The sequence below is a fragment of the Anomaloglossus baeobatrachus genome, unplaced genomic scaffold (genome assembly GCF_048569485.1).
Source record: "Anomaloglossus baeobatrachus isolate aAnoBae1 unplaced genomic scaffold, aAnoBae1.hap1 Scaffold_639, whole genome shotgun sequence".
Taxonomy (NCBI): Eukaryota; Metazoa; Chordata; class Amphibia; order Anura; family Aromobatidae; genus Anomaloglossus; species Anomaloglossus baeobatrachus.
The window spans coordinates 1,189-136,144 of record NW_027445007.1 but is presented as its reverse complement, the minus strand read 5'-3'; the positions used below and the strand labels follow the sequence as shown (position 1 = coordinate 136,144).

At 49.4% G+C, this 134,956-nt stretch overlaps 44 pseudogenes; 1 reads left to right on the top strand and 43 right to left on the bottom strand.

Moving 5' to 3' along the window:
- Positions 1 to 4,209: 4,209 nt before the first annotated feature.
- Positions 4,210 to 4,328, bottom strand: LOC142286049 (5S ribosomal RNA; annotated as a pseudogene).
- Positions 4,329 to 5,487: 1,159 nt separating this feature from the next.
- Positions 5,488 to 5,606, bottom strand: LOC142286048 (5S ribosomal RNA; annotated as a pseudogene).
- A 2,694-nt stretch (positions 5,607 to 8,300) lies between these two features.
- On the bottom strand, positions 8,301 to 8,419 carry LOC142286012 (5S ribosomal RNA; annotated as a pseudogene).
- Positions 8,420 to 9,069: 650 nt separating this feature from the next.
- On the bottom strand, positions 9,070 to 9,188 carry LOC142286034 (5S ribosomal RNA; annotated as a pseudogene).
- Positions 9,189 to 10,617: 1,429 nt separating this feature from the next.
- On the bottom strand, positions 10,618 to 10,736 carry LOC142286033 (5S ribosomal RNA; annotated as a pseudogene).
- Positions 10,737 to 11,384: 648 nt separating this feature from the next.
- Positions 11,385 to 11,503, bottom strand: LOC142286032 (5S ribosomal RNA; annotated as a pseudogene).
- A 649-nt stretch (positions 11,504 to 12,152) lies between these two features.
- Positions 12,153 to 12,271, bottom strand: LOC142286036 (5S ribosomal RNA; annotated as a pseudogene).
- Positions 12,272 to 17,277: 5,006 nt separating this feature from the next.
- LOC142286011 (5S ribosomal RNA) lies at positions 17,278 to 17,396 on the bottom strand (annotated as a pseudogene).
- Positions 17,397 to 23,674: 6,278 nt separating this feature from the next.
- Positions 23,675 to 23,793, bottom strand: LOC142286016 (5S ribosomal RNA; annotated as a pseudogene).
- A 393-nt stretch (positions 23,794 to 24,186) lies between these two features.
- LOC142286027 (5S ribosomal RNA) lies at positions 24,187 to 24,305 on the bottom strand (annotated as a pseudogene).
- Positions 24,306 to 24,442: 137 nt separating this feature from the next.
- Positions 24,443 to 24,561, bottom strand: LOC142286015 (5S ribosomal RNA; annotated as a pseudogene).
- A 1,414-nt stretch (positions 24,562 to 25,975) lies between these two features.
- LOC142286010 (5S ribosomal RNA) lies at positions 25,976 to 26,094 on the bottom strand (annotated as a pseudogene).
- Positions 26,095 to 32,917: 6,823 nt separating this feature from the next.
- LOC142286025 (5S ribosomal RNA) lies at positions 32,918 to 33,036 on the bottom strand (annotated as a pseudogene).
- Positions 33,037 to 38,070: 5,034 nt separating this feature from the next.
- LOC142286017 (5S ribosomal RNA) lies at positions 38,071 to 38,189 on the bottom strand (annotated as a pseudogene).
- Positions 38,190 to 38,326: 137 nt separating this feature from the next.
- On the bottom strand, positions 38,327 to 38,445 carry LOC142286040 (5S ribosomal RNA; annotated as a pseudogene).
- Positions 38,446 to 40,375: 1,930 nt separating this feature from the next.
- Positions 40,376 to 40,494, bottom strand: LOC142286058 (5S ribosomal RNA; annotated as a pseudogene).
- Positions 40,495 to 42,933: 2,439 nt separating this feature from the next.
- Positions 42,934 to 43,052, bottom strand: LOC142286019 (5S ribosomal RNA; annotated as a pseudogene).
- Positions 43,053 to 48,064: 5,012 nt separating this feature from the next.
- Positions 48,065 to 48,183, bottom strand: LOC142286050 (5S ribosomal RNA; annotated as a pseudogene).
- A 393-nt stretch (positions 48,184 to 48,576) lies between these two features.
- Positions 48,577 to 48,695, bottom strand: LOC142286023 (5S ribosomal RNA; annotated as a pseudogene).
- Positions 48,696 to 52,157: 3,462 nt separating this feature from the next.
- On the bottom strand, positions 52,158 to 52,276 carry LOC142286057 (5S ribosomal RNA; annotated as a pseudogene).
- Positions 52,277 to 53,438: 1,162 nt separating this feature from the next.
- Positions 53,439 to 53,557, bottom strand: LOC142286047 (5S ribosomal RNA; annotated as a pseudogene).
- Positions 53,558 to 54,973: 1,416 nt separating this feature from the next.
- Positions 54,974 to 55,092, bottom strand: LOC142286046 (5S ribosomal RNA; annotated as a pseudogene).
- Positions 55,093 to 55,741: 649 nt separating this feature from the next.
- On the bottom strand, positions 55,742 to 55,860 carry LOC142286044 (5S ribosomal RNA; annotated as a pseudogene).
- Positions 55,861 to 57,020: 1,160 nt separating this feature from the next.
- Positions 57,021 to 57,139, bottom strand: LOC142286043 (5S ribosomal RNA; annotated as a pseudogene).
- A 393-nt stretch (positions 57,140 to 57,532) lies between these two features.
- Positions 57,533 to 57,651, bottom strand: LOC142286053 (5S ribosomal RNA; annotated as a pseudogene).
- A 395-nt stretch (positions 57,652 to 58,046) lies between these two features.
- LOC142286041 (5S ribosomal RNA) lies at positions 58,047 to 58,165 on the bottom strand (annotated as a pseudogene).
- Positions 58,166 to 62,647: 4,482 nt separating this feature from the next.
- LOC142286056 (5S ribosomal RNA) lies at positions 62,648 to 62,766 on the bottom strand (annotated as a pseudogene).
- Positions 62,767 to 64,183: 1,417 nt separating this feature from the next.
- Positions 64,184 to 64,302, bottom strand: LOC142286042 (5S ribosomal RNA; annotated as a pseudogene).
- Positions 64,303 to 67,264: 2,962 nt separating this feature from the next.
- Positions 67,265 to 67,383, bottom strand: LOC142286031 (5S ribosomal RNA; annotated as a pseudogene).
- Positions 67,384 to 72,132: 4,749 nt separating this feature from the next.
- Positions 72,133 to 72,251, bottom strand: LOC142286021 (5S ribosomal RNA; annotated as a pseudogene).
- Positions 72,252 to 73,156: 905 nt separating this feature from the next.
- On the bottom strand, positions 73,157 to 73,275 carry LOC142286055 (5S ribosomal RNA; annotated as a pseudogene).
- A 2,180-nt stretch (positions 73,276 to 75,455) lies between these two features.
- LOC142286024 (5S ribosomal RNA) lies at positions 75,456 to 75,574 on the bottom strand (annotated as a pseudogene).
- Positions 75,575 to 76,478: 904 nt separating this feature from the next.
- LOC142286026 (5S ribosomal RNA) lies at positions 76,479 to 76,597 on the bottom strand (annotated as a pseudogene).
- Positions 76,598 to 79,039: 2,442 nt separating this feature from the next.
- LOC142286039 (5S ribosomal RNA) lies at positions 79,040 to 79,158 on the bottom strand (annotated as a pseudogene).
- Positions 79,159 to 84,939: 5,781 nt separating this feature from the next.
- LOC142286051 (5S ribosomal RNA) lies at positions 84,940 to 85,058 on the bottom strand (annotated as a pseudogene).
- Positions 85,059 to 85,708: 650 nt separating this feature from the next.
- LOC142286038 (5S ribosomal RNA) lies at positions 85,709 to 85,827 on the bottom strand (annotated as a pseudogene).
- Positions 85,828 to 86,223: 396 nt separating this feature from the next.
- LOC142286037 (5S ribosomal RNA) lies at positions 86,224 to 86,342 on the bottom strand (annotated as a pseudogene).
- Positions 86,343 to 86,736: 394 nt separating this feature from the next.
- Positions 86,737 to 86,855, bottom strand: LOC142286007 (5S ribosomal RNA; annotated as a pseudogene).
- A 4,761-nt stretch (positions 86,856 to 91,616) lies between these two features.
- On the bottom strand, positions 91,617 to 91,735 carry LOC142286035 (5S ribosomal RNA; annotated as a pseudogene).
- A 1,674-nt stretch (positions 91,736 to 93,409) lies between these two features.
- On the bottom strand, positions 93,410 to 93,528 carry LOC142286018 (5S ribosomal RNA; annotated as a pseudogene).
- A 3,204-nt stretch (positions 93,529 to 96,732) lies between these two features.
- Positions 96,733 to 96,851, bottom strand: LOC142286009 (5S ribosomal RNA; annotated as a pseudogene).
- Positions 96,852 to 105,173: 8,322 nt separating this feature from the next.
- On the bottom strand, positions 105,174 to 105,292 carry LOC142286052 (5S ribosomal RNA; annotated as a pseudogene).
- Positions 105,293 to 108,240: 2,948 nt separating this feature from the next.
- On the bottom strand, positions 108,241 to 108,359 carry LOC142286008 (5S ribosomal RNA; annotated as a pseudogene).
- Positions 108,360 to 121,373: 13,014 nt separating this feature from the next.
- Positions 121,374 to 121,492, top strand: LOC142286020 (5S ribosomal RNA; annotated as a pseudogene).
- Positions 121,493 to 134,956: the final 13,464 nt, after the last annotated feature.

The following is a 134,956-nucleotide window of genomic DNA, read 5'->3' as shown; positions in this document are numbered from 1 at the left end:
AGCAAGGCTGAAGTAAAAGCTTTTTGTTTTTTTTTCCTTTTTTTCATTGTGGGTAGGGCCACTCTAACACCCCCCCTCTCTCCAAAAAAAGAAATTGTCAAAAATGTCAACGGAACCAGGGATTCCCAGCCAGTCTCCCATGCCGGTACTTGCCCGGCCTCAAACTGCGTAGCGGCTGCGATCTGACGAGGGCAGGCACATTCAGTTTAGAGTGGCCGTTGACGGGTAGCTATTGCACCTGTTGGCCTTTTCGAGAGCAAGGCTGAAGTAAAAGCTTTTTGTTTTTTTTTGCTTTTTTTTATTGTGGGTAGGGCCACTCTAACTCCCCCCCCTCTCTCCAAAAAAAGAAATTGTCAAAAATGTCAACGGAACCAGGGATTCCCAGCCAGTCTCCCATGCCGGTACTTGCCCGGCCTCAAACTGCGTAGCGGCTGCGATCTGACGAGGGCAGGCACATTCAGTTTAGAGTGGCCGTTGACGGGTAGCTATTGCACCTGTTGGCCTTTTCGAGAGCAAGGCTGAAGTAAAAGCTTTTTGTTTTTTTTTGCTTTTTTTTATTGTGGGTAGGGCCACTCTAACTCCCCCCCCCTCTCTCCAAAAAAAGAAATTGTCAAAAATGTCAACGGAACCAGGGATTCCCAGCCAGTCTCCCATGCCGGTACTTGCCCGGCCTCAAACTGCGTAGCGGCTGCGATCTGACGAGGGCAGGCACATTCAGTTTAGAGTGGCCGTTGACAGGTAGCTATTGCACCTGTTGGCCTTTTCGAGAGCAAGGCTGAAGTAAAAGCTTTTTGTTTTTTTTTGCTTTTTTTTATTGTGGGTAGGGCCACTCTAACTCCCCCCCCTCTCTCCAAAAAAAGAAATTGTCAAAAATGTCAACGGAACCAGGGATTCCCAGCCAGTCTCCCATGCCGGTACTTGCCCGGCCTCAAACTGCGTAGCGGCTGCGATCTGACGAGGGCAGGCACATTCAGTTTAGAGTGGCCGTTGACGGGTAGCTATTGCACCTGTTGGCCTTTTCGAGAGCAAGGCTGAAGTAAAAGCTTTTTGGTTTTTTTTGCTTTTTTTTATTGTGGGTAGGGCCACTCTAACTCCCCCCCCTCTCTCCAAAAAAAGAAATTGTCAAAAATGTCAACGGAACCAGGGATTCCCAGCCAGTCTCCCATGCCGGTACTTGCCCGGCCTCAAACTGCGTAGCGGCTGCGATCTGACGAGGGCAGGCACATTCAGTTTAGAGTGGCCGTTGACGGGTAGCTATTGCACCTGTTGGCCTTTTCGAGAGCAAGGCTGAAGTAAAAGCTTTTTGTTTTTTTTTGCTTTTTTTTATTGTGGGTAGGGCCACTCTAACTCCCCCCCCTCTCTCCAAAAAAAGAAATTGTCAAAAATGTCAACGGAACCAGGGATTCCCAGCCAGTCTCCCATGCCGGTACTTGCCCGGCCTCAAACTGCGTAGCGGCTGCGATCTGACGAGGGCAGGCACATTCAGTTTAGAGTGGCCGTTGACGGGTAGCTATTGCACCTGTTGGCCTTTTCGAGAGCAAGGCTGAAGTAAAAGCTTTTTGTTTTTTTTTGCTTTTTTTTATTGTGGGTAGGGCCACTCTAACTCCCCCCCCTCTCTCCAAAAAAAGAAATTGTCAAAAATGTCAACGGAACCAGGGATTCCCAGCCAGTCTCCCATGCCGGTACTTGCCCGGCCTCAAACTGCGTAGCGGCTGCGATCTGACGAGGGCAGGCACATTCAGTTTAGAGTGGCCGTTGACGGGTAGCTATTGCACCTGTTGGCCTTTTCGAGAGCAAGGCTGAAGTAAAAGCTTTTTGTTTTTTTTTCCTTTTTGTTATTGTGGGTAGGGCCACTCTAACTCCCCCCCCTCTCTCCAAAAAAAGAAATTGTCAAAAATGTCAACGGAACCAGGGATTCCCAGCCAGTCTCCCATGCCGGTACTTGCCCGGCCTCAAACTGCGTAGCGGCTGCGATCTGACGAGGGCAGGCACATTCAGTTTAGAGTGGCCGTTGACGGGTAGGTATTGCACCTGTTGGCCTTTTCGAGAGCAAGGCTGAAGTAAAAGCTTTTTGTTTTTTTTTGCTTTTTTTTATTGTGGGTAGGGCCACTCTAACTCCCCCCCCTCTCTCCAAAAAAAGAAATTGTCAAAAATGTCAACGGAACCAGGGATTCCCAGCCAGTCTCCCATGCCGGTACTTGCCCGGCCTCAAACTGCGTAGCGGCTGCGATCTGACGAGGGCAGGCACATTCAGTTTAGAGTGGCCGTTGACGGGTAGCTATTGCACCTGTTGGCCTTTTCGAGAGCAAGGCTGAAGTAAAAGCTTTTTGGTTTTTTTTGCTTTTTTTTATTGTGGGTAGGGCCACTCTAACTCCCCCCCCCTCTCTCCAAAAAAAGAAATTGTCAAAAATGTCAACGGAACCAGGGATTCCCAGCCAGTCTCCCATGCCGGTACTTGCCCTTCCTCAAACTGCGTAGCGGCTGCGATCTGACGAGGGTAGGCACATTCAGTTTAGAGTGGCCGTTGACGGGTAGCTATTGCACCTGTTGGCCTTTTCGAGAGCAAGGCTGAAGTAAAAGCTTTTTGTTTTTTTTTGCTTTTTTTTATTGTGGGTAGGGCCACTCTAACTCCCCCCCCCTCTCTCCAAAAAAAGAAATTGTCAAAAATGTCAACGGAACCAGGGATTCCCAGCCAGTCTCCCATGCCGGTACTTGCCCGGCCTCAAACTGCGTAGCGGCTGCGATCTGACGAGGGCAGGCACATTCAGTTTAGAGTGGCCGTTGACGGGTAGCTATTGCACCTGTTGGCCTTTTCGAGAGCAAGGCTGAAGTAAAAGCTTTTTGTTTTTTTTTGCTTTTTTTTATTGTGGGTAGGGCCACTCTAACTCCCCCCCCTCTCTATAAAAAAAGAAATTGTCAAAAATGTCAACGGAACCAGGGATTCCCAGCCAGTCTCCCATGCCGGTACTTGCCCGGCCTCAAACTGCGTAGCGGCTGCGATCTGACGAAGGCAGGCACATTCAGTTTAGAGTGGCCGTTGACGGGTAGCTATTGCACCTGTTGGCCTTTTCGAGAGAAAGGCTGAAGTAAAAGCTTTTTGTTTTTTTTTGCTTTTTTTTATTGTGGGTAGGGCCACTCTAACTCCCCCCCCCCTCTCTCCAAAAAAAGAAATTGTCAAAAATGTCAACGGAACCAGGGATTCCCAGCCAGTCTCCCATGCCGGTACTTGCCCGGCCTCAAACTGCGTAGCGGCTGCGATCTGACGAGGGCAGGCACATTCAGTTTAGAGTGGCCGTTGACGGGTAGCTATTGCACCTGTTGGCCTTTTCGAGAGCAAGGCTGAAGTAAAAGCTTTTTGTTTTTTTTTGCTTTTTTTTATTGTGGGTAGGGCCACTCTAACTCCCCCCCCCCCTCTCTCCAAAAAAAGAAATTGTCAAAAATGTCAACGGAACCAGGGATTCCCAGCCAGTCTCCCATGCCGGTACTTGCCCGGCCTCAAACTGCGTAGCGGCTGCGATCTGACGAGGGCAGGCACATTCAGTTTAGAGTGGCCGTTGACGGGTAGCTATTGCACCTGTTGGCCTTTTCGGGAGCAAGGCTGAAGTAATAGCTTTTTGTTTTTTTTTGCTTTTTTTTATTGTGGGTAGGGCCACTCTAACTCCCCCCCCTCTCTCCAAAAAAAGAAATTGTCAAAAATGTCAACGGAACCAGGGATTCCCAGCCAGTCTCCCATGCCGGTACTTGCCCGGCCTCAAACTGCGTAGCGGCTGCGATCTGACGAGGGCAGGCACATTCAGTTTAGAGTGGCCGTTGACGGGTAGCTATTGCACCTGTTGGCCTTTTCGAGAGCAAGGCTGAAGTAAAAGCTTTTTGTTTTTTTTTGCTTTTTTTTATTGTGGGTAGGGCCACTCTAACTCCCCCCCCTCTCTCCAAAAAAAGAAATTGTCAAAAATGTCAACGGAACCAGGGATTCCCAGCCAGTCTCCCATGCCGGTACTTGCCCGGCCTCAAACTGCGTAGCGGCTGCGATCTGACGAGGGAAGGCACATTCAGTTTAGAGTGGCCGTTGACGGGTAGCTATTGCACCTGTTGGGCTTTTTCGAGAGCAAGGCTGAAGTAAAAGCTTTTTGTTTTTTTTTCCTTTTTGTTATTGTGGGTAGGGCCACTCTAACTCCCCCCCCTCTCTCCAAAAAAAGAAATTGTCAAAAATGTCAACGGAACCAGGGATTCCCAGCCAGTCTCCCATGCCGGTACTTGCCCGGCCTCAAACTGCGTAGTGGCTGCGATCTGACGAGGGCAGGCACATTCAGTTTAGAGTGGCCGTTGACGGGTAGCTATTGCACCTGTTAGCCTTTTCGAGAGCAAGGCTGAAGTAAAAGCTTTTTGGTTTTTTTTGCTTTTTTTTATTGTGGGTAGGGCCACTCTAACTCCCCCCCTCTCTCCAAAAAAAGAAATTGTCAAAAATGTCAACGGAACCAGGGATTCCCAGCCAGTCTCCCATGCCGGTACTTGCCCGGCCTCAAACTGCGTAGCGGCTGCGATCTGACGAGGGCAGGCACATTCAGTTTAGAGTGGCCGTTGACAGGTAGCTATTGCACCTGTTGGCCTTTTCGAGAGCAAGGCTGAAGTAAAAGCTTTTTGGTTTTTTTTGCTTTTTTTTATTGTGGGTAGGGCCACTCTAACTCCCCCCCTCTCTCCAAAAAAAGAAATTGTCAAAAATGTCAACGGAACCAGGGATTCCCAGCCAGTCTCCCATGCCGGTACTTGCCCGGCCTCAAACTGCGTAGCGGCTGCGATCTGACGAGGGCAGGCACATTCAGTTTAGAGTGGCCGTTGACGGGTAGCTATTGCACCTGTTGGCCTTTTCGAGAGCAAGGCTGAAGTAAAAGCTTTTTGTTTTTTTTTGCTTTTTTTTATTGTGGGTAGGGCCACTCTAACTCCCCCCCCTCTCTCCAAAAAAAGAAATTGTCAAAAATGTCAACGGAACCAGGGATTCCCAGCCAGTCTCCCATGCCGGTACTTGCCCGGCCTCAAACTGCGTAGCGGCTGCGATCTGACGAGGGCAGGCACATTCAGTTTAGAGTGGCCGTTGACGGGTAGCTATTGCACCTGTTGGCCTTTTCGAGAGCAAGGCTGAAGTAAAAGCTTTTTGGTTTTTTTTGCTTTTTTTTATTGTGGGTAGGGCCACTCTAACTCCCCCCCCTCTCTATAAAAAAAGAAATTGTCAAAAATGTCAACGGAACCAGGGATTCCCAGCCAGTCTCCCATGCCGGTACTTGCCCGGCCTCAAACTGCGTAGCGGCTGCGATCGGACGAGGGCAGGCACATTCAGTTTAGAGTGGCCGTTGATGGGTAGCTATTGCACCTGTTGGCCTTTTCGAGAGCAAGGCTGAAGTAAAAGCTTTTTGTTTTTTTTTCCTTTTTGTTATTGTGGGTAGGGCCACTCTAACTCCCCCCCCTCTCTCCAAAAAAAGAAATTGTCAAAAATGTCAACGGAACCAGGGATTCCCAGCCAGTCTCCCATGCCGGTACTTGCCCGGCCTCAAACTGCGTAGTGGCTGCGATCTGACGAGGGCAGGCACATTCAGTTTAGAGTGGCCGTTGACGGGTAGCTATTGCACCTGTTAGCCTTTTCGAGAGCAAGGCTGAAGTAAAAGCTTTTTGGTTTTTTTTGCTTTTTTTTATTGTGGGTAGGGCCACTCTAACTCCCCCCCTCTCTCCAAAAAAAGAAATTGTCAAAAATGTCAACGGAACCAGGGATTCCCAGCCAGTCTCCCATGCCGGTACTTGCCCGGCCTCAAACTGCGTAGCGGCTGCGATCTGACGAGGGCAGGCACATTCAGTTTAGAGTGGCTGTTGACAGGTAGCTATTGCACCTGTTGGCCTTTTCGAGAGCAAGGCTGAAGTAAAAGCTTTTTGGTTTTTTTTGCTTTTTTTTATTGTGGGTAGGGCCACTCTAACTCCCCCCCTCTCTCCAAAAAAAGAAATTGTCAAAAATGTCAACGGAACCAGGGATTCCCAGCCAGTCTCCCATGCCGGTACTTGCCCGGCCTCAAACTGCGTAGCGGCTGCGATCTGACGAGGGCAGGCACATTCAGTTTAGAGTGGCCATTGACGGGTAGCTATTGCACCTGTTGGCCTTTTCGAGAGCAAGGCTGAAGTAAAAGCTTTTTGTTTTTTTTTGCTTTTTTTTATTGTGGGTAGGGCCACTCTAACTCCCCCCCCTCTCTCCAAAAAAAGAAATTGTCAAAAATGTCAACGGAACCAGGGATTCCCAGCCAGTCTCCCATGCCGGTACTTGCCCGGCCTCAAACTGCGTAGCGGCTGCGATCTGACGAGGGCAGGCACATTCAGTTTAGAGTGGCCGTTGACGGGTAGCTATTGCACCTGTTGGCCTTTTCGAGAGCAAGGCTGAAGTAAAAGCTTTTTGGTTTTTTTTGCTTTTTTTTATTGTGGGTAGGGCCACTCTAACTCCCCCCCTCTCTATAAAAAAAGAAATTGTCAAAAATGTCAACGGAACCAGGGATTCCCAGCCAGTCTCCCATGCCGGTACTTGCCCGGCCTCAAACTGCGTAGCGGCTGCGATCTGACGAGGGCAGGCACATTCAGTTTAGAGTGGCCGTTGATGGGTAGCTATTGCACCTGTTGGCCTTTTCGAGAGCAAGGCTGAAGTAAAAGCTTTTTGTTTTTTTTTGCTTTTTTTTATTGTGGGTAGGGCCACTCTAACTCCCCCCCCTCTCTCCAAAAAAAGAAATTGTCAAAAATGTCAACGGAACCAGGGATTCCCAGCCAGTCTCCCATGCCGGTACTTGCCCGGCCTCAAACTGCGTAGCGGCTGCGATCTGACGAGGGCAGGCACATTCAGTTTAGAGTGGCCGTTGACGGGTAGCTATTGCACCTGTTGGCCTTTTCGAGAGCAAGGCTGAAGTAAAAGCTTTTTGTTTTTTTTTGCTTTTTTTTATTGTGGGTAGGGCCACTCTAACTCCCCCCCCTCTCTCCAAAAAAAGAAATTGTCAAAAATGTCAACGGAACCAGGGATTCCCAGCCAGTCTCCCATGCCGGTACTTGCCCGGCCTCAAACTGCCTGGCGGCTGCGATCTGACGAGGGCAGGTACATTCAGTTTAGAGTGGCCGTTGACGGGTAGCTATTGCACCTGTTGGCCTTTTCGAGAGCAAAGCTGAAGTAAAAGCTTTTTGTTTTTTTTTGCTTTTTTTTATTGTGGGTAGGGCCACTCTAACTCCCCCCCCTCTCTCCAAAAAAAGAAATTGTCAAAAATGTCAACGGAACCAGGGATTCCCAGCCAGTCTCCCATGCCGGTACTTGCCCGGCCTCAAACTGCGTAGCGGCTGCGATCTGACGAGGGCAGGCACATTCAGTTTAGAGTGGCCGTTGACGGGTAGCTATTGCACCTGTTGGGCTTTTTCGAGAGCAAGGCTGAAGTAAAAGCTTTTTGTTTTTTTTCCTTTTTGTTATTGTGGGTAGGGCCACTCTAACTCCCCCCCCCTCTCTCCAAAAAAAGAAATTGTCAAAAATGTCAACGGAACCAGGGATTCCCAGCCAGTCTCCCATGCCGGTACTTGCCCGGCCTCAAACTGCGTAGCGGCTGCGATCTGACGAGGGCAGGCACATTCAGTTTAGAGTGGCCGTTGATGGGTAGCTATTGCACCTGTTGGCCTTTTCGAGAGCAAGGCTGAAGTAAAAGCTTTTTGTTTTTTTTTGCTTTTTTTTATTGTGGGTAGGGCCACTCTAACTCCCCCCCCTCTCTCCAAAAAAAGAAATTGTCAAAAATGTCAACGGAACCAGGGATTCCCAGCCAGTCTCCCATGCCGGTACTTGCCCGGCCTCAAACTGCGTAGCGGCTGCGATCTGACGAGGGCAGGCACATTCAGTTTAGAGTGGCCGTTGACAGGTAGCTATTGCACCTGTTGGCCTTTTCGAGAGCAAGGCTGAAGTAAAAGCTTTTTGGTTTTTTTTGCTTTTTTTTATTGTGGGTAGGGCCACTCTAACTCCCCCCCTCTCTCCAAAAAAAGAAATTGTCAAAAATGTCAACGGAACCAGGGATTCCCAGCCAGTCTCCCATGCCGGTACTTGCCCGGCCTCAAACTGCGTAGCGGCTGCGATCTGACGAGGGCAGGCACATTCAGTTTAGAGTGGCCGTTGACGGGTAGCTATTGCACCTGTTGGCCTTTTCGAGAGCAAGGCTGAAGTAAAAGCTTTTTGTTTTTTTTTGCTTTTTTTTATTGTGGGTAGGGCCACTCTAACTCCCCCCCCTCTCTCCAAAAAAAGAAATTGTCAAAAATGTCAACGGAACCAGGGATTCCCAGCCAGTCTCCCATGCCGGTACTTGCCCGGCCTCAAACTGCGTAGCGGCTGCGATCTGACGAGGGCAGGTACATTCAGTTTAGAGTGGCCGTTGACGGGTAGCTATTGCACCTGTTGGCATTTTCGAGAGCAAGGCTGAAGTAAAAGCTTTTTGTTTTTTTTTGCTTTTTTTTATTGTGGGTAGGGCCACTCTATCTCCCCCCCCTCTCTCCAAAAAAAGAAATTGTCAAAAATGTCAACGGAACCAGGGATTCCCAGCCAGTCTCCCATGCCGGTACTTGCCCGGCCTCAAACTGCGTAGCGGCTGCGATCTGACGAGGGCAGGCACATTCAGTTTAGAGTGGCCGTTGACGGGTAGCTATTGCACCTGTTGGGCTTTTTCGAGAGCAAGGCTGAAGTAAAAGCTTTTTGTTTTTTTTTCCTTTTTGTTATTGTGGGTAGGGCCACTCTAACTCCCCCCCCTCTCTCCAAAAAAAGAAATTGTCAAAAATGTCAACGGAACCAGGGATTCCCAGCCAGTCTCCCATGCTGGTACTTGCCCGGCCTCATACTGCGTAGCGGCTGCGATCTGACGAGGGCAGGCACATTCAGTTTAGAGTGGCTGTTGACGGGTAGCTATTGCACCTGTTGGCCTTTTCGAGAGCAAGGCTGAAGTAAAAGCTTTTTGGTTTTTTTTGCTTTTTTTTATTGTGGGTAGGGCCACTCTAACTCCCCCCCCTCTCTATAAAAAAAGAAATTGTCAAAAATGTCAACGGAACCAGGAATTCCCAGCCAGTCTCCCATGCCGGTACTTGCCCGGCCTCAAACTGCGTAGCGGCTGCGATCTGACGAGGGCAGGCACATTCAGTTTAGAGTGGCCGTTGACGGGTAGCTATTGCACCTGTTGGCCTTTTCGGGAGCAAGGCTGAAGTAATAGCTTTTTGTTTTTTTTTGCTTTTTTTTATTGTGGGTAGGGCCACTCTAACTCCCCCCCCTCTCTCCAAAAAAAGAAATTGTCAAAAATGTCAACGGAACCAGGGATTCCCAGCCAGTCTCCCATGCCGGTACTTGCCCGGCCTCAAACTGTGTAGCGGCTGCGATCTGACGAGGGCAGGCACATTCAGTTTAGAGTGGCTGTTGACGGGTAGCTATTGCACCTGTTGGCCTTTTCGAGAGCAAGGCTGAAGTAAAAGCTTTTTGTTTTTTTTTGCTTTTTTTTATTGTGGGTAGGGCCACTCTAACTCCCCCCCCTCTCTCCAAAAAAAGAAATTGTCAAAAATGTCAACGGAACCAGGGATTCCCAGCCAGTCTCCCATGCCGGTACTTGCCCGGCCTCAAACTGCGTAGCGGCTGCGATCTGACGAGGGCAGGCACATTCAGTTTAGAGTGGCCGTTGACGGGTAGCTATTGCACCTGTTGGCCTTTTCGAGAGCAAGGCTGAAGTAAAAGCTTTTTGGTTTTTTTTGCTTTTTTTTATTGTGGGTAGGGCCACTCTAACTCCCCCCCCTCTCTCCAAAAAAAGAAATTGTCAAAAATGTCAACGGAACCAGGGATTCCCAGCCAGTCTCCCATGCCGGTACCCCATGCCGGTACTTGCCCGGCCTCAAACTGCGTAGCGGCTGCGATCTGACAAGGGCAGGCACATTCAGTTTAGAGTGGCCGTTGACGGGTAGCTATTGCACCTGTTGGCCTTTTCGAGAGCAAGGCTGAAGTAAAAGCTTTTTGTTTTTTTTTGCTTTTTTTTATTGTGGGTAGGGCCACTCTAACTCCCCCCCCTCTCTCCAAAAAAAGAAATTGTCAAAAATGTCAACGGAACCAGGGATTCCCAGCCAGTCTCCCATGCCGGTACTTGCCCGGCCTCAAACTGCGTAGCGGCTGCGATCTGACGAGGGCAGGCACATTCAGTTTAGAGTGGCTGTTGACGGGTAGCTATTGCACCTGTTGGCCTTTTCGAGAGCAAGGCTGAAGTAAAAGCTTTTTGGTTTTTTTTGCTTTTTTTTATTGTGGGTAGGGCCACTCTAACTCCCCCCCCTCCCTCCAAAAAAAGAAATTGTCAAAAATGTCAACAGAACCAGGGATTCCCAGCCAGTCTCCCATGCCGGTACTTGCCCGGCCTCAAACTGCGTAGCGGCTGCGATCTGACGAGGGCAGGCACATTCAGTTTAGAGTGGCCATTGACAGGTAGCTATTGCACCTGTTGGCCTTTTCGAGAGCAAGGCTGAAGTAAAAGCTTTTTGTTTTTTTTTGCTTTTTTTTATTGTGGGTAGGGCCACTCTAACTCCCCCCCTCTCTCCAAAAAAAGAAATTGTCAAAAATGTCAACGGAACCAGGAATTCCCAGCCAGTCTCCCATGCCGGTACTTGCCCGGCCTCAAACTGCGTAGCGGCTGCGATCTGACGAGGGCAGGCACATTCAGTTTAGAGTGGCCGTTGACGGGTAGCTATTGCACCTGTTGGCCTTTTCGAGAGCAAGGCTGAAGTAAAAGCTTTTTGTTTTTTTTTGCTTTTTTTTATTGTGGGTAGGGCCACTCTAACTCCCCCCCCTCTCTCCAAAAAAAGAAATTGTCAAAAATGTCAACGGAACCAGGGATTCCCAGCCAGTCTCCCATGCCGGTACTTGCCCGGCCTCAAACTGCGTAGCGGCTGCGATCTGACGAGGGCAGGCACATTCAGTTTAGAGTGGCCGTTGACGGGTAGCTATTGCACCTGTTGGCCTTTTCGAGAGCAAGGCTGAAGTAAAAGCTTTTTGTTTTTTTTTGCTTTTTTTTATTGTGGGTAGGGCCACTCTAACTCCCCCCCCTCCCTCCAAAAAAAGAAATTGTCAAAAATGTCAACAGAACCAGGGATTCCCAGCCAGTCTCCCATGCCGGTACTTGCCCGGCCTCAAACTGCGTAGCGGCTGCGATCTGACGAGGGCAGGCACATTCAGTTTAGAGTGGCCATTGACAGGTAGCTATTGCACCTGTTGGCCTTTTCGAGAGCAAGGCTGAAGTAAAAGCTTTTTGTTTTTTTTTGCTTTTTTTTATTGTGGGTAGGGCCACTCTAACTCCCCCCCTCTCTCCAAAAAAAGAAATTGTCAAAAATGTCAACGGAACCAGGAATTCCCAGCCAGTCTCCCATGCCGGTACTTGCCCGGCCTCAAACTGCGTAGCGGCTGCGATCTGACGAGGGCAGGCACATTCAGTTTAGAGTGGCCGTTGACGGGTAGCTATTGCACCTGTTGGCCTTTTCGAGAGCAAGGCTGAAGTAAAAGCTTTTTGTTTTTTTTTGCTTTTTTTTATTGTGGGTAGGGCCACTCTAACTCCCCCCCCTCTCTCCAAAAAAAGAAATTGTCAAAAATGTCAACGGAACCAGGGATTCCCAGCCAGTCTCCCATGCCGGTACTTGCCCGGCCTCAAACTGCGTAGCGGCTGCGATCTGACGAGGGCAGGCACATTCAGTTTAGAGTGGCCGTTGACGGGTAGCTATTGCACCTGTTGGCCTTTTCGAGAGCAAGGCTGAAGTAAAAGCTTTTTGGTTTTTTTTGCTTTTTTTTATTGTGGGTAGGGCCACTCTAACTCCCCCCCCTCTCTATAAAAAAAGAAATTGTCAAAAATGTCAACGGAACCAGGGATTCCCAGCCAGTCTCCCATGCCGGTACTTGCCCGGCCTCAAACTGCGTAGCGGCTGCGATCTGACGAGGGCAGGCACATTCAGTTTAGAGTGGCCGTTGACGGGTAGCTATTGCACCTGTTGGCCTTTTCGAGAGCAAGGCTGAAGTAAAAGCTTTTTGTTTTTTTTTGCTTTTTTTATTGTGGGTAGGGCCACTCTAACTCCCCCCCCCTCTCTCCAAAAAAAGAAATTGTCAAAAATGTCAACGGAACCAGGGATTCCCAGCCAGTCTCCCATGCCGGTACTTGCCTGGCCTCAAACTGCGTAGCGGCTGCGATCTGACGAGGGCAGGCACATTCAGTTTAGAGTGGCCGTTGACGGGTAGCTATTGCACCTGTTGGCCTTTTCGAGAGCAAGGCTGAAGTAAAAGCTTTTTGTTTTTTTTTGCTTTTTTTTATTGTGGGTAGGGCCACTCTAACTCCCCCCCCTCTCTCCAAAAAAAGAAATTGTCAAAAATGTCAACGGAACCAGGGATTCCCAGCCAGTCTCCCATGCCGGTACTTGCCCGGCCTCAAACTGCGTAGCGGCTGTGATCTGACGAGGGCAGGCACATTCAGTTTAGAGTGGCCGTTGACGGGTAGCTATTGCACCTGTTGGCCTTTTCGAGAGCAAGGCTGAAGTAAAAGCTTTTTGGTTTTTTTTGCTTTTTTTTATTGTGGGTAGGGCCACTCTAACTCCCCCCCCTCTCTCCAAAAAAAGAAATTGTCAAAAATGTCAACGGAACCAGGGATTCCCAGCCAGTCTCCCATGCCGGTACTTGCCCGGCCTCAAACTGGGTAGCGGCTGCGATCTGACGAGGGCAGGTACATTCAGTTTAGAGTGGCCGTTGACGGGTAGCTATTGCACCTGTTGGCCTTTTCGAGAGCAAGGCTGAAGTAAAAGCTTTTTTTTTTTTTTTTGCTTTTTTTTATTGTGGGTAGGGCCACTCTAACTCCCCCCCCTCTCTCCAAAAAAAGAAATTGTCAAAAATGTCAACGGAACCAGGGATTCCCAGCCAGTCTCCCATGCCGGTACTTGCCCGGCCTCAAACTGCGTAGCGGCTGCGATCTGACGAGGGCAGGCACATTCAGTTTAGAGTGGCCGTTGACGGGTAGCTATTGCACCTGTTGGGCTTTTTCGAGAGCAAGGCTGAAGTAAAAGCTTTTTGTTTTTTTTTCCTTTTTGTTATTGTGGGTAGGGCCACTCTAACTCCCCCCCCTCTCTCCAAAAAAAGAAATTGTCAAAAATGTCAACGGAACCAGGGATTCCCAGCCAGTCTCCCATGCCGGTACTTGCCCGGCCTCAAACTGCGTAGCGGCTGCGATCTGACGAGGGCAGGCACATTCAGTTTAGAGTGGCCGTTGACGGGTAGCTATTGCACCTGTTGGCCTTTTCGAGAGCAAGGCTGAAGTAAAAGCTTTTTGGTTTTTTTTGCTTTTTTTTATTGTGGGTAGGGCCACTCTAACTCCCCCCCCCTCTCTATAAAAAAAGAAATTGTCAAAAATGTCAACGGAACCAGGGATTCCCAGCCAGTCTCCCATGCCGGTACTTGCCCGGCCTCAAACTGCGTAGCGGCTGCGATCTGACGAGGGCAGGCACATTCAGTTTAGAGTGGCCGTTGACGGGTAGCTATTGCACCTGTTGGCCTTTTCGAGAGCAAGGCTGAAGTAAAAGCTTTTTGTTTTTTTTTGCTTTTTTTTATTGTGGGTAGGGCCACTCTAACTCCCCCCCCCTCTCTCCAAAAAAAGAAATTGTCAAAAATGTCAACGGAACCAGGGATTCCCAGCCAGTCTCCCATGCCGGTACTTGCCCGGCCTCAAACTGCGTAGCGGCTGCGATCTGACGAGGGCAGGCACATTCAGTTTAGAGTGGCCGTTGACGGGTAGCTATTGCACCTGTTGGCCTTTTCGAGAGCAAGGCTGAAGTAAAAGCTTTTTGTTTTTTTTTGCTTTTTTTTATTGTGGGTAGGGCCACTCTAACTCCCCCCCCTCTCTCCAAAAAAAGAAATTGTCAAAAATGTCAACGGAACCAGGGATTCCCAGCCAGTCTCCCATGCCGGTACTTGCCCGGCCTCAAACTGCGTAGCGGCTGCGATCTGACGAGGGCAGCCACATTCAGTTTAGAGTGGCCGTTGACGGGTAGCTATTGCACCTGTTGGCCTTTTCGAGAGCAAGGCTGAAGTAAAAGCTTTTTGGTTTTTTTTGCTTTTTTTTATTGTGGGTAGGGCCACTCTAACTCCCCCCCCTCTCTCCAAAAAAAGAAATTGTCAAAAATGTCAACGGAACCAGGGATTCCCAGCCAGTCTCCCATGCCGGTACTTGCCCGGCCTCAAACTGCGTAGCGGCTGCGATCTGACGAGGGCAGGCACATTCAGTTTAGAGTGGCCGTTGATGGGTATCTATTGCACCTGTTGGCCTTTTCGAGAGCAAGGCTGAAGTAAAAGCTTTTTGTTTTTTTTTGCTTTTTTTTATTGTGGGTAGGGCCACTCTAACTCCCCCCCCTCTCTCCAAAAAAAGAAATTGTCAAAAATGTCAACGGAACCAGGGATTCCCAGCCAGTCTCCCATGCCGGTACTTGCCCGGCCTCAAACTGCGTAGCGGCTGTGATCTGACGAGGGCAGGCACATTCAGTTTAGAGTGGCCGTTGACGGGTAGCTATTGCACCTGTTGGCCTTTTCGAGAGCAAGGCTGAAGTAAAAGCTTTTTGGTTTTTTTTGCTTTTTTTTATTGTGGGTAGGGCCACTCTAACTCCCCCCCCTCCCTCCAAAAAAAGAAATTGTCAAAAATGTCAACGGAACCAGGGATTCCCAGCCAGTCTCCCATGCCGGTACTTGCCCGGCCTCAAACTGCGTAGCGGCTGCGATCTGACGAGGGCAGGCACATTCAGTTTAGAGTGGCCATTGACAGGTAGCTATTGCACCTGTTGGCCTTTTCGAGAGCAAGGCTGAAGTAAAAGCTTTTTGTTTTTTTTTGCTTTTTTTTATTGTGGGTAGGGCCACTCTAACTCCCCCCCCTCTCTCCAAAAAAAGAAATTGTCAAAAATGTCAACGGAACCAGGGATTCCCAGCCAGTCTCCCATGCCGGTACTTGCCCGGCCTCAAACTGCGTAGCGGCTGCGATCTGACGAGGGCAGGCCCATTCAGTTTAGAGTGGCCGTTGACGGGTAGCTATTGCACCTGTTGGCCTTTTCGAGAGCAAGGCTGAAGTAAAAGCTTTTTGGTTTTTTTTGCTTTTTTTTATTGTGGGTAGGGCCACTCTAACTCCCCCCCCTCTCTCCAAAAAAAGAAATTGTCAAAAATGTCAACGGAACCAGGGATTCCCAGCCAGTCTCCCATGCCGGTACTTGCCCGGCCTCAAACTGCGTAGCGGCTGCGATCTGACGAGGGCAGGCACATTCAGTTTAGAGTGGCCGTTGACGGGTAGCTATTGCACCTGTTGGCCTTTTCGAGAGCAAGGCTGAAGTAAAAGCTTTTTGTTTTTTTTTGCTTTTTTTTATTGTGGGTAGGGCCACTCTAACTCCCCCCCCTCTCTCCAAAAAAAAAACTTGTCAAAAATTTCAACGGAACCAGGGATTCCCAGCCAGTCTCCCATGCCGGTACTTGCCCGGCCTCAAACTGCGTAGCGGCTGCGATCTGACGAGGGCAGGCACATTCAGTTTAGAGTGGCCGTTGACGGGTAGCTATTGCACCTGTTGGCCTTTTCGAGAGCAAGGCTGAAGTAAAAGCTTTTTGTTTTTTTTTGCTTTTTTTTATTGTGGGTAGGGCCACTCTAACTCCCCCCCCTCCCTCCAAAAAAAGAAATTGTCAAAAATGTCAACGGAACCAGGGATTCCCAGCCAGTCTCCCATGCCGGTACTTGCCCGGCCTCAAACTGCGTAGCGGCTGCGATCTGACGAGGGCAGGCACATTGAGTTTAGAGTGGCCGTTGACGGGTAGCTATTGCACCTGTTGGCCTTTTCGAGAGCAAGGCTGAAGTAAAAGCTTTTTGTTTTTTTTTGCTTTTTTTTATTGTGGGTAGGGCCACTCTAACTCCCCCCCCTCTCTCCAAAAAAAGAAATTGTCAAAAATGTCAACGGAACCAGGGATTCCCAGCCAGTCTCCCATGCCGGTACTTGCCCGGCCTCAAACTGCGTAGCGGCTGCGATCTGACGAGGGCAGGCACATTCAGTTTAGAGTGGCCGTTGACGGGTAGCTATTGCACCTGTTGGCCTTTTCGAGAGCAAGGCTGAAGTAAAAGCTTTTTGTTTTTTTTTGCTTTTTTTTATTGTGGGTAGGGCCACTCTAACTCCCCCCCCTCTCTCCAAAAAAAGAAATTGTCAAAAATGTCAACGGAACCAGGGATTCCCAGCCAGTCTCCCATGCCGGTACTTGCCCGGCCTCAAACTGCGTAGCGGCTGCGATCTGACGAGGGCAGGCACATTCAGTTTAGAGTGGCCGTTGACGGGTAGCTATTGCACCTGTTGGCCTTTTCGAGAGCAAGGCTGAAGTAAAAGCTTTTTGTTTTTTTTTGCTTTTTTTTATTGTGGGTAGGGCCACTCTAACTCCCCCCCCTCTCTCCAAAAAAAGAAATTGTCAAAAATGTCAACGGAACCAGGGATTCCCAGCCAGTCTCCCATGCCGGTACTTGCCCGGCCTCAAACTGCGTAGCGGCTGCGATCTGACGAGGGCAGGCACATTCAGTTTAGAGTGGCCGTTGACGGGTAGCTATTGCACCTGTTGGCCTTTTCGAGAGCAAGGCTGAAGTAAAAGCTTTTTGTTTTTTTTTGCTTTTTTTTATTGTGGGTAGGGCCACTCTAACTCCCCCCCCTCTCTCCAAAAAAATAAATTGTCAAAAATGTCAACGGAACCAGGGATTCCCAGCCAGTCTCCCATGCCGGTACTTGCCCGGCCTCAAACTGCGTAGCGGCTGCGATCTGACGAGGGCAGGCACATTCAGTTTAGAGTGGCCGTTGACGGGTAGCTATTTCACCTGTTGGCCTTTTTGAGAGCAAGGCTGAAGTAAAAGCTTTTTGGGTTTTTTTGCTTTTTTTTATTGTGGGTAGGGCCACTCTAACTCCCCCCCCCTCTCTCCAAAAAAAGAAATTGTCAAAAATGTCAACGGAACCAGGGATTCCCAGCCAGTCTCCCATGCCGGTACTTGCCCGGCCTCAAACTGCGTAGCGGCTGCGATCTGACGAGGGCAGGCACATTCAGTTTAGAGTGGCCGTTGACGGGTAGCTATTGCACCTGTTGGCCTTTTCGAGAGCAAGGCTGAAGTAAAAGCTTTTTGTTTTTTTTTGCTTTTTTTTATTGTGGGTAGGGCCACTCTAACTCCCCCCCCTCTCTCCAAAAAAAGAAATTGTCAAAAATGTCAACGGAACCAGGGATTCCCAGCCAGTCTCCCATGCCGGTACTTGCCCGGCCTCAAACTGCGTAGCGGCTGCGATCTGACGAGGGCAGGTACATTCAGTTTAGAGTGGCCGTTGACGGGTAGCTATTGCACCTGTTGGCCTTTTCGAGAGCAAGGCTGAAGTAAAAGCTTTTTGTTTTTTTTTGCTTTTTTTTATTGTGGGTAGGGCCACTCTAACTCCCCCCCCTCTCTCCAAAAAAATAAATTGTCAAAAATGTCAACGGAACCAGGGATTCCCAGCCAGTCTCCCATGCCGGTACTTGCCCGGCCTCAAACTGCGTAGCGGCTGCGATCTGACGAGGGCAGGCACATTCAGTTTAGAGTGGCCGTTGACGGGTAGCTATTGCACCTGTTGGCCTTTTCGAGAGCAAGGCTGAAGTAAAAGCTTTTTGTTTTTTTTTGCTTTTTTTTATTGTGGGTAGGGCCACTCTAACTCCCCCCCTCTCTCCAAAAAAAGAAATTGTCAAAAATGTCAACGGAACCAGGGATTCCCAGCCAGTCTCCCATGCCGGTACTTGCCCGGCCTCAAACTGCGTAGCGGCTGCGATCTGACGAGGGCAGGCACATTCAGTTTAGAGTGGCCGTTGACGGGTAGCTATTGCACCTGTTGGCCTTTTCGAGAGCAAGGCTGAAGTAAAAGCTTTTTGTTTTTTTTTTGCTTTTTTTTATTGTGGGTAGGGCCACTCTAACTCCCCCCCCTCTCTCCAAAAAAAGAAATTGTCAAAAATGTCAACGGAACCAGGGATTCCCAGCCAGTCTCCCATGCCGGTACTTGCCCGGCCTCAATCTGCGTAGCGGCTGCGATCTGACGAGGGCAGGCACATTCAGTTTAGAGTGGCAGTTGACGGGTACTTATTGCACCTGTTGGCCTTTTCGAGAGCAAGGCTGAAGTAAAAGCTTTTTGTTTTTTTTTTGCTTTTTTTTATTGTGGGTAGGGCCACTCTAACTCCCCCCCCTCTCTCCAAAAAAAGAAATTGTCAAAAATGTCAACGGAACCAGGGATTCCCAGCCAGTCTCCCATGCCGGTACTTGCCCGGCCTCAAACTGCGTAGCGGCTGCGATCTGACGAGGGCAGGCACATTCAGTTTAGAGTGGCCATTGACGGGTAGCTATTGCACCTGTTGGCCTTTTCGAGAGCAAGGCTGAAGTAAAAGCTTTTTGTTTTTTTTTGCTTTTTTTTATTGTGGGTAGGGCCACTCTAACTCCCCCCCCCCTCTCTCCAAAAAAAGAAATTGTCAAAAATGTCAACGGAACCAGGGATTCCCAGCCAGTCTCCCATGCCGGTACTTGCCCGGCCTCAAACTGCGTAGCGGCTGCGATCTGACGAGGGCAGGCACATTCAGTTTAGAGTGGCCGTTGACGGGTAGCTATTGCACCTGTTGGCCTTTTCGAGAGCAAGGCTGAAGTAAAAGCTTTTTGTTTTTTTTTTGCTTTTTTTTATTGTGGGTAGGGCCACTCTAACTCCCCCACCTCTCTCCAAAAAAAGAAATTGTCAAAAATGTCAATGGAACCAGGGATTCCCAGCCAGTCTCCCATGCCGGTACTTGCCCGGCCTCAAACTGCGTAGCGGCTGCGATCTGACGAGGGCAGGCACATTCAGTTTAGAGTGGCCGTTGACGGGTAGCTATTGCACCTGTTGGCCTTTTCGAGAGCAAGGCTGAAGTAAAAGCTTTTTGTTTTTTTTTGCTTTTTTTTATTGTGGGTAGGGCCACTCTAACTCCCCCCCCTCTCTCCAAAAAAAGAAATTGTCAAAAATGTCAACGGAACCAGGGATTCCCAGCCAGTCTCCCATGCCGGTACTTGCCCGGCCTCAAACTGCGTAGCGGCTGCGATCTGACGAGGGCAGGCACATTCAGTTTAGAGTGGCTGTTGACGGGTAGCTATTGCACCTGTTGGCCTTTTCGAGAGCAAGGCTGAAGTAAAAGCTTTTTGTTTTTTTTTGCTTTTTTTTATTGTGGGTAGGGCCACTCTAACTCCCCCCCTCTCTCCAAAAAAAGAAATTGTCAAAAATGTCAACGGAACCAGGGATTCCCAGCCAGTCTCCCATGCCGGTACTTGCCCGGCCTCAAACTGCGTAGCGGCTGCGATCTGACGAGGGCAGGCACATTCAGTTTAGAGTAGCCGTTTACGGGTAGCTATTGCACCTGTTGGCCTTTTCGAGAGCAAGGCTGAAGTAAAAGCTTTTTGGTTTTTTTTTGCTTTTTTTTATTGTGGGTAGGGCCACTCTAACTCCCCCCCCTCTCTCCAAAAAAAGAAATTGTCAAAAATGTCAACGGAACCAGGGATTCCCAGCCAGTCTCCCATGCCGGTACTTGCCCGGCCACAAACTGCGTAGCGGCTGCGATCTGACGAGGGCAGGCACATTCAGTTTAGAGTGGCCGTTGATGGGTAGCTATTGCACCTGTTGGCCTTTTCGAGAGCAAGGCTGAAGTAAAAGCTTTTTGTTTTTTTTTGCTTTTTTTTATTGTGGGTAGGGCCACTCTAACTCCCCCCCCCTCTCTCCAAAAAAAGAAATTGTCAAAAATGTCAACGGAACCAGGGATTCCCAGCCAGTCTCCCATGCCGGTACTTGCCCGGCCTCAAACTGCGTAGCGGCTGCGATCTGACGAGGGCAGGCACATTCAGTTTAGAGTGGCCGTTGACGGGTAGCTATTGCACCTGTTGGCCTTTTCGAGAGCAAGGCTGAAGTAAAAGCTTTTTGTTTTTTTTTGCTTTTTTTTATTGTGGGTAGGGCCACTCTAACTCCCCCCCCTCTCTCCAAAAAAAGAAATTGTCAAAAATGTCAACGGAACCAGGGATTCCCAGCCAGTCTCCCATGCCGGTACTTGCCCGGCCTCAAACTGCGTAGCGGCTGCGATCTGACGAGGGCAGGCACATTCAGTTTAGAGTGGCCGTTGACGGGTAGCTATTGCACCTGTTGGCCTTTTCGAGAGCAAGGCTGAAGTAAAAGCTTTTTGTTTTTTTTTGCTTTTTTTTATTGTGGGTAGGGCCACTCTAACTCCCCCCCCTCTCTCCAAAAAAAGAAATTGTCAAAAATGTCAACGGAACCAGGGATTCCCAGCCAGTCTCCCATGCCGGTACTTGCCCGGCCTCAAACTGCGTAGCGGCTGCGATCTGACGAGGGCAGGCACATTCAGTTTAGAGTGGCCGTTGACGGGTGGCTATTGCACCTGTTGGCCTTTTCGAGAGCAAGGCTGAAGTAAAAGTTTTTTGTTTTTTTTTGCTTTTTTTTATTGTGGGTAGGGCCACTTTAACTCCCCCCCCTCTCTCCAAAAAAAGAAATTGTCAAAAATGTCAACGGAACCAGGGATTCCCAGCCAGTCTCCCATGCCGGTACTTGCCCGGCCTCAAACTGCGTAGCGGCTGCGATCTGACGAGGGCAGGCACATTCAGTTTAGAGTGGCCATTGACGGGTAGCTATTGCACCTGTTGGCCTTTTCGAGAGCAAGGCTGAAGTAAAAGCTTTTTGGTTTTTTTTGCTTTTTTTTATTCTGGGTAGGGCCACTCTAACTCCCCCCCCTCTCTCCAAAAAAAGAAATTGTCAAAAATGTCAATGGAACCAGGGATTCCCAGCCAGTCTCCCATGCCGGTACTTGCCCGGCCTCAAACTGCGTAGCGGCTGCGATCTGACGAGGGCAAGCACATTCAGTTTAGAGTGGCCATTGACGGGTAGCTATTGCACCTGTTGGCCTTTTCGAGAGCAAGGCTGAAGTAAAAGCTTTTTGTTTTTTTTTGCTTTTTTTATTGTGGGTAGGGCCACTCTAACTCCCCCCCTCTCTCCAAAAAAAGAAATTGTCAAAAATGTCAACGGAACCAGGGATTCCCAGCCAGTCTCCCATGCCGGTACTTGCCCGGCCTCAAACTGCGTAGCGGCTGCGATCTGACGAGGGCAGGCACATTCAGTTTAGAGTGGCCGTTGACGGGTAGCTATTGCACCTGTTGGCCTTTTCGAGAGCAAGGCTGAAGTAAAAGCTTTTTGTTTTTTTTTGCTTTTTTTTATTGTGGGTAGGGCCACTCTAACTCCCCCCCCTCTCTCCAAAAAAAGAAATTGTCAAAAATGTCAACGGAACCAGGGATTCCCAGCCAGTCTCCCATGCCGGTACTTGCCCGGCCTCAAACTGCGTAGCGGCTGCGATCTGACGAGGGCAGGCACATTCAGTTTAGAGTGGCCGTTGACGGGTAGCTATTGCACCTGTTGGCCTTTTCGAGAGCAAGGCTGAAGTAAAAGCTTTTTGTTTTTTTTTGCTTTTTTTTATTGTGGGTAGGGCCACTCTAACTCCCCCCCCTCTCTCAAAAAAAAGAAATTGTCAAAAATGTCAACGGAACCAGGGATTCAAAGCCAGTCTCCCATGCCGGTACTTGCCCGGCCTCAAACTGCGTAGCGGCTGCGATCTGACGAGGGCAGGCACATTCAGTTTAGAGTGGCCGTTGACGGGTAGCTATTGCACCTGTTGGCCTTTTCGAGAGCAAGGCTGAAGTAAAAGCTTTTTGTTTTTTTTTGCTTTTTTTATTGTGGGTAGGGCCACTCTAACTCCCCCCCTCTCTCCAAAAAAAGAAATTGTCAAAAATGTCAACGGAACCAGGGATTCCCAGCCAGTCTCCCATGCGGGTACTTGCCCGGCCTCAAACTGCGTAGCGGCTGCGATCTGACGAGGGCAGGCACATTCAGTTTAGAGTGGCCGTTGACGGGTAGCTATTGCACCTGTTGGCCTTTTCGAGAGCAAGGCTGAAGTAAAAGCTTTTTGTTTTTTTTTGCTTTTTTTTATTGTGGGTAGGGCCACTCTAACTCCCCCCCCTCTCTCCAAAAAAAGAAATTGTCAAAATGTCAACGGAACCAGGGATTCCCAGCCAGTCTCCCATGCCGGTACTTGCCCGGCCTCAAACTGCGTAGCGGCTGCGATCTGACGAGGGAAGGCACATTCAGTTTAGAGTGGCCGTTGACGGGTAGCTATTGCACCTGTTGGCCTTTTCGAGAGCAAGGCTGAAGAAAAAGCTTTTTGTTTTTTTTTGCTTTTTTTTATTGTGGGTAGGGCCACTCTAACTCCCCCCCCTCTCTCCAAAAAAAGAAATTGTCAAAAATGTCAACGGAACCAGGGATTCCCAGCCAGTCTCCCATGCCGGTACTTGCCCGGCCTCAAACTACGTAGCGGCTGCGATCTGACGAGGGCAGGCACATTCAGTTTAGAGTGGCCGTTGACGGGTAGCTATTGCACCTGTTGGCCTTTTTGAGAGCAAGGCTGAAGTAAAAGCTTTTTGTTTTTTTTTGCTTTTTTTTATTGTGGGTAGGGCCACTCTAACTCCCCCCCTCTCTCCAAAAAAAAAAATTGTCAAAAATGTCAACGGAACCAGGGATTCCCAGCCAGTCTCCCATGCCGGTACTTGCCCGGCCTCAAACTGCGTAGCGGCTGCGATCTGACGAGGGCAGGCACATTCAGTTTAGAGTGGCCGTTGACGGGTAGCTATTGCACCTGTTGACCTTTTCGAGAGCAAGGCTGAAGTAAAAGCTTTTTGTTTTTTTTTGCTTTTTTTTATTGTGGGTAGGGCCACTCTAACTCCCCCCCTCTCTCCAAAAAAAGAAATTGTCAAAAATGTCAACGGAACCAGGGATTCCCAGCCAGTCTCCCATGCCGGTACTTGCCCGGCCTCAAACTGCGTAGCGGCTGCGATCTGACGAGGGCAGGCACATTCAGTTTAGAGTGGCCGTTGACGGGTAGCTATTGCACCTGTTGGCCTTTTCGAGAGCAAGGCTGAAGTAAAAGCTTTTTGTTTTTTTTTGCTTTTTTTTATTGTGGGTAGGGCCGCTCTAACTCCCCCCCCTCTCTCCAAAAAAAGAAATTGTCAAAAATGTCAACGGAACCAGGGATTCCCAGCCAGTCTCCCATGCCGGTACTTGCCCGGCCTCAAACTGCGTAGCGGCTGCGATCTGACGAGGGCAGGCACATTCAGTTTAGAGTGGCCGTTGACGGGTAGCTATTGCACCTGTTGGCCTTTTCGAGAGCAAGGCTGAAGTAAAAGCTTTTTGTTTTTTTTTGCTTTTTTTTATTGTGGGTAGGGCCACTCTAACTCCCCCCCCTCTCTCCAAAAAAAGAAATTGTCAAAAATGTCAACGGAACCAGGGATTCCCAGCCAGTCTCCCATGCCGGTACTTGCCCGGCCTCAAACTGCGTAGCGGCTGCGATCTGACGAGGGCAGGCACATTCAGTTTAGAGTGGCCGTTGACGGGTAGCTATTGCACCTGTTGGCCTTTTCGAGAGCAAGGCTGAAGTAAAAGCTTTTTGTTTTTTTTGCTTTTTTTTATTGTGGGTAGGGCCACTCTAACTCCCCCCCCTCTCTCCAAAAAAAGAAATTGTCAAAAATGTCAACGGAACCAGGGATTCCCAGCCAGTCTCCCATGCCGGTACTTCCCCGGCCTCAAACTGCGTAGCGGCTGCGATCTGACGAGGGCAGGCACATTCAGTTTAGAGTGGCCGTTGACGGGTAGCTATTGCACCTGTTGGCCTTTTCGAGAGCAAGGCTGAAGTAAAAGCTTTTTGTTTTTTTTTGCTTTTTTTTATTGTGGGTAGGGCCACTCTAACTCCCCCCCCTCTCTCCAAAAAAAGAAATTGTCAAAAATGTCAACGGAACCAGGGATTCCCAGCCAGTCTCCCATGCCGGTACTTGCCCGGCCTCAAACTGCGTAGCGGCTGCGATCTGACGAGGGCAGGCACATTCAGTTTAGAGTGGCCGTTGACGGGTGGCTATTGCACCTGTTGGCCTTTTCGAGAGCAAGGCTGAAGTAAAAGCTTTTTGGTTTTTTTTTGCTTTTTTTATTGTGGGTAGGGCCACTCTAACTCCCCCCCCTCTCTCCAAAAAAAGAAATTGTCAAAAATGTCAACGGAACCAGGGATTCCCAGCCAGTCTCCCATGCCAGTACTTGCCCGGCCTCAAACTGCGTAGCGGCTGCGATCTGACGAGGGCAGGCACATTCAGTTTAGAGTGGCCGTTGACGGGTAGCTATTGCACCTGTTGGCCTTTTCGAGAGCAAGGCTGAAGTAAAAGCTTTTTGTTTTTTTTTGCTTTTTTTTATTCTGGGTAGGGCCACTCTAACTCCCCCCCCTCTCTCCAAAAAAAGAAATTGTCAAAAATGTCAACGGAACCAGGGATTCCCAGCCAGTCTCCCATGCCGGTACTTGCCCGGCCTCAAACTGCGTAGCGGCTGCGATCTGACGAGGGCAGGTACATCCAGTTTAGAGTGGCCGTTGACGGGTAGCTATTGCACCTGTTGGCCTTTTCGAGAGCAAGGCTGAAGTAAAAGCTTTTTGTTTTTTTTTGCTTTTTTTTATTGTGGGTAGGGCCACTCTAACTCCCCCCCCTCTCTCCAAAAAAAGAAATTGTCAAAAATGTCAACGGAACCAGGGATTCCCAGCCAGTCTCCCATGCCGGTACTTGCCCGGCCTCAAACTGCGTAGCGGCTGCGATCTGACGAGGGCAGGCACATTCAGTTTAGAGTGGCCGTTGACGGGTAGCTATTGCACCTGTTGGCCTTTTCGAGAGCAAGGCTGAAGTAAAAGCTTTTTGTTTTTTTTTGCTTTTTTTTATTGTGGGTAGGGCCACTCTAACTCCCCCCCCTCTCTCAAAAAAAAGAAATTGTCAAAAATGTCAACGGAACCAGGGATTCAAAGCCAGTCTCCCATGCCAGTACTTGCCCGGCCTCAAACTGCGTAGCGGCTGCGATCTGACGAGGGCAGGCACATTCAGTTTAGAGTGGCCGTTGACGGGTAGCTATTGCACCTGTTGGCCTTTTCGAGAGCAAGGCTGAAGTAAAAGCTTTTTGTTTTTTTTTGCTTTTTTTTATTGTGGGTAGGGCCACTCTAACTCCCCCCCTCTCTCCAAAAAAAGAAATTGTCAAAAATGTCAATGGAACCAGGGATTCCCAGCCAGTCTCCCATGCGGGTACTTGCCCGGCCTCAAACTGCGTAGCGGCTGCGATCTGACGAGGGCAGGTACATTCAGTTTAGAGTGGCCGCTGACGGGTAGCTATTGCACCTGTTGGCCTTTTCGAGAGCAAGGCTGAAGTAAAAGCTTTTTGTTTTTTTTTGCTTTTTTTTATTGTGGGTAGGGCCACTCTAACTCCCCCCCTCTCTCCAAAAAAAGAAATTGTCAAAAATGTCAACGGAACCAGGGATTCCCAGCCAGTCTCCCATGCCGGTACTTGCCCGGCCTCAAACTGCGTAGCGGCTGCGATCTGACGAGGGCAGGCACATTCAGTTTAGAGTGGCCGTTGACGGGTAGCTATTGCACCTGTTGGCCTTTTCGAGAGCAAGGCTGAAGTAAAAGCTTTTTGTTTTTTTTTGCTTTTTTTTATTGTGGGTAGGGCCACTCTAACTCCCCCCCCTCTCTCCAAAAAAAGAAATTGTCAAAAATGTCAACGGAACCAGGGATTCCCAGCCAGTCTCCCATGCCGGTACTTGCCCGGCCTCAAACTACGTAGCGGCTGCGATCTGACGAGGGAAGGCACATTCAGTTTAGAGTGGCCGTTGACGGGTAGCTATTGCACCTGTTGGCCTTTTTGAGAGCAAGGCTGAAGTAAAAGCTTTTTGGTTTTTTTTGCTTTTTTTTATTGTGGGTAGGGCCACTCTAACTCCCCCCCTCTCTCCAAAAAAAAAAATTGTCAAAAATGTCAACGGAACCAGGGATTCCCAGCCAGTCTCCCATGCCGGTACTTGCCCGGCCTCAAACTGCGTAGCGGCTGCGATCTGACGAGGGCAGGTACATTCAGTTTAGAGTGGCCGTTGACGGGTAGCTATTGCACCTGTTGACCTTTTCGAGAGCAAGGCTGAAGTAAAAGCTTTTTGTTTTTTTTTGCTTTTTTTTATTGTGGGTAGGGCCACTCTAACTCCCCCCCCTCTCTCCAAAAAAAGAAATTGTCAAAAATGTCAACGGAACCAGGGATTCCCAGCCAGTCTCCCATGCCGGTACTTGCCCGGCCTCAAACTGCGTAGCGGCTGCGATCTGACGAGGGCAGGCACATTCAGTTTAGAGTGGCCGTTGACGGGTAGCTATTGCACCTGTTGACCTTTTCGAGAGCAAGGCTGAAGTAAAAGCTCTTTGTTTTTTTTTGCTTTTTTTTATTGTGGGTAGGGCCACTCTAACTCCCCCCCCTCTCTCCAAAAAAAGAAATTGTCGAAAATGTCAACGGAACCAGGGATTCCCAGCCAGTCTCCCATGCCGGTACTTGCCCGGCCTCAAACTGCGTAGCGGCTGCGATCTGACGAGGGAAGGCACATTCAGTTTAGAGTGGCCGTTGACGGGTGGCTATTGCACCTGTTGGCCTTTTCGAGAGCAAGGCTGAAGTAAAAGCTTTTTGGTTTTTTTTGCTTTTTTTTATTGTGGGTAGGGCCACTCTAACTCCCCCCCCCTCTCTCCAAAAAAAGAAATTGTCAAAAATGTCAACGGAACCAGGGATTCCCAGCCAGTCTCCCATGCCGGTACTTGCCCGGCCTCAAACTGCGTAGCGGCTGCGATCTGACGAGGGCAGGCACATTCAGTTTAGAGTGGCCGTTGACGGGTAGCTATTGCACCTGTTGGCCTTTTTGAGAGCAAGGCTGAAGTAAAAGCTTTTTGGTTTTTTTTGCTTTTTTTTATTCTGGGTAGGGCCACTCTAACTCCCCCCCCTCTCTCCAAAAAAAGAAATTGTCAAAAATGTCAATGGAACCAGGGATTCCCAGCCAGTCTCCCATGCCGGTACTTGCCCGGCCTCAAACTGCGTAGCGGCTGCGATCTGACGAGGGCAAGCACATTCAGTTTAGAGTGGCCGTTGACGGGTAGCTATTGCACCTGCTGGCCTTTTCGAGAGCAAGGCTGAAGTAAAAGCTTTTTGTTTTTTTTTGCTTTTTTTTATTGTGGGTAGGGCCACTCTAACTCCCCCCCCTCTCTCAAAAAAAAGAAATTGTCAAAAATGTCAACGGAACCAGGGATTCAAAGCCAGTCTCCCATGCCGATACTTGCCCGGCCTCAAACTGCGTAGCGGCTGCGATCTGACGAGGGAAGGCACATTCAGTTTAGAGTGGCCGTTGACGGGTAGCTATTGCACCTGTTGGCCTTTTCGAGAGCAAGGCTGAAGTAAAAGCTTTTTGTTTTTTTTTGCTTTTTTTTATTGTGGGTAGGGCCACTCTAACTCCCCCCCTCTCTCCAAAAAAAGAAATTGTCAAAAATGTCAACGGAACCAGGGATTCCCAGCCAGTCTCCCATGCGGGTACTTGCCCGGCCTCAAACTGCGTAGCGGCTGCGATCTGACGAGGGCAGGCACATTCAGTTTAGAGTGGCCGTTGACGGGTAGCTATTGCACCTGTTGGCCTTTTCGAGAGCAAGGCTGAAGTAAAAGCTTTTTGTTTTTTTTTGCTTTTTTTTATTGTGGGTAGGGCCATTCTAACTCCCCCCCCTCTCTCCAAAAAAAGAAATTGTCAAAAATGTCAACGGAACCAGGGATTCCCAGCCAGTCTCCCATGCCGGTACTTGCCCGGCCTCAAACTGCGTAGCGGCTGCGATCTGACGAGGGCAGGCACATTCAGTTTAGAGTGGCCGTTGACGGGTAGCTATTGCACCTGTTGGCCTTTTCGAGAGCAAGGCTGAAGTAAAAGCTTTTTGGTTTTTTTTGCTTTTTTTTATTGTGGGTAGGGCCACTCTAACTCCCCCCCCTCTCTCCAAAAAAAGAAATTGTCAAAAATGTCAACGGAACCAGGGATTCCCAGCCAGTCTCCCATGCCGGTACTTGCCCGGCCTCAAACTACGTAGCGGCTGCGATCTGACGAGGGCAGGCACATTCAGTTTAGAGTGGCCGTTGACGGGTAGCTATTGCACCTGTTGGCCTTTTCGAGAGCAAGGCTGAAGTAAAAGCTTTTTGTTTTTTTTTGCTTTTTTTTATTGTGGGTAGGGCCACTCTAACTCCCCCCCCCTCTCTCCAAAAAAAGAAATTGTCAAAAATGTCAACGGAACCAGGGATTCCCAGCCAGTCTCCCATGCCGGTACTTGCCCGGCCTCAAACTGCGTAGCGGCTGCGATCTGACGAGGGCAGGCACATTCAGTTTAGAGTGGCCGTTGACGGGGAGCTATTGCACCTGTTGGCCTTTTCGAGAGCAAGGCTGAAGTAAAAGCTTTTTGTTTTTTTTTGCTTTTTTTATTGTGGGTAGGGCCACTCTAACTCCCCCCCCTCTCTCCAAAAAAAGAAATTGTCAAAAATGTCAACGGAACCAGGGATTCCCAGCCAGTCTCCCATGCCGGTACTTGCCCGGCCTCAAACTACGTAGCGGCTGCGATCTGACGAGGGCAGGCACATTCAGTTTAGAGTGGCCATTGACGGGTAGCTATTGCACCTGTTGGCCTTTTCGAGAGCAAGGCTGAAGTAAAAGCTTTTTGTTTTTTTTTGCTTTTTTTTATTGTGGGTAGGGCCACTCTAACTCCCCCCCTCTCTCCAAAAAAAAAAATTGTCAAAAATGTCAACGGAACCAGGGATTCCCAGCCAGTCTCCCATGCCGGTACTTGCCCGGCCTCAAACTGCGTAGCGGCTGCGATCTGACGAGGGCAGGCACATTCAGTTTAGAGTGGCCGTTGACGGGTAGCTATTGCACCTGTTGGCCTTTTCGAGAGCAAGGCTGAAGTAAAAGCTTTTTGTTTTTTTTTGCTTTTTTTATTGTGGGTAGGGCCACTCTAACTCCCCCCCCTCTCTCCAAAAAAAGAAATTGTCAAAAATGTCAACGGAACAAGGGATTCCCAGCCAGTCTCCCATGCCGGTACTTGCCCGGCCTCAAACTGCGTAGCGGCTGCGATCTGACGAGGGCAGGCACATTCACTTTAGAGTGGCCGTTGACGGGTAGCTATTGCACCTGTTGGCCTTTTCGAGAGCAAGGCTGAAGTAAAAGCTTTTTGTTTTTTTTTGCTTTTTTTATTGTGGGTAGGGCCACTCTAACTCCCCCCCCTCTCTCCAAAAAAAGAAATTGTCAAAAATGTCAACGGAACCAGGGATTCCCAGCCAGTCTCCCATGCCGGTACTTGCCCGGCCTCAAACTGCGTAGCGGCTGCGATCTGACGAGGGCAGCACATTCAGTTTAGAGTGGCCGTTGACGGGTAGCTATTGCACCTGTTGGCCTTTTCGAGAGCAAGGCTGAAGTAAAAGCTTTTTGTTTTTTTTTGCTTTTTTTTATTGTGGGTAGGGCCACTCTAACTCCCCCCCCCTCTCTCCAAAAAAAGAAATTGTCAAAAATGTCCACGGAACCAGGGATTCCCAACCAGTCTCCCATGCCGGTACTTGCCCGGCCTCAAACTGCGTAGCGGCTGCGATCTGACGAGGGCAGGCACATTCAGTTTAGAGTGGCCGTTGACGGGTAGCTATTGCACCTGTTGGCCTTTTCGAGAGCAAGGCTGAAGTAAAAGCTTTTTGTTTTTTTTTGCTTTTTTTTATTGTGGGTAGGGCCACTCTAACTCCCCCCCCCTCTCTCCAAAAAAAGAAATTTTCAAAAATGTCAACGGAACCAGGGATTCCCAGCCAGTCTCCCATGCCGGTACTTGCCCGGCCTCAAACTGCGTAGCGGCTGCGATCTGACGAGGGCAGGCACATTCAGTTTAGAGTGGCCGTTGACGGGTAGCTATTGCACCTGTTGGCCTTTTCAAGAGCAAGGCTGAAGTAAAAGCTTTTTGGTTTTTTTTGCTTTTTTTTATTGTGGGTAGGGCCACTCTAACCCCCCCCTCTCTCCAAAAAAAGAAATTGTCAAAAATGTCAACGGAACCAGGGATTCCCAGCCAGTCTCCCATGCCGGTACTTGCCCGGCCTCAAACCGCGTAGCGGCTGCGATCTGACGAGGGCAGGCACATTCAGTTTAGAGTGGCCGTTGACGGGTAGCTATTGCACCTGTTGGCCTTTTCGAGAGCAAGGCTGAAGTAAAAGCTTTTTGTTTTTTTTTGCTTTTTTTTATTGTGGGTAGGGCCACTCTAACTCCCCCCCCTCTCTCCAAAAAAAGAAATTGTCAAAAATGTCAACGGAACCAGGGATTCCCAGCCAGTCTCCCATGCCGGTACTTGCCCGGCCTCAAACTGCGTAGCGGCTGCGATCTGACGAGGGCAGGCACATTCAGTTTAGAGTGGCCGTTGACGGGTAGCTATTGCACCTGTTGGCCTTTTCGAGAGCAAGGCTGAAGTAAAAGCTTTTTGTTTTTTTTTGCTTTTTTTATTGTGGGTAGGGCCACTCTAACTCCCCCCCCTCTCTCCAAAAAAAGAAATTGTCAAAAATGTCAACGGAACCAGGGATTCCCAGCCAGTCTCCCATGCCGGTACTTGCCCGGCCTCAAACTGCGTAGCGGCTGCGATCTGACGAGGGCAGGCACATTCAGTTTAGAGTGGCCGTTGATGTGTAGCTATTGCACCTGTTGGCCTTTTCGAGAGCAAGGCTGAAGTAAAAGCTTTTTGGTTTTTTTGCTTTTTTTATTGTGGGTAGGGCCACTCTAACTCCCCCCCCTCTCTCCAAAAAATGAAATTGTCAAAAATGTCAACGGAACCAGGGATTCCCAGCCAGTCTCCCATGCCGGTACTTGCCCGGCCTCAAACTGCGTAGCGGCTGCGATCTGACGAGGGCAGGCACATTCAGTTTAGAGTGGCCATTGACGGGTAGCTATTGCACCTGTTGGCCTTTTCGAGAGCAAGGCTGAAGTAAAAGCTTTTTTTTTTTTTTTTTGCTTTTTTTTATTGTGGGTAGGGCCACTCTAACTCCCCCCCCTCTCTCCAAAAAAAGAAATTGTCAAAAATGTCAACGGAACCAGGGATTTTCAGCCAGTCTCCCATGCCGGTACTTGCCCGGCCTCAAACTGCGTAGCGGCTGCGATCTGACGAGGGCAGGCACATTCAGTTTAGAGTGGCCGTTGACGGGTAGCTATTGCACCTGTTGGCCTTTTCGAGAGCAAGGCTGAAGTAAAAGCTTTTTGGTTTTTTTTGCTTTTTTTTATTGTGGGTAGGGCCACTCTTACTCCCCCCCCTCTCTCCAAAAAAAGAAATTGTCAAAAATGTCAACGGAACCAGGGATTCCCAGCCAGTCTCCCATGCCGGTACTTGCCCGGCCTCAAACTGCGTAGCGGCTGCGATCTGACGAGGGCAGGCACATTCAGTTTAGAGTGGCCGTTGACGGGTAGCTATTGCACCTGTTGGCCTTTTCAAGAGCAAGGCTGAAGTAAAAGCTTTTTGTTTTTTTTTGCTTTTTTTTATTGTGGGTAGGGCCACTCTAACTCCCCCCCTCTCTCCAAAAAAAGAAATTGTCAAAAATGTCAACGGAACCAGGGATTCCCAGCCAGTCTCCCATGCCGGTACTTGCCCGGCCTCAAAGCCAGTCTCCCATGCCGGTACTTGCCCGGCCTCAAACTGCGTAGCGGCTGCGATCTGACGAGGGCAGGCACATTCAGTTTAGAGTGGCCGTTGACGGGTAGCTATTGCACCTGTTGGCCTTTTCGAGAGCAAGGCTGAAGTAAAAGCTTTTTGGTTTTTTTTTGCTTTTTTTTATTGTGGGTAGGGCCACTCTAACTCCCCCCCCTCTCTCCAAAAAAAGAAATTGTCAAAAATGTCAACGGAACCAGGGATTCCCAGCCAGTCTCCCATGCCGGTACTTGCCCGGCCTCAAACTGCGTAGCGGCTGCGATCTGACGAGGGCAGGCACATTCAGTTTAGAGTGGCTGTTGACAGGTAGCTATTGCACCTGTTGGCCTTTTCGAGAGCAAGGCTGAAGTAAAAGCTTTTTGGTTTTTTTTGCTTTTTTTATTGTGGGTAGGGCCACTCTAACTCCCCCCCCTCTCTCCAAAAAAAGAAATCGTCAAAAATGTCAACGGAACCAGGGATTCCCAGCCAGTCTCCCATGCCGGTACTTGCCCGGCCTCAAACTGCGTAGCGGCTGCGATATGACGAGGGCAGGCACATTCAGTTTAGAGTGGCCGTTGACAGGTAGCTATTGCACCTGTTGGCCTTTTCGAGATCAAGGCTGAAGTAAAAGCTTTTTGTTTTTTTTTGCTTTTTTTTATTGTGGGTAGGGCCACTCTAACTCCCCCCCCTCTCTCCAAAAAAAGAAATTGTCAAAAATGTCAACGGAACCAGGGATTCCCAGCCAGTCTCCCATGCCGGTACTTGCCCGGCCTCAAACTGCGTAGCGGCTGCGATCTGACGAGGGCAGGCACATTCAGTTTAGAGTGGCCGTTGACGGGTAGCTATTGCACCTGTTGGCCTTTTCGAGAGCAAGGCTGAAGTAAAAGCTTTTTGTTTTTTTTTGCTTTTTTTTATTGTGGGTAGGGCCACTCTAACTCCCCCCCCCTCTCTCCAAAAAAAGAAATTGTCAAAAATGTCAACAGAACCAGGGATTCCCAGCCAGTCTCCCATGCCGGTACTTGCCCGGCCTCAAACTGCGTAGCGGCTGCGATCTGACGAGGGAAGGCACATTCAGTTTAGAGTGGCCGTTGACGGGTAGCTATTGCACCTGTTGGCCTTTTCGAGAGCAAGGCTGAAGTAAAAGCTTTTTGGTTTTTTTTGCTTTTTTTTATTGTGGGTAGGGCCACTCTAACTCCCCCCCTCTCTCCAAAAAAAAAAATTGTCAAAAATGTCAACGGAACCAGGGATTCCCAGCCAGTCTCCCATGCCGGTACTTGCCCGGCCTGAAACTGCGTAGCGGCTGCGATCTGACGAGGGCAGGCACATTCAGTTTAGAGTGGCCGTTGACGGGTAGCTATTGCACCTGTTGGCCTTTTCGAGAGCAAGGCTGAAGTAAAAGCTTTTTGGTTTTTTTTGCTTTTTTTTATTGTGGGTAGGGCCACTCTAACCCCCCCCCTCTCTCCAAAAAAAGAAATTGTCAAAAATGTCAACGGAACCAGGGATTCCCAGCCAGTCTCCCATGCCGGTACTTGCCCGGCCTCAAACTGCGTAGCGGCTGCGATCTGACGAGGGCAGGCACATTCAGTTTAGAGTGGCCGTTGACGGGTAGCTATTGCACCTGTTGGCTTTTTCGAGAGCAAGGCTGAAGTAAAAGCTTTTTGTTTTTTTTTGCTTTTTTTATTGTGGGTAGGGCCACTCTAACTCCCCCCCTCTCTCCAAAAAAAGAAATTGTCAAAAATGTCAACGGAACCAGGGATTCCCAGCCAGTCTCCCATGCCGGTACTTGCCCGGCCTCATACTGCGTAGCGGCTGCGATCTGACGAGGGCAGGAACATTCAGTTTAGAGTGGCCGTTGACGGGTAGCTATTGCACCTGTTGGCCTTTTCGAGAGCAAGGCTGAAGTAAAAGCTTTTTGGTTTTTTTTTGCTTTTTTTTATTGTGGGTAGGGCCACTCTAACTCCCCCCCCCCTCTCCAAAAAAAGAAATTGTCAAAAATGTCAACGGAACCAGGGATTCCCAGCCAGTCTCCCATGCCGGTACTTGCCCGGCCTCAATCTGCGTAGCGGCTGCGATCTGACGAGGGCAGGCACATTCAGTTTAGAGTGGCAGTTGACAGGTACTTATTGCACCTGTTGGCCTTTTCGAGAGCAAGGCTGAAGTAAAAGCTTTTTGGTTTTTTTTTGCTTTTTTTTATTGTGGGTAGGGCCACTCTAACTCCCCCCCCCTCTCCAAAAAAAGAAATTGTCAAAAATGTCAACGGAACCAGGGATTCCCAGCCAGTCTCCCATGCCGGTACTTGCCCGGCCTCAATCTGCGTAGCGGCTGCGATCTGATGAGGGCAGGCACATTCAGTTTAGAGTGGCAGTTGACAGGTACTTATTGCACCTGTTGGCCTTTTCGAGAGCAAGGCTGAAGTAAAAGCTTTTTGGTTTTTTTTTGCTTTTTTTTATTGTGGGTAGGGCCACTCTAACTCCCCCCCCTCTCTCCAAAAAAAGAAATTGTCAAAAATGTCAACGGAACCAGGGATTCCCAGCCAGTCTCCCATGCCGGTATTTGCCCGGCCTCAAACTGCGTAGCGGCTGCGATCTGACGAGGGCAGGCACATTCAGTTTAGAGTGGCCGTTGACGGGTAGCTATTGCACCTGTTGGCCTTTTCGAGAGCAAGGCTGAAGTAAAAGCTTTTTGTTTTTTTTTGCTTTTTTTTATTGTGGGTAGGGCCACTCTAACTCCCCCCCCTCTCTCCAAAAAAAGAAATTTTCAAAAATGTCAACGGAACCAGGGATTCCCAGCCAGTCTCCCATGCCGGTACTTGCCCGGCCTCAAACTGCGTAGCGGCTGCGATCTGACGAGGGCAGGCACATTCAGTTTAGAGTGGCCGTTGACGGGTAGCTATTGCACCTGTTGGCCTTTTCAAGAGCAAGGCTGAAGTAAAAGCTTTTTGGTTTTTTTTGCTTTTTTTTATTGTGGGTAGGGCCACTCTAACCCCCCCCCTCTCTCCAAAAAAAGAAATTGTCAAAAATGTCAACGGAACCAGGGATTCCCAGCCAGTCTCCCATGCCGGTACTTGCCCGGCCTCAAACCGCGTAGCGGCTGCGATCTGACGAGGGCAGGCACATTCAGTTTAGAGTGGCCGTTGACGGGTAGCTATTGCACCTGTTGGCCTTTTCGAGAGCAAGGCTGAAGTAAAAGCTTTTTGTTTTTTTTGCTTTTTTTTATTGTGGGTAGGGCCACTCTAACTCCCCCCCCTCTCTCCAAAAAAAGAAATTGTCAAAAATGTCAACGGAACCAGGGATTCCCAGCCAGTCTCCCATGCCGGTACTTGCCCGGCCTCAAACTGCGTAGCGGCTGCGATCTGACGAGGGCAGGCACATTCAGTTTAGAGTGGCCGTTGACGGGTAGCTATTGCACCTGTTGGCCTTTTCGAGAGCAAGGCTGAAGTAAAAGCTTTTTGTTTTTTTTTGCTTTTTTTATTGTGGGTAGGGCCACTCTAACTCCCCCCCCTCTCTCCAAAAAAAGAAATTGTCAAAAATGTCAACGGAACCAGGGATTCCCAGCCAGTCTCCCATGCCGGTACTTGCCCGGCCTCAAACTGCGTAGCGGCTGCGATCTGACGAGGGCAGGCACATTCAGTTTAGAGTGGCCGTTGACGTGTAGCTATTGCACCTGTTGGCCTTTTCGAGAGCAAGGCTGAAGTAAAAGCTTTTTGGTTTTTTTGCTTTTTTTATTGTGGGTAGGGCCACTCTAACTCCCCCCCCTCTCTCCAAAAAATGAAATTGTCAAAAATGTCAACGGAACCAGGGATTCCCAGCCAGTCTCCCATGCCGGTACTTGCCCGGCCTCAAACTGCGTAGCGGCTGCGATCTGACGAGGGCAGGCACATTCAGTTTAGAGTGGCCATTGACGGGTAGCTATTGCACCTGTTGGCCTTTTCGAGAGCAAGGCTGAAGTAAAAGCTTTTTTTTTTTTTTTTGCTTTTTTTTATTGTGGGTAGGGCCACTCTAACTCCCCCCCCTCTCTCCAAAAAAAGAAATTGTCAAAAATGTCAACGGAACCAGGGATTTTCAGCCAGTCTCCCATGCCGGTACTTGCCCGGCCTCAAACTGCGTAGCGGCTGCGATCTGACGAGGGCAGGCACATTCAGTTTAGAGTGGCCGTTGACGGGTAGCTATTGCACCTGTTGGCCTTTTCGAGAGCAAGGCTGAAGTAAAAGCTTTTTGGTTTTTTTTGCTTTTTTTTATTGTGGGTAGGGCCACTCTTACTCCCCCCCCTCTCTCCAAAAAAAGAAATTGTCAAAAATGTCAACGGAACCAGGGATTCCCAGCCAGTCTCCCATGCCGGTACTTGCCCGGCCTCAAACTGCGTAGCGGCTGCGATCTGACGAGGGCAGGCACATTCAGTTTAGAGTGGCCGTTGACGGGTAGCTATTGCACCTGTTGGCCTTTTCAAGAGCAAGGCTGAAGTAAAAGCTTTTTGTTTTTTTTTGCTTTTTTTTATTGTGGGTAGGGCCACTCTAACTCCCCCCCCTCTCTCCAAAAAAAGAAATTGTCAAAAATGTCAACGGAACCAGGGATTCCCAGCCAGTCTCCCATGCCGGTACTTGCCCGGCCTCAAAGCCAGTCTCCCATGCCGGTACTTGCCCGGCCTCAAACTGCGTAGCGGCTGCGATCTGACGAGGGCAGGCACATTCAGTTTAGAGTGGCCGTTGACGGGTAGCTATTGCACCTGTTGGCCTTTTCGAGAGCAAGGCTGAAGTAAAAGCTTTTTGGTTTTTTTTTGCTTTTTTTTATTGTGGGTAGGGCCACTCTAACTCCCCCCCCTCTCTCCAAAAAAAGAAATTGTCAAAAATGTCAACGGAACCAGGGATTCCCAGCCAGTCTCCCATGCCGGTACTTGCCCGGCCTCAAACTGCGTAGCGGCTGCGATCTGACGAGGGCAGGCACATTCAGTTTAAAGAGGCCGTTGACGGGTAGCTATTGCACCTGTTGGCCTTTTCGAGAGCAAGGCTGAAGTAAAAGCTTTTTGTTTTTTTTTGCTTTTTTTTATTGTGGGTAGGGCCACTCTAACTCCCCCCCCTCTCTCCAAAAAAAGAAATTGTCAAAAATGTCAACGGAACCAGGGATTCCCAGCCAGTCTCCCATGCCGGTACTTGCCCGGCCTCAAACTGCGTAGCGGCTGCGATCTGACGAGGGCAGGCACATTCAGTTTAAAGAGGCCGTTGACGGGTAGCTATTGCACCTGTTGGCCTTTTCGAGAGCAAGGCTGAAGTAAAAGCTTTTTGTTTTTTTTTGCTTTTTTTTATTGTGGGTAGGGCCACTCTAACTCCCCCCCCTCTCTCCAAAAAAAGAAATTGTCAAAAATGTCAACGGAACCAGGGATTCCCAGCCAGTCTCCCATGCCGGTACTTGCCCGGCCTCAAACTGCGTAGCGGCTGCGATCTGACGAGGGCAGGCACATTCAGTTTAGAGTGGCCGTTGACGGGTAGCTATTGCACCTGTTGGCCTTTTCGAGAGCAAGGCTGAAGTAAAAGCTTTTTGTTTTTTTTTGCTTTTTTTTATTGTGGGTAGGGCCACTCTAACTCCCCCCCTCTCTCCAAAAAAAGAAATTGTCAAAAATGTCAACGGAACCAGGGATTCCCAGCCAGTCTCCCATGCCGGTACTTGCCCGGCCTCAAACTGCGTAGCGGCTGCGATCTGACGAGGGCAGGCACATTCAGTTTAGAGTGGCCGTTGACGGGTAGCTATTGCACCTGTTGGCCTTTTCGAGAGCAAGGCTGAAGTAAAAGCTTTTTGTTTTTTTTTGCTTTTTTTTATTCTGGGTAGGGCCACTCTAACTCCCCCCCCCTCTCTCCAAAAAAAGAAATTGTCAAAAATGTCAATGGAACCAGGGATTCCCAGCCAGTCTCCCATGCCGGTACTTGCCCGGCCTCAAACTGCGTAGCGGCTGCGATCTGACGAGGGCAAGCACATTCAGTTTAGAGTGGCCGTTGACGGGTAGCTATTGCACCTGTTGGCCTTTTCGAGAGCAAGGCTGAAGTAAAAGCTTTTTGTTTTTTTTTGCTTTTTTTTATTGTGGGTAGGGCCACTCTAACTCCCCCCCCCCTCTCTCCAAAAAAAGAAATTGTCAAAAATGTCAACGGAACCAGGGATTCCCAGCCAGTCTCCCATGCCGGTACTTGCCCGGCCTCAAACTGCGTAGCGGCTGCGATCTGACGAGGGCAGGCACATTCAGTTTAGAGCGGCCGTTGACGGGTAGCTATTGCACCTGTTGGCCTTTTCGAGAGCAAGGCTGAAGTAAAAGCTTTTTGTTTTTTTTTGCTTTTTTTATTGTGGGTAGGGCCACTCTAACTCCCCCCCCTCTCTCCAAAAAAAGAAATTGTCAAAAATGTCAACGGAACCAGGGATTCCCAGCCAGTCTCCCATGCCGGTACTTGCCCGGCCTTAAACTGCGTAGCGGCTGCGATCTGACGAGGGCAGGCACATTCAGTTTAGAGTGGCCGTTGACGGGTAGCTATTGCACCTGTTGGCCTTTTCGAGAGCAAGGCTGAAGTAAAAGCTTTTTGTTTTTTTTTGCTTTTTTTTATTGTGGGTAGGGCCACTCTAACTCCCCCCCCTCTCTCCAAAAAAAGAAATTGTCAAAAATGTCAACGGAACCAGGGATTCCCAGCCAGTCTCCCATGCTGGTACTTGCCCGGCCTCAAACTGCGTAGCGGCTGCGATCTGACGAGGGCAGGCACATTCAGTTTAGAGTGGCCGTTGACGGGTAGCTATTGCACCTGTTGGCCTTTTCGAGAGCAAGGCTGAAGTAAAAGCTTTTTGTTTTTTTTTGCTTTTTTTTATTGTGGGTAGGGCCACTCTAACTCCCCCCCCTCTCCCCAAAAAAAGAAATTGTCAAAAATGTCAACGGAACCAGGGATTCCCAGCCAGTCTCCCATGCGGGTACTTGCCCGGCCTCAAACTGCGTAGCGGCTGCGATCTGACGAGGGCAGGCACATTCAGTTTAGAGTGGCCGTTGACGGGTAGCTATTGCACCTGTTGGCCTTTTCGAGAGCAAGGCTGAAGTAAAAGCTTTTTGTTTTTTTTTGCTTTTTTTTATTGTGGGTAGGGCCACTCTAACTCCCCCCCCTCTCTCCAAAAAAAAGAAATTGTCAAAAATGGCAACGGAACCAGGGATTCCCAGCCAGTCTCCCATGCCGGTACTTGCCCGGCCTCAAACTGCGTAGCGGCTGCGATCTGACGAGGGCAGGCACATTCAGTTTAGAGTGGCCGTTGACGGGTAGCTATTGCACCTGTTGGCCTTTTCGAGAGCAAGGCTGAAGTAAAAGCTTTTTGTTTTTTTTTGCTTTTTTTTATTGTGGGTAGGGCCACTCTAACTCCCCCCTTTCTCTCCAAAAAAAGAAATTGTCAAAAATGTCAACGGAACCAGGAATTCCCAGACAGTCTCCCATGCCGGTACTTGCCCGGCCTCAAACTACGTAGCGGCAGCGATCTGACGAGGGCAGGCACATTCAGTTTAGAGTGGCCGTTGATGGGTAGCTATTGCACCTGTTGGCCTTTTCGAGAGCAAGGCTGAAGTAAAAGCTTTTTGTTTTTTTTTGCTTTTTTTTATTGTGGGTAGGGCCACTCTAACTCCCCCCCTCTCTCCAAAAAAAAAAATTGTCAAAAATGTCAACGGAACCAGGGATTCCCAGCCAGTCTCCCATGCCGGTACTTGCCCGGCCTCAAACTGCGTAGCGGCTGCGATCTGACGAGGGCAGGCACATTCAGTTTAGAGTGGCCGTTGACGGGTAGCTATTGCACCTGTTGGCCTTTTCGAGAGCAAGGCTGAAGTAAAAGCTTTTTGTTTTTTTTTGCTTTTTTTTATTGTGGGTAGGGCTACTCTAACTCCCCCCCCTCTCTCCAAAAAAAGAAATTGTCAAAAATGTCAACGGAACCAGGGATTCCCAGCCAGTCTCCCATGCCGGTACTTGCCCGGCCTCAAACTGCGTAGCGGCTGCGATCTGACGAGGGCAGGCACATTCAGTTTAGAGTGGCCGTTGACGGGAAGCTATTGCACCTGTTGGCCTTTTCGAGAGCAAGGCTGAAGTAAAAGCTTTTTGTTTTTTTTTGCTTTTTTTTATTGTGGGTAGGGCCACTCTAACTCCCCCCCCCCCTCTCTCCAAAAAAAGAAATTGTCAAAAATGTCAACGGAACCAGGGATTCCCAGCCAGTCTCCCATGCCGGTACTTGCCCGGCCTCAAACTGCGTAGCGGCTGCGATCTGACGAGGGCAGGCACATTCAGTTTAGAGCGGCCGTTGACGGGTAGCTATTGCACCTGTTGGCCTTTTCGAGAGCAAGGCTGAAGTAAAAGCTTTTTGTTTTTTTTTGCTTTTTTTATTGTGGGTAGGGCCACTCTAACTCCCCCCTTTCTCTCCAAAAAAAGAAATTGTCAAAAATGTCAACGGAACCAGGAATTCCCAGACAGTCTCCCATGCCGGTACTTGCCCGGCCTCAAACTACGTAGCGGCAGCGATCTGACGAGGGCAGGCACATTCAGTTTAGAGTGGCCGTTGATGGGTAGCTATTGCACCTGTTGGCCTTTTCGAGAGCAAGGCTGAAGTAAAAGCTTTTTGTTTTTTTTTGCTTTTTTTTATTGTGGGTAGGGCCACTCTAACTCCCCCCCTCTCTCCAAAAAAAAAAATTGTCAAAAATGTCAACGGAACCAGGGATTCCCAGCCAGTCTCCCATGCCGGTACTTGCCCGGCCTCAAACTGCATAGCGGCTGCGATCTGACGAGGGCAGGCACATTCAGTTTAGAGTGGCCGTTGACGGGTAGCTATTGCACCTGTTGGCCTTTTCGAGAGCAAGGCTGAAGTAAAAGCTTTTTGTTTTTTTTTGCTTTTTTTTATTGTGGGTAGGGCTACTCTAACTCCCCCCCCTCTCTCCAAAAAAAGAAATTGTCAAAAATGTCAACGGAACCAGGGATTCCCAGCCAGTCTCCCATGCCGGTACTTGCCCGGCCTCAAACTGCGTAGCGGCTGCGATCTGACGAGGGCAGGCACATTCAGTTTAGAGTGGCCGTTGACGGGAAGCTATTGCACCTGTTGGCCTTTTCGAGAGCAAGGCTGAAGTAAAAGCTTTTTGTTTTTTTTTGCTTTTTTTTATTGTGGGTAGGGCCACTCTAACTCCCCCCCCTCTCTCCAAAAAAAGAAATTGTCAAAAATGTCAACGGAACCAGGGATTCCCAGCCAGTCTCCCATGCCGGTACTTGCCCGGCCTCAAACTGCGTAGCGGCTGCGATTTGACGAGGGCAGGCACATTCAGTTTAGAGTGGCCGTTGACGGGTAGCTAATGCACCTGTTGGCCTTTTCGAGAGCAAGGCTGAAGTAAAAGCTTTTTGTTTTTTTTTGCTTTTTTTTATTGTGGGTAGGGCCACTCTAACTCCCCCCCCTCTCTCCAAAAAAAGAAATTGTCAAAAATGTCAACGGAACCAGGGATTCCCAGCCAGTCTCCCATGCGGGTACTTGCCCGGCCTCAAACTGCGTAGCGGCTGCGATCTGACGAGGGCAGGAACATTCAGTTTAGAGTGGCCGTTGACGGGTAGCTATTGCACCTGTTGGCCTTTTCGAGAGCAAGGCTGAAGTAAAAGCTTTTTGGTTTTTTTTGCTTTTTTTATTGTGGGTAGGGCCACTCTAACTCCCCCCCCTCTCTCCAAAAAAAGAAATTGTCAAAAATGTCAACGGAACCAGGGATTCCCAGCCAGTCTCCCATGCCGGTACTTGCCCGGCCTCAAACTGCGTAGCGGCTGCGATCTGACGAGGGCAGGCACATTCAGTTTAGAGTGGCCGTTGACGGGTAGCTATTGCACCTGTTGGCCTTTTCGAGAGCAAGGCTGAAGTAAAAGCTTTTTGGTTTTTTTTGCTTTTTTTTATTGTGGGTAGGGCCACTCTAACTCCCCCCCCTCTCTCCAAAAAAAGAAATTGTCAAAAATGTCAACGGAACCAGGGATTCCCAGCCAGTCTCCCATGCCGGTACTTGCCCGGCCTCAAACTACGTAGCGGCAGCGATCTGACGAGGGCAGGCACATTCAGTTTAGAGTGGCCGTTGACGGGTAGCTATTGCACCTGTTGGCCTTTTCGAGAGCAAGGCTGAAGTAAAAGCTTTTTGTTTTTTTTTGCTTTTTTTTATTGTGGGTAGGGCCACTCTAACTCCCCCCCTCTCTCCAAAAAAAAAAATTGTCAAAAATGTCAACGGAACCAGGGATTCCCAGCCAGTCTCCCATGCCGGTACTTGCCCGGCCTCAAACTGCGTAGCGGCTGCGATCTGACGAGGGCAGGCACATTCAGTTTAGAGTGGCCGTTGACGGCTAGCTATTGCACCTGTTGGCCTTTTCAAGAGCAAGGCTGAAGTAAAAGCTTTTTGTTTTTTTTTGCTTTTTTTTATTGTGGGTAGGGCCACTCTAACTCCCCCCCCTCTCTCCAAAAAAAGAAATTGTCAAAAATGTCAACGAAACCAGGGATTCCCAGCCAGTCTCCCATGCCGGTACTTGCCCGGCCTCAAACTGCGTAGCGGCTGCGATCTGACGAGGGCAGGCACATTCAGTTTAGAGTGGCCGTTGACGGGTAGCTATTGCACCTGTTGGCCTTTTCGAGAGCAAGGCTGAAGTAAAAGCTTTTTGGTTTTTTTTGCTTTTTTTTATTGTGGGTAGGGCCACTCTAACTCCCCCCCCTCTCTCCAAAAAAAGAAATTGTCAAAAATGTCAACGAAACCAGGGATTCCCAGCCAGTCTCCCATGCCGGTACTTGCCCGGCCTCAAACTGCGTAGCTGCTGCGATCTGGCGAGGGCAGGCACATTCAGTTTAGAGTGGCCGTTGACGGGTAGCTATTGCACCTGTTGGCCTTTTCGAGAGCAAGGCTGAAGTAAAAGCTTTTTGTTTTTTTTTGCTTTTTTTTATTGTGGGTAGGGCCACTCTAACTCCCCCCCCTCTCTCCAAAAAAAGAAATTGTCAAAAATGTCAACGGAACCAGGGATTCCCAGCCAGTCTCCCATGCCGGTACTTGCCCGGCCTCAAACTGCGTAGCGGCTGCGATCTGACGAGGGCAGGCACATTCAGTTTAGAGCGGCCGTTGACGGGTAGCTATTGCACCTGTTGGCCTTTTCGAGAGCAAGGCTGAAGTAAAAGCTTTTTGGTTTTTTTTGCTTTTTTTTATTGTGGGTCAGGCCACTCTAACTCCCCCCCCTCTCTCCAAAAAAAGAAATTGTCAAAAATGTCAACGGAACCAGGGATTCCCAGCCAGTCTCCCATGCCGGTACTTGCCCGGCCTCAAACTGCGTAGCTGCTGCGATCTGACGAGGGCAGGCACATTCAGTTTAGAGTGGCCGTTGACGGGTAGCTATTGCACCTGTTGGCCTTTTCGAGAGCAAGGCTGAAGTAAAAGCTTTTTGGTTTTTTTTGCTTTTTTTTATTGTGGGTAGGGCCACTCTAACTCCCCCACCCTCTCTCCAAAAAAAGAAATTGTCAAAAATGTCAACGGAACCAGGGATTCCCAGCCAGTCTCCCATGCCGGTACTTGCCCGGCCTCAAACTGCGTAGCGGCTGCGATCTGACGAGGGCAGGCACATTCAGTTTAGAGTGGCCGTTGACGGGTAGCTATTGCACCTGTTGGCCTTTTCGAGAGCAAGGCTGAAGTAAAAGCTTTTTGGTTTTTTTTGCTTTTTTTTATTGTGGGTAGGGCCACTCTAACTCCCCCCCCCTCTCTCCAAAAAAAGAAATTGTCAAAAATGTCAACGGAACCAGGGATTCCCAGCCAGTCTCCCATGCCGGTACTTGCCCAGCCTCAAACTGCGTAGCGGCTGCGATCTGACGAGGGCAGGCACATTCAGTTTAGAGTGGCCGTTGACGGGTAGCTATTGCACCTGTTGGCCTTTTCGAGAGCAAGGCTGAAGTAAAAGCTTTTTGGTTTTTTTTGCTTTTTTTTATTGTGGGTAGGGCCACTCTAACCCCTCCCCCTCTCTCCAAAAAAAGAAATTGTCAAAAATGTCAACGGAACCAGGGATTCCCTGCCAGTCTCCCATGCCGGTACTTGCCCGGCCTCAAACTGCGTAGCGGCTGCGATCTGACGAGGGCAGGCACATTCAGTTTAGAGTGGCCGTTGACGGGTAGCTATTGCACCTGTTGTCCTTTTCGAGAGCAAGGCTGAAGTAAAAGCTTTTTGTTTTTTTTTGCTTTTTTTTATTGTGGGTAGGGCCACTCTAACTCCCCCCCCTCTCTCCAAAAAAAGAAATTGTCAAAAATGTCAACGGAACCAGGGATTCCCAGCCAGTCTCCCATGCCGGTACTTGCCCGACCTCAATCTGCGTAGCGGCTGCGATATGACGAGGGCAGGCACGTTCAGTTTAGAGTGGCCGTTGACGGGTAGCTATTGCACCTGTTGGCCTTTTCGAGAGCAAGGCTGAAGTAAAAGCTTTTTGTTTTTTTTTGCTTTTTTTTATTGTGGGTAGGGCCACTCTAACTCCCCCCCCTCTCTCCAAAAAAAGAAATTGTCAAAAATGTCAACGGAACCAGGGATTCCCAGCCAGTCTCCCATGCCGGTACTTGCCCGGCCTCAAACTGTGTAGCGGCTGCGATCTGACGAGGGAAGGCACATTCAGTTTAGAGTGGCCGTTGACGGGTAGCTATTGCACCTGTTGGCCTTTTCGAGAGCAAGGCTGAAGTAAAAGCTTTTTGTTTTTTTTTGCTTTTTTTTATTGTGGGTAGGGCCACTCTAACTCCCCCCCCCTCTCTCCAAAAAAAGAAATTGTCAAAAATGTCAACGGAACCAGGGATTCCCAGCCAGTCTCCCATGCCGGTACTTGCCCGGCCTCAAACTGCGTAGGGGCTGCGATATGACGAGGGCAGGCACATTCAGTTTAGAGTGGCCGTTGACGGGTAGCTATTGCACCTGTTGGCCTTTTCGAGAGCAAGGCTGAAGTAAAAGCTTTTTGGTTTTTTTTGCTTTTTTTTATTGTGGGTAGGGCCACTTTAACTCCCCCCCCTCTCTCCAAAAAAAGAAATTGTCAAAAATGTCAACGGAACCAGGGATTCCCAGCCAGTCTCCCATGCCGGTACTTGCCCGGCCTCAAACTGCGTAGCGGCTGCGATCTGACGAGGGCAGGGACATTCACTTTAGAGTGGCCGTTGACGGGTAGCTATTGCACCTGTTGGCCTTTTCGAGAGCAAGGCTGAAGTAAAAGCTTTTTGTTTTTTTTTGCTTTTTTTTATTGTGGGTAGGGCCACTCTAACTCCCCCCCCTCTCTCCAAAAAAAGAAATTGTCAAAAATGTCAACGGAACCAGGGATTCCCAGCCAGTCTCCCATGCCGGTACTTGCCCGGCCTCAAACTGCGTAGCGGCTGCGATCTGACGAGGGCAGGCACATTCAGTTTAGAGTGGCCGTTGACGGGTAGCTATTGCACCTGTTGGCCTTTTCGAGAGCAAGGCTGAAGTAAAAGCTTTTTGGTTTTTTTTGCTTTTTTTTATTGTGGGTAGGGCCACTCTAACTCCCCCCCCTCTCTCCAAAAAAAGAAATTGTCAAAAATGTCAACGGAACCAGGGATTCCTAGCCAGTCTCCCATGCCAGTACTTGCCCGGCCTCAAACTGTGTAGCGGCTGCGATCTGACGAGGGAAGGCACATTCAGTTTAGAGTGGCCGTTGACGGGTAGCTATTGCACCTGTTGGCCTTTTCGAGAGCAAGGCTGAAGTAAAAGCTTTTTGTTTTTTTTTGCTTTTTTTTATTGTGGGTAGGGCCACTCTAACTCCCCCCCCTCTCTCCAAAAAAAGAAATTGTCAAAAATGTCAACGGAACCAGGGATTCCCAGCCAGTCTCCCATGCCGGTACTTGCCCGGCCTCAAACTGCGTAGCGGCTGCGATCTGACGAGGGCAGGCACATTCAGTTTAGAGTGGCCGTTGACGGGTAGCTATTGCACCTGTTGGCCTTTTCGAGAGCAAGGCTGAAGTAAAAGCTTTTTGTTTTTTTTTGCTTTTTTTTATTGTGGGTAGGGCCACTTTAACTCCCCCCCCTCTCTCCAAAAAAAGAAATTGTCAAAAATGTCAACTGAACCAGGGATTCCCAGCCAGTCTCCCATGCCGGTACTTGCCCGGTCTCAAACTGCGTAGCGGCTGCGATCTGACGAGGGCAGGCACATTCACTTTAGAGTGGCCGTTGACGGGTAGCTATTGCACCTGTTGGCCTTTTCGAGAGCAAGGCTGAAGTAAAAGCTTTTTGTTTTTTTTTGCTTTTTTTTATTGTGGGTAGGGCCACTCTAACTCCCCCCCCTCTCTCCAAAAAAAGAAATTGTCAAAAATGTCAACGGAACCAGGGATTCCCAGCCATTCTCCCATGCCGGTACTTGCCCGGCCTCAAACTGCGTAGCGGCTGCGATCTGACGAGGGCAGGCACATTCAGTTTAGAGTGGCCGTTGACGGGTAGCTATTGCACCTGTTGGCCTTTTCGAGAGCAAGGCTGAAGTAAAAGCTTTTTGGTTTTTTTTGCTTTTTTTTATTGTGGGTAGGGCCACTCTAACTCCCCCCCCTCTCTCCAAAAAAAGAAATTGTCAAAAATGTCAACGGAACCAGGGATTCCCAGCCAGTCTCCCATGCCGGTACTTGCCCGGCCTCAAACTGAGTAGCGGCTGCGATCTGACGAGGGCAGGCACATTCAGTTTAGAGTGGCCGTTGACGGGTAGCTATTGCACCTGTTGGCCTTTTCGAGAGCAAGGCTGAAGTAAAAGCTTTTTGTTTTTTTTTGCTTTTTTTTATTGTGGGTAGGGCCACTCTAACTCCCCCCCCTCTCTCCAAAAAAAGAAATTGTCAAAAATGTCAACGGAACCAGGGATTCCCAACCAGTCTCCCATGCCGGTACTTGCCCGGCCTCAAACTGCGTAGCGGCTGCGATCTGACGATGGCAGGCACATTCAGTTTAGAGTGGCCGTTGACGGGTAGCTATTGCACCTGTTGGCCTTTTCGAGAGCAAGGCTAAAGTAAAAGCTTTTTGTTTTTTTTTGCTTTTTTTTGCTTTTTTTTATTGTGGGTAGGGCCACTCTAACTCCCCCCCCTCTCTCCAAAAAAAGAAATTGTCAAAAATGTCAACGGAACCAGGGATTCCCAGCCAGTCTCCCATGCCGGTACTTGCCCGGCCTCAAACTGCGTAGCGGCTGCGATCTGACGAGGGCAGGCACATTCAGTTTAGAGTGGCTGTTGACGGGTAGCTATTGCACCTGTTGGCCTTTTCAAGAGCAAGGCTGAAGTAAAAGCTTTTTGTTTTTTTTTGCTTTTTTTTATTGTGGGTAGGGCCACTCTAACTCCCCCCCCTCTCTCCAAAAAAAGAAATTGTCAAAAATGTCAACGGAACCAGGGATTCCCAGCCAGTCTCCCATGCCGGTACTTGCCCGGCCTCAAACCGCGTAGCGGCTGCGATCTGACGAGGGCAGGCACATTCAGTTTAGAGTGGCCGTTGACGGGTAGCTATTGCACCTGTTGGCCTTTTCGAGAGCAAGGCTGAAGTAAAAGCTTTTTGTTTTTTTTTGCTTTTTTTTATTGTGAATAGGGCCACTCTAACTCCCCCCCCTCTCTCCCAAAAAAGAAATTGTCAAAAATGTCAACGGAACCAGGGATTCCCAGCCAGTCTCCCATGCCGGTACTTGCCCGGCCTCAAACTGCGTAGCGGCTGCGATCTGACGAGGGCAGGCACATTCAGTTTAGAGTGGCCGTTGACGGGTAGCTATTGCACCTGTTGGCCTTTTCGAGAGCAAGGCTGAAGTAAAAGCTTTTTGTTTTTTTTTGCTTTTTTTATTGTGGGTAGGGCCACTCTAACTCCCCCCCCTCTCTCCAAAAAAAGAAATTGTCAAAAATGTCAACGGAACCAGGGATTCCCAGCCAGTCTCCCATGCCGGTACTTGCCCGGCCTCAAACTGCGTAGCGGCTGCGATCTGACGAGGGCAGGCACATTCAGTTTAGAGTGGCCGTTGACGGGTAGCTATTGCACCTGTTGGCCTTTTCGAGAGCAAGGCTGAAGTAAAAGCTTTTTGTTTTTTTTTGCTTTTTTTTATTGTGGGTAGGGCCACTCTAACTCCCCCCCCTCTCTCCAAAAAAAGAAATTGTCAAAAATGTCAACGGAACCAGGGATTCCCAGCCAGTCTCCCATGCCGGTACTTGCCCGGCCTCAAACTGCGTAGCGGCTGCGATCTGACGAGGGCAGGCACATTCAGTTTAGAGTGGCCGTTGACGGGTAGCTATTGCACCTGTTGGCCTTTTCGAGAGCAAGGCTGAAGTAAAAGCTTTTTGTTTTTTTTTGCTTTTTTTATTGTGGGTAGGGCCACTCTAACTCCCCCCCCTCTCTCCAAAAAAAGAAATTGTCAAAAATGTCAACGGAACCAGGGATTCCCAGTCAGTCTCCCATGCCGGTACTTGCCCGGCCTCAAACTGCGTAGCGGCTGCGATCTGACGAGGGCAGGCACATTCAGTTTAGAGTGGCCGTTGACGAGTAGCTATTGCACCTGTTGGCCTTTTCAAGAGCAAGGCTGAAGTAAAAGCTTTTTGTTTTTTTTTGCTTTTTTTTATTGTGGGTAGGGCCACTCTAACTCCCCCCCCTCTCTCCAAAAAAAGAAATTGTCAAAAATGTCAACAGAACCAGGGATTCCCAGCCAGTCTCCCATGCCGGTACTTGCCCGGCCTCAAACTGCGTAGCGGCTGCGATCTGACGAGGGCAGGCACATTCAGTTTAGAGTGGCCGTTGACGGGTAGCTATTGCACCTGTTGGCCTTTTCGAGAGCAAGGCTGAAGTAAAAGCTTTTTGTTTTTTTTTGCTTTTTTTTATTGTGGGTAGGGCCACTCTAACTCCCCCCCCTCTCTCCAAAAAAAGAAATTGTCAAAAATGTCAACGGAACCAGGGATTCCCAGCCAGTCTCCCATGCCGGTACTTGCCCGGCCTCAAACTGCGTAGCGGCTGCGATCTGACGAGGGCAGGCACTTCCAGTTTAGAGTGGCCGTTGACGGGTAGCTAATGCACCTGTTGGCCTTTTCGAGAGCAAGGCTGAAGTAAAAGCTTTTTGTTTTTTTTTGCTTTTTTTTATTGTGGGTAGGGCCACTCTAACTCCCCCCCCTCTCTCCAAAAAAAGAAATTGTCAAAAATGTCAACGGAACCAGGGATTCCCAGCCAGTCTCCCATGCCGGTACTTGCCCGGCCTCAAACTGCCTAGCGGCTGCGATCTGACGATGGTAGGAACATTCAGTTTAGAGTGGCCGTTGACGGGTAGCTATTGCACCTGTTGGCCTTTTCGAGAGCAAGGCTGAAGTAAAAGCTTTTTGTTTTTTTTTGCTTTTTTTTATTGTGGGTAGGGCCACTCTAACTCCCCCCCCCTCTCTCCAAAAAAAGAAATTGTCAAAAATGTCAACGGAACCAGGGATTCCCAGCCAGTCTCCCATGCCGGTACTTGCCCGGCCTCAAACTGCGTAGCGGCTGCGATCTGACGAGGGCAGGCACATTCAGTTTAGAGTGGCCGTTGACGGGTAGCTATTGCACCTGTTGGCCTTTTCGAGAGCAAGGCTGAAGTAAAAGCTTTTTGTTTTTTTTTGCTTTTTTTTATTGTGGGTAGGGCCACTCTAACTCCCCCCCCTCTCTCCAAAAAAAGAAATTGTCAAAAATGTCAACGGAACCAGGGATTCCCAGCCAGTCTCCCATGCCGGTACTTGCCCGGCCTCAAACTGCGTAGCGGCTGCGATCTGACGAGGGCAGGTACATTCAGTTTAGAGTGGCCGTTGATGGGTAGCTATTGCACCTGTTGGCCTTTTCGAGAGCAAGGCTGAAGTAAAAGCGTTTTGTTTTTTTTTGCTTTTTTTATTGTGGGTAGGGCCACTCTAACTCCCCCCCCTCTCTCCAAAAAAAGAAATTGTCAAAAATGTCAACGGAACCAGGGATTCCCAGCCAGTCTCCCATGCCGGTACTTGCCCGGCCTCAAACTGCGTAGCAGCTGCGATCTGACGAGGGCAGGCACATTCAGTTTAGAGTGGCCGTTGACGGGTAGCTATTGCACCTGTTGGCCTTTTCGAGAGCAAGGCTGAAGTAAAAGCTTTTTGTTTTTTTTTGCTTTTTTTTATTGTGGGTAGGGACACTCTAACTCCCCCCCCTCTCTCCAAAAAAAGAAATTGTCAAAAATGTCAACGGAACCAGAGATTCCCAGCCAGTCTCCCATGCCGGTTCTTGCCCGGCCTCAAACTGCGTAGCGGCTGCGATCTGACGAGGGCAGGAACATTCAGTTTAGAGTGGCCGTTGACGGGTAGCTATTGCACCTGTTGGCCTTTTCGAGAGCAAGGCTGAAGTAAAAGCTTTTTGTTTTTTTTTTGCTTTTTTTATTGTGGGTAGGGCCACTCTAACTCCCCCCCCTCTCTCCAAAAAAAGAAATTGTCAAAAATGTCAACGGAACCAGGGATTCCCAGCCAGTCTCCCATGCCGGTACTTGCCCGGCCTCAAACTGCGTAGCGGCTGCGATCTGACGAGGGCAGGCACATTCAGTTTAGAGTGGCCGTTGACGGGTAGCTATTGCACCTGTTGGCCTTTTCGAGAGCAAGGCTGAAGTAAAAGCTTTTTGGTTTTTTTTGCTTTTTTTTATTGTGGGTAGGGCCACTCTAACTCCCCCCCCTCTCTCCAAAAAAAGAAATTGTCAAAAATGTCAACGGAACCAGGGATTCCCAGCCAGTCTCCCATGCCGGTACTTGCCCGGCCTCAAACTGCGTAGCGGCTGCGATCTGACGAGGGCAGGCACATTCAGTTTAGAGTGGCCGTTGACGGGTAGCTATTGCACCTGTTGGCCTTTTCGAGAGCAAGGCTGAAGTAAAAGCTTTTTGTTTTTTTTTGCTTTTTTTTATTGTGGGTAGGGCCACTCTAACTCCCCCCCCTCTCTCCAAAAAAAGAAATTGTCAGAAATGTCAACGGAACCAGGGATTCCCAGCCAGTCTCCCATGCCGGTACTTGCCCGGCCTCAAACTGCGTAGCGGCTGCGATCTGACGAGGGCAGGCACATTCAGTTTAGAGTGGCCATTGACGGGTAGCTATGGCACCTGTTGGCCTTTTCGAGAGCAAGGCTGAAGTAAAAGCTTTTTGTTTTTTTTTGCTTTTTTTTATTGTGGGTAGGGCCACTCTAACTCCCCCCCCCTCTCTCCAAAAAAAGAAATTGTCAAAAATGTCAACGGAACCAGGGATTCCCAGCCAGTCTCCCATGCCGGTACTTGCCCGGCCTCAAACTGCGTAGCGGCTGCGATCTGACGAGGGCAGGCACATTCAGTTTAGAGTAGCCGTTGACGGGTAGCTATTGCACCTGTTGGCCTTTTCGAGAGCAAGGCTGAAGTAAAAGCTTTTTGGTTTTTTTGCTTTTTTTATTGTGGGTAGGGCCACTCTAACTCCCCCCCCTCTCTCCAAAAAAAGAAATTGTCAAAAATGTCAACGGAACCAGGGATTCCCAGCCAGTCTCCCATGCCGGTACTTGCCCGGCCTCAAACTGCGTAGCGGTTGCGATCTGACGAGGGCAGGCACATTCAGTTTAGAGTGGCCGTTGACGGGTAGCTATTGCACCTGTTGGCCTTTTCGAGAGCAAGGCTGAAGTAAAAGCTTTTTGGTTTTTTTTGCTTTTTTTATTGTGGGTAGGGCCACTCTAACTCCCCCCCCTCTCTCCAAAAAAAGAAATTGTCAAAAATGTCAACGGAACCAGGGATTCCCAGCCAGTCTCCCATGCCGGTACTTGCCCGGCCTCAAACTGCGTAGCGGCTGCGATCTGACGAGGGCAGGCACATTCAGTTTAGAGTGGCCGTTGACGGGTAGCTATTGCACCTGTTGGCCTTTTCGAGAGCAAGGCTGAAGTAAAAGCTTTTTGGTTTTTTTTGCTTTTTTTTATTGTGGGTAGGGCCACTCTAACTCCCCCCCCTCTCTCCAAAAAAAGAAATTGTCAGAAATGTCAACGGAACCAGGGATTCCCAGCCAGTCTCCCATGCCGGTACTTGCCCGGCCTCAAACTGCGTAGCGGCTGCGATCTGACGAGGGCAGGCACATTCAGTTTAGAGTGGCCGTTGACGGGTAGCTATTGCACCTGTTGGCCTTTTCGAGAGCAAGGCTGAAGTAAAAGCTTTTTGGTTTTTTTTGCTTTTTTTATTGTGGGTAGGGCCACTCTAACTCCCCCCCCTCTCTCCAAAAAAAGAAATTGTCAAAAATGTCAACGGAACCAGGGATTCCCAGCCAGTCTCCCATGCCGGTACTTGCCCGGCCTCAAACTGCGTAGCGGCTGCGATCTGACGAGGGCAGGCACATTCAGTTTAGAGTGGCCGTTGACGGGTAGCTATTGCACCTGTTGGCCTTTTCGAGAGCAAGGCTGAAGTAAAAGCTTTTTGGTTTTTTTTGCTTTTTTTTATTGTGAGTAGGGCCACTCTAACTCCCCCCCCTCTCTCCAAAAAAAGAAATTGTCAAAAATGTCAACGGAACCAGGGATTCCCAGCCAGTCTCCCATGCCGGTACTTGCCCGGCCTCAAACTGCATAGCGGCTGCGATCTGACGAGGGCAGGCACATTCAGTTTAGAGTGGCCGTTGACGGGTAGCTATTGCACCTGTTGGCCTTTTCGAGAGCAAGGCTGAAGTAAAAGCTTTTTGTTTTTTTTTGCTTTTTTTTATTGTGGGTAGGGCCACTCTAACTCCCCTTCCTCTCTCCAAAAAAAGAAATTGTCAAAAATGTCAACGGAACCAGGGATTCCCAGCCAGTCTCCCATGCCGGTACTTGCCCGGCCTCAAACTGCGTAGCGGCTGCGATCTGACAAGGGCAGGCACATTCAGTTTAGAGTGGCCGTTGACGGGCAGCTATTGCACCTGTTGGCCTTTTCGAGAGCAAGGCTGAAGTAAAAGCTTTTTGTTTTTTTTTGCTTTTTTTTATTGTGGGTAGGGCCACTCTAACTCCCCCCCCTCTCTCCAAAAAAAGAAATTGTCAAAAATGTCAACGGAACCAGGGATTCCCAGCCAGTCTCCCATGCCGGTACTTGCCCGGCCTCAAACTGCGTAGCGGCTGCGATCTGACGAGGGCAGGCACATTCAGTTTAGAGTGGCCGTTGACGGGTAGCTATTGCACCTGTTGGCCTTTTCGAGAGCAAGGCTGAAGTAAAAGCTTTTTGTTTTTTTTTGCTTTTTTTTATTGTGGGTAGGGCCACTCTAACTCCCCTTCCTCTCTCCAAAAAAAGAAATTGTCAAAAATGTCAACGGAACCAGGGATTCCCAGCCAGTCTCCTATGCCGGTACTTGCCCGGCCTCAAACTGCGTAGCGGCTGCGATCTGACGAGGGAAGGCACATTCAGTTTAGAGTGGCCGTTGATGGGTAGCTATTGCACCTGTTGGCCTTTTCGAGAGCAAGGCTGAAGTAAAAGCTTTTTGTTTTTTTTTGCTTTTTTTTATTGTGGGTAGGGCCACTCTAACTCCCCCCCCTCTCTCCAAAAAAAGAAATTGTCAAAAATGTCAACGGAACCAGGGATTCCCAGCCAGTCTCCCATGCCGGTACTTGCCCGGCCTCAAACTGCGTAGCGGCTGCGATCTGACGAGGGCAGGCACATTCAGTTTAGAGTGGCCGTTGACGGGTAGCTATTGCACCTGTTGGCCTTTTCGAGAGCAAGGCTGAAGTAAAAGCTTTTTGTTTTTTTTTGCTTTTTTTTATTGTGGGTAGGGCCACTCTAACTCCCCCCCCCTCTCTCCAAAAAAAGAAATTGTCAAAAATGTCAACGGAACCAGGGATTCCCAGCCAGTCTCCCATGCCGGTACTTGCCCGGCCTCAAACTGCGTAGTGGCTGCGATCTGACGAGGGCAGGCACATTCAGTTTAGAGTGGCCGTTGACGGGTAGCTATTGCACCTGTTGGCCTTTTCGAGAGCAAGGCTGAAGTAAAAGCTTTTTGTTTTTTTTTGCTTTTTTTATTGTGGGTAGGGCCACTCTAACTCCCCCCCCTCTCTCCAAAAAAAGAAATTGTCAAAAATGTCAACGGAACCAGGGATTCCCAGCCAGTCTCCCATGCCGGTACTTGCCCGGCCTCAAACTGCGTAGCGGCTGCGATCTGACGAGGGCAGGCACATTCAGTTTAGAGTGGCCGTTGACGGATAGCTATTGCACCTGTTGGCCTTTTCGAGAGCAAGGCTGAAGTAAAAGCTTTTTGGTTTTTTTTGCTTTTTTTTATTGTGAGTAGGGCCACTCTAACTCCCCCCCCTCTCTCCAAAAAAAGAAATTGTCAAAAATGTCAACGGAACCAGGGATTCCCAGCCAGTCTCCCATGCCGGTACTTGCCCGGCCTCAAACTGCGTAGCGGCTGCGATCTGACGAGGGCAGGCACATTCAGTTTAGAGTGGCCGTTGACGGGTAGCTATTGCACCTGTTGGCCTTTTCGAGAGCAAGGCTGAAGTAAAAGCTTTTTGTTTTTTTTTGCTTTTTTTTATTGTGGGTAGGGCCACTCTAACTCCCCTTCCTCTCTCCAAAAAAAGAAATTGTCAAAAATGTCAACGGAACCAGGGATTCCCAGCCAGTCTCCCATGCCAGTACTTGCCCGGCCTCAAACTGCGTAGCGGCTGCGATCTGACGAGGGAAGGCACATTCAGTTTAGAGTGGCCGTTGACGGGTAGCTATTGCACCTGTTGGCCTTTTCGAGAGCAAGGCTGAAGTAAAAGCTTTTTGTTTTTTTTTGCTTTTTTTTATTGTGGGTAGGGCCACTCTAACTCCCCCCCCTCTCTCCAAAAAAAGAAATTGTCAAAAATGTCAACGGAACCAGGGATTCCCAGCCAGTCTCCCATGCCGGTACTTGCCCGGCCTCAAACTGCGTAGCGGCTGCGATCTGACGAGGGCAGGCACATTCAGTTTAGAGTGGCCGTTGACGGGAAGCTATTGCACCTGTTGGCCTTTTCGAGAGCAAGGCTGAAGTAAAAGCTTTTTGTTTTTTTTTGCTTTTTTTTATTGTGGGTAGGGCCACTCTAACTCCCCTTCCTCTCTCCAAAAAAAGAAATTGTCAAAAATGTCAACGGAACCAGGGATTCCCAGCCAGTCTCCCATGCCGGTACTTGCCCGGCCTCAAACTGCGTAGCGGCTGCGATCTGACAAGGGCAGGCACATTCAGTTTAGAGTGGCCGTTGACGGGCAGCTATTGCACCTGTTGGCCTTTTCGAGAGCAAGGCTGAAGTAAAAGCTTTTTGTTTTTTTTTGCTTTTTTTTATTGTGGGTAGGGCCACTCTAACTCCCCCCCCTCTCTCCAAAAAAAGAAATTGTCAAAAATGTCAACGGAACCAGGGATTCCCAGCCAGTCTCCCATGCCGGTACTTGCCCGGCCTCAAACTGCGTAGTGGCTGCGATCTGACGAGGGCAGGCACATTCAGTTTAGAGTGGCCGTTGACGGGTAGCTATTGCACCTGTTGGCCTTTTCGAGAGCAAGGCTGAAGTAAAAGCTTTTTGTTTTTTTTTGCTTTTTTTTATTGTGGGTAGGGCCACTCTAACTCCCCTTCCTCTCTCCAAAAAAAGAAATTGTCAAAAATGTCAACGGAACCAGGGATTCCCAGCCAGTCTCCCATGCCGGTACTTGCCCGGCCTCAAACTGCGTAGCGGCTGCGATCTGACGAGGGAAGGCACATTCAGTTTAGAGTGGCCGTTGACGGGTAGCTATTGCACCTGTTGGCCTTTTCGAGAGCAAGGCTGAAGTAAAAGCTTTTTGTTTTTTTTTGCTTTTTTTTATTGTGGGTAGGGCCACTCTAACTCCCCCCCCTCTCTCCAAAAAAAGAAATTGTCAAAAATGTCAACGGAACCAGGGATTCCCAGCCAGTCTCCCATGCCGGTACTTGCCCGGCCTCAAACTGCGTAGCGGCTGCGATCTGACGAGGGCAGGCACATTCAGTTTAGAGTGGCCGTTGACGGGTAGCTATTGCACCTGTTGGCCTTTTCGAGAGCAAGGCTGAAGTAAAAGCTTTTTGTTTTTTTTTGCTTTTTTTTATTGTGGGTAGGGCCACTCTAACTCCCCTCCCTCTCTCCAAAAAAAGAAATTGTCAAAAATGTCAACGGAACCAGGGATTCCCAGCCAGTCTCCCATGCCGGTACTTGCCCGGCCTCAAACTGCGTAGTGGCTGCGATCTGACGAGGGCAGGCACATTCAGTTTAGAGTGGCCGTTGACGGGTAGCTATTGCACCTGTTGGCCTTTTCGAGAGCAAGGCTGAAGTAAAAGCTTTTTGTTTTTTTTTGCTTTTTTTATTGTGGGTAGGGCCACTCTAACTCCCCCCCCTCTCTCCAAAAAAAGAAATTGTCAAAAATGTCAACGGAACCAGGGATTCCCAGCCAGTCTCCCATGCCGGTACTTGCCCGGCCTCAAACTGCGTAGCGGCTGCGATCTGACGAGGGCAGGCACATTCAGTTTAGAGTGGCCGTTGACGGGTAGCTATTGCACCTGTTGGCCTTTTCGAGAGCAAGGCTGAAGTAAAAGCTTTTTGGTTTTTTTTGCTTTTTTTTATTGTGAGTAGGGCCACTCTAACTCCCCCCCCTCTCTCCAAAAAAAGAAATTGTCAAAAATGTCAACGGAACCAGGGATTCCCAGCCAGTCTCCCATGCCGGTACTTGCCCGGCCTCAAACTGCGTAGCGGCTGCGATCTGACGAGGGCAGGCACATTCAGTTTAGAGTGGCCGTTGACGGGTAGCTATTGCACCTGTTGGCCTTTTCGAGAGCAAGGCTGAAGTAAAAGCTTTTTGTTTTTTTTTGCTTTTTTTTATTGTGGGTAGGGCCACTCTAACTCCCCTTCCTCTCTCCAAAAAAAATAATTGTCAAAAATGTCAACGGAACCAGGGATTCCCAGCCAGTCTCCCATGCCGGTACTTGCCCGGCCTCAAACTGCGTAGCGGCTGCGATCTGACGAGGGAAGGCACATTCAGTTTAGAGTGGCCGTTGACGGGTAGCTATTGCACCTGTTGGCCTTTTCGAGAGCAAGGCTGAAGTAAAAGCTTTTTGTTTTTTTTTGCTTTTTTTTATTGTGGGTAGGGCCACTCTAACTCCCCCCCCTCTCTCCAAAAAAAGAAATTGTCAAAAATGTCAACGGAACCAGGGATTCCCAGCCAGTCTCCCATGCCGGTACTTGCCCGGCCTCAAACTGCGTAGCGGCTGCGATCTGACGAGGGCAGGCACATTCAGTTTAGAGTGGCCGTTGACGGGTAGCTATTGCACCTGTTGGCCTTTTCGAGAGCAAGGCTGAAGTAAAAGCTTTTTGTTTTTTTTTGCTTTTTTTTATTGTGGGTAGGGCCACTCTAACTCCCCCCCCTCTCTCCAAAAAAAGAAATTGTCAAAAATGTCAACGGAACCAGGGATTCCCAGCCAGTCTCCCATGCCGGTACTTGCCCGGCCTCAAACTGCGTAGTGGCTGCGATCTGACGAGGGCAGGCACATTCAGTTTAGAGTGGCCGTTGACGGGTAGCTATTGCACCTGTTGGCCTTTTCGAGAGCAAGGCTGAAGTAAAAGCTTTTTGGTTTTTTTTGCTTTTTTTTATTGTGGGTAGGGCCACTCTAACTCCCCCCCCTCTCTCCAAAAAAAGAAATTGTCAAAAATGTCAACGGAACCAGGGATTCCCAGCCAGTCTCCCATGCCGGTACTTGCCCGGCCTCAAACTGCGTAGCGGCTGCGATCTGACGAGGGCAGGCACATTCAGTTTAGAGTGGCCGTTAACGGGTAGCTATTGCACCTGTTGGCCTTTTCGAGAGCAAGGCTGAAGTAAAAGCTTTTTGTTTTTTTTTGCTTTTTTTTATTGTGGGTAGGGCCACTCTAACTCCCCCCCCTCTCTCCAAAAAAAGAAATTGTCAAAAATGTCAACGGAACCAGGGATTCCCAGCCAGTCTCCCATACCGGTACTTGCCCGGCCTCAAACTGCGTAGCGGCTGCGATCTGACGAGGGCAGGCACATTCAGTTTAGAGTGGCCGTTGACGGGTAGCTATTGCACCTGTTGGCCTTTTCGAGAGCAAGGCTGAAGTAAAAGCTTTTTGGTTTTTTTTGCTTTTTTTTATTGTGGGTAGGGCCACTCTAACTCCCCCCCCTCTCTCCAAAAAAAGAAATTGTCAAAAATGTCAACGGAACCAGGGATTCCCAGCCAGTCTCCCATGCCGGTACTTGCCCGGCCTCAAACTGCGTAGCGGCTGCGATCTGACGAGGGCAGGCACATTCAGTTTAGAGTGGCCGTTGACGAGTAGCTATTGCACCTGTTGGCCTTTTCGAGAGCAAGGCTGAAGTAAAAGCTTTTTGTTTTTTTTTGCTTTTTTTTATTGTGGGTAGGGCCACTCTAACTCCCCCCCGTCTCTCTCCAAAAAAAGAAATTGTCAAAAATGTCAACGGAACCAGGGATTCCCAGCCAGTCTCCCATGCCGGTACTTGCCCGGCCTCAAACTGCGTAGTGGCTGCGATCTGACGAGGGCAGGCACATTCAGTTTAGAGTGGCCGTTGACGGGTAGCTATTGCACCTGTTGGCCTTTTCGAGAGCAAGGCTGAAGTAAAAGCTTTTTGGTTTTTTTTGCTTTTTTTTATTGTGGGTAGGGCCACTCTAACTCCCCCCCCTCTCTCCAAAAAAAGAAATTGTCAAAAATGTCAACGGAACCAGGGATTCCCAGCCAGTCTCCCATGCCGGTACTTGCCCGGCCTCAAACTGCGTAGCGGCTGCGATCTGACGAGGGCAGGCACATTCAGTTTAGAGTGGCCGTTGATGGGTAGCTATTGCACCTGTTGGCCTTTTCGAGAGCAAGGCTGAAGTAAAAGCTTTTTGGTTTTTTTTGCTTTTTTTTATTGTGGGTAGGGCCACTCTAACTCCCCCCCCCTCTCCAAAAAAAGAAATTGTCAAAAATGTCAACGGAACCAGGGATTCCCAGCCAGTCTCCCATGCCGGTACTTGCCCGGCCTCAAACTGCGTAGCGGCTGCGATCTGACGAGGGCAGGCACATTCAGTTTAGAGTGGCCGTTGACGGGTAGCTATTGCACCTGTTGGCCTTTTCCAGAGCAAGGCTGAAGTAAAAGCTTTTTGTTTTTTTTTGCTTTTTTTTATTGTGGGTAGGGCCACTCTAACTCCCCCCCCTCTCCAAAAAAAGAAATTGTCAAAAATGTCAACGGAACCAGGGATTCCCAGCCAGTCTCCCATGCCGGTACTTGCCCGGCCTCAAACTGCGTAGCGGCTGCGATCTGACGAGGGCAGGCACATTCAGTTTAGAGTGGCCTTTGACGGGTAGCTATTGCACCTGTTGGCCTTTTCGAGAGCAAGGCTGAAGTAAAAGCTTTTTGTTTTTTTTTGCTTTTTTTTATTGTGGGTAGGGCCACTCTAACTCCCCCCCCTCTCTCCAAAAAAAGAAATTGTCAAAAATGTCAACGGAACCAGGGATTCCCAGCCAGTCTCCCATGCCGGTACTTGCCCGGCCTCAAACTGCGTAGCGGCTGCGATTTGACGAGGGCAGGCACATTCAGTTTAGAGTGGCCGTTGACGGGTAGCTATTGCACCTGTTGGCCTTTTCGAGAGCAAGGCTGAAGTAAAAGCTTTTTGGTTTTTTTTGCTTTTTTTATTGTGGGTAGGGCCACTCTAACTCCCCCCCCCTCTCTCCAAAAAAAGAAATTGTCAAAAATGTCAACGGAACCAGGGATTCCCAGCCAGTCTCCCATGCCGGTACTTGCCCGGCCTCAAACTGCGTAGCGGCTGCGATCTGACGAGGGCAGGCACATTCAGTTTAGAGTGGCCGTTGACGGGTAGCTATTGCACCTGTTGGCCTTTTCGAGAGCAAGGCTGAAGTAAAAGCTTTTTGGGTTTTTTTGCTTTTTTTTATTGTGGGTAGGGCCACTCTAACTCCCCCCCCTCTCTCCAAAAAAAGAAATTGTCAAAAATGTCAACGGAAGCAGGGATTCCCAGCCAGTCTCCCATGCCGGTACTTGCCCGGCCTCAAACTGCGTAGCGGCTGCGATCTGACGAGGGCAGGCACATTCAGTTTAGAGTGGCCGTTGACGGGTAGCTATTGCACCTGTTGGCCTTTTCGAGAGCAAGGCTGAAGTAAAAGCTTTTTGTTTTTTTTTGCTTTTTTTTATTGTGGGTAGGGCCACTCTAACTCCCCCCCCTCTCTCCAAAAAAAGAAATTGTCAAAAATGTCAACGGAACCAGGGATTCCCAGCCAGTCTCCCATGCCGGTACTTGCCCGGCCTCAAACTGCGTAGCGGCTGCGATCTGACGAGGGCAGGCACATTCAGTTTAGAGTGGCCGTTGACGGGTAGCTATTGCACCTGTTGGCCTTTTCGAGAGCAAGGCTGAAGTAAAAGCTTTTTGTTTTTTTTTGCTTTTTTTTATTGTGGGTAGGGCCACTCTAACTCCCCCCCCTCTCCAAAAAAAGAAATTGTCAAAAATGTCAACGGAACCAGGGATTCCCAGCCAGTCTCCCATGCCGGTACTTGCCCGGCCTCAAACTGCGTAGCGGCTGCGATCTGACGAGGGCAGGCACATTCAGTTTAGAGTGGCCGTTGATGGGTAGCTAGTGCACCTGTTGGCCTTTTCGAGAGCAAGGCTGAAGTAAAAGCTTTTTGTTTTTTTTTGCTTTTTTTTATTGTGGGTAGGGCCACTCTAACTCCCCCCCCTCTCTCCAAAAAAAGAAATTGTCAAAAATGTCAACGGAACCAGGGATTCCCAGCCAGTCTCACATGCCGATACTTGCCTGGCCTCAAACTGCGTAGCGGCTGCGATCTGACGAGGGCAGGCACATTCAGTTTAGAGTGGCCGTTGACGGGTAGCTATTGCACCTGTTGGCCTTTTCGAGAGCAAGGCTGAAGTAAAAGCTTTTTGTTTTTTTTTGCTTTTTTTTATTGTGGGTAGGGCCACTCTAACTCCCCCCCCTCTCTCCAAAAAAAGAAATTGTCAAAAATGTCAACGGAACCAGGGATTCCCAGCCAGTCTCCCATGCCGGTACTTGCCCGGCCTCAAACTGCGTAGCGGCTGCGATCTGACGAGGGCAGGCACATTCAGTTTAGAGTGGCCGTTGACGGGTAGCTATTGCACCTGTTGGCCTTTTCGAGAGCAAGGCTGAAGTAAAAGCTTTTTGTTTTTTTTTGCTTTTTTTTATTGTGGGTAGGGCCACTCTAACTCCCCCCCCTCTCTCCAAAAAAAGAAATTGTCAAAAATGTCAACGGAACCAGGGATTCCCAGCCAGTCTCCCATGCCGGTACTTGCCCGGCCTCAAACTGCGTAGCGGCTGCGATCTGACGAGGGAAGGCACATTCAGTTTAGAGTGGCCGTTGACGGGTAGCTATTGCACCTGTTGGCCTTTTCGAGAGCAAGGCTGAAGTAAAAGCTTTTTGTTTTTTTTTGCTTTTTTTTATTGTGGGTAGGGCCACTCTAACTCCCCCCCCTCTCTCCAAAAAAAGAAATTGTCAAAAATGTCAACGGAACCAGGGATTCCCAGCCAGTCTCCCATGCCGGTACTTGCCCGGCCTCAAACTGCGTAGCGGCTGCGATCTGACGAGGGCAGGCACATTCAGTTTAGAGTGGCCGTTGACGGGTAGCTATTGCACCTGTTGGCCTTTTCGAGAGCAAGGCTGAAGTAAAAGCTTTTTGGTTTTTTTTGCTTTTTTTTATTGTGGGTAGGGCCACTCTAACTCCCCCCCCTCTCTCCAAAAAAATAAATTGTCAAAAAATGTCAACGGAACCAGGGATTCCCAGCCAGTCTCCCATGCCGGTACTTGCCCGGCCTCAAACTGCGTAGCGGCTGCGATCTGACGAGGGCAGGCACATTCAGTTTAGAGTGGCCGTTGACGGGTAGCTATTGCACCTGTTGGCCTTTTCGAGAGCAAGGCTGAAGTAAAAGCTTTTTGTTTTTATTTGCTTTTTTTTTTGTGGGTAGGGCCACTCTAACTCCCCCCCCCTCTCTCCAAAAAAAGAAATTGTCAAAAATGTCAACGGAACCAGGGATTCCCAGCCAGTCTCCCATGCCGGTACTTGCCCGGCCTCAAACTGCGTAGCGGCTGCGATCTGACGAGGGCAGGCACATTCAGTTTAGAGTGGCCGTTGACGGGTAGCTATTGCACCTGTTGGCCTTTTCGAGAGCAAGGCTGAAGTAAAAGCTTTTTGGTTTTTTTTGCTTTTTTTATTGTTGGTAGGGCCACTCTAACTCCCCCCCTCTCTCCAAAAAAAGAAATTGTCAAAAATGTCAACGGAACCAGGGATTCCCAGCCAGTCTCCCATGCCGGTACTTGCCCGGCCTCAAACTGCGTAGCGGCTGTGATCTGACGAGGGCAGTCACATTCAGTTTAGAGTGGCCGTTGACGGGTAGCTATTGCACCTGTTGGCCTTTTCGAGAGCAAGGCTGAAGTAAAAGCTTTTTGGTTTTTTTTGCTTTTTTTTATTGTGGGTAGGGCCACTCTAACTCCCCCCCTCTCTCCAAAAAAAGAAATTGTCAAAAATGTCAACGGAACCAGGGATTCCCAGCCAGTCTCCCATGCCGGTACTTGCCCGGCCTCAAACTGCGTAGCGGCTGCGATCTGACGAGGGCAGGCACATTCAGTTTAGAGTGGCCGTTGACGGGTAGCTATTACACCTGTTGGCCTTTTCGAGAGCAAGGCTGAAGTAAAAGCTTTTTGTTTTTTTTTGCTTTTTTTTATTGTGGGTAGGGCCACTCTAACTCCCCCCCCTCTCTCCAAAAAAAGAAATTGTCAAAAATGTCAACGGAACCAGGGATTCCCAGCCAGTCTCCCATGCCGGTACTTGCCCGGCCTCAAACTGCGTAGCGGCTGCGATCTGACGAGGGCAGGCACATTCAGTTTAGAGTGGCCATTGACGGGTAGCTATTGCACCTGTTGGCCTTTTCGAGAGCAAGGCTGAAGTAAAAGCTTTTTGGTTTTTTTTGCTTTTTTTTATTGTGGGTAGGGCCACTCTAACTCCCCCCCCTCTCTCCAAAAAAAGAAATTGTCAAAAATGTCAACGGAACCAGGGATTCCCAGCCAGTCTCCCATGCCGGTACTTGCCCGGCCTCAAACTGCATAGCGGCTGCGATCTGACGAGGGCAGGCACATTCAGTTTAGAGTGGCCGTTGACGGGTAGCTATTGCACCTGTTGGCCTTTTCGAGAGCAAGGCTGAAGTAAAAGCTTTTTGTTTTTTTTTGCTTTTTTTTATTGTGGGTAGGGCCACTCTAACTCCCCCCCCTCTCTCCAAAAAAAGAAATTGTCAAAAATGTCAACGGAACCAGGGATTCCCAGCCAGTCTCCCATGCCGGTACTTGCCCGGCCTCAAACTGCGTAGCGGCTGCGATCTGACGAGGGGAGGCACATTCAGTTTAGAGTGGCCGTTGACGGGTAGCTATTGCACCTGTTGGCCTTTTCGAGAGCAAGGCTGAAGTAAAAGCTTTTTGGTTTTTTTTGCTTTTTTTTATTGTGGGTAGGGCCACTCTAACTCCCCCCCCTCTCTCCAAAAAAAGAAATTGTCAAAAATGTCAACCGAACCAGGGATTCCCAGCCAGTCTCCCATGCCGGTACTTGCCCGGCCTCAAACTGCGTAGCGGCTGCGATATGACGAGGGGAGGCACATTCAGTTTAGAGTGGCCGTTGACGGGTAGCTATTGCACCTGTTGGCCTTTTCGAGAGCAAGGCTGAAGTAAAAGCTTTTTGTTTTTTTTTGCTTTTTTTTATTGTGGGTAGGGCCACTCTAACTCCCCCCCCTCTCTCCAAAAAAAGAAATTGTCAAAAATGTCAACGGAACCAGGGATTCCCAGCCAGTCTCCCATGCCGGTACTTGCCCGGCCTCAAGCTGCGTAGCGGCTGCGATCTGACGAGGGCAGGCACATTCACTTTAGAGTGGCCGTTGACGGGTAGCTATTGCACCTGTTGGCCTTTTCGAGAGCAAGGCTGAAGTAAAAGCATTTTGTTTTTTTTTTGCTTTTTTTATTGTGGGTAGGGCCACTCTAACTCCCCCCCCTCTCTCCAAAAAAAGAAATTGTCAAAAATGTCAACAGAACCAGGGATTCCCAGCCAGTCTCCCATGCCGGTACTTGCCCGGCCTCAAACTGCGTAGCGGCTGCGATCTGACGAGGGCAGGCACATTCAGATTAGAGTGGCCGTTGACGGGTAGCTATTGCACCTGTTGGCCTTTTCGAGAGCAAGGCTGAAGTAAAAGCTTTTTGTTTTTTTTTGCTTTTTTTTATTGTGGGTAGGGCCACTCTAACTCCCCCCCCTCTCTCCAAAAAAAGAAATTGTCAAAAATGTCAACGGAACCAGGGATTCCCAGCCAGTCTCCCATGCCGGTACTTGCCCGGCCTCAAACTGCGTAGCGGCTGCGATCTGACGAGGGCAGGCACATTCAGTTTAGAGTGGCCGTTGACAGGTAGCTATTGCACCTGTTGGCCTTTTCGAGAGCAAGGCTGAAGTAAAAGCTTTTTGGTTTTTTTTGCTTTTTTTATTGTGGGTAGGGCCACTATAACTGCCCCCCCTTCTCTCCAAAAAAAGAAATTGTCAAAAATGTCAACGGAACCAGGGATTCCCAGCCAGTCTCCCATGCCGGTACTTGCCCGGCCTCAAACTGCGTAGCGGCTGCGATCTGACGAGGGCAGGCACATTCAGTTTAGAATGGCCGTTGACGGGTAGCTATTGCACCTGTTTGCCTTTTCGAGAGCAAGGCTGAAGTAAAAGCTTTTTGTTTTTTTTTGCTTTTTTTTATTGTGGGTAGGGCCACTCTAACTCCCCCCCCTCTCTCCAAAAAAAGAAATTGTCAAAAATGTCAATGGAACCAGGGATTCCCAGCCAGTCTCCCATGCCGGTACTTGCCCGGCCTCAAACTGCGTAGCGGCTGCGATCTGACGAGGGCAGGCACATTCAGTTTAGAGTGGCCGTTGACGGGTAGCAATTGCACCTGTTGGCCTTTTCGAGAGCAAGGCTGAAGTAAAAGCTTTTTGTTTTTTTTTGCTTTTTTTTTATTGTGGGTAGGGCCACTCTAACTCCCCCCCCTCTCTCCAAAAAAAGAAATTGTCAAAAATGTCAACGGAACCAGGGATTCCCAGCCAGTCTCCCCTGCCGGTACTTGCCCGGCCTCAAACTGCTTAGCGGCTGCGATCTGACGAGGGCAGGCACATTCAGTTTAGAGTAGCCTTTGACGGGTAGCTATTGCACCTGTTGGCCTTTTCGAGAGCAAGGGTGAAGTAAAAGCTTTTTGTTTTTTTTTGCTTTTTTTATTGTGGGTAGGGCCACCCTTACTCCCCCCCCTCTCTCCAAAAAAAGAAATTGTCAAAAATGTCAACGGAACCAGGGATTCCCAGCCAGTCTCCCATGCCGGTACTTGCCCGGCCTCAAACTGCGTAGCGGCTGCGATCTGACGAGGGCAGGCACATTCAGTTTAGAGTGGCCGTTGACGGGTAGCTAGTGCACCTGTTGGCCTTTTCGAGAGCAAGGCTGAAGTAAAAGCTTTTTGGTTTTTTTTGCTTTTTTTTGCTTTTTTTATTGTGAGTAGGGCCACTCTAACTCCCCCCCTCTCTCCAAAAAAAGAAATTGTCAAAAATGTCAACGGAACCAGGGATTCCCAGCCAGTCTCCCATGTCGGTACTTGCCCGGCCTCAAACTGCGTAGCGGCTGCGATCTGACGAGGGCAGGCACATTCAGTTTAGAGTGGCCGTTGACGGGTAGCTATTGCACCTGTTGGCCTTTTCGAGAGCAAGGCTGAAGTAAAAGCTTTTTGTTTTTTTTTGCTTTTTTTTATTGTGGGTAGGGCCACTCTAACTCCCCCCCCTCTCTCCAAAAAAAGAAATTGTCAAAAATGTCAACGGAACCAGGGATTCCCAGCCAGTCTCCCATGCCGGTACTTGCCCGGCCTCAAACTGCGTAGCGGCTGCGATCTGACGAGGGCAGGCACATTCAGTTTAGAGTGGCCGTTGACGGGTAGCTATTGCACCTGTTGGCCTTTTCGAGAGCAAGGCTGAAGTAAAAGCTTTTTGGTTTTTTTTGCTTTTTTTTATTGTGGGTAGGGCCACTCTAACTCCCCCCCCTCTCTCCAAAAAAAGAAATTGTCAAAAATGTCAACGGAACCAGGGATTCCCAGCCAGTCTCCCATGCTGACACTTGCCCGGCCTCAAACTGCGTAGCGGCTGCGATCTGACGAGGGCAGGCACATTCAGTTTAGAGTGGCCGTTGACGGGTAGCTATTGCACCTGTTGGCCTTTTCGAGAGCAAGGCTGAAGTAAAAGCTTTTTGTTTTTTTTTTGCTTTTTTTTATTGTGGGTAGGGCCACTCTAACTCCCCCCCCTCTCTCCAAAAAAAGAAATTGTCAAAAATGTCAACGGAACCAGGGATTCCCAGCCAGTCTCCCATGCCGGTACTTGCCCGGCCTCAAACTGCGTAGCGGCTGCGATCTGACGAGGGCAGGCACATTCAGTTTAGAGTGGCCGTTGACGGGTAGCTATTGCACCTGTTGGCCTTTTCGAGAGCAAGGCTGAAGTAAAAGCTTTTTGTTTTTTTTTGCTTTTTTTTATTGTGGGTAGGGCCACTCTAACTCCCCCCCCTCTCTCCAAAAAAAGAAATTGTCAAAAATGTCAACGGAACCAGGGATTCCCAGCCAGTCTCCCATGCCGGTACTTGCCCGGCCTCAAACTGCGTAGCGGCTGCGATCTGACGAGGGCAGGCACATTCAGTTTAGAGTGGCCGTTGATGGGTAGCTATTGCACCTGTTGGCCTTTTCGAGAGCAAGGCTGAAGTAAAAGCTTTTTGTTTTTTTTTGCTTTTTTTTATTGTGGGTAGGGCCACTCTAACTCCCCCCCCTCTCTCCAAAAAAAGAAATTGTCAAAAATGTCAACGGAACCAGGGATTCCCAGCCAGTCTCCCATGCCGGTACTTGCCCGGCCTCAAGCTGCGTAGCGGCTGCGATCTGACGAGGGCAGGCACATTCACTTTAGAGTGGCCGTTGACGGGTAGCTATTGCACCTGTTGGCCTTTTCGAGAGCAAGGCTGAAGTAAAAGCATTTTGTTTTTTTTTTGCTTTTTTTATTGTGGGTAGGGCCACTCTAACTCCCCCCCCTCTCTCCAAAAAAAGAAATTGTCAAAAATGTCAACAGAACCAGGGATTCCCAGCCAGTCTCCCATGCCGGTACTTGCCCGGCCTCAAACTGCGTAGCGGCTGCGATCTGACGAGGGCAGGCACATTCAGATTAGAGTGGCCGTTGACGGGTAGCTATTGCACCTGTTGGCCTTTTCGAGAGCAAGGCTGAAGTAAAAGCTTTTTGTTTTTTTTTGCTTTTTTTTATTGTGGGTAGGGCCACTCTAACTCCCCCCCCTCTCTCCAAAAAAAGAAATTGTCAAAAATGTCAACGGAACCAGGGATTCCCAGCCAGTCTCCCATGCCGGTACTTGCCCGGCCTCAAACTGCGTAGCGGCTGCGATCTGACGAGGGCAGGCACATTCAGTTTAGAGTGGCCGTTGACAGGTAGCTATTGCACCTGTTGGCCTTTTCGAGAGCAAGGCTGAAGTAAAAGCTTTTTGGTTTTTTTTGCTTTTTTTATTGTGGGTAGGGCCACTATAACTGCCCCCCCTTCTCTCCAAAAAAAGAAATTGTCAAAAATGTCAACGGAACCAGGGATTCCCAGCCAGTCTCCCATGCCGGTACTTGCCCGGCCTCAAACTGCGTAGCGGCTGCGATCTGACGAGGGCAGGCACATTCAGTTTAGAATGGCCGTTGACGGGTAGCTATTGCACCTGTTTGCCTTTTCGAGAGCAAGGCTGAAGTAAAAGCTTTTTGTTTTTTTTTGCTTTTTTTTATTGTGGGTAGGGCCACTCTAACTCCCCCCCTCTCTCCAAAAAAAGAAATTGTCAAAAATGTCAATGGAACCAGGGATTCCCAGCCAGTCTCCCATGCCGGTACTTGCCCGGCCTCAAACTGCGTAGCGGCTGCGATCTGACGAGGGCAGGCACATTCAGTTTAGAGTGGCCGTTGACGGGTAGCAATTGCACCTGTTGGCCTTTTCGAGAGCAAGGCTGAAGTAAAAGCTTTTTGTTTTTTTTTGCTTTTTTTTTATTGTGGGTAGGGCCACTCTAACTCCCCCCCCTCTCTCCAAAAAAAGAAATTGTCAAAAATGTCAACGGAACCAGGGATTCCCAGCCAGTCTCCCCTGCCGGTACTTGCCCGGCCTCAAACTGCTTAGCGGCTGCGATCTGACGAGGGCAGGCACATTCAGTTTAGAGTAGCCTTTGACGGGTAGCTATTGCACCTGTTGGCCTTTTCGAGAGCAAGGGTGAAGTAAAAGCTTTTTGTTTTTTTTTGCTTTTTTTATTGTGGGTAGGGCCACCCTTACTCCCCCCCCTCTCTCCAAAAAAAGAAATTGTCAAAAATGTCAACGGAACCAGGGATTCCCAGCCAGTCTCCCATGCCGGTACTTGCCCGGCCTCAAACTGCGTAGCGGCTGCGATCTGACGAGGGCAGGCACATTCAGTTTAGAGTGGCCGTTGACGGGTAGCTAGTGCACCTGTTGGCCTTTTCGAGAGCAAGGCTGAAGTAAAAGCTTTTTGGTTTTTTTTGCTTTTTTTTGCTTTTTTTATTGTGAGTAGGGCCACTCTAACTCCCCCCCTCTCTCCAAAAAAAGAAATTGTCAAAAATGTCAACGGAACCAGGGATTCCCAGCCAGTCTCCCATGTCGGTACTTGCCCGGCCTCAAACTGCGTAGCGGCTGCGATCTGACGAGGGCAGGCACATTCAGTTTAGAGTGGCCGTTGACGGGTAGCTATTGCACCTGTTGGCCTTTTCGAGAGCAAGGCTGAAGTAAAAGCTTTTTGTTTTTTTTTGCTTTTTTTTATTGTGGGTAGGGCCACTCTAACTCCCCCCCCTCTCTCCAAAAAAAGAAATTGTCAAAAATGTCAACGGAACCAGGGATTCCCAGCCAGTCTCCCATGCCGGTACTTGCCCGGCCTCAAACTGCGTAGCGGCTGCGATCTGACGAGGGCAGGCACATTCAGTTTAGAGTGGCCGTTGACGGGTAGCTATTGCACCTGTTGGCCTTTTCGAGAGCAAGGCTGAAGTAAAAGCTTTTTGGTTTTTTTTGCTTTTTTTTATTGTGGGTAGGGCCACTCTAACTCCCCCCCCTCTCTCCAAAAAAAGAAATTGTCAAAAATGTCAACGGAACCAGGGATTCCCAGCCAGTCTCCCATGCTGACACTTGCCCGGCCTCAAACTGCGTAGCGGCTGCGATCTGACGAGGGCAGGCACATTCAGTTTAGAGTGGCCGTTGACGGGTAGCTATTGCACCTGTTGGCCTTTTCGAGAGCAAGGCTGAAGTAAAAGCTTTTTGTTTTTTTTTGCTTTTTTTTATTGTGGGTAGGGCCACTCTAACTCCCCCCCCTCTCTCCAAAAAAAGAAATTGTCAAAAATGTCAACGGAACCAGGGATTCCCAGCCAGTCTCCCATGCCGGTACTTGCCCGGCCTCAAACTGCGTAGCGGCTGCGATCTGACGAGGGCAGGCACATTCAGTTTAGAGTGGCCGTTGACGGGTAGCTATTGCACCTGTTGGCCTTTTCGAGAGCAAGGCTGAAGTAAAAGCTTTTTGTTTTTTTTTGCTTTTTTTTATTGTGGGTAGGGCCACTCTAACTCCCCCCCCTCTCTCCAAAAAAAGAAATTGTCAAAAATGTCAACGGAACCAGGGATTCCCAGCCAGTCTCCCATGCCGGTACTTGCCCGGCCTCAAACTGCGTAGCGGCTGCGATCTGACGAGGGCAGGCACATTCAGTTTAGAGTGGCCGTTGATGGGTAGCTATTGCACCTGTTGGCCTTTTCGAGAGCAAGGCTGAAGTAAAAGCTTTTTGTTTTTTTTTGCTTTTTTTTATTGTGGGTAGGGCCACTCTAACTCCCCCCCCTCTCTCCAAAAAAAGAAATTGTCAAAAATGTCAACGGAACCAGGGATTCCCAGCCAGTCTCCCATGCCGGTACTTGCCCGGCCTCAAACTGCGTAGCGGCTGCGATCTGACGAGGGCAGGCACATTCAGTTTAGAGTGGCCGTTGACGGGTAGCTATTGCACCTGTTGGCCTTTTCGAGAGCAAGGCTGAAGTAAAAGCTTTTTGTTTTTTTTTGCTTTTTTTTATTGTGGGTAGGGCCACTCTAACTCCCCCCCCCTCTCTCCAAAAAAAGAAATTGTCAAAAATGTCAACGGAACCAGGGATTCCCAGCCAGTCTCCCATGCCGGTACTTGCCCGGCCTCAAACTGCGTAGCGGCTGCGATCTGACGAGGGCAGCCACATCCAGTTTAGAGTGGCCGTTGACGGGTAGTTATTGCACCTGTTGGCCTTTTCGAGAGCAAGGCTGAAGTAAAAGCTTTTTGTTTTTTTTTGCTTTTTTTTTATTGTGGGTAGGGCCACTCTAACTCCCCCCCCTCTCTCCAAAAAAAGAAATTGTCAAAAATGTCAACGGAACCAGGGATTCCCAGCCAGTCTCCCATGCCGGTACTTGCCCGGCCTCAAACTGCGTAGCGGCTGCGATCTGACGAGGGCAGGCACATTCAGTTTAGAGTGGCCGTTGACGGGTAGCTATTGCACCTGTTGGCCTTTTCGAGAGCAAGGCTGAAGTAAAAGCTTTTTGTTTTTTTTTGCTTTTTTTTATTGTGGGTAGGGCCACTCTAACTCCCCCCTCTCTCTCCAAAAAAAGAAATTGTCAAAAATGTCAACGGAACCAGGGATTCCCAGCCAGTCTCCCATGCCGGTACTTGCCCGGCCTCAAGCTGCGTAGCGGCTGCGATCTGACGAGGGCAGGCACATTCAGTTTAGAGTGGCCGTTGACGGGTAGCTATTGCACCTGTTGGCCTTTTCGAGAGCAAGGCTGAGGTAAAAGCTTTTTGTTTTTTTTTGCTTTTTTTTATTGTGGGTAGGGCCACTCTAACTCCCCCCCCTGTCTCCAAAAAAAGAAATTGTCAAAAATGTCAACAGAACCAGGGATTCCCAGCCAGTCTCCCATGCCGGTACTTGCCCGGCCTCAAACTGCGTAGCGGCTGCGATCTGACGAGGGCAGGCACATTCAGTTTAGAGTGGCCGTTGACGGGTAGCTAGTGCACCTGTTGGCCTTTTCGAGAGCAAGGCTGAAGTAAAAGCTTTTTGGTTTTTTTTGCTTTTTTTATTGTGGGTAGGGCTACTCTAACTCCCCCCCTCTCTCCAAAAAAAGAAATTGTCAAAAATGTCAACGGAACCAGGGATTCCCAGCCAGTCTCCCATGCCGGTACTTGCCCGGCCTCAAACTGCGTAGCGGCTGCGATCTGACGAGGGCAGGCACATTCAGTTTAGAGTGGCCGTTGACAGGTAGCTATTGCACCTGTTGGCCTTTTCGAGAGCAAGGCTGAAGTAAAAGCTTTTTGGTTTTTTTTGCTTTTTTTATTGTGGGTAGGGCCAATCTAACTCCCCCCCCTCTCTTCAAAAAAAGAAATTGTCAAAAATGTCAACGGAACCAGGGATTACCAGCCAGTCTCCCATGCCGGTACTTGCCCGGCCTCAAACTGCGTAGCGGCTGCGATCTGACGAGGGCAGGCACATTCAGTTTAAAGTGGCCGTTGACGGGTAGCTATTGCACCTGTTGGCCTTTTCGAGAGCAAGGCTGAAGTAAAAGCTTTTTGTTTTTTTTTGCTTTTTTTTATTGTGGGTAGGGCCACTCTAACTCCCCCCCTCTCTCCAAAAAAAGAAATTGTCAAAAATGTCAACGGAACCAGGGATTCCCAGCCAGTCTCCCATGCCGGTACTTGCCCGGCCTCAAACTGCGTAGCGGCTGCGATCTGACGAGGGCAGGCACATTCAGTTTAGAGTGGCCGTTGACGGGTAGCTAGTGCACCTGTTGGCCTTTTCGAGAGCAAGGCTGAAGTAAAAGCTTTTTGGTTTTTTTTGCTTTTTTTATTGTGGGTAGGGCTACTCTAACTCCCCCCCCTCTCTCCAAAAAAAGAAATTGTCAAAAATGTCAACGGAACCAGGGATTCCCAGCCAGTCTCCCATGCCGGTACTTGCCCGGCCTCAAACTGCGTAGCGGCTGCGATCTGACGAGGGCAGGCACATTCAGTTTAGAGTGGCCGTTGACAGGTAGCTATTGCACCTGTTGGCCTTTTCGAGAGCAAGGCTGAAGTAAAAGCTTTTTGGTTTTTTTTGCTTTTTTTTATTGTGGGTAGGGCCACTCTAACTCCCCCCCCTCTCTCCAAAAAAAGAAATTGTCAAAAATGTCAACGGAACCAGGGATTACCAGCCAGTCTCCCATGCCGGTACTTGCCCGGCCTCAAACTGCGTAGCGGCTGCGATCTGACGAGGGCAGGCACATTCAGTTTAGAGTGGCCGTTGACGGGTAGCTATTGCACCTGTTGGCCTTTTCGAGAGCAAGGCTGAAGTAAAAGCTTTTTGTTTTTTTTTGCTTTTTTTTATTGTGGGTAGGGCCACTGTAACTCCCCCCCCTCTCTCCAAAAAAAGAAATTGTCAAAAATGTCAACGGAACCAGGGATTCCCAGCCAGTCTCCCATGCCGGTACTTGCCCGGCCTCAAACTGCGTAGCGGCTGCGATCTGATGAGGGCAGGCACATTCAGTTTAGAGTGGCCGTTGACGGGTAGCTATTGCACCTGTTGGCCTTTTCGAGAGCAAGGCTGAAGTAAAAGCTTTTTGTTTTTTTTTGCTTTTTTTTATTGTGGGTAGGGCCACTCTAACTCCCCCCCCTCTCTCCAAAAAAAGAAATTGTCAAAAATGTCAACGGAACCAGGGATTCCCAGCCAGTCTCCCATGCCGGTACTTGCCCGGCCTCAAACTGCGTAGCGGCTGCGATCTGACGAGGGCAGGCACATTCAGTTTAGAGTGGCCGTTGACGGGTAGCTATTGCACCTGTTGGCCTTTTCGAGAGCAAGGCTGAAGTAAAAGCTTTTTGTTTTTTTTTTGCTTTTTTTTATTGTGGGTAGGGCCACTCTAACTCCCCCCCCTCTCTCCAAAAAAAGAAATTGTCAAAAATGTCAACGGAACCAAGGATTCCCAGCCAGTCTCCCATGCCGGTACTTGCCCGGCCTCAAACTGCGTAGCGGCTGCGATCTGACAAGGGCAGGCACATTCAGTTTAGAGTGGCCGTTGATGGGTAGCTATTGCACCTGTTGGCCTTTTCGAGAGCAAGGCTGAAGTAAAAGCTTTTTGGTTTTTTTTGCTTTTTTTTATTGTGGGTAGGGCCACTCTAACTCCCCCCCTCTCTCCAAAAAAAGAAATTGTCAAAAATGTCAACGGAACCAGGGATTCCCAGCCAGTCTCCCATGCCGGTACTTGCCCGGCCTCAAACTGCGTAGCGGCTGCGATCTGACGAGGGCAGGCACATTCAGTTTAGAGTGGCCGTTGACGGGTAGCTATTGCACCTGTTGGCCTTTTCGAGAGCAAGGCTGAAGTAAAAGCTTTTTGGTTTTTTTTGCTTTTTTTTATTGTGGGTAGGGCCACTCTAACTCCCCCCCCTCTCTCCAAAAAAAGAAATTGTCAAAAATGTCAACGGAACCAGGGATTCCCAGCCAGTCTCCCATGCCGGTACTTGCCCGGCCTCAAACTGCATAGCGGCTGCGATCTGACGAGGGCAGGCACATTCAGTTTAGAGTGGCCGTTGACGGGTAGCTTTTGCACCTGTTGGCCTTTTCGAGAGCAAGGCTGAAGTAAAAGCTTTTTGTTTTTTTTTGCTTTTTTTTATTGTGGGTAGGGCCACTCTAACTCCGCCCCCTCTCTCCAAAAAAAGAAATTGTCAAAAATGTCAACGGAACCAGGGATTCCCAGCCAGTCTCCCATGCCGGTACTTGCCCGGCCTCAAACTGCGTAGCGGCTGCGATCTGACGAGGGCAGGCACATTCAGTTTAGAGTGGCCGTTGACGGGTAGCTATTGCACCTGTTGGCCTTTTCGAGAGCAAGGCTAAAGTAAAAGCTTTTTGTTTTTTTTTGCTTTTTTTTATTGTGGGTAGGGCCACTCTAACTCCCCCCCTCTCTCCAAAAAAAGAAATTGTCAAAAATGTCAACGGAACCAGGGACTCCCAGCCAGTCTCCCATGCCGGTACTTGCCCGGCCTCAAACTGCGTAGCGGCTGCGATCTGACGAGGGCAGGCACCTTCAGTTTAGAGTGGCCATTGACGGGTAGCTATTGCACCTGTTGGCCTTTTCGAGAGCAAGGCTAAAGTAAAAGCTTTTTGTTTTTTTTTGCTTTTTTTTATTGTGGGTAGGGCCACTCTAACTCCCCCCCTCTCTCCAAAAAAAGAAATTGTCAAAAATGTCAACGGAACCAGGGACTCCCAGCCAGTCTCCCATGCCGGTACTTGCCCGGCCTCAAACTGCGTAGCGGCTGCGATCTGACGAGGGCAGGCACATTCAGTTTAGAGTGGCCGTTGACGGGTAGCTATTGCACCTGTTGGCCTTTTCGAGAGCAAGGCTGAAGTAAAAGCTTTTTGTTTTTTTTTGCTTTTTTTTATTGTGGGTAGGGCCACTCTAACTCCCCCCCTCTCTCCAAAAAAAGAAATTGTCAAAAATGTCAACGGAACCAGGGATTCCCAGCCAGTCTCCCATGCCGGTACTTGCCCGGCCTCAAACTGCGTAGCGGCTGCGATCTGACGAGGGCAGGCACATTCAGTTTAGAGTGGCCGTTGACGGGTAGCTAATGCACCTGTTGGCCTTTTCGAGAGCAAGGCTGAAGTAAAAGCTTTTTGTTTTTTTTGCTTTTTTTTATTGTGGGTAGGGCCACTCTAACTCCCCCCCCTCTCTCCAAAAAAAGAAATTGTCAAAAATGTCAACGGAACCAGGGATTCCCAGCCAGTCTCCCATGCCGGTACTTGCCCGGCCTCAAACTGCGTAGCGGCTGCGATCTGACGAGGGCAGGCACATTCAGTTTAGAGTGGCCGTTGACGGGTAGCTATTGCACCTGTTGGCCTTTTCGAGAGCAAGGCTGAAGTAAAAGCTTTTTGTTTTTTTTTGCTTTTTTTTATTGTGGGTAGGGCCACTCTAACTCCCCCCCCTCTCTCCAAAAAAAGAAATTGTCAAAAATGTCAACGGAACCAGGGATTCCCAGCCAGTCTCCCATGCCGGTACTTGCCCGGCCTCAAACTGCGTAGCGGCTGCGATCTGACGAGGGCAGGCACATTCAGTTTAGAGTGGCCGTTGACGGGTAGCTATTGCACCTGTTGGCCTTTTCGAGAGCAAGGCTGAAGTAAAAGCTTTTTGGTTTTTTTTGCTTTTTTTTATTGTGGGTAGGGCCACTCTAACTCCCCCCCTCTCTCCAAAAAAAGAAATTGTCAAAAATGTCAACGGAACCAGGGATTCCCAGCCAGTCTCCCATGCCGGTACTTGCCCGGCCTCAAACTGCGTAGCGGCTGCGATCTGACGAGGGCAGGCACATTCAGTTTAGAGTGGCCGTTGACGGGTAGCTATTGCACCTGTTGGCCTTTTCGAGAGCAAGGCTGAAGTAAAAGCTTTTTGTTTTTTTTTGCTTTTTTTTATTGTGGGTAGGGCCACTCTAACTCCCCCCCCTCTCTCCAAAAAAAGAAATTGTCAAAAATGTCAACGGAACCAGGGATTCCCAGCCAGTCTCCCATGCCGGTACTTGCCCGGCCTCAAACTGCGTAGCGGCTGCGATCTGACGAGGGCAGGCACATTCAGTTTAGAGTGGCCGTTGACGGGTAGCTATTGCACCTGTTGGCCTTTTCGAGAGCAAGGCTGAAGTAAAAGCTTTTTGTTTTTTTTTGCTTTTTTTTATTGTGGGTAGGGCCACTCTAACTCCCCCTCCTCTCTCCAAAAAAAGAAATTGTCAAAAATGTCAACGGAACCAGGGATTCCCAGCCAGTCTCCCATGCCGGTACTTGCCCGGCCTCAAACTGCGTAGCGGCTGCGATCTGACGAGTGCAGGCACATTCAGTTTAGAGTGGCCGTTGACGGGTAGCTATTGCACCTGTTGGCCTTTTCGAGAGCAAGGCTGAAGTAAAAGCTTTTTGTTTTTTTTTGCTTTTTTTTATTGTGGGTAGGACCACTCTAACTCCCCCCCCCTCTCTCCAAAAAAAGAAATTGTCAAAAATGTCAACGGAACCAGGGATTCCCAGCCAGTCTCCCATGCCGGTACTTGCCCGGCCTCAAACTGCGTAGCGGCTGCGATCTGACGAGGGCAGGCACATTCAGTTTAGAGTGGCCGTTGACGGGTAGCTATTGCACCTGTTGGCCTTTTCGAGAGCAAGGCTGAAGTAAAAGCTTTTTGTTTTTTTTTGCTTTTTTTTATTGTGGGTAGGGCCACTCTAACTCCCCCCCCTCTCTCCAAAAAAAGAAATTGTCAAAAATGTCAACGGAACCAGGGATTCCCAGCCAGTCTCCCATGCCGGTACTTGCCCGGCCTCAAACTGCGTAGCGGCTGCGATCTGACGAGGGCAGGCACATTCAGTTTAGAGTGGCCGTTGACGGGTAGCTATTGCACCTGTTGGCCTTTTCGAGAGCAAGGCTGAAGTAAAAGCTTTTTGGTTTTTTTTGCTTTTTTTTATTGTGGGTAGGGCCACTCTAACTCCCCCCCCTCTCTCCAAAAAAAGAAATTGTCAAAAATGTCAACGGAACCATGGATTCCCAGCCAATCCCCCATGCCGGTACTTGCCCGGCCTCAAACTGCGTAGCGGCTGCGATCTGACGAGGGCAGGCACATTCAGTTTAGAGTGGCCATTGACAGGTAGCTATTGCACCTGTTGGCCTTTTCGAGAGCAAGGCTGAAGTAAAAGCTTTTTGGTTTTTTTTGCTTTTTTTATTGTGGGTAGGGCCACTCTAACTCCCCCCCTCTCTCCAAAAAAAGAAATTGTCAAAAATGTCAACGGAACCAGGGATTCCCAGCCAGTCTCCCATGCCAGTACTTGCCCGGCCTCAAACTGCGTAGCGGCTGCGATCTGACGAGGGCAGGCACATTCAGTTTAGAGTGGCCGTTGACGGGTAGCAATTGCACCTGTTGGCCTTTTCAAGAGCAAGGCTGAAGTAAAAGCTTTTTGTTTTTTTTTGCTTTTTTTTATTGTGGGTAGGGCCACTCTAACTCCCCCCCCTCTCTCCAAAAAAAGAAATTGTCAAAAATGTCAACGGAACCAGGGATTCCCAGCCAGTCTCCCATGCCGGTACTTGCACGGCCTCAAACTGCGTAGCGGCTGCGATCTGACGAGGGCAGGCACATTTAGTTTAGAGTGGCCGTTGACAGGTAGCTATTGCACCTGTTGGCCTTTTCGAGAGCAAGGCTGAAGTAAAAGCTTTTTGTTTTTTTTTGCTTTTTTTTATTGTGGGTAGGGCCACTCTAACTCCCCCCCCTCTCTCCAAAAAAAGAAATTGTCAAAAATGTTAACGGAACCAGGGATTCCCAGCCAGTCTCCCATGCCGGTACTTGCCCGGCCTCAAACTGCGTAGCGGCTGCGATCTGACGAGGGCAGGCACATTCAGTTTAGAGTGGCCATTGACGGGTAGCTATTGCACCTGTTGGCCTTTTCGAGAGCAAGGCTGAAGTAAAAGCTTTTTGTTTTTTTTTGCTTTTTTTATTGTGGGTAGGGCCACTCTAACTCCCCCCCCCCCTCTCTCCAAAAAAAGAAATTGTCAAAAATGTCAACTGAACCAGGTATTCCTAGCCAGTCTCCCATGCCGGTACTTGCCCGGCCTCAAACTGCGTAGCGGCTGCAATCTGACGAGGGCAGGCACATTCAGTTTAGAGTGGCCGTTGACGGGTAGCTATTGCACCTGTTGGCCTTTTCGAGAGCAAGGCTGAAGTAAAAGCTTTTTGTTTTTTTTTGCTTTTTTTTATTGTGGGTAGGGCCACTCTAACTTCCCCCCCTCTCTCCAAAAAAAGAAATTGTCAAAAATGTCAACGGAACCAGGGATTCCCAGCCAGTCTCCCATGCCGGTACTTGCCCAGCCTAAAACTGCGTAGCGGCTGCGATCTGACGAGGGCAGGCACATTCAGTTTAGAGTGGCCGTTGACGGGTAGCTATTGCACCTGTTGGCCTTTTCGAGAGCAAGGCTGAAGTAAAAGCTTTTTGGTTTTTTTTGCTTTTTTTTATTGTGGGTAGGGCCACTCTAACTCCCCCCCCTCTCTCCAAAAAAAGAAATTGTCAAAAATGTCAACGGAACCAGGGATTCCCAGCCAGTCTCCCATGCCGGTACTTGCCCGGCCTCAAACTGCGTAGCGGCTGCGATCTGACGAGGGCAGGCACATTCAGTTTAGAGTGGCCGTTGACGGGTAGCTATTGCACCTGTTGGCCTTTTCGAGAGCAAGGCTGAAGTAAAAGCTTTTTGTTTTTTTTTCTTTTTTTATTGTGGGTAGGGCCACTCTAACTCCCCCCCCTCTCTCCAAAAAAAGAAGTTGTCAAAAATGTCAACGGAACCAGGGATTCCCAGCCAGTCTCCCATGCCGGTACTTGCCCGGCCTCAAACTGCGTAGCGGCTGCGATCTGACGAGGGCAGGCACATTCAGTTTAGAGTGGCCATTGACAGGTAGCTATTGCACCTGTTGGCCTTTTCGAGAGCAAGGCTGAAGTAAAAGCTTTTTGTTTTTTTTTGCTTTTTTTTATTGTGGGTAGGGCCACTCTAACTCCCCCCCCCTCTCTCCAAAAAAAGAAATTGTCAAAAATGTCAACGGAACCAGGGATTCCCAGCCAGTCTCCCATGCCGGTACTTGCCCGGCCTCAAACTGCGTAGCGGCTGCGATCTAACGAGGGCAGGCACATTCAGTTTAGAGTGGCCGTTGACGGGTAGCTATTGCACCTGTTGGCCTTTTCGAGAGCAAGGCTGAAGTAAAAGCTTTTTGGGTTTTTTTGCTTTTTTTTATTGTGGGTAGGGCCACTCTAACTTCCCCCCTCTCTCCAAAAAAAGAAATTGTCAAAAATGTCAACGGAACCAGGAATTCCCAGCCAGTCTCCCATGCCGGTACTTGCCCGGCCTCAAACTGCGTAGCGGCTGCGATCTGACGAGGGCAGACACATTCAGTTTAGAGTGGCCGTTGACGGGTAGCTATTGCACCTGTTGGCCTTTTCGAGAGCAAGGCTGAAGTAAAAGCTTTTTGTTTTTTTTTGCTTTTTTTTATTGTGGGTAGGGCCACTCTAACTCCCCCCCCCTCTCTCCAAAAAAAGAAATTGTCAAAAATGTCAACGGAACCAGGGATTCCCAGCCAGTCTCCCATGCCGGTACTTGCCCGGCCTCAAACTGCGTAGCGGCTGCGATCTGACGAGGGCAGGCACATTCAGTTTAGAGTGGCCGTTGACGGGTAGCTATTGCACCTGTTGGCCTTTTCAAGAGCAAGGCTGAAGTAAAAGCTTTTTGTTTTTTTTTGCTTTTTTTTATTGTGGGTAGGGCCACTCTAACTCCCCCCCCTCTCTCCAAAAAAAGAAATTGTCAAAAATGTCAACGGAACCAGGGATTCCCAGCCAGTCTCCCATGCTGGTACTTGCCCGGCCTCAAACTGCGTAGCGGCTGCGATCTGACGAGGGCAGGCACATTCAGTTTAGAGTGGCCGTTGACGGGTAGCTATTGCACCTGTTGGCCTTTTCGAGAGCAAGGCTGAAGTAAAAGCTTTTTGTTTTTTTTTGCTTTTTTTTATTGTGGGTAGGGCCACTCTAACTCCCCCCCCTCTCTCCAAAAAAAAGAAATTGTCAAAAATGTCAACGGAACCAGGGATTCCCAGCCAGTCTCCCATGCCGGTACTTGCCCGGCCTCAAACTGCGTAGCGGCTGCGATCTGACGAGGGCAGGCACATTCAGTTTAGAGTGGCCGTTGACGGGTAGCTATTGCACCTGTTGGCCTTTTCGAGAGCAAGGCTGAAGTAAAAGCTTTTTGGGTTTTTTTGCTTTTTTTTATTGTGGATAGGGCCACTCTAACTCCCCCCCCCTCTCTCCAAAAAAAGAAATTGTCAAAAATGTCAACGGAACCAGGGATTCCCAGCCAGTCTCCCATGCCGGTACTTGCCCGGCCTCAAACTGCGTAGCGGCTGCGATCTGACGAGGGCAGGCACATTCAGTTTAGAGTGGCCGTTGACGGGTAGCTATTGCACCTGTTGGCCTTTTCGAGAGCAAGGCTGAAGTAAAAGCTTTTTGTTTTTTTTTGCTTTTTTTTATTGTGGGTAGGGCCACTCTAACTCCCCCCTCTCTCTCCAAAAAAAGAAATTGTCAAAAATGTCAACGGAACCAGGGATTCCCAGCCAGTCTCCCATGCCGGTACTTGCCCGGCCTCAAACTGCGTAGCGGCTGCGATCTGACGAGGGCAGGCACATTCAGTTTAGAGTGGCCGTTGACGGGTAGCTATTGCACCTGTTGGCCTTTTCGAGAGCAAGGCTGAAGTAAAAGCTTTTTGGTTTTTTTTGCTTTTTTTATTGTGGGTAGGGCCACTCTAACTCCCCCCCCCTCTCTCCAAAAAAAGAAATTGTCAAAAATGTCAACGGAACCAGGGATTCCCAGCCAGTCTCCCATGCCGGTTCTTGCCCGGCCTCAAACTGCGTAGCAGCTGCGATTTGACGAGGGCAGGCACATTCAGTTTAGAGTGGCCGTTGACGGGTAGCTATTGCACCTGTTGGCCTTTTCGTGAGCAATGCTGAAGTAAAAGCTTTTTGTTTTTTTTTGCTTTTTTTTATTGTGGGTAGGCCCACTCTAACTCCCCCCCCTCTCTCCAAAAAAAGAATTGTCAAAAAATGTCAACGGAACCAGGGATTCCCAGCCAGTCCTCCCATGCCGGTACTTGCCCGGCCTCAAACTGCGTAGCGGCTCTGCGATCTGACGAGGGCAGGCACATTCAGTTTAGAGTGGCCGTTGACGGGTAGCTATTGCACCTGTTGGCCTTTTCCGAGAGCAAGGCTGAAGTAAAAGCTTTTTGGTTTTTTTTTGCTTTTTTTTATTGTGGGTAGGGCCACTCCTAACTCCCCCCCCTCTCTCCAAAAAAAGAAATTGTCAAAAATGTCAACGGAACCAGGGATTCCAGCCAGTCCTCCCATGCCGGTACTTGCCCGGCCTCACACTGCGTAGCGGCTGCGATCTGACGAGGGCAGGCACATTCAGTTTAGAGTGGCCATTGACGGGTAGCTATTGCACCTGTTGGCCTTTTCGAGAGCAAGGCTGAAGTAAAAGCTTTTTGTTTTTTTTTGCTTTTTTTTATTGTGGGTAGGGCAAACTCTAACTCCCCTCCCTCTCTCCAAAAAAAGAAATTGTCAAAAATGTCAACGGAACCAGGGATTCCCAGCCAGTCTCCCATGCCGGTACTTGCCCGGCCTCAAACTGCGTGCGGCTGCGATCTGACGAGGGCAGGCACATTCAGTTTAGAGTGGCCATTGACGGGTAGCTATTGCACCTGTTGGCCTTTTCGAGAGCAAGGCTGAAGTAAAAGCTTTTTGGGTTTTTTTGCTTTTTTTATTGTTGGTAGGGCCACTCTAACTCCCCCCCCTCTCTCCAAAAAAAGAAAATTGTCAAAAATGTCAACGGAACCAGGGATTCCCAGCCAGTCTCCCATGCCGGTACTTGCCCGGGCCTCAAACTGCGTAGCGGCTGCGATCTGACGAGGGCAGGCACATTCAGTTTAGAGTGGCTGTTGACGGGTAGCTATTGCACCTGTTGGCCTTTTCGAGAGCAAGGCTGAAGTAAAAGCTTTTTGTTTTTTTTTGCTTTTTTTTATTGTGGGTAGGGCCACTCTAACTCCCCCCCCTCTCTCCAAAAAAAGAAATTGTCAAAAATGTCAACGGAACCAGGGATTCCGAGCCAGCCTCCATGCCGGTACTTGCCCGGCCTCAAACTGCATAGCGGCTGCGATCTGACGAGGGCAGGCACATTCAGTTTAGAGCGGCCGTTGACGGGTAGCTTTTGCACCTGTTGGCCTTTTCGAGAGCAAGGCTGAAGTAAAAGCTTTTTGTTTTTTTTTGCTTTTTTTTATTGTGGGTAGGGCCACTCTAACTCCCCCCCCTCTCTCCAAAAAAAAGAAATTGTCAAAAATGTCAACGGAACCAGGGATTCCCAGCCAGTCTCCCATGCCGGTACTTGCCCGGCCTCAAACTGCGTAGCGGCTGCGATCTGACGAGGGCAGGCACATTCAGTTTAGAGTGGCCGTTGACGGGTAGCTATTGCACCTGTTGGCCTTTTCGAGAGCAAGGCTGAAGTAAAAGCTTTTTGGGTTTTTTTGCTTTTTTTTTATTGTGGATAGGGCCACTCTAACTCCCCCCCCTCTCTCCAAAAAAAGAAATTGTCAAAAATGTCAACGGAACCAGGGATTCCCAGCCAGTCTCCCATGCCGGTACTTGCCCGGCCTCAAACTGCGTAGCGGCTGCGATCTGACGAGGGCAGGCACATTCAGTTTAGAGTGGCCGTTGACGGGTAGCTATTGCACCTGTTGGCCTTTTCGAGAGCAAGGCTGAAGTAAAAGCTTTTTGTTTTTTTTTGCTTTTTTTTATTGTGGGTAGGGCCACTCTAACTCCCCCCTCTCTCTCCAAAAAAAGAAATTGTCAAAAATGTCAACGGAACCAGGGATTCCCAGCCAGTCTCCCATGCCGGTACTTGCCCGGCCTCAAACTGCGTAGCGGCTGCGATCTGACGAGGGCAGGCACATTCAGTTTAGAGTGGCCGTTGACGGGTAGCTATTGCACCTGTTGGCCTTTTCGAGAGCAAGGCTGAAGTAAAAGCTTTTTGTTTTTTTTTGCTTTTTTTTATTGTGGGTAGGGCCACTCTAACTCCCCCCCCCTCTCTCCAAAAAAAGAAATTGTCAAAAATGTCAACGGAACCAGGGATTCCCAGCCAGTCTCCCATGCCGGTTCTTGCCCGGCCTCAAACTGCGTAGCAGCTGCAATTTGACGAGGGCAGGCACATTCAGTTTAGAGTGGCCGTTGACGGGTAGCTATTGCACCTGTTGGCCTTTTCGTGAGCAATGCTGAAGTAAAAGCTTTTTGTTTTTTTTTGCTTTTTTTATTGTGGGTAGGCCCACTCTAACTCCCCCCCCTCTCTCCAAAAAAAGAAATTGTCAAAAATGTCAACGGAACCAGGGATTCCCAGCCAGTCTCCCATGCCGGTACTTGCCCGGCCTCAAACTGCGTAGCGGCTCTGCGATCTGACGAGGGCAGGCACATTCAGTTTAGAGTGGCCGTTGACGGGTAGCTATTGCACCTGTTGGCCTTTTCGAGAGCAAGGCTGAAGTAAAAGCTTTTTGGTTTTTTTTGCTTTTTTTTTATTGTGGGTAGGGCCACTCTAACTCCCCCCCCCTCTCTCCAAAAAAAGAAATTGTCAAAAATGTCAACGGAACCAGGGATTCCCAGCCAGTCTCCCATGCCGGTACTTGCCCGGCCTCACACTGCGTAGCGGCTGCGATCTGACGAGGGCAGGCACATTCAGTTTAGAGTGGCTGTTGAAGGGTAGCTATTGCACCTGTTGGCCTTTTCGAGAGCAAGGCTGAAGTAAAAGCTTTTTGTTTTTTTTTGCTTTTTTTTATTGTGGGTAGGGCAACTCTAACTCCCCTCCCTCTCTCCAAAAAAAGAAATTGTCAAAAATGTCAACGGAACCAGGGATTCCCAGCCAGTCTCCCATGCCGGTACTTGCCCGGCCTCAAACTGCGTAGCGGCTGCGATCTGACGAGGGCAGGCACATTCAGTTTAGAGTGGCCATTGACGGGTAGCTATTGCACCTGTTGGCCTTTTCGAGAGCAAGGCTGAAGTAAAAGCTTTTTGGGTTTTTTTGCTTTTTTTATTGTGGGTAGGGCCACTCTAACTCCCCCCCCTCTCTCCAAAAAAAGAAATTGTCAAAAATGTCAACGGAACCAGGGATTCCCAGCCAGTCTCCCATGCCGGTACTTGCCCGGCCTCAAACTGCGTAGCGGCTGCGATCTGACGAGGGCAGGCACATTCAGTTTAGAGTGGCTGTTGACGGGTAGCTATTGCACCTGTTGGCCTTTTCGAGAGCAAGGCTGAAGTAAAAGCTTTTTGTTTTTTTTTGCTTTTTTTTATTGTGGGTAGGGCCACTCTAACTCCCCCCCCTCTCTCCAAAAAAAGAAATTGTCAAAAATGTCAACGGAACCAGGGATTCCGAGCCAGCCTCCCATGCCGGTACTTGCCCGGCCTCAAACTGCATAGCGGCTGCGATCTGACGAGGGCAGGCACATTCAGTTTAGAGTGGCCGTTGACGGGTAGCTTTTGCACCTGTTGGCCTTTTCGAGAGCAAGGCTGAAGTAAAAGCTTTTTGGTTTTTTTTGCTTTTTTTTATTGTGGGTAGGGCCACTCTAACTCCCCCCCTCTCTCCAAAAAAAGAAATTGTCAAAAATGTCAACGGAACCAGGGATTCCCAGCCAGTCTCCCATGCCAGTACTTGCCCGGCCTCAAACTGCGCAGCGGCTGCGATCTGACGAGGGCAGGCACATTCAGTTTAGAGTGGCCGTTGACGGGTAGCTATTGCACCTGTTGGCCTTTTCGAGAGCAAGGCTGAAGTAAAAGCTTTTTGTTTTTTTTTGCTTTTTTTATTGTGGGTAGGGCCACTCTAACTCCCCCCCCTCTCTCCAAAAAAAGAAATTGTCAAAAATGTCAACGGAACCAGGGATTCCCAGCCAGTCTCCCATGCCGGTACTTGCCCGGCCTCAAACTGCGTAGCGGCTGCGATCTGACGAGGGCAGGCACATTCAGTTTAGAGTGGCCGTTGACGGGTAGCTATTGCACCTGTTGGCCTTTTCGAGAGCAAGGCTGAAGTAAAAGCTTTTTGTTTTTTTTGCTTTTTTTTATTGTGGGTAGGGCCACTCTAACTCCCCCCCCCTCTCTCCAAAAAAAGAAATTGTCAAAAATGTCAACGGAACCAGGGATTCCCAGCCAGTCTCCCATGCCGGTACTTGCCCGGCCTCAAACTGCGTAGCGGCTGCGATCTGACGAGGGCAGGCACATTCAGTTTAGAGTGGCCGTTGACGGGTAGCTATTGCACCTGTTGGCCTTTTCGAGAGCAAGGCTGAAGTAAAAGCTTTTTGTTTTTTTTTGCTTTTTTTTATTGTGGGTAGGGCCACTCTAACTCCCCCCCCCTCTCTCCAAAAAAAGAAATTGTCAAAAATGTCAACGGAACCAGGGATTCCCAGCCAGTCTCCCATGCCGGTACTTGCCCGGCCTCAAACTGCGTAGCGGCTGCGATCTGACGAGGGCAGGCACATTCAGTTTAGAGTGGCCGTTGACGGGTAGCTATTGCACCTGTTGGCCTTTTCGAGAGCAAGGCTGAAGTAAAAGCTTTTTGTTTTTTTTTGCTTTTTTTTATTGTGGGTAGGGCCACTCTAACTCCCCCCCCTCTCTCCAAAAAAAGAAATTGTCAAAAATGTCAACAGAACCAGGGATTCCCAGCCAGTCTCCCATGCCGGTACTTGCCCGGCCTCAAACTGCGTAGCGGCTGCGATCTGACGAGGGCAGGCACATTCAGTTTAGAGTGACCGTTGACGAGTAGCTATTGCACCTGTTGGCCTTTTCGAGAGCAAGGCTGAAGTAAAAGCTTTTTGTTTTTTTTTGCTTTTTTTTATTGTGGGTAGGGCCACTATAACTCCCCCCCCTCTCTCCAAAAAAAGAAATTGTCAAAAATGTCAACGGAACCAGGGATTCCCAGCCAGTCTCCCATGCCGGTACTTGCCCGGCCTCAAACTGCGTAGCGGCTGCGAGCTGACGAGGGCAGGCACATTCAGTTTAGAGTGGCCGTTGACGGGTAGCTATTGCACCTGTTGGCCTTTTCGAGAGCAAGGCTGAATTAAAAGCTTTTTGGTTTTTTTTGCTTTTTTTTATTGTGGGTAGGGCCACTCTAACTCCCCCCCCTCTCTCCAAAAAAAGAAATTGTCAAAAATGTCAACGGAACCAGGGATTCCCAGCCAGTCTCCCATGCCGGTACTTGCCCGGCCTCAAACTGCGTAGCGGCTGCGATCTGACGAGGGCAGGCACATTCAGTTTAGAGTGGCCGTTGACGGGTAGCTATTGCACCTGTTGGCCTTTTCGAGAGCAAGGCTGAAGTAAAAGCTTTTTGTTTTTTTTTGCTTTTTTTTATTGTGGGTAGGGCCACTCTAACTCCCCCCCCCTCTCTCCAAAAAAAGAAATTGTCAAAAATGTCAACGGAACCAGGGATTCCCAGCCAGTCTCCCATGCTGGTACTTGCCCGGCCTCAAACTGCGTAGCGGCTGCGATCTGACGAGGGCAGGCACATTCAGTTTAGAGTGGCCGTTGACGGGTAGCTATTGCACCTGTTGGCCTTTTCGAGAGCAAGGCTGAAGTAAAAGCTTTTTGTTTTTTTTTGCTTTTTTTTATTGTGGGTAGGGCCACTCTAACCCCCCCCCCCCCTCTCTCCAAAAAAAGAAATTGTCAAAAATGTCAACGGAACCAGGGATTCCCAGCCAGTCTCCCATGCCGGTACTTGCCCGGCCTCAAACTGCGTAGCGGCTGCGATCTGACGAGGGCAGGAACATTCAGTTTAGAGTGGCCGTTGACGGGTAGCTATTGCACCTGTTGGCCTTTTCGAGAGCAAGGCTGAAGTAAAAGCTTTTTGTTTTTTTTTGCTTTTTTTTATTGTGGGTAGGGCCACTCTAACTCCCCCCCCTCTCTCCAAAAAAAGAAATTGTCAAAAATGTCAACGGAACCAGGGATTCCCAGCCAGTCTCCCATGCTGGTACTTGCCCGGCCTCAAACTGCGTAGCGGCTGCGATCTGACGAGGGCAGGCACATTCAGTTTAGAGTGGCCGTTGACGGGTAGCTATTGCACCTGTTGGCCTTTTCGAGAGCAAGGCTGAAGTAAAAGCTTTTTGTTTTTTTTTGCTTTTTTTTATTGTGGGTAGGGCCACTCTAACCCCCCCCCCCTCTCTCCAAAAAAAGAAATTGTCAAAAATGTCAACGGAACCAGGGATTCCCAGCCAGTCTCCCATGCCGGTACTTGCCCGGCCTCAAACTGCGTAGCGGCTGCGATCTGACGAGGGCAGGAACATTCAGTTTAGAGTGGCCATTGACGGGTAGCTATTGCACCTGTTGGCCTTTTCGAGAGCAAGGCTGAAGTAAAAGCTTTTTGTTTTTTTTTGCTTTTTTTTATTGTGGGTAGGGCCACTCTAACTTCCCCCCCTCTCTCCAAAAAAAGAAATTGTCAAAAATGTCAACGGAACCAGGGATTCCCAGCCAGTCTCCCATGCCGGTACTTGCCCGGCCTCAAACTGCGTAGCGGCTGCGATCTGACGAGGGCAGGCACATTCAGTTTAGAGTGTCCGTTGACGGGTAGCTATTGCACCTGTTGGCCTTTTCGAGAGCAAGGCTGAAGTAAAAGCTTTTTGTTTTTTTTTGCTTTTTTTTTATTGTGGGTAGGGCCACTCTAACTCCCCCCCCTCTCTCCAAAAAAAGAAATTGTCAAAAATGTCAACGGAACCAGGGATTCCCAGCCAGTCTCCCATGCCGGTACTTGCCCGGCCTCAAACTGCGTAGCGGCTGCGATCTGACGAGGGCAGGCACATTCAGTTTAGAGTGGCCGTTGACGGGTAGCTATTGCACCTGTTGGCCTTTTCGAGAGCAAGGCTGAAGTAAAAGCTTTTTGTTTTTTTTTGCTTTTTTTTATTGTGGGTAGGGCCACTCTAACTCCCCCCCCTCTCTCCAAAAAAAGAAATTGTCAAAAATGTCAACGGAACCAGGGATTCCCAGCCAGTCTCCCATGCCGGTACTTGCCCGGCCTCAAACTGCGTAGCGGCTGCGATCTGACGAGGGCAGGCACATTCAGTTTAGAGTGGCCGTTGACGGGTAGCTATTGCACCTGTTGGCCTTTTCGAGAGCAAGGCTGAAGTAAAAGCTTTATGTTTTTTTTTGCTTTTTTTATTGTGGGTAGGGCCACTCTAACTCCCCCCCCTCTCTCCAAAAAAAGAAATTGTCAAAAATGTCAACAGAACCAGGGATTCCCAGCCAGTCTCCCATGCCGGTACTTGCCCGGCCTCAAACTGCGTAGCGGCTGCGATCTGACGAGGGCAGGCACATTCAGTTTAGAGTAGCCGTTGACGGGTAGCTATTGCACCTGTTGGCCTTTTCGAGAGCAAGGCTGAAGTAAAAGCTTTTTGTTTTTTTTTGCTTTTTTTTATTGTGGGTAGGGCCACTCTAACTCCCCCCCCTCTCTCCAAAAAAAGAAATTGTCAAAAATGTCAACGGAACCAGGGATTCCCAGCCAGTCTCCCATGCCGGTACTTGCCCGGCCTCAAACTGCGTAGCGGCTGCGATCTGACGAGGGCAGGCACATTCAGTTTAGAGTGGCTGTTGACGGGTAGCTATTGCACCTGTTGGCCTTTTCGAGAGCAAGGCTGAAGTAAAAGCTTTTTGGTTTTTTTTGCTTTTTTTTATTGTGGGTAGGGCCACTCTAACTCACCCCCCTCTCTCCAAAAAAAGAAATTGTCAAAAATGTCAACGGAACCAGGGATTCCCAGCCAGTCTCCCATGCCGGTACTTGCCCGGCCTCAAACTGCGTAGCGGCTGCGATCTGACGAGGGCAGGCACATTCAGTTTAGAGTGGCCGTTGACGGGTAGCTATTGCACCTGTTGGCCTTTTCGAGAGCAAGGCTGAAGTAAAAGCTTTTTGGTTTTTTTTGCTTTTTTTTATTGTGGGTAGGGCCACTCTAACTCCCCCCCCCTCTCCAAAAAAAGAAATTGTCAAAAATGTCAACGGAACCAGGGATTCCCAGCCAGTCTCCCATGCCGGTACTTGCCCGGCCTCAAACTGCGTAGCGGCTGCGATCTGACGAGGGCAGGCACATTCAGTTTAGAGTAGCCGTTGACGGGTAGCTATTGCACCTGTTGGCCTTTTCGAGAGCAAGGCTGAAGTAAAAGCTTTTTGTTTTTTTTTGCTTTTTTTTATTGTGGGTAGTGCCACTCTAACTCCCCCCCCTCTCTCCAAAAAAAGAAATTGTCAAAAATGTCAACGGAACCAGGGATTCCCAGCCAGTCTCCCATGCCGGTACTTGCCCGGCCTCAAACTGCGTAGCGGCTGCGATCTGACGAGGGCAGGCACATTCAGTTTAGAGTGGCCGTTGACGGGTAGCTATTGCACCTGTTGGCCTTTTCGAGAGCAAGGCTGAAGTAAAAGCTTTTTGTTTTTTTTTGCTTTTTTTTATTGTGGGTAGGGCCACTCTAACTCCCCCCCCTCTCTCCAAAAAAAGAAATTGTCAAAAATGTCAACAGAACCAGGGATTCCCAGCCAGTCTCCCATGGCGGTACTTGCCCGGCCTCAAACTGTGTAGCGGCTGCGATCTGACGAAGGCAGGCACATTCAGTTTAGAGTGGCCGTTGACGGGTAGCTATTGCACCTGTTGGCCTTTTCGAGAGCAAGGCTGAAGTAAAAGCTTTTTGGTTTTTTTTGCTTTTTTTTATTGTGGGTAGGGCCACTCTAACTCCCCCCCCTCTCTCCAAAAAAAGAAATTGTCAAAAACGTCAACGGAACCAGGGATTCCCAGCCAGTCTCACATGCCGGTACTTGCCCGGCCTCAAACTGCGTAGCGGCTGCGATCTGACGAGGGCAGGCACATTCAGTTTAGAGTGGCCGTTGACGGGTAGCTATTGCACCTGTTGGCCTTTACGAGAGCAAGGCTGAAGTAAAAGCTTTTTGTTTTTTTTTGCTTTTTTTATTGTGGGTAGGGCCACTCTAACTCCCCCCCCCTCTCTCCAAAAAAAGAAATTGTCAAAAATGTCAACGGAACCAGGGATTCCCAGCCAGTCTCCCATGCCGGTACTTGCCCGGTCTCAAACTGCATAGCGGCTGCGATCTGACGAGGGCAGGCACATTCAGTTTAGAGTGGCCGTTGATGGGTAGTTATTGCACCTGTTGGCCTTTTCGAGAGCAAGGCTGAAGTAAAAGCTTTTTGTTTTTTTTGCTTTTTTTTATTGTGGGTAGGGCCACTCTAACTCCCCCCCCTCTCTCCAAAAAAAGAAATTGTCAAAAATGTCAACGGAACCAGGGATTCCAAGCCAGTCTCCCATGCCGGTACTTGCCCGGCCTCAAACTGCGTAGCGGCTGCGATCTGACGAGGGCAGGCACATTCAGTTTAGAGTGGCCGTTGACGGGTAGCTATTGCACCTGTTGGCCTTTTCGAGAGCAAGGCTGAAGTAAAAGCTTTTTGGTTTTTTTTGCTTTTTTTATTGTGGGTAGGGCCACTCTAACTCCCCCCCCCTCTCTCCAAAAAAAGAAATTGTCAAAAATGTCAACGGAACCAGGGATTCCCAGCCAGTCTCCCATGCCGGTACTTGCCCGGCCTCAAACTGCGTAGCGGCTGCGATCTGACGAGGGCAGGCACATTCAGTTTAGAGTGGCCGTTGACGGGTAGCTATTGCACCTGTTGGCCTTTTCGAGAGCAAGGCTGAAGTAAAAGCTTTTTGTTTTTTTTTGCTTTTTTTTATTGTGGGTAGGGCCACTCTAACTCCCCCCCATCTCTCTCCAAAAAAAGAAATTGTCAAAAATGTCAACGGAACCAGGGATTCCCAGCCAGTCTCCCATGCCGGTACTTGCCCGGCCTCAAACTGCGTAGCGGCTGCGATCTGACGAGGGCAGGCACATTCAGTTTAGAGTGGCCGTTGACGGGTAGCTATTGCACCTGTTGGCCTTTTCGAGAGCAAGGCTGATGTAAAAGCTTTTTGTTTTTTTTTTGCTTTTTTTATTGTGGGTAGGGCCACTCTAACTCCCCCCCCTCTCTCCAAAAAAAGAAATTGTCAAAAATGTCAACGGAACCAGGGATTCCCAGCCAGTCTCCCATGCCGGTCTCCCATGCCGGTACTTGCCCGGCCTCAAACTGCGTAGCGGCTGCGATCTGACGAGGGCAGGCACATTCAGTTTAGAGTGGCCGTTGACGGGTAGCTATTGCACCTGTTGGCCTTTTCGAGAGCAAGGCTGAAGTAAAAGCTTTTTGGTTTTTTTTGCTTTTTTTTATTGTGGGTAGGGCCACTCTAACTCCCCCCCATCTCTCTCCAAAAAAAGAAATTGTCAAAAATGTCAACGGAACCAGGGATTCCCAGCCAGTCTCCCATGCCGGTACTTGCCCGGCCTCAAACTGCGTAGCGGCTGCGATCTGACGAGGGCAGGCACATTCAGTTTAGAGTGGCCGTTGACGGGTAGCTATTGCACCTGTTGGCCTTTTCGAGAGCAAGGCTGAAGTAAAAGCTTTTTGTTTTTTTTTGCTTTTTTTATTGTGGGTAGGGCCACTCTAACTCCCCCCCCCTCTCTCCAAAAAAAGAAATTGTCAAAAATGTCAACGGAACCAGGGATTCCCAGCCAGTCTCCCATGTCGGTACTTGCCCGGCCTCAAACTGCGTAGCGGCTGCGATCTGACGAGGGCAGGCACATTCAGTTTAGAGTGGCCGTTGACAGGTAGCTATTGCACCTGTTGGCCTTTTCGAGAGCAAGGCTGAAGTAAAAGCTTTTTGGTTTTTTTTTGCTTTTTTTTATTGTGGGTAGGGCCACTCTAACTCCCCCCCCTCTCTCCAAAAAAAGAAATTGTCAAAAATGTCAACGGAACCAGGGATTCCCAGCCAGTCTCCCATGCCGGTACTTGCCCGGCCTCAAACTGCGTAGCGGCTGCGATCTGACGAGGGCAGGCACATTCAGTTTAGAGTGGCCGTTGACGGGTAGCTATTGCACCTGTTGGCCTTTTCGAGAGCAAGGCTGAAGTAAAAGCTTTTTGTTTTTTTTTGCTTTTTTTTATTGTGGGTAGGGCCACTCTAACTCCCCCCCCCCTCCAAAAAAAGAAATTGTCAAAAATGTCAACGGAACCAGGGATTCCCAGCCAGTCTCCCATGCCGGTACTTGCCCGGCCTCAAACTGCGTAGCGGCTGCGATCTGACGAGGGAAGGCACATTCAGTTTAGAGTGGCCGTTGACGGGTAGCTATTGCACCTGTTGGCCTTTTCGAGAGCGAGGCTGAAGTAAAAGCTTTTTGTTTTTTTTTTGCTTTTTTTTATTGTGGGTAGGGCCACTCTAACTCCCCCCCCCTCTCTCCAAAAAAAGAAATTGTCAAAAATGTCAACGGAACCAGGGATTCCCAGCCAGTCTCCCATGCCGGTACTTGCCTGGCCTCAAACTGCATAGCGGCTGCGATCTGACGAGGGCAGGCACATTCAGTTTAGAGTGGCCGTTGACGGGTAGCTATTGCACCTGTTGGCCTTTTCGAGAGCAAGGCTGAAGTAAAAGCTTTTTGTTTTTTTTTTGCTTTTTTTTATTGTGGGTAGGGCCACTCTAACTCCCCCCCCCTCTCTCCAAAAAAAGAAATTGTCAAAAATGTCAACGGAACCAGGGATTCCTAGCCAGTCTCCCATGCCGGTACTTGCCTGGCCTCAAACTGCGTAGCGGCTGCGATCTGACGAGGGCAGGCACATTCAGTTTAGAGTGGCCGTTGACGGGTAGCTATTGCACCTGTTGGCCTTTTCGAGAGCAAGGCTGAAGTAAAAGCTTTTTGTTTTTTTTTGCTTTTTTTTATTGTGGGTAGGGCCACTCTAACTCCCCCCCCCTCTCTCCAAAAAAAGAAATTGTCAAAAATGTCAACGGAACCAGGGATTCCCAGCCAGTCTCCCATGCCGGTACTTGCCCGGCCTCAAACTGCGTAGCGGCTGCGATCTGACGAGGGCAGGCACATACAGTTTAGAGTGGCCGTTGACGGGTAGCTATTGCACCTGTTGGCCTTTTCGAGAGCAAGGCTGAAGTAAAAGCTTTTTGGTTTTTTTTGCTTTTTTTATTGTGGGTAGGGCCACTCTAACCCCCCCCCTCTCTCCAAAAAAAGAATTGTCAAAAATGTCAACGGAACCAGGGATTCCCAGCCAGTCTCCCATGCCGGTACTTGCCCGGCCTCAAACTGCGTTGCAGCTGCGCTCTGACGAGGGCAGGCACATTCAGTTTAGAGTGGCCGTTGACGGGTAGCTATTGCACCTGTTGGCCTTTTCGAGAGCAAGGCTGAAGTAAAAGCTTTTTGTTTTTTTTTGCTTTTTTTTATTGTGGGTAGGGCCACTCTAACTCCCCCCCCCTCTCTCCAAAAAAAGAAATTGTCAAAAATGTCAACGGAACCAGGGATTCCCAGCCAGTCTCCCATGCCGGTACTTGCCCGGCCTCAAACTGCGTAGCAGCTGCGATCTGACGAGGGAAGGCACATTCAGTTTAGAGTGGCCGTTGACGGGTAGCTATTGCACCTGTTGGCCTTTTCGAGAGCAAGGCTGAAGTAAAAGCTTTTTGTTTTTTTTTGCTTTTTTTTATTGTGGGTAGGGCCACTCTAACTCCCCCCCCCTCTCTCCAAAAAAAGAAATTGTCAAAAATGTCAACGGAACCAGGGATTCCCAGCCAGTCTCCCATGCCGGTACTTGCCCGGCCTCAAACTGCGTAGCGGCTGCGATCTGACGAGGGTAGGCACATTCAGTTTAGAGTGGCCGTTGATGGGTAGCTATTGCACCTGTTGGCCTTTTCGAGAGCAAGGCTGAAGTAAAAGCTTTTTGGTTTTTTTTGCTTTTTTTTATTGTGGGTAGGGCCACTCTAACTCCCCCCCCTCTCTCCAAAAAAAGAAATTGTCAAAAATGTCAACGGAACCAGGGATTCCCAGCCAGTCTCCCATGCCGGTACTTGCCCGGCCTCAAACTGCGTAGCGGCTGCGATCTGACGAGGGCAGGCACATTCAGTTTAGAGTGGCCGTTGACGGGTAGCTATTGCACCTGTTGGCCTTTTCGAGAGCAAGGCTGAAGTAAAAGCTTTTTGTTTTTTTTTGCTTTTTTTATTGTGGGTAGGGCCACTCTAACTCCCCCCCCTCTCTCCAAAAAAAGAAATTGTCAAAAATGTCAACGGAACCAGGGATTCCCAGCCAGTCTCCCATGCCGGTACTTGCCCGGCCTCAAACTGCGTAGCGGCTGCGATCTGACGAGGGCAGGTACATTCAGTTCAGAGTGGCCGTTGACGGGTAGCTATTGCACCTGTTGGCCTTTTCGAGAGCAAGGCTGAAGTAAAAGCTTTTTGGTTTTTTTTGCTTTTTTTTATTGTGGGTAGGGCCACTCTAACTCCCCCCCTCTCTCCAAAAAAAGAAATTGTCAAAAATGTCAACGAACCAGGGATTCCCAGCCAGTCTCCCATGACGGTACTTGCCCGGCCTCAAACTGCGTAGCGGCTGCGATCTGACGAGGGCAGGCACATTCAGTTTAGAGTGGCCGTTGACGGGTAGCTATTGCACCTGTTGGCCTTTTCGAGAGCAAGGCTGAAGTAAAAGCTTTTTGTTTTTTTTTGCTTTTTTTTATTGTGGGTAGGGCCACTCTAACTCCCCCCCCTCTCTCCAAAAAAAGAAATTGTCAAAAATGTCAACGGAACCAGGATTCCCAGCCAGTCTCCCATGCCGGTACTTGCCCGGCCTCAAACTGCGTAGTGGCTGCGATCTGACGAGGGCAGGCACATTCAGTTTAGAGTGGCCGTTGACGGGTAGCTATTGCACCTGTTGGCCTTTTCGAGAGCAAGGCTGAAGTAAAAGCTTTTTGTTTTTTTTTGCTTTTTTTTATTGTGGGTAGGGCCACTCTAACTCCCCCCCTCTCTCCAAAAAAAGAAATTGTCAAAATGTCAACGGAACCAGGGATTCCCAGCCAGTCTCCCATGCCGGTACTTGCCCGGCCTCAAACTGCGTAGCGGCTACGATCTGACGAGGGCAGGCACATTCAGTTTAGAGTGGCCGTTGACGGGTAGCTATTGCACCTGTTGGCCTTTTCGAGAGCAAGGCTGAAGTAAAAGCTTTTTGGTTTTTTTTGCTTTTTTTTATTGTGGGTAGGGCCACTCTAACTCCCCCCCCTCTCTCCAAAAAAAGAAATTGTCAAAAATGTCAACGGAACCAGGGATTCCCAGCCAGTCTCCCATGCCGGTACTTGCCCGGCCTCAAACTGCGTAGCGGCTGCGATCTGACGAGGGCAGGCACATTCAGTTTAGAGTGGCCGTTGACAGGTAGCTATTGCACCTGTTGGCCTTTTCGAGAGCAAGGCTGAAGTAAAAGCTTTTTGTTTTTTTTTGCTTTTTTTTATTGTGGGTAGGGCCACTCTAACTCCCCCCCCTCTCTCCAAAAAAAGAAATTGTCAAAAATGTCAACGGAACCAGGGATTCCCAGCCAGTCTCCCATGCCGGTACTTGCCCGGCCTCAAACTGCGTAGCGGCTGCGATCTGACGAGGGCAGGCACATTCAGTTTAGAGTGGCCGTTGACGGGTAGCTATTGCACCTGTTGGCCTTTTCGAGAGCAAGGCTGAAGTAAAAGCTTTTTGTTTTTTTTTGCTTTTTTTTATTGTGGGTAGGGCCACTCTAACTCCCCCCCCTCTCTCCCAAAAAAAGAAATTGTCAAAAATGTCAACGGAACCAGGGATTCCCAGCCAGTCTCCCATGACGGTACTTGCCCGGCCTCAAACTGCGTAGCGGCTGCGATCTGACGAGGGCAGGCACATTCAGTTTAGAGTGGCCGTTGACGGGGTAGCTATTGCACCTGTTGGCCTTTTCGAGAGCAAGGCTGAAGTAAAAGCTTTTTGTTTTTTTTTGCTTTTTTTTATTGTGGGTAGGGCCACTCTAACTCCCCCCCCTCTCTCCAAAAAAAGAAATTGTCAAAAATGTCAACGGAACCAGGGATTCCCAGCCAGTCTCCCATGCCGGTACTTGCCCGGCCTCAAACTGCGTAGCGGCTGCGATCTGACGAGGGCAGGAACATTCAGTTTAGAGTGGCCGTTGACGGGTAGCTATTGCACCTGTTGGCCTTTTCGAGAGCAAGGCTGAAGTAAAAGCTTTTTGTTTTTTTTTTGCTTTTTTTTATTGTGGGGTAGGGCCACTCTAACTCCCCCCCCTCTCTCCAAAAAAAGAAATTGTCAAAAATGTCAACGGAACCAGGGATTCCCAGCCAGTCTCCCATGCCGGTACTTGCCCGGCCTCAAACTACGTAGCGGCTACGATCTGACGAGGCAGGCACATTCAGTTTAGAGTGGCCGTTGACGGGTAGCTATTGCACCTGTTGGCCTTTTCGAGAGCAAGGCTGAAGTAAAAGCTTTTTGGTTTTTTTTGCTTTTTTTTATTGTGGGTAGGGCCACTCTAACTCCCCCCCCTCTCTCCAAAAAAAGAAATTGTCAAAAATGTCAACGGAACCAGGGATTCCCAGCCAGTCTCCCATGCCGGTACTTGCCCGGCCTCAAACTGCGTAGCGGCTGCGATCTGACGAGGGCAGGCACATTCAGTTTAGAGTGGCCGTTGACAGGTAGCTATTGCACCTGTTGGCCTTTTCGAGAGCAAGGCTGAAGTAAAAAGCTTTTTGGTTTTTTTTGCTTTTTTTTATTGTGGGTAGGGCCACTCTAACTCCCCCCCTCTCTCCAAAAAAAGAATTGTCAAAAATGTCAACGGAACCAGGGATTCCCAGCCAGTCTCCCATGCCGATACTTGCCCGGCCTCAAACTGCGTAGCGGCTGCGATCTGACGAGGGCAGGCACATTCAGTTTAGAGTGGCCGTTGACGGGTAGCTATTGCACCTGTTGGCCTTTTCGAGAGCAAGGCTGAAGTAAAAGCTTTTTGTTTTTTTTTGCTTTTTTTTATTGTGGGTAGGGCCACTCTAACTCCCCCCCCTCTCTCCAAAAAAAGAAATTGTCAAAATGTCAACGGAACCAGGGATTCCCAGCCAGTCTCCCATGCCGGTACTTGCCCGGCCTCAAACTGCGTAGCGGCTGCGATCTGACGAGGGCAGGCACATTCAGTTTAGAGTGGCCGTTGACGGGTAGCTATTGCACCTGTTGGCATTTTCGAGAGCAAGGCTGAAGTAAAAGCTTTTTGGTTTTTTTTGCTTTTTTTATTGTGGGTAGGGCCACTCTAACTCCCCCCCCTCTCTCCAAAAAAAGAAATTGTCAAAAATGTCAACGGAACCAGGGATTCCCAGCCAGTCTCCCATGCCGGTACTTGCCCGGCCTCAAACTGCGTAGCGGCTGCGATCTGACGAGGGCAGGCACATTCAGTTTAGAGTGGACGTTGACGGGTAGTTATTGCACCTGTTGGCCTTTTCGAGAGCAAGGCTGAAGTAAAAGCTTTTTGTTTTTTTTTGCTTTTTTTTATTGTGGGTAGGGCCACTCTAACTCCCCCCCCTCTCTCCAAAAAAAGAAATTGTCAAAAATGTCAACGGAACCAGGGATTCCCAGCCAGTCTCCCATGCCGGTACTTGCCCGGCCTCAAACTGCGTAGCGGCTGCGATCTGACGAGGGCAGGTACATTCAGTTTAGAGTGGCCGTTGACGGGTAGCTATTGCACCTGTTGGCCTTTTCGAGAGCAAGGCTGAAGTAAAAGCTTTTTGTTTTTTTTTGCTTTTTTTTATTCTGGGTAGGGCCACTCTAACTCCCCCCCCTCTCTCCAAAAAAGAAATTGTCAAAAATGTCAACGGAACCAGGGATTCCCAGCCAGTCTCCCATGACGGTACTTGCCCGGCCTCAAACTGCGTAGCGGCTGCGATCTGACGAGGGCAGGCACATTCAGTTTAGAGTGGCCGTTGACGGGTAGCTATTGCACCTGTTGGCCTTTTCGAGAGCAAGGCTGAAGTAAAAGCTTTTTGTTTTTTTTTGCTTTTTTTTATTGTGGGTAGGGCCACTCTTACTCCCCCCCCTCTCTCCAAAAAAAGAAATTGTCAAAAATGTCAACGGAACCAGGGATTCCCAGCCAGTCTCCCATGCCGGTACTTGCCCGGCCTCAAACTGCGTAGCGGCTGCGATCTGACGAGGGCAGGCACATTCAGTTTAGAGTGGCCGTTGACGGGTAGCTATTGCACCTGTTGGCCTTTTCGAGAGCAAGGCTGAAGTAAAAGCTTTTTGTTTTTTTTTGCTTTTTTTATTGTGGGTAGGGCCACTCTAACTCCCCCCCCTCTCTCCAAAAAAAGAAATTGTCAAAAATGTCAACGGAACCAGGGATTCCCAGCCAGTCTCCCATGCCGGTACTTGCCCGGCCTCAAACTGCGTAGCGGCTGCGATCTGATGAGGGCAGTCACATTCAGTTTAGAGTGGCCGTTGACAGGTAGCTATTGCACCTGTTGGCCTTTTCGAGAGCAAGGCTGAAGTAAAAGCTTTTTGTTTTTTTTTGCTTTTTTTTATTGTGGGTAGGGCCACTCTAACTCCCCCCCCTCTCTCCAAAAAAAGAAATTGTCAAAAATGTCAACGGAACCAGGGATTCCCAGCCAGTCTCCCATGCCGGTACTTGCCCGGCCTCAAACTGCGTAGCGGCTGCGATCTGACGAGGGCAGGCACATTCAGTTTAGAGTGGCCGTTGACGGGTAGCTATTGCACCTGTTGGCCTTTTCGAGAGCAAGGCTGAAGTAAAGCTTTTTGGTTTTTTTTTGCTTTTTTTTATTGTGGGTAGGGCCACTCTAACTCCCCCCCCTCTCTCCAAAAAAAGAAATTGTCAAAAATGTCAACGGAACCAGGGATTCCCAGCCAGTCTCCCATGCCGGTACTTGCCCGGCCTCAAACTGCGTAGCGGCTGCGATCTGACGAGGGCAGGCACATTCAGTTTAGAGTGGCCGTTGACGGGTAAGCTATTGCACCTGTTGGCCTTTTCGAGAGCAAGGCTGAAGTAAAAGCTTTTTGTTTTTTTTGCTTTTTTTATTGTGGGTAGGGCCACTCTAACTCCCCCCCCTCTCTCCAAAAAAAGAAATTGTCAAAAATGTCAACGGAACCAGGGATTCCCAGCCAGTCTCCCATGCCGGTACTTGCCCGGCCTCAAACTGCGTAGCGGCTGCGATCTGACGAGGGCAGGCACATTCAGTTTAGAGTGGCCGTTGACGGGTAGTTATTGCACCTGTTGGCCTTTTCGAGAGCAAGGCTGAAGTAAAAGCTTTTTGTTTTTTTTTGCTTTTTTTTATTGTGGGTAGGGCCACTCTAACTCCCCCCCCTCTCTCCAAAAAAAGAAATTGTCAAAAATGTCAACGGAACCAGGGATTCCCAGCCAGTCTCCCATGCCGGTACTTGCCCGGCCTCAAACTGCGTAGCGGCTGCGATCTGACGAGGGCAGGCACATTCAGTTTAGAGTGGCCGTTGACGGGTAGCTATTGCACCTGTTGGCCTTTTCGAGAGCAAGGCTGAAGTAAAAGCTTTTTGTTTTTTTTTGCTTTTTTTTATTGTGGGTAGGGCCACTCTAACTCCCCCCCCTCTCTCCAAAAAAAGAAATTGTCAAAAATGTCAACGGAACCAGGGATTCCCCAGCCAGTCTCCCATGCCGGTACTTGCCCGGCCTCAACTGCGTAGCGGCTGCGATCTGACGAAGGCAGGCACATTCAGTTTAGAGTGGCCGTTGACGGGTAGCTATTGCACCTGTTGGCCTTTTCGAGAGCAAGGCTGAAGTAAAAGCTTTTTGTTTTTTTTTGCTTTTTTTTATTGTGGGTAGGGCCACTCTAACTCCCCCCCTCTCTCCAAAAAAAGAAATTGTCAAAAATGTCAACGGAACCAGGGATTCCCAGCCAGTCTGCCATGCCGGTACTTGCCCGGCCTCAAACTGCGTAGCGGCTGCGATCTGACGAGGGCAGCACGTTCAGTTTAGAGTGGCCGTTGACGGGTAGCTATTGCACCTGTTGGCCTTTTCGAGAGCAAGGCTGAAGTAAAAGCTTTTTGTTTTTTTTTGCTTTTTTTATTGTGGGTAGGGCCACTCTAACTCCCCCCCCTCTCTCCAAAAAAAGAAATTGTCAAAAAATGTCAACGGAACCAGGGATTCCCAGCCAGTCTCCCATGCCGGTACTTGCCCGGCCTCAAACTGCGTAGCGACTGCGATCTGACGAGGGCATGCACATTCAGTTTAGAGTGGCCGTTGACGGGTAGCTATTGCACCTGTTGGCCTTTTCGAGAGCAAGGCTGAAGTAAAAGCTTTTTGTTTTTTTTTGCTTTTTTTTATTGTGGGTAGGGCCACTCTAACTCCCCCCCCTCTCTCCAAAAAAAGAAATTGTCAAAAATGTCAACGGAACCAGGGATTCCCAGCCAGTCTCCCATGCCGGTACTTGCCCGGCCTCAAACTGCGTAGCGGCTGCGATCTGACGAGGGCAGGCACATTCAGTTTAGAGTGGCCGTTGACGGGTAGCTATTGCACCTGTTGGCCTTTTCGAGAGCAAGGCTGAAGTAAAAGCTTTTCGGTTTTTTTTGCTTTTTTTTATTGTGGGTAGGGCCACTTTAACTCCCCCCCCTCTCTCCAAAAAAAGAAATTGTCAAAAATGTCAACGGAACCAGGGATTCCCAGCCAGTCTCCCATGCCGGTACTTGCCCAGCCTCAAACTGCGTAGCGGCTGCGATCTGACGAGGGCAGGCAAATTCAGTTTAGAGTGGCCGTTGACGGGTAGCTATTGCACCTGTTGGCCTTTTCGAGAGCAAGGCTGAAGTAAAAGCTTTTTGGTTTTTTTTGCTTTTTTTTATTGTGGGTAGGGCCACTCTAACTCCCCCCCCTCTCTCCAAAAAAAGAAATTGTCAAAATGTCAACGGAACCAGGGATTCCCAGCCAGTCTCCCATGCCGGTACTTGCCCGGCCTCAAACTGCGTAGCGGCTGCGATCTGACGAGGGCAGGCACATTCAGTTTAGAGTGGCCGTTGACGGGTAGCTATTGCACCTGTTGGCCTTTTCGAGAGCAAGGCTGAAGTAAAAGCTTTTTGTTTTTTTTTGCTTTTTTTTATTGTTGGTAGGGCCACTCTAACTCCCCCCCCCTCTCTCCAAAAAAAGAAATTGTCAAAAATGTCAACGGAACCAGGGATTCCCAGCCAGTCTCCCATGCCGGTACTTGCCCGGCCTCAAACTGCGTAGCGGCTGCGATCTGACGAGGGCAGGCACATTCAGTTTAGAGTGGCCGTTGACGGGTAGCTATTGCACCTGTTGGCCTTTTCGAGAGCAAGGCTGAAGTAAAAGCTTTTTGTTTTTTTTTGCTTTTTTTATTGTGGGTAGGGCCACTCTAACTCCCCCCCCTCTCTCCAAAAAAAGAAATTGTCAAAAATGTCAACGGAACCAGGGATTCCCAGCCAGTCTCCCATGCCGGTACTTGCCCGGCCTCAAACTGCGTAGCGGCTGCGATCTGACGAGGGCAGGCACATTCAGTTTAGAGTGGCCGTTGACGGGTAGCTATTGCACCTGTTGGCCTTTTCGAGAGCAAGGCTGAAGTAAAAGCTTTTTGGTTTTTTTTGCTTTTTTTTATTGTGGGTAGGGCCACTCTAACTCCCCCCCCTCTCTCCAAAAAAAGAAATTGTCAAAAATGTCAACGGAACCAGGATTCCCAGCCAGTCTCCCATGCCGGTACTTGCCCGGCCTCAAACTGCGTAGCGGCTGCGATCTGACGAGGGCAGGCACATTCAGTTTAGAGTGGCCGTTGACGGGTAGCTATTGCACCTGTTGGCCTTTTCGAGAGCAAGGCTGAAGTAAAAGCTTTTTGGTTTTTTTTGCTTTTTTTATTGTGGGGTAGGGCCACTCTAACTCCCCCCCCTCTCTCCAAAAAAAGAAATTGTCAAAAATGTCAACGGAACCAGGGATTCCCAGCCAGTCTCCCATGCCGGTACTTGCCCGGCCTCAAACTGCGTAGCGGCTGCGATCTGACGAGGGCAGGAACATTCAGTTTAGAGTGGCCGTTGACGGGTAGCTATTGCACCTGTTGGCCTTTTCGAGAGCAAGGCTGAAGTAAAAGCTTTTTGTTTTTTTTTGCTTTTTTTTATTGTGGGTAGGGCCACTCTAACTCCCCCCCCTCTCTCCAAAAAAAGAAATTGTCAAAAATGTCAACGGAACCAGGGATTCCCAGCCAGTCTCCCATGCCGGTACTTGCCCGGCCTCAAACTGCGTAGCGACTGCGATCTGACGAGGGCAGGCACATTCAGTTTAGAGTGGCCGTTGACGGGTAGCTATTGCACCTGTTGGCCTTTTCGAGAGCAAGGCTGAAGTAAAAGCTTTTTGTTTTTTTTTGCTTTTTTTTATTGTGGGTAGGGCCACTCTAACTCCCCCCCCTCTCTCCAAAAAAAGAAATTGTCAAAAATGTCAACGGAACCAGGGATTCCCAGCCAGTCTCCCATGCAGGTACTTGCCCGGCCTCAAACTGCGTAGCGGCTGCGATCTGACGAGGGCAGGCACATTCAGTTTAGAGTGGCCGTTGACGGGTAGCTATTGCACCTGTTGGCCTTTTCGAGAGCAAGGCTGAAGTAAAAGCTTTTTGTTTTTTTTTGCTTTTTTTTATTGTGGGTAGGGCCCACTCTAACTCCCCCCCCCCTCTCTCCAAAAAAAGAAATTGTCAAAAATGTCAACGGAACCAGGGATTCCCAGCCAGTCTCCATGCCGGTACTTGCCCGGCCTCAAACTGCGTAGCGGCTGCGATCTGACGAGGGCAGGCACATTCAGTTAAGAGTGGCCGTTGACGGGTAGCTATTGCACCTGTTGGCCTTTTCGAGAGCAAGGCTGAAGTAAAAGCTTTTTGTTTTTTTTGCTTTTTTTTATTGTGGGTAGGGCCACTCTAACTCCCCCCCCTCTCTCCAAAAAAAGAAATTGTCAAAAATGTCAACGGAACCAGGGATTCCCAGCCAGTCTCCCATGCCGGTACTTGCCCGGCCTCAAACTGCGTAGCGGCTGCGATCTGACGAGGGCAGGCACATTCAGTTTAGAGTGGCCGTTGACGGGTAGCTATTGCACCTGTTGGCCTTTTCGAGAGCAAGGCTGAAGTAAAAGCTTTTTGTTTTTTTTTGCTTTTTTTTATTGTGGGTAGGGCCACTCTAACTCCCCCCCCTCTCTCCAAAAAAAGAAATTGTCAAAAATGTCAACGGAACCAGGGATTCCCAGCCAGTCTCCCATGCCGGTTCTTGCCCGGCCTCAAACTGCGTAGCGGCTGCGATCTGACGAGGGCAGGCACATTCAGTTTAGAGTGGCCGTTGACAGGTAGCTATTGCACCTGTTGGCCTTTTCGAGAGCAAGGCTGAAGTAAAAGCTTTTTGTTTTTTTTTGCTTTTTTTTATTGTGGGTAGGGCCACTCTAACTCCCCCCCCTCTCTCCAAAAAAAGAAATTGTCAAAAATGTCAACGGAACCAGGGATTCCCAGCCTGTCTCCCATGCCGGTACTTGCCCGGCCTCAAACTGCGTAGCGGCTGCGATCTGACGAGGGCAGGCACATTCAGTTTAGAGTGGCCGTTGACGGGTAGCTATTGCACCTGTTGGCCTTTTCGAGAGCAAGGCTGAAGTAAAAGCTTTTTGTTTTTTTTTTGCTTTTTTTTATTGTGGGTAGGGCCACTCTAACTCCCCCCCCCTCTCTCCAAAAAAAGAAATTGTCAAAAATGTCAACGGAACCAGGGATTCCCAGCCAGTCTCCCATGCCGGTACTTGCCCGGCCTCAAACTGCGTAGCGGCTGCGATCTGACGAGGGCAGGCACATTCAGTTTAGAGTGGCCGTTGACGGGTAGCTATTGCACCTGTTGGCCTTTTCGAGAGCAAGGCTGAAGTAAAAGCTTTTTGGTTTTTTTTGCTTTTTTTTATTGTGGGTAGGGCCACTCTAACTCCCCCCCCCTCTCTCCAAAAAAAGAAATTGTCAAAAATGTCAACGGAACCAGGGATTCCCAGCCAGTCTCCCATGCCGGTACTTGCCCGGCCTCAAACTGCGTAGCGGCTGCGATCTGACGAGGGCAGGCACATTCAGTTTAGAGTGGCCGTTGACGGGTAGCTATTGCACCTGTTGGCCTTTTCGAGAGCAAGGCTGAAGTAAAAGCTTTTTGTTTTTTTTGCTTTTTTTTATTGTGGTAGGGCCACTCTAACTCCCCCCCCTCTCTCCAAAAAAAGAAATTGTCAAAAATGTCAACGGAACCAGGGATTCCCAGCCAGTCTCCCATGCCGGTACTTGCCCGGCCTCAAACTGCGTAGCGGCTGCGATCTGACGAGGGCAGGCACATTCAGTTTAGAGTGGCCGTTGACAGGGTAGCTATTGCACCTATTGGCCTTTTCGAGAGCAAGGCTGAAGTAAAAGCTTTTTGTTTTTTTTTGCTTTTTTTATTGTGGGTAGGGCCACTCTAACTCCCCCCCCTCTCTCCAAAAAAGAAATTGTCAAAAATGTCAACGGAACCAGGGATTCCCAGCCAGTCTCCATGCCGGTACTTGCCCGGCCTCAAACTGCGTAGCGGCTGCGATCTGACGAGGGCAGGCACATTCAGTTTAGAGTGGCCGTTGACGGGCAGCTATTGCACCTGTTGGCCTTTTCGAGAGCAAGGCTGAAGTAAAAGCTTTTTGTTTTTTTTTGCTTTTTTTTATTGTGGGTAGGGCCACTCTAACTCCCCCCCCTCTCTCCAAAAAAAGAAATTGTCAAAAATGTCAACGGAACCAGGGATTCCCAGCCAGTCTCCCATGCCGGTACTTGCCCGGCCTCAAACTGCGTAGCGGCTGCGATCTGACGAGGGCAGGCACATTCAGTTTAGAGTGGCCGTTGACGGGTAGCTATTGCACCTGTTGGCCTTTTCGAGAGCAAGGCTGAAGTAAAAGCTTTTTGGTTTTTTTTTTCCTTTTTTTTATTGTGGGTAGGGCCACTCTAACTCCACCCCCTCTCTCCAAAAAAAGAAATTGTCAAAAATGTCAACGGAACCAGGGATTCCCAGCCAGTCTCCCATGCCGGTACTTGCCCGGCCTCAAACTGCGTAGCGGCTGCGATCTGACGAGGGCAGGCACATTCAGTTTAGAGTGGCCGTTGACGGGTAGCTATTGCACCTGTTGGCCTTTTCGAGAGCAAGGCTGAAGTAAAAGCTTTTTGTTTTTTTTTGCTTTTTTTTGTTGTGGGTAGGGCCACTTTAACTCCCCCCCTCTCTCCAAAAAAAGAAATTGTCAAAAATGTCAACGGAACAGGGATTCCCAGCCAGTCTCCCATGCCGGTACTTGCCCGGCCTCAAACTGTGTAGCGGCTGCGATCTGACGAGGGCAGGCACATTCAGTTTAGAGTGGCCGTTGACGGGTAGCTATTGCACCTGTTGGCCTTTTTGAGAGCAAGGCTGAAGTAAAAGCTTTTTGGTTTTTTTTGCTTTTTTTTATTGTGGGTAGGGCCACTCAGAGTTCCCCCCCACTCTCCAAAAAAAGAAATTGTCAAAAATGTCAACAGAACCAGGGGATTCCCAGCCAGTCTCCCATGCCGGTACTTGCCCGGCCTCAAACTGCGTAGCGGCTGCGATCTGACGAGGGCAGGCACATTCAGTTTAGAGTGGCCGTTGACGGGTAGCTATTGCACCTGTTGGCCTTTTCGAGAGCAAGGCTGAAGTAAAAGCTTTTTGTTTTTTTTTTGCTTTTTTATTGTGGGTAGGGCCACTCTAACTCCCCCCCCTCTCTCCTAAAAAAGAAATTGTCAAAAATGTCAACGGAACCAGGGATTCCCAGCCAGTCTCCCATGCCGGTACTTGCCCGGCCTCAAACTGCGTAGCGGCTGCGATCTGACGAGGGCAGGCACATTCAGTTTAGAGTGGCCGTTGACGGGTAGCTATTGCACCTGTTGGCCTTTTCGAGAGCAAGGCTGAAGTAAAAGCTTTTGGTTTTTTTTTGCTTTTTTTTATTGTGGGTAGGGCCACTCTAACTCCCCCCCCTCTCTCCAAAAAAAGAAATTGTCAAAAATGTCAACGGAACCAGGGATTCCCAGCCAGTCTCCCATGCCGGTACTTGCCCGGCCTCAAACTGCGTAGCGTCTGCGATCTGAAGAGGGCAGGCACATTCAGTTTAGAGTGGCCGTTGACAGGTAGCTATTGCACCTGTTGGCCTTTTCGAGAGCAAGGCTGAAGTAAAAGCTTTTTGTTTTTTTTTTTGCTTTTTTTTATTGTGGGTAGGGCCACTCTAACTCCCCCCCCTCTCTCCAAAAAAAGAAATTGTCAAAAATGTCAACGGAACCAGGGATTCCCAGCCAGTCTCCCATGCCGGTACTTGCCCGGCCTCAAACTGCGTAGCGGCTGCGATCTGACGAGGGCAGGCACATTCAGTTTAGAGTGGCCGTTGACGGGTAGCTATTGCACCTGTTGGGCCTTTCGAGAGCAAGGCTGAAGTAAAAGCTTTTTGTTTTTTTTGCTTTTTTTTATTGTGGGTAGGGCCACTCTAACTCCACCCCCTCTCTCCAAAAAAAGAAATTGTCAAAAATGTCAACGGAACCAGGGATTCCCAGCCAGTCTCCCATGCCGGTACTTGCCCGGCCTCAACTGCGTAGCGGCTGCGATCTGACGAGGGCAGGCACATTCAGTTTAGAGTGGCCGTTGACGGGTAGCTATTGCACCTGTTGGCCTTTTCGAGAGCAAGGCTGAAGTAAAAGCTTTTTGTTTTTTTTTGCTTTTTTTATTGTGGGTAGGGCCACTCTAACTCCCCCCCCTCTCTCCAAAAAAAAGAAATTGTCAAAAATGTCAACGGAACCAGGGATTCCAAGCCAGTCTCCCATGCCGGTACTTGCCCGGCCTCAAACCGCGTAGCGGGCTGCGATCTGACGAGGGCAGGCACATTCAGTTTAGAGTGCCATTGACGGGTAGCTATTGCACCTGTTGGCCTTTTCGAGAGCAAGGCTGAAGTAAAAGCTTTTGTTTTTTTTTGCTTTTTTTTATTGTGGGTAGGGCCACTCTAACTCCCCCCCCTCTCACCAAAAAAAGAAATTGTCAAAAATGTCAACGGAACCAGGGATTCCCAGCCAGTCTCCCATGCCGGTACTTGCCCGGCCTCAAACTGCGTAGCGGCTGTGATCTGACGAGGGCAGGCACATTCAGTTTAGAGTGGCTGTTGACGGGTAGCTATTGCACCTGTTGGCCTTTTCGAGAGCAAGGCTGAAGTAAAAGCTTTTTGTTTTTTTTTGCTTTTTTTATTGTGGGTAGGGCCACTCTAACTCCCCCCCCTCTCTCCAAAAAAAGAAATTGTCAACGGAACCAGGGATTCCCAGCCAGTCTCCCATGCTGGTACTTTGCCCGGCCTCAAACTGCGTAGCGGCTGCGATCTGACGAGGGCAGGCACATTCAGTTTAGAGTGGCCATTGACGGGTAGCTATTGCACCTGTTGGCCTTTTCGAGAGCAAGGCTGAATTAAAAGCTTTTTGTTTTTTTTTTGCTTTTTTTTATTGTGGGTAGGGCCACTCTAACTCCCCCCCCTCTCTCCAAAAAAAGAAATTGTCAAAAATGTCAACGGAACCAGGGATTCCCTGCCAGTCTCCCATGCCGGTACTTGCCCGGCCTCAACTGCGTAGCGGCTGCGATCTGACGAGGGCAGGCACATTCAGTTTAGAGTGGCCGTTGACGGGTAGCTATTGCACCTGTTGGCCTTTTCGAGAGCAAGGCTGAAGTAAAAGCTTTTTGTTTTTTTTTGCTTTTTTTTATTGTGGGTAGGGCCACTCTAACTCCCCCCCCTCTCTCCAAAAAAAGAAATTGTCAAAAATGTCAACGGAACCAGGGATTCCTGCCAGTCTCCCATGCCGGTACTTGCCCGGCCTCAAACTGCGTAGCGGCTGCGATCTGACGAGGGCAGGCACATTCAGTTTAGAGTGGCCGTTGACGGGTAGCTATTGCACCTGTTGGCCTTTTCGAGAGCAAGGCTGAAGTAAAAGCTTTTTGTTTTTTTTGCTTTTTTTATTGTGGGTAGGGCCACTCTAACTCCCCCCCTCTCTCCAAAAAAGAAATTGTCAAAAATGTCAACGGAAACAGGGATTCCCAGCCAGTCTCCCATGCCGGTACTTGCCCGGCCTCAAACTGCGTAGCGGCTGCGATCTGACGAGGGCAGGGCACATTCAGTTTAGAGTGGCCGTTGACGGGTAGCTATTGCACCTGTTGGCCTTTTCGAGAGCAAGGCTGAAGTAAAAGCTTTTTGGTTTTTTTGCTTTTTTTTATTGTGGGTAGGGCCACTCTAACTCCCCCCCCTCTCTCCAAAAAAAGAAATTGTCAAAAATGTCAATGGAACCAGGGATTCCCAGCCAGTCTCCCATGCCGGTACTTGCCCGGCCTCAAACTGCGTAGCGGCTGCGATCTGACGAGGGCAGGCACATTCAGTTTAGAGTGGCCATTGACGGGTAGCTATTGCACCTGTTGGCCTTTTCGAGAGCAAGGCTGAAGTAAAAGCTTTTTGTTTTTTTTTTGCTTTTTTTTTGCTTTTTTTTATTGTGGGTAGGGCCACTCTAACTCCCCCCCCCCTCTCCAAAAAAAGAAATTGTCAAAAATGTCAACGGAACCAGGGATTCCCAGCCAGTCTCCCATGCCGGTACTTGCCCGGCCTCAACTGCGTAGCGGCTGCGATCTGACGAGGGCAGGCACATTCAGTTTAGAGTGGCCGTTGACGGGTAGCTATTGCACCTGTTGGCCTTTTCGAGAGCAAGGCTGAAGTAAAAGCTTTTTGGTTTTTTTTGCTTTTTTTTATTGTGGGTAGGGCCACTCTAACTCCCCCCCTCTCTCCAAAAAAAGAAATTGTCAAAAATGTCAACGGAACCAGGGATTCCCAGCCAGTCTCCCATGCCGGTACTTGCCCGGCCTCAAACTGCGTAGCGGCTGCGATCTGACGAGGGCAGGCACATTCAGTTTAGAGTGGCCGTTGACGGATAGCTATTGCACCTGTTGGCCTTTTCAAGAGCAAGGCTGAAGTAAAAGCTTTTTGTTTTTTTTGCTTTTTTTTATTGTGGGTAGGGCCACTCTAACTCCCCCCCCCTCTCTCCAAAAAAAGAAATTGTCAAAAATGTCAACGGAACCAGGGATTCCCAGCCGGTCTCCCATGCCAGTACTTGCCCGGCCTCAAACTGCGTAGCGGCTGCGATCTGACGAGGGCAGGCACATTCAGTTTAGAGTGGCCATTGACGGGTAGCTATTGCACCTGTTGGCCTTTTCGAGAGCAAGGCTGAAGTAAAAGCTTTTTGTTTTTTTTGCTTTTTTTTATTGTGGGTAGGGCCACTCTAACTCCCCCCCCCTCTTTCCAAAAAAAGAAATTGTCAAAAATGTCAACGGAACCAGGGATTCCCAGCCAGTCTCCCATGCCGGTACTTGCCCGGCCTCAAACTGCGTAGCGGCTGCGATCTGACGAGGGCAGGCACATTCAGTTTAGAGTGGCCGTTGACGGGTAGCTATTGCACCTGTTTGGCCTTTTCGAGAGCAAGGCTGAAGTAAAAGCTTTTTGTTTTTTTTGCTTTTTTTTATTGTGGGGTAGGGCCACTCTAACTCCCCCCCTCTCTCCAAAAAAAGAAATTGTCAAAAATGTCAACGGAACCAGGGATTCCCAGCCAGTCTCCCATGCCGGTACTTTGCCCGGCCTCAAACTGCGTAGCGGCTGCGATCTGACGAGGGGCAGGCACATTCAGTTTAGAGTGGCCATTGATAGGTAGCTATTGCACCTGTTGGCCTTTTCGAGAGCAAGGCTGAAGTAAAAGCTTTTTGCTTTTCTTCGCTTTTTTTATTGTGGGTAGGGCCACTCTAACTCCCCCCCCCTCTCTCCAAAAAAAGAAATTGTCAAAAATGTCAACGGAACCAGGGATTCCCAGCCAGTCTCCCATGCCGGTAATTGCCCAGCCTCAAACTGCGTAGCGGCTGCGATCTGACGAGGGCAGGCACATTCAGTTTAGAGTGGCCGTTGACGGGTAGCTATTGCACCTGTTGGCCTTTTCGAGAGCAAGGCTGAAGTAAAAGCTTTTTGTTTTTTTTTGCTTTTTTTATTGTGGGTAGGGCCACTCTAACTCCCCCCCCTCTCTCCAAAAAAAGAAATTGTCAAAAATGTCAACGGAACCAGGGATTCCCAGCCAGTCTCCCATGCCGGTACTTGCCCGGGCCTCAAACTGCGTAGCGGCTGCGATCTGACGAGGGCAGGCACATTCAGTTTAGAGTGGCCGTTGACGGGTAGCTATTGCACCTGTTGGCCTTTTCGAGAGCAAGGCTGAAGTAAAAGCTTTTTTTTTTTTTGCTTTTTTTTATTGTGGGTAGGGCCACTCTAACTCCCCCCCCCTCTCTCCAAAAAAAGAAATTGTCAAAAATGTCAACGGAACCAGGAATTCCCAGCCAGTCTCCCATGTCGGTACTTGCCCGGCCTCAAACTGCGTAGCGGCTGCGATCTGACGAGGGCAGGCACATTCAGTTTAGAGTGGCCGTTGACGGGTAGCTATTGCACCTGTTGGCCTTTTCGAGAGCAAGGCTGAAGTAAAAGCTTTTTGGTTTTTTTTTGCTTTTTTTTATTGTGGGTAGGGCCACTCTAACTCCCCCCCCTCTCTCCAAAAAAAGAAATTGTCAAAAATGTCAACGGAACCAGGGATTCCCAGCCAGTCTCCCATGCCGGTACTTGCCCGGCCTCAAACTGCGTAGCGGCTGCGATCTGACGAGGGCAGGCACATTCAGTTTAGAGTGGCCGTTGACGGGTAGCTATTGCACCTGTTGGCCTTTTCAAGAGCAAGGCTGAAGTAAAAGCTTTTTGTTTTTTTTTGCTTTTTTATTGTGGGGTAGGGCCACTCTAACTCCCCCCCCTCTCTCCAAAAAAAGAAATTGTCAAAAATGTCAACGGGAACCAGGGATTCCCAGCCAGTCTCCATGCCGGTACTTGCCCGGCCTCAAAATGCGTAGCGGCTGCGATCTGACGAGGGCAGGCACATTCAGTTTAGAGTGGCCGTTGACGGGTAGCTATTGCACCTGTTGGCCTTTTCGAGAGGCAAGGCTGAAGTAAAAGCTTTTTGGTTTTTTTTGCTTTTTTTTATTGTGGGTAGGGCCACTCTAACTCCCCCCCCTCTCTCCAAAAAAAGAAATTGTCAAAAATGTCAACGGAACCAGGGATTCCCAGCCAGTCTCCCATGCCGGTACTTGCCCGGCCTCAAACTGCGTAGCGGCTGCGATCTGACGAGGGCAAGCACATTCAGTTTAGAGTGGCCGTTGACGGGGTAGCTATTGCACCTGTTGGCCTTTTCGAGAGCAAGGCTGAAGTAAAAGCTTTTGGTTTTTTTTGCTTTTTTTTATTGTGGGTAGGGCCACTCTAACTCCCCCCCCTCTCTCCAAAAAAAGAAATTGTCAAAAATGTCAACGGAACCAGGGATTCCCAGCCAGTCTCCCATGCCGGTACTTGCCCAGCCTCAAACTGCGTAGCGGCTGCGATCTGACGAGGGCAGGCACATTCAGTTTAGAGTGGCCGTTGACGGTAGCTATTGCACCTGTTGGCCTTTTCGAGAGCAAGGCTGAAGTAAAAGCTTTTTGTTTTTTTTGTTTTTTTTATTGTGGGTAGGGGCCACTCTAACTCCCCCCCTCTCTCCAAAAAAAAAATTGTCAAAAATGTCAACGGAACCAGGGATTCCCAGCCAGTCTCCCATGCCGGTACTTGCCCGGGCCTCAAACTGCGTAGCGGCTTGCGATCTGACGAGGGCAGGCACATTCAGTTTAGAGTGGCCGTTGACAGGTAGCTGTTGCACCTGTTGGCCTCTTCGAGAGCAAGGCTGAAGTAAAAGCTTTTTGTTTTTTTTTGCTTTTTTTTATTGTGGGTAGGGCCACTCTAACTCCCCCCCCTCTCTCCAAAAAAAGAAATTGTCAAAAATGTCAACGGAACCAGGGATTCCCAGCCAGTCTCCCATGCCGGTACTTGCCCGGCCTCAAACTGCGTAGCGGCGGCGATCTGACGAGGGCAGGCACATTCAGTTTAGTGTGGCCGTTGACGGGTAGCTATTGCACCTGTTGGCCTTTTCGAGAGCAAGGCTGAAGTAAAAGCTTTTTGTTTTTTTTTTGCTTTTTTTTATTGTGGGTAGGGCCACTCTAACTCCCCCCCCTCTCTCCAAAAAAAGAAATTGTCAAAAATGTCAACGGAACCAGGGATTCCCAGCCAGTCTCCCATGCCGGTACTTGCCCGGCCTCAAACTGCGTAGCGGCTGCGATCTGACGAGGGCAGGCACATTCAGTTTAGAGTGGCAGTTGACGGGTAGCTATTGCACCTGTTGGCCTTTTCGAGAGCAAGGCTGAAGTAAAAGCTTTTTGTTTTTTTTTGCTTTTTTTATTGTGGGTAGGGCCACTCTAACTCCCCCCCCTCTCTCCAAAAAAAGAAATTGTCAAAAATTGTCAACGGAACCAGGGATTCCCAGCCAGTCTCCCATGCCGGTACTTGCCCGGCCTCAAACTGCGTAGCGGCGGCGATCTGACGAGGGCAGGCACATTCAGTTTAGTGTGGCCGTTGACGGGTAGCTATTGCACCTGTTGGCCTTTTCGAGAGCAAGGCTGAAGTAAAAGCTTTTGTTTTTTTTTTGCTTTTTTTTATTGTGGGTAGGGCCACTCTAACTCCCCCCCCTCTCTCCAAAAAAAGAAATTGTCAAAAATGTCAACGAACCAGGGATTCCCAGCCAGTCCTCCCATGCCGGTACTTGCCCGGCCTCAAACTGCGTAGCGGCTGCGATCTGACGAGGGCAGGCACATTCAGTTTAGAGTGGCAGTTTGACGGGTAGCTATTGCACCTGTTGGCCTTTTCGAGAGCAAGGCTGAAGTAAAAGCTTTTTGTTTTTTTTTGCTTTTTTTATTGTGGGTAGGGGCCACTCTAACTCCCCCCCCTCTCTCCAAAAAAAAGAAATTGTCAAAAATGTCAACGGAACCAGGGATTCTCAGCCAGTCTCCCATGCCGGTACTTGCCCGGCCTCAAACTGCGTAGCGGCGGCGATCTGACGAGGGCAGGCACATTCAGTTTAGAGTGGCCGTTGACAGGTTAGCTATTGCACCTGTTGGCCTTTTCGAGAGCAAGGCTGAAGTAAAAGCTTTTTGTTTTTTTTTTTGCTTTTTTTATTGTGGGTAGGGCCACTCTAACTCCCCCCCTCTCTCCAAAAAAAGAAATTGTCAAAAATGTCAACGAACCAGGGATTCCCAGCCTGTCTCCCATGCCGGTACTTGCCCGGCCTCAAACTGCGTAGCGGCTGCGATCTGACGAGGGCAGGCACATTCAGTTTAGAGTGGCCATTGACGGGTAGCTATTGCACCTTTTGGCCTTTTCGAGAGCAAGGCTGAAGTAAAAGCTTTTTGTTTTTTTTTGCTTTTTTTTATTGTGGGTAGGGCCACTCTAACTCCCCCCCCTCTCTCCAAAAAAAGAAATTGTCAAAAATGTCAACGGAACCAGGGATTCCCAGCCAGTCTCCCATGCCGGTACTTGCCCGGCCTCAAACTGCGTAGCGGCTGCGATCTGACGAGGGCAGGCACATTCAGTTTAGAGTGGCCGTTGACGGGTAGCTATTGCACCTGTTGGCCTTTTCGAGAGCAAGGCTGAAGTAAAAGCTTTTTGTTTTTTTTGCTTTTTTTTTATTGTGGGTAGGGCCACTCTAACTCCCCCCCTCTCTCCAAAAAAAGAAATTGTCAAAAATGTCAACGGAACCAGGGATTCCCAGCCAGTCTCCCATGCCGGTACTTGCCCGGCCTCAAACTGCGTAGCGGCTGCGATCTGACGAGGGCAGGCACATTCAGTTTAGAGTGGCCGTTGACGGTAGCTATTGCACCTGTTGGCCTTTTTCGAGAGCAAGGCTGAAGTAAAAGCTTTTTGTTTTTTTTTGCTTTTTTTATTGTGGGTAGGGCCACTCTAACTCCCCCCCCTCTCTCCAAAAAAAGAAATTGTCAAAAATGTCAACGGAACCAGGGATTCCCAGCCAGTCCTCCCATGCCGGTACTTGCCCGGCCTCAAACTGCGTAGCGGCTGCGATCTGACGAGGGCAGGCACATTCAGTTTAGAGTGGCCGTTGACGGGTAGCTATTGCACCTGTTGGCCTTTTCGAGAGCAAGGCTGAAGTAAAAGCTTTTTGTTTTTTTTTGCTTTTTTTATTGTGGGTAGGGCCACTCTAACTCCCCCCCCCCCTCTCTCCAAAAAAAGAAATTGGTCCAAAAATGTCAACGGAACCAGGGATTCCCAGCCAGTCTCCCATGCCGGAACTTGCCCGGCCTCAAACTGCGTAGCGGCTGCGATCTGACGAGGGCAGGCACATTCAGTTTAGAGTGGCCGTTGACGGGTAGCTATTGCACCTGTTGGCCTTTTCGAGAGCAAGGCTGAAGTAAAAGCTTTTTGTTTTTTTTTTGCTTTTTTTTATTGTGGGTAGGGCCAATCTAACTCCCCCCCTCTCTCCAAAAAAAGAAATTGTCAAAAATGTCAACGGAACCAGGGATTCCCAGCCAGTCTCCCATGCCGTACTTGCCCGGCCTCAAACTGCGTAGCGGCTGCGATCTGACGAGGGAAGGCACATTCAGTTTAGAGTGGCCGTTGACGGGTAGCTATTGCACCTGTTGGCCTTTTCGAGAGCAAGGCTGAAGTAAAAGCTTTTTGTTTTTTTTTGCTTTTTTTTATTGTGGGTAGGGGCCACTCTAACTCCCCCCCCTCTCTCCAAAAAAAAGAAATTGTCAAAAATGTCAACGGAACCAGGGATTCACAGCCAGTCTCCCATGGCCGGTACTTGCCCGGCCTCAAACTGCGTAGCAGCTGCGATCTGACGAGGGCAGGCACATTCAGTTTAGAGTGGCCGTTGACGGGTAGCTATTGCACCTGTTGGCCTTTTCGAGAGCAAGGCTGAAGTAAAAGCTTTTTGGTTTTTTTGCTTTTTTTTATTGTGGGTAGGGCCACTCTAACTCCCCCCCTCTCTCCAAAAAAAGAAATTGTCAAAAATGTCAACGGAACCAGGGATTCCCAGCCAGTCTCCCATGCCGGTACTTGCCCGGCCTCAAACTGCGTAGCGGCTGCGATCTGACGAGGGCAGGCACATTCAGTTTAGAGTGGGCCGTTGACGGGTAGCTATTGCACCTGTTGGCCTTTTCGAGAGCAAGGCTGAAGTAAAAGCTTTTTGGTTTTTTTTGCTTTTTTTATTGTGGGTAGGGCCACTCTAACTCCCCCCCCCCTCTCCAAAAAAAGAAATTGTCAAAAATGTCAACGGAACCAGGGATTCCCAGCCAGTCGCCCATGCCGGGTACTTGCCCGGCCTCAAACTGCGTAGCGGCTGCGATCTGACGAGGGCAGGCACATTCAGTTTAGAGTGGCCGTTGACGGGTAGCTATTGCACCTGTTGGCCTTTTCGAGAGCAAGGCTGAAGTAAAAGCTTTTTGGTTTTTTTGCTTTTTTTTATTGTGGGTAGGGCCACTCTAACTCCCCCCCCTCTCTCCAAAAAAAGAAATTGTCAAAAATGTCAACGGAACCAGGGATTCCCAGCCAGTCTCCCATGCCGGTACTTGCCCGGCCTCAAACTGCGTAGCGGCTGCGATCTGACGAGGGCAGGCACATTCAGTTTAGAGTGGCCGTTGACGGGTAGCTATTGCACCTGTTGGCCTTTTCGAGAGCAAGGCTGAAGTAAAAGCTTTTTGTTTTTTTTTGCTTTTTTTTATTGTGGGTAGGGGCCACTCTAACTCCCCCCCCCTCTCCAAAAAAAGAAATTGTCAAAAATGTCAACGGAACCAGGGATTCCCAGCCAGTCTCCCATGCCGGTACTTGCCCGGCCTCAAACTGCGTAGCGGCTGCGATCTGACGAGGGCAGGCACATTCAGTTTAGAGTGGCCGTTGACGGGTAGCTATTGCACCTGTTGGCCTTTTCGAGAGCAAGGCTGAAGTAAAAGCTTTTTGTTTTTTTTGCTTTTTTTATTGTGGGTAGGGCCACTCTAACTCCCCCCCCTCTCTCCAAAAAAAAGAAATTGTCAAAAATGTCAACGGAACCAGGGATTCCCAGCCAGTCTCCCATGCCGGTACTTGCCCGGCCTCAACTGCGTAGCGGCTGCGATCTGACGAGGGAAGGCACATTCAGTTTAGAGTGGCCGTTGACGGGTAGCTATTGCACCTGTTGGCCTTTCGAGAGCAAGGCTGAAGTAAAAGCTTTTTGTTTTTTTTTGCTTTTTTTTATTGTGGGTAGGGCCACTCTAACTCCCCCCCCCTCTCTCCAAAAAAAGAAATTGTCAAAAATGTCAACGAACCAGGATTCCCAGCCAGTCTCCCATGCCAGTACTTGCCCAGCCTCAAACTGCGTAGCGGCTGCGATCTGACGAGGGCAGGCACATTCAGTTTAGAGTGGCCGTTGACGGGTAGCTATTGCACCTGTTGGCCTTTTCGAGAGCAAGGCTGAAGTAAAAGCTTTTTGTTTTTTTTTTGCTTTTTTTTATTGTGGGTAGGGCCACTCTAACTCCCCCCCCTCTCTCCAAAAAAAAGAAATTGTCAAAAATGTCAACGGAACCAGGGATTCCCAGCCAGTCTCCCATGCCGTACTTGCCCGGCCTCAAACTGCGTAGCGGCTGCGATCTGACGAGGGCAGGCACATTCAGTTTAGAGTGGCCGTTGACGGGTAGCTATTGCACCTGTTGGCCTTTTCGAGAGCAAGGCTGAAGTAAAAGCTTTTTGTTTTTTTTTGCTTTTTTTTATTGTGGGTAGGGCCACTCTAACTCCCCCCCCTCTCTCCAAAAAAAGAAATTGTCAAAAATGTCAACGGAACCAGGGATTCCCAGCCAGTCTCCCATGCCGGTACTTGCCCGGCCTCAAACTGCGTAGGCGGCTGCGATCTGACGAGGGGCAGGCACATTCAGTTTAGAGTGGCCGTTGACGGGTAGCTATTGCACCTGTTGGCCTTTTCGAGAGCAAGGCTGGAAGTAAAAAGCTTTTTGGTTTTTTTTGCTTTTTTTATTGTGGGTAGGGCCACTCTAACTCCCCCCCCTCTCTCCAAAAAAAGAAATTGTCAAAAATGTCAACGGAACCAGGGATTCCCAGCCAGTCTCCCATGCCGGTACTTGCCCGGCCTCAAACTGCGTAGCGGCTGCGATCTGACGAGGGCAGGCACATTCAGTTTAGAGTGGCCGTTGACGGGTAGCTATTGCACCTGTTGGCCTTTTCGAGAGCAAGGCTGAAGTAAAAGCTTTTTGTTTTTTTTGCTTTTTTTTTATTGTGGGTAGGGCCACTCTAACTCCCCCCCCTCTCTCCAAAAAAAGAAATTGTCAAAAATGTCAACGGAACCAGGGATTCCCAGGGCCAGTCTCCCATGCCGGTACTTGCCCGGCCTCAAACTGCGTAGCGGCTGCGATCTGACGAGGGAAGGCACATTCAGTTTAGAGTGGCCGTTGACGGGTAGCTACTGCACCTGTTGGCCTTTTTCGAGAGCAAGGCTGAAGTAAAAAGCTTTTTGTTTTTTTTGCTTTTTTTTATTGTGGGTAGGGCCACTCTAACTCCCCCCCCTCTCTCCAAAAAAAGAAATTGTCAAAAATGTCAACGGAACCAGGGGATTCCCAGCCAGTCTCCCATGCCGGTACTTGCCCGGCCTCAAACTGCGTAGCGGCTGCGATCTGACGAGGGCAGGCACATTCAGTTTAGAGTGGCCGTTGACGGGTAGCTATTGCACCTGTTGGCCTTTTCGAGAGCAAGGCTGAAGTAAAAGCTTTTTGTTTTTTTTGCTTTTTTTATTGTGGGTAGGGCCACTCTAACTCCCCCCCCTCTCTCCAAAAAAAGAAATTGTCAAAATGTCAACAGAACCAGGGATTCCCAGCCAGTCTCCCATGCCGGTACTTGCCCGGCCTCAAACTGCATAGCGGCTGCGATCTGATGAGGGTAGGCACATTCAGTTTAGAGTGGCCGTTGACGGGTAGCTATTGCACCTGTTGGCCTTTTCGAGAGCAAGGCTGAAGTAAAAGCTTTTTGTTTTTTTTTGCTTTTTTTTATTGTGGGTAGGGCCACTCTAACTCCCCCCCCTCTCTCCAAAAAAAGAAATTGTCAAAAATGTCAACCGAACCAGGGATTCCCAGCCAGTCTCCCATGCCGGTACTTGCCCAGCCTCAAACTGCGTAGCGGCTGCGATCTGACGAGGGCAGGCACATTCAGTTTAGAGTGGCCGTTGACGGGTAGCTATTGCACCTGTTGGCCTTTTCGAGAGCAAGGCTGAAGTAAAAGCTTTTTTGTTTTTTTTGTCTTTTTTTATTGTGGGTAGGGCCACTCTAACTCCCCCCCCTCTCTCCAAAAAAAGAAATTGTCAAAAATGTCAACGAACCAGGGGATTCCCAGCCAGTCTCCCATGCCGGTACTTGCCCGGCCTCAACTGCGTAGCTTCGATCTGACGAGGGCAGGCACATTCAGTTTAGAGTGGCCGTTGACGGGTAGCTATTGCACCTGTTGGCCTTTTCGAGAGCAAGGCTGAAGTAAAAGCTTTTTGTTTTTTTTTGCTTTTTTTTATTGTGGGTAGGGCCACTCTAACTCCCCCCCCTCTCTCCAAAAAAAGAAATTGTCAAAAATGTCAACGGAACCAGGGATTCCCAGCCAGTCTCCCATGCCGGTACTTGCCCGGCCTCAAACTGCGTAGCGGCTGCGATCTGACGAGGGCAGGCACATTCAGTTTAGAGTGGCCGTTGATGGGTAGCTATTGCACCTGTTGGCCTTTTCGAGAGCAAGGCTGAAGTAAAAGCTTTTTGTTTTTTTTTGCTTTTTTTTATTGTGGGTAGGGGCCACTCTAACTCCCCCCCCCTCTCTCCAAAAAAAGAAATTGTCAAAAATGTCAACGGAACCAGGGATTCCCAGCCAGTCTCCCATGCCGGTACTTGCCCGGGCCTCAAACTGCGTAGCGGCTGCGATCTGACGAGGGCAGGCACATTCAGTTTAGAGTGGCCGTTGACGGGTAGCTATTGCACCTGTTGGCCTTTTCGAGAGCAAGGCTGAAGTAAAAGCTTTTTGGTTTTTTTGCTTTTTTTTATTGTGGGTAGGGCCACTCTAACTCCCCCCCCTCTCTCCAAAAAAAGAAATTGTCAAAAATGTCAACGGAACCAGGGATTCCCAGCCAGTCTCCCGATGCCGGTACTTGCCCGGCCTCAAACTGCGTAGCGGCTGCGATCTGACGAGGGCAGGCACATTCAGTTTAGAGTGGCCATTGACGGGTAGCTATTGCACCTGTTGGCCTTTTCGAGAGCAAGGCTGAAGTAAAAGCTTTTTGTTTTTTTTTTGCTTTTTTTTATTGTGGGTAGGGCCACTCTAACTCCCTCCCCTCTCTCCAAAAAAAGAAATTGTCAAAAATGTCAACGGAACCAGGGATTCCCAGCCAGTCCTCCCATGCCGGTACTTGCCCGGCCTCAAACTGCGTAGCGGCTGCGATCTGACGAGGGCAGGCACATTCAGTTTAGAGTGGCCGTTGACGGGTAGCTATTGCACCTGTTGGCCTTTTCGAGAGCAAGGGCTGAAGTAAAAGCTTTTTGGTTTTTTTTGCTTTTTTTTATTGTGGGTAGGGCCACTCTAACTCCCCCCCCTCTCTCCAAAAAAAGAAATTGTCAAAAATGTCAACGGAACCAGGGATTCCCCAGCCAGTCTCCCATGCCGTACTTGCCCGGCCTCAAACTGCGTAGCGGCTGCGATCTGACGAGGGCAGCCACATTCAGTTTAGAGTGGCCGTTGACGGGTAGCTATTGCACCTGTTGCCTTTTCGAGAGCAAGGCTGAAGTAAAAGCTTTTTGGTTTTTTTTGCTTTTTTTATTGTGGTAGGGCCACTCTAACTCCCCCCCCCTCTCCAAAAAAAAGAAATTGTCAAAAATGTCAACGGAACCAGGGATTCCCAGCCAGTCTCCCATGCCGGTACTTGCCCGGCCTCAAACTGCGTAGCGGCTGCGATCTGACGAGGGCAGGCACATTCAGTTTAGAGTGGCCGTTGACGGGTAGCTATTGCACCTGTTGGCCTTTTCGAGAGCAAGGCTGAAGTAAAAGCTTTTTGGTTTTTTTTGCTTTTTTTTATTGTGGGTAGGGCCACTCTAACTCCCCCCCCTCTCTCCAAAAAAAGAAATTGTCAAAAATGTCAACGAACCAGGGATTCCCAGCCAGTCTCCCATGCCGGTACTTGCCCGGCCTCAAACTGCGTAGCGGCTGCGATCTGATGAGGGGCAGGCACATTCAGTTTAGAGTGGCCGTTGACGGGTAGCTATTGCACTTGTTGGCCTTTTCGAGAGCAAGGCTGAAGTAAAAGCTTTTTGTTTTTTTTTGCTTTTTTTTATTGTGGGGTAGGGCCACTCTAACTCCCCCCCCCTCTCTCCAAAAAAAGAAATTGTCAAAAATGTCAACGGAACCAGGGATTCCCAGCCAGTCTCCCATGCCGGTACTTGCCCTGGCCTCAATCTGCGTAGCGGCTGCGATCTGACGAGGGCAGGCACATTCAGTTTAGAGTGGCAGTTGACGGGTACTTATTGCACCTGTTGGCCTTTTCGAGAGCAAGGCTGAAGTAAAAGCTTTTTGTTTTTTTTTGCTTTTTTTTATTGTGGGTAGGGCCACTCTAACTCCCCCCCCTCTCTCCAAAAAAATAAATTGTCAAAAATGTCAACGGAACCAGGGATTCCCAGCCAGTCTCCCATGCCGGTACTTGCCCGGCCTCAAACTGCGTAGCGGCTGCGATCTGACGAGGGAAGGCACATTCAGTTTTAGAGTGGCCGTTGACGGGTAGCTATTGCACCTGTTGGCCTTTTCGAGAGCAAGGCTGAAGTAAAAGCTTTTTGTTTTTTTTGCTTTTTTTTATTGTGGGTAGGGCCACTCTAACTCCCCCCCCTCTCTCCAAAAAAAGAAATTGTCAAAAATGTCAACGGAACCAGGGATTCCCAGCCAGTCTCCCATGCCGGTACTTGCCCAGCCTCAAACTGCGTAGCGCTGCGATCTGACGAGGGGAAGGCACATTCAGTTTAGAGTGGCCGTTGACGAGTAGCTATTGCACCTGTTGGGCCTTTTCGAGAGCAAGGCTGAAGTAAAAGCTTTTTGTTTTTTTTTGCTTTTTTTTATTGTGGGTAGGGCCACTCTAACTCCCCCCCCTCTCTTCCAAAAAAAGAAATTGTCAAAAATGTCAACGGAACCAGGGATTCCCAGCCAATCTCCCATGCCGGTACTTGCCCGGCCTCAAACTGCGTAGCGGCTGCGATCTAACGAGGGCATGGCACATTCAGTTTAGAGTGGCCGCTACGCAGTTTGAGGCCGGGCAAGTACCGGCATGGGAGATTGGCTGGGAATCCCTGGTTCCGTTGACATTTTTGACAATTTCTTTTTTTGGAGAGAGGGGGGGGAGTTAGAGTGGCCCTACCCACAATAAAAAAAAGCAAAAAAAAACAAAAAGCTTTTACTTCAGCCTTGCTCTCGAAAAGGCCAACAGGTGCAATAGCTACTCGTCAACGGCCACTCTAAACTGAATGTGCCTTCCCTCGTCAGATCGCAGCCGCTACGCAGTTTGAGGCTGGGCAAGTACCGGCATGGGAGACTGGCTGGGAATCCCTGGTTCCGTTGACATTTTTGACAATTTCTTTTTTTGGAGAGAGGGGGGGGAGTTAGAGTGGCCCTACCCACAATAAAAAAAAAGCAAAAAAAAACAAAAAGCTTTTACTTCAGCCTTGCTCTCGAAAAGGCCAACAGGTGCAATAGCTACCCGTCAACGGCCACTCTAAACTGAATGTGCCTTCCCTCGTCAGATCGCAGCCGCTACGCAGTTTGAGGCCGGGCAAGTACCGGCATGGGAGACTGGCTGGGAATCCCTGGTTCCGTTGACATTTTTGACAATTTATTTTTTTGGAGAGAGGGGGGGGAGTTAGAGTGGCCCTACCCACAATAAAAAAAAGCAAAAAAAAACAAAAAGCTTTTACTTCAGCCTTGCTCTCGAAAAGGCCAACAGGTGCAATAAGTACCCGTCAACTGCCACTCTAAACTGAATGTGCCTGCCCTCGTCAGATCGCAGCCGCTACGCAGATTGAGGCCGGGCAAGTACCGGCATGGGAGACTGGCTGGGAATCCCTGGTTCCGTTGACATTTTTGACAATTTCTTTTTTTGGAGAGAGGGGGGGGGAGTTAGAGTGGCCCTACCCACAATAAAAAAAAGCAAAAAAAAACAAAAAGCTTTTACTTCAGCCTTGCTCTCGAAAAGGCCAACAAGTGCAATAGCTACCCGTCAACGGCCACTCTAAACTGAATGTGCCTGCCCTCATCAGATCGCAGCCGCTACGCAGTTTGAGGCCGGGCAAGTACCGGCATGGGAGACTGGCTGGGAATCCCTGGTTCCGTTGACATTTTTGACAATTTCTTTTTTTGGAGAGAGGGGGGGGAGTTAGAGTGGCCCTACCCACAATAAAAAAAAGCAAAAAAAACCAAAAAGCTTTTACTTCAGCCTTGCTCTCGAAAAGGCCAACAGGTGCAATAGCTACCCGTCAACGGCCACTCTAAACTGAATGTGCCTGCCCTCGTCAGATCGCAGCCGCTACGCAGTTTGAGGCCGGGCAAGTACCGGCATGGGAGACTGGCTGGGAATCCCTGGTTCCGTTGACATTTTTGACAATTTCTTTTTTGGAGAGGGGGGGGGGAGTTAGAGTGGCCCTACCCACAATAAAAAAAGCAAAAAAAAACCAAAAAGCTTTTACTTCAGCCTTGCTCTCGAAAAGGCAAACAGGTGCAATAGCTACCCGTCAACGGCCACTCTAAACTGAATGTGGCTGCCCTCGTCAGATCGCAGCCGCTACGCAGTTTGAGGCCGGGCAAGTACCGGCATGGGAGACTGGCTGGGAATCCCTGGTTCCGTTGACATTTTTGACAATTTCTTTTTTTGGAGAGAGGGGGGGGAGTTAGAGTGGCCCTACCCACAATAAAAAAAAGCAAAAAAAACCAAAAAGCTTTTACTTCAGCCTTGCTCTCGAAAAGGCCAACAGGTGCAATAGCTACCCGTCAACGGCCACTCTAAACTGAATGTGCCTGCCCTCGTCAGATCGCAGCCGCTACGCAGTTTGAGGCCGGGCAAGTACCGGCATGGGAGACTGGCTGGGAATCCCTGGTTCCGTTGACATTTTTGACAATTTCTTTTTTTGGAGAGAGGGGAGGGAGTTAGAGTGGCCCTACCCACAATAAAAAAAAGCAAAAAAAAAACAAAAAGCTTTTACTTCAGCCTTGCTCTCGAAAAGGCCAACAGGTGCAATAGCTACCCGTCAATGGCCACTCTAAACTGAATGTGCCTGCCCTCGTCAGATCGCAGCCGCTACGCAGTTTGAGGCCGGGCAAGTACCGGCATGGGAGACTGGCTGGGAATCCCTGGTTCCGTTGACATTTTTGACAATTTCTTTTTTTGGAGAGAGGGGGGGGAGTTAGAGTGGCCCTACCCACAATAAAAAAAGCAAAAAAAACCAAAAAGCTTTTACTTCAGCCTTGCTCTCGAAAAGGCCAACAGGTGCAATAGCTACCCGTCAACGGCCACTCTAAACTGAATGTGCCTGCCCTCGTCAGATCGCAGCCGCTACGCAGTTTGAGGCCGGGCAAGTACCGGCATGGGAGACTGGCTGGGAATCCCTGGTTCCGTTGACATTTTTGACAATTTCTTTTTTTGGAGAGAGGGGGGGGGAGTTAGAGTGGCCCTACCCACAATAAAAAAAAGCAAAAAAAAACAAAAAGCTTTTACTTCAGCCTTGCTCTCGAAAAGGCCAACAGGTGCAATAGCTACCCATCAACGGCCACTCTAAACTGAATGTGCCTGCCCTCGTCAGATCGCAGCCGCTACGCAGTTTGAGGCCGGGCAAGTACCGGCATGGGAGACTGCTGGGAATCCCTGGTTCCGTTGACATTTTTGACAATTTCTTTTTTGGAGAGAGGGGGGGAGTTAGAGTGGCCCTACCCACAATAAAAAAAAGCAAAAAAAAACAAAAAGCTTTTACTTCAGCCTTGCTCTCGAAAAGGCCAACAGGTGCAATAGCTACCCGTCAACGGCCACTCTAAACTGAATGTGCCTGCCCTCGTCAGATCGAAGCTACGCAGTTTGAGGCCGGGCAAGTACCGGCATGGGAGACTGGCTGGGAATCCCTGGTTCCGTTGACATTTTTGACAATTTCTTTTTTTGGAGAGAGGGGGGGGAGTTAGAGTGGCCCTACCCACAATAAAAAAAAGCAAAAAAAACAAAAAGCTTTTACTTCAGCCTTGCTCTCGAAAAGGCCAACAGGTGCAATAGCTACCCGTCAACGGCCACTCTAAACTGAATGTGCCTGCCCTCGTCAGATCGCAGCCGCTACGCAGTTTGAGGCTGGGCAAGTACCGGCATGGGAGACTGGCTGGGAATCCCTGGTTCGGTTGACATTTTTGACAATTTCTTTTTTTGGAGAGAGGGGGGGGAGTTAGAGTGGCCCTACCCACAATAAAAAAAAGCAAAAAAAAACAAAAAGCTTTTACTTCAGCCTTGCTCTCGAAAAGGCCAACAGGTGCAATAGCTACCCGTCAACGGCCACTCTAAACTGAATGTGCCTACCCTCATCAGATCGCAGCCGCTATGCAGTTTGAGGCCGGGCAAGTACCGGCATGGGAGACTGGCTGGGAATCCCTGGTTCTGTTGACATTTTTGACAATTTCTTTTTTTGGAGAGAGGGGGGGGAGTTAGAGTGGCCCTACCCACAATAAAAAAAGCAAAAAAAAACAAAAAGCTTTTACTTCAGCCTTGCTCTCGAAAAGGCCAACAGGTGCAATAGCTACCCGTCAACGGCCACTCTAAACTGAATGTGCCTGCCCTCGTCAGATCGCAGCCGCTACGCAGTTTGAGGCCGGGCAAGTACCGGCATGGGAGACTGGCTGGGAATCCCTGGTTCCGTTGACATTTTTGACAATTTCTTTTTTGGAGAGAGGGGGGGGGAGTTAGAGTGGCCCTACCCACAATAAAAAAAAAGCAAAAAAAAACAAAAAGCTTTTACTTCAGCCTTGCTCTCGAAAAGGCCAACAGGTGCAGTAGCTACCCGTCAACGGCCACTCTAAACTGAATGTGCCTTCCCTCGTCAGATCGCAGCCGCTACGCAGTTTGAGGCCGGGCAAGTACCGGCATGGGAGACTGGCTGGGAATCCCTGGTTCCGTTGACATTTTTGACAATTTCTTTTTTTGGAGAGAGGGGGGGGAGTTAGAGTGGCCCTACCCACAATAAAAAAAAAGCAAAAAAAAACAAAAAGCTTTTACTTCAGCCTTGCTCTCGAAAAGGCCAACAGGTGCAATAGCTACCCGTCAACGGCCACTCTAAACTGAATGTGCCTGCCCTCGTCAGATCGCAGCCGCTACGCAGTTTGAGGCCGGGCAAGTACCGGCATGGGAGACTGGCTGGGAATCCCTGGTTCCGTTGACATTTTTGACAATTTCTTTTTTTGGAGAGAGGGGGGGGGAGTTAGAGTGGCCCTACCCACAATAAAAAAAGCAAAAAAAACCAAAAAGCTTTTACTTCAGCCTTGCTCTCGAAAAGGCCAACAGGTGCAATAGCTACCCGTCAACGGCCACTCTAAACTGAATGTGCCTGCCCTCGTCAGATCGCAGCCGCTACGCAGTTTGAGGCCGGGCAAGTACCGGCATGGGAGACTGGCTGGGAATCCCTGGTTCCGTTGACATTTTTGACAATTTCTTTTTTGGAGAGAGGGGGGGGGAGTTAGAGTGGCCCTACCCACAATAAAAAAAAGCAAAAAAAAACAAAAAGCTTTTACTTCAGCCTTGCTCTCGAAAAGGCCAACAGGTGCAATAGCTACCCGTCAACGGCCACTCTAAACTGAATGTGCCTGCCCTCGTCAGATCGCAGCCGCTACGCAGTTTGAGGCCGGGCAAGTACCGGCATGGGAGACTGGCTGGGAATCCCTGGTTCCGTTGACATTTTTGACAATTTCTTTTTTTGGAGAGAGGGGGGGGGAGTTAGAGTGGCCCTACCCACAATAAAAAAAAGCAAAAAAAAAACAAAAAGCTTTTACTTCAGCCTTGCTCTCGAAAAGGCCAACAGGTGCAATAGCTACCCGTCAACGGCCACTCTAAACTGAATGTGCCTGCCCTCGTCAGATCGCAGCCGCTACGCAGTTTGAGGCTGGGCAAGTACTGGCATGGGAGACTGGCTGGGAATCCCTGGTTCCGTTGACATTTTTGACAATTTCTTTTTTTGGAGAGAGGGGGGGGAGTTAGAGTGGCCCTACCCACAATAAAAAAAAGCAAAAAAAACAAAAAGCTTTTACTTCAGCCTTGCTCTCGAAAAGGCCAACAGGTGCAATAGCTACCCGTCAACGGCCACTCTAAACTGAATGTGCCTTCCCTCGTCAGATCGCAGCCGCTACGCAGTTTGAGGCCGGGCAAGTACCGGCATGGGAGACTGGCTGGGAATCCCTGGTTCCGTTGACATTTTTGACAATTTCTTTTTTGGAGAGAGGGGGGGGGAGTTAGAGTGGCCCTACCCACAATAAAAAAAAGCAAAAAAAACAAAAAGCTTTTACTTCAGCCTTGCTCTCGAAAAGGCCAACAGGTGCAATAGCTACCCGTCAACGGCCACTCTAAACTGAATGTGCCTGCCCTCGTCAGATCGCAGCCGCTACGCAGTTTGAGGCCGGGCAAGTACCGGCATGGGAGACTGGCTGGGAATCCCTGGTTCCGTTGACATTTTTGACAATTTCTTTTTTTGGAGAGGGGGGGGGGAGTTAGAGTGGCCCTACCCACAATAAAAAAAAGCAAAAAAAAACAAAAAGCTTTTACTTCAGCCTTGCTCTCGAAAAGGCCAACAGGTGCAATAGCTACCCGTCAACGGCCACTCTAAACTGAATGTGCCTGCCCTCGTCAGATCGCAGCCGCTACGCAGTTTGAGGCCGGGCAAGTACCGGCATGGGAGACTGGCTGGGAATCCCTGGTTCCGTTGACATTTTTGACAATTTCTTTTTTTGGAGAGAGGGGGGGGGAGTTAGAGTGGCCCTACCCACAATAAAAAAAAGCAAAAAAAACCAAAAAGCTTTTACTTCAGCCTTGCTCTCGAAAAGGCCAACAGGTGCAATAGCTACCCGTCAACGGCCACTCTAAACTGAATGTGCCTGCCCTCGTCAGATCGCAGCCGCTACGCAGTTTGAGGCCGGGCAAGTACCGGCATGGGCGACTGGCTGGGAATCCCTGGTTCCGTTGACATTTTTGACAATTTCTTTTTTTGGAGAGGGGGGGGGGGAGTTAGAGTGGCCCTACCCACAATAAAAAAAGCAAAAAAAACCAAAAAGCTTTTACTTCAGCCTTGCTCTCGAAAAGGCCAACAGGTGCAATAGCTACCCGTCAACGGCCACTCTAAACTGAATGTGCCTGCCCTCGTCAGATCGCAGCCGCTACGCAGTTTGAGGCCGGGCAAGTACCGGCATGGGAGACTGGCTGGGAATCCCTGGTTCCGTTGACATTTTTGACAATTTCTTTTTTTGGAGAGAGGGGGGGAGTTAGAGTGGCCCTACCCACAATAAAAAAAAGCAAAAAAAACCAAAAAGCTTTTACTTCAGCCTTGCTCTCGAAAAGGCCAACAGGTGCAATAGCTACCCGTCAACGGCCACTCTAAACTGAATGTGCCTGCCCTCGTCAGATCGCAGCTGCTACGCAGTTTGAGGCCGGGCAAGTACCGGCATGGGAGACTGGCTGTGAATCCCTGGTTCCGTTGACATTTTGACAATTTCTTTTTTTTGGAGAGAGGGGGGGGGAGTTAGAGTGGCCCTACCCACAATAAAAAAAAGCAAAAAAAAACAAAAAGCTTTTACTTCAGCCTTGCTCTCGAAAAGGCCAACAGGTGCAATAGCTACCCGTCAACGGCCACTCTAAACTGAATGTGCCTTCCCTCGTCAGATCGCAGCCGCTACGCAGTTTGAGGCCGGGCAAGTACCGGCATGGGAGACTGGCTGGGAATCCCTGGTTCCGTTGACATTTTGACAATTTCTTTTTTGGAGAGAGGGGGGGAGTTAGATTGGCCCTACCCACAATAAAAAAAAGCAAAAAAAAAACAAAAAGCTTTTACTTCAGCCTTGCTCTCGAAAAGGCCAACAGGTGCAATAGCTACCCGTCAACGGCCACTCTAAACTGAATGTGCCTGCCCTCGTCAGATCGCAGCCGCTACGCAGTTTGAGGCCGGGCAAGTTCCGGCATGGGAGACTGGCTGGGAATCCCTGGTTCCGTTGACATTTTTGACAATTTCTTTTTTTGGAGAGAGGGGGGGGGGGAGTTAGAGTGGCCCTACCCACAATAAAAAAAAGCAAAAAAAAACAAAAAGCTTTTACTTCAGCCTTGCTCTCGAAAAGGCCAACAGGTGCAATAGCTACCCGTCAACGGCCACTCTAAACTGAATGTTGCCTGCCCTCGTCAGATCGCAGCCGCTACGCAGTTTGAGGCCGGGCAAGTACCGGCATGGGAGACTGGCTGGGAATCCCTGGTTCCGTTGACATTTTTGACAATTTCTTTTTTTGGAGAGAGGGGGGGGAGTTAGAGTGGCCCTACCCACAATAAAAAAAGCAAAAAAAAACAAAAAGCTTTTACTTCAGCCTTGCTCTCGAAAAGGCCAACAGGTGCAATAGCTACCCGTCAACGGCCACTCTAAACTGAATGTGCCTGCCCTCGTCAGATCGCAGCCGCTACGCAGTTTGAGGCCGGGCAAGTACCGGCATGGGAGACTGGCTGGGAATCCCTGGTTCCGTTGACATTTTTGACAATTTCTTTTTTTGGAGAGAGGGGGGGAGTTAGAGTGGCCCTACCCACAATAAAAAAAAGCAAAAAAAAACAAAAAGCTTTTACTTCAGCCTTGCTCTCGAAAAGGCCAACAGGTGCAATAGCTACCCGTCAACGGCCACTCTAAACTGAATGTGCCTGCCCTCGTCAGATCGCAGCCGCTACGCAGTTTGAGGCCGGGCAAGTACCGGCATGGGAGACTGGCTGGGAATCCCTGGTTCCGTTGACATTTTTGACAATTTCTTTTTTTGGAGAGAGGGGGGGGGAGTTAGAGTGGCCCTACCCCACAATAAAAAAAAGCAAAAAAAACAAAAAGCTTTTACTTCAGCCTTGCTCTCGAAAAGGCCAAAAGGTGCAATAGCTACCCGTCAATGGCCACTCTAAACTGAATGTGCCTGCCCTCGTCAGATCGCAGCCGCTACGCAGTTTGAGGCCGGGCAAGTACCGGCATGGGAGACAGGCTGGGAATCCCTGGTTCCGTTGACATTTTTGACAATTTCTTTTTTTGGAGAGAGGGGGGGAGTTAGAGTGGCCCTACCCACAATAAAAAAAAGCAAAAAAAAAACAAAAAGCTTTTACTTCAGCCTTGCTCTCGAAAAGGCCAACAGGTGCAATAGCTACCTGTCAACGGCCACTCTAAACTGAATGTGCCTGCCCTCGTCAGATCGCCGCCGCTACGCAGTTTGAGGCCGGGCAAGTACCGGCATGGGAGACTGGCTGAGAATCCCTGGTTCCGTTGACATTTTTGACAATTTCTTTTTTTGGAGAGAGGGGGGGGAGTTAGAGTGGCCCTACCCACAATAAAAAAAAGCAAAAAAAAACAAAAAGCTTTTACTTCAGCCTTGCTCTCGAAAAGGCCAACAGGTGCAATAGCTACCCGTCAACTGCCACTCTAAACTGAATGTGCCTGCCCTCGTCAGATCGCAGCCGCTACGCAGTTTGAGGCCGGGCAAGTACCGGCATGGGAGACTGGCTGGGAATCCCTGGTTCCGTTGACATTTTTGACAATTTCTTTTTTTGGAGAGAGGGGGGGGAGTTAGAGTGGCCCTACCCACAATAAAAAAAAGCAAAAAAAAAACAAAAAGCTTTTACTTCAGCCTTGCTCTCGAAAAGGCCAACAGGTGCAATAGCTACCCGTCAACGGCCACACTAAACTGAATGTGCCTGCCCTCGTCAGATCGCCGCCGCTACGCAGTTTGAGGCCGGGCAAGTACCGGCATGGGAGACTGGCTGGGAATCCCTGGTTCCGTTGACATTTTTGACAATTTCTTTTTTTGGAGAGAGGGGGGGGAGTTAGAGTGGCCCTACCCACAATAAAAAAAAGCAAAAAAAAAACAAAAAGCTTTTACTTCAGCCTTGCTCTCGAAAAGGCCAACAGGTGCAATAGCTACCCGTCAACTGCCACTCTAAACTGAATGTGCCTGCCCTCGTCAGATCGCAGCCGCTACGCAGTTTGAGGCCGGGCAAGTACCGGCATGGGAGACTGGCTGGGAATCCCTGGTTCCGTTGACATTTTTGACAATTTCTTTTTTTGGAGAGAGGGGGGGGGAGTTAGAGTGGCCCTACCCACAATAAAAAAAAGCAAAAAAAAAACAAAAAGCTTTTACTTCAGCCTTGCTCTCGAAAAGGCCAACAGGTGCAATAGCTACCCGTCAACGGCCACACTAAACTGAATGTGCCTGCCCTCGTCAGATCGCCGCCGCTACGCAGTTTGAGGCCGGGCAAGTACCGGCATGGGAGACTGGCTGGGAATCCCTGGTTCCGTTGACATTTTTGACAATTTCTTTTTTGGAGAGAGGGGGGGGAGTTAGAGTGGCCCTACCCACAATAAAAAAAAGCAAAAAAAAACAAAAAGCTTTTACTTCAGCCTTGCTCTCGAAGAGGCCAACAGGTGCAACAGCTACCTGTCAACGGCCACTCTAAACTGAATGTGCCTGCCCTCGTCAGATCGCAGCCGCTACGCAGTTTGAGGCCGGGCAAGTACCGGCATGGGAGACTGGCTGGGAATCCCTGGTTCCGTTGACATTTTTGACAATTTTTTTTTTGGAGAGAGGGGGGGGAGTTAGAGTGGCCCTACCCACAATAAAAAAAACAAAAAAAACAAAAAGCTTTTACTTCAGCCTTGCTCTCGAACAGGCCAACAGGTGCAATAGCTACCCGTCAACGGCCACTCTAAACTGAATGTGCCTGCCCTCGTCAGATCGCAGCCGCTACGCAGTTTGAGGCTGGGCAAGTACCGGCATGGGAGACTGGCTGGGAATCCTGGTTCCGTTGACATTTTTGACAATTTCTTTTTTTGGAGAGAGGGGGGGGGAGTTAGAGTGGCCCTACCCACAATAAAAAAAAGCAAAAAAAACCAAAAAGCTTTTACTTCAGCCTTGCTCTCGAAAAGGCCAACAGGTGCAATAGCTACCCGTCAACGGCCACTCTAAACTGAATGTGCTTGCCCTCGTCAGATCGCAGCCGCTACGCAGTTTGAGGCCGGGCAAGTACCGGCATGGGAGACTGGCTGGGAATCCCTGGTTCCGTTGACATTTTTGACAATTTCTTTTTTTGGAGAGAGGGGGGGGAGTTAGAGTGGCCCTACCCACAATAAAAAAAAGCAAAAAAAACCAAAAAGCTTTTACTTCAGCCTTGCTCTCGAAAAGGCCAACAGGTGCAATAGCTACCCGTCAACGGCCACTCTAAACTGAATGTGCCTGCCCTCGTCAGATCGCAGCCGCTACGCATTTTGAGGCCGGGCAAGTACCGGCATGGGAGACTGGCTGGGAATCCCTGGTTCCGTTGACATTTTTGACAATTTCTTTTTTTGGAGAGAGGGGGGGGAGTTAGAGTGGCCCTACCCACAATAAAAAAAGCAAAAAAAAACAAAAAGCTTTTACTTCAGCCTTGCTCTTGAAAAGGCCAACAGGTGCAATAGCTACCCGTCAACGGCCACTCTAAACTGAATGTGCCTGCCCTCGTCAGATCGCAGCCGCTACGCAGTTTGAGGCCGGGCAAGTACCGGCATGGGAGACTGGCTGGGAATCCCTGGTTCCGTTGACATTTTTGACAATTTCTTTTTTTGGAGAGAGGGGGGGGGAGTTAGAGTGGCCCTACCCACAATAAAAAAAAGCAAAAAAAACCAAAAAGCTTTTACTTCAGCCTTGCTCTCGAAAAGGCCAACAGGTGCAATAGCTACCCGTCAACGGCCACTCTAAACTGAATGTGCCTGCCCTCGTCAGATCGCAGCCGCTACGCAGTTTGAGGCCGGGCAAGTACCGACATGGGAGACTGGCTGGGAATTCCTGGTTCCGTTGACATTTTTGACAATTTCTTTTTTTGGAGAGAGGGGGGGGGAGTTAGAGTGGCCCTACCCACAATAAAAAAAAGCAAAAAAAAAAAAAAAGCTTTTACTTCAGCCTTGCTCTCGAAAAGGCCAACAGGTGCAATAGCTACCCGTCAACGGCCACTCTAAACTGAATGTGCCTGCCCTCGTCAGATCGCAGCCGCTACGCAGTTTGAGGCCGGGCAAGTACCGGCATGGGAGACTGGCTGGGAATCCCTGGTTCCGTTGACATTTTTGACAATTTCTTTTTTTGGAGAGAGGGGGGGGGAGTTAGAGTGGCCCTACCCACAATAAAAAAAAGCAAAAAAAAACAAAAAGCTTTTACTTCAGCCTTGCTCTCGAAAAGGCCAACAGGTGCAATAGCTACCCGTCAACGGCCACTCCCCTAAACTGAATGTGCCTGCCCTCGTCAGATCGCAGCCGCTACGCAGTTTGAGGCTGGGCAATTACCGGCATGGGAGACTGGCTGGGAATCCCTGGTTCCGTTGACATTTTTGACAATTTCTTTTTTTGGAGAGAGGGGGGGGAGTTAGAGTGGCCCTACCCACAATAAAAAAAAGCGAAGAAAAGCAAAAAGCTTTTACTTCAGCCTTGCTCTCGAAAAGGCCAACAGGTGCAATAGCTACCTATCAATGGCCACTCTAAACTGAATGTGCCTGCCCTCGTCAGATCGCAGCCGCTACGCAGTTTGAGGCCGGGCAAGTACCGGCATGGGAGACTGGCTGGGAATCCCTGGTTCCGTTGACATTTTTGACAATTTCTTTTTTTGGAGAGAGGGGGGGGAGTTAGAGTGGCCCTACCCACAATAAAAAAAAGCAAAAAAAAACAAAAAGCTTTTACTTCAGCCTTGCTCTCGAAAAGGCCAACAGGTGCAATAGCTACCCGTCAACGGCCACTCTAAACTGAATGTGCCTGCCCTCGTCAGATCGCAGCCGCTACGCAGTTTGAGGCCGGGCAAGTACCGGCATGGGAGACTGGCTGGGAATCCCTGGTTCCGTTGACATTTTTGACAATTTCTTTTTTTGGAGAGAGGGGGGGGGAGTTAGAGTGGCCCTACCCACAATAAAAAAAAGCAAAAAAAAACAAAAAGCTTTTACTTCAGCCTTGCTCTCGAAAAGGCCAACAGGTGCAATAGCTACCCGTCAACGGCCACTCTAAACTGAATGTGCCTGCCCTCGTCAGATCGCAGCCGCTACGCAGTTTGAGGCCGGGCAAGTACCGGCATGGGAGACTGGCTGGGAATCCCTGGTTCCGTTGACATTTTTGACAATTTCTTTTTTTGGAGAGAGGGGGGGGGAGTTAGAGTGGCCCTACCCACAATAAAAAAAAGCAAAAAAAAACAAAAAGCTTTTACTTCAGCCTTGCTCTCGAAAAGGCCAACAGGTGCAATAGCTACCCGTCAACGGCCACTCTAAACTGAATGTGCCTGCCCTCGTCAGATCGCAGCCGCTACGCAGTTTGAGGCCGGGCAAGTACCGGCATGGGAGACTGGCTGGGAATCCCTGGTTCCGTTGACATTTTTGACAATTTCTTTTTTTGGAGAGAGGGGGGGGAGTTAGAGTGGCCCTACCCACAATAAAAAAAAGCAAAAAAAAACAAAAAGCTTTTACTTCAGCCTTGCTCTCGAAAAGGCCAACAGGTGCAATAGCTACCCGTCAACGGCCACTCTAAACTGAATGTGCCTGCCCTCGTCAGATCGCAGCCGCTACGCAGTTTGAGGCCGGGCAAGTACCGGCATGGGAGACTGGCTGGGAATCCCTGGTTCCGTTGACATTTTTGACAATTTCTTTTTTTGGAGAGAGGGGGGGGAGTTAGAGTGGCCCTACCCACAATAAAAAAAAGCAAAAAAAAAGCAAAAAAAAACAAAAAGCTTTTACTTCAGCCTTGCTCTCGAAAAGGCCAACAGGTGCAATAGCTACCCGTCAACGGCCACTCTAAACTGAATGTGCCTGCCCTCGTCAGATCGCAGCCGCTACGCAGTTTGAGGCCGGGCAAGTACCGGCATGGGAGACTGGCTGGGAATCCCTGGTTCCATTGACATTTTTGACAATTTCTTTTTTTGGAGAGAGGGGGGGGGAGTTAGAGTGGCCCTACCCACAATAAAAAAAAGCAAAAAAAAACCAAAAAGCTTTTACTTCAGCCTTGCTCTCGAAAAGGCCAACAGGTGCAATAGCTACCCGTCAACGGCCACTCTAAACTGAATGTGCCTGCCCTCGTCAGATCGCAGCCGCTACGCAGTTTGAGGCCGGGCAAGTACCGGCATGGGAGACTGGCTGGGAATCCCTGGTTCCGTTGACATTTTTGACAATTTCTTTTTTTGGAGAGAGGGGGGGGAGTTAGAGTGGCCCTACCCACAATAAAAAAAAGCAAAAAAAAACAAAAAGCTTTTACTTCAGCCTTGCTCTCGAAAAGGCCAACAGGTGCAATAGCTACCCGTCAACGGCCACTCTAAACTGAATGTGCCTGCCCTCGTCAGATCGCAGCCGCTACGCAGTTTGAGGCCGGGCAAGTACCGGCATGGGAGACTGGCTGGGAATCCCTGGTTCCGTTGACATTTTTGACAATTTCTTTTTTTGGAGAGAGGGGGGGGAGTTAGAGTGGCCCTACCCACAATAAAAAAAAGCAAAAAAAAACAAAAAGCTTTTACTTCAGCCTTGCTCTCGAAAAGGCCAACAGGTGCAATAGCTACCCGTCAACGGCCACTCTAAACTGAATGTGCCTGCCCTCGTCAGATCGCAGCCGCTACGCAGTTTGAGGCCGGGCAAGTACCGGCATGGGAGACTGGCTGGGAATCCCTGGTTCCGTTGACATTTTTGACAATTTCTTTTTTTGGAGAGAGGGGGGGGAGTTAGAGTGGCCCTACCCACAATAAAAAAAAGCAAAAAAAAACAAAAAGCTTTTACTTCAGCCTTGCTCTCGAAAAGGCCAACAGGTGCAATAGCTACCCGTCAACGGCCACTCTAAACTGAATGTGCCTGCCCTCGTCAGATCGCAGCCGCTACGCAGTTTGAGGCCGGGCAAGTACCGGCATGGGAGACTGGCTGGGAATCCCTGGTTCCGTTGACATTTTTGACAATTTCTTTTTTTGGAGAGAGGGGGGGGAGTTAGAGTGGCCCTACCCACAATAAAAAAAAGCAAAAAAAAACAAAAAGCTTTTACTTCAGCCTTGCTCTCGAAAAGGCCAACAGGTGCAATAGCTACCCGTCAACGGCCACTCTAAACTGAATGTGCCTGCCCTCGTCAGATCGCAGCCGCTACGCAGTTTGAGGCCGGGCAAGTACCGGCATGGGAGACTGGCTGGGAATCCCTGGTTCCGTTGACATTTTTGACAATTTCTTTTTTTGGAGAGAGGGGGGGGAGTTAGAGTGGCCCTACCCACAATAAAAAAAAGCAAAAAAAAACAAAAAGCTTTTACTTCAGCCTTGCTCTCGAAAAGGCCAACAGGTGCAATAGCTACCCGTCAACGGCCACTCTAAACTGAATGTGCCTGCCCTCGTCAGATCGCAGCCGCTACGCAGTTTGAGGCCGGGCAAGTACCGGCATGGGAGACTGGCTGGGAATCCCTGGTTCCGTTGACATTTTTGACAATTTCTTTTTTTGGAGAGAGGGGGGGGGAGTTAGAGTGGCCCTACCCACAATAAAAAAAAGCAAAAAAAAACAAAAAGCTTTTACTTCAGCCTTGCTCTCGAAAAGGCCAACAGGTGCAATAGCTAC